General features: G+C 36.7%; 3 protein-coding genes and 1 long non-coding RNA gene across 9 annotated transcripts; 3 read left to right on the top strand and 1 right to left on the bottom strand.

The window, feature by feature from the left end:
• Window positions 1-7,187: 7,187 nt before the first annotated feature.
• On the top strand, window positions 7,188-19,942 carry st8sia2 (ST8 alpha-N-acetyl-neuraminide alpha-2,8-sialyltransferase 2). Of its 2 annotated transcripts, XM_084123743.1 has the most exons (6): window positions 7,205-7,838; window positions 11,020-11,076; window positions 11,459-11,611; window positions 11,743-12,000; window positions 15,119-15,412; window positions 18,656-19,942. In XM_084123743.1, the coding sequence occupies exons 1-6, from the start codon at window positions 7,741-7,743 to the stop codon at window positions 18,939-18,941; spliced, it is 1,146 nt and encodes a 381-aa protein (XP_083979869.1). In that variant the 5' UTR covers window positions 7,205-7,740; the 3' UTR covers window positions 18,942-19,942. The 2 variants fall into 2 exon arrangements, with proteins under 2 accessions (XP_083979870.1, XP_083979869.1); XM_084123744.1 differs by lacking the exon at window positions 11,020-11,076 and having other exon boundaries at window positions 7,188-7,838.
• Window positions 19,943-32,617: 12,675 nt separating this feature from the next.
• Window positions 32,618-40,693, top strand: LOC311090007. Its single transcript, XR_014607811.1, has 5 exons — window positions 32,618-32,824; window positions 34,287-34,345; window positions 34,491-34,541; window positions 37,838-37,893; window positions 40,435-40,693. It is a non-coding gene; the product is annotated as an uncharacterized lncRNA (long non-coding RNA).
• A 565-nt stretch (window positions 40,694-41,258) lies between these two features.
• Window positions 41,259-69,914, top strand: chd2 (chromodomain helicase DNA binding protein 2). 4 transcript variants are annotated; one of them, XM_084125103.1, is made up of 39 exons: window positions 41,435-41,958; window positions 42,275-42,381; window positions 44,345-44,430; window positions 46,353-46,587; window positions 46,709-46,795; window positions 47,108-47,169; window positions 48,098-48,214; window positions 48,633-48,803; window positions 49,652-49,785; window positions 49,891-50,116; window positions 50,232-50,332; window positions 51,182-51,223; window positions 51,317-51,486; window positions 51,612-51,736; window positions 52,830-53,046; window positions 53,131-53,220; window positions 53,327-53,517; window positions 54,758-54,946; window positions 55,148-55,310; window positions 55,392-55,544; window positions 57,659-57,730; window positions 58,717-58,866; window positions 58,984-59,132; window positions 59,262-59,451; window positions 60,219-60,389; window positions 62,093-62,262; window positions 62,347-62,388; window positions 62,470-62,609; window positions 62,698-62,836; window positions 63,542-63,692; window positions 63,780-63,902; window positions 64,126-64,242; window positions 64,364-64,501; window positions 64,856-64,972; window positions 65,087-65,265; window positions 65,356-65,455; window positions 65,541-65,727; window positions 66,207-66,453; window positions 68,014-69,914. In XM_084125103.1, exons 5-39 carry the CDS (start codon window positions 46,709-46,711, stop codon window positions 68,312-68,314), a joined length of 5,121 nt encoding a protein of 1,706 aa, XP_083981229.1. In that variant the 5' UTR covers window positions 41,435-41,958; window positions 42,275-42,381; window positions 44,345-44,430; window positions 46,353-46,587; the 3' UTR covers window positions 68,315-69,914. The 4 variants fall into 4 exon arrangements, with proteins under 4 accessions (XP_083981228.1, XP_083981227.1, XP_083981229.1 ...); XM_084125104.1 differs by having other exon boundaries at window positions 41,436-41,958; window positions 46,353-46,599; XM_084125102.1 differs by lacking the exon at window positions 44,345-44,430 and having other exon boundaries at window positions 41,259-41,958.
• A 946-nt stretch (window positions 69,915-70,860) lies between these two features.
• Window positions 70,861-128,591, bottom strand: rgma (repulsive guidance molecule BMP co-receptor a). Of its 2 annotated transcripts, XM_084124485.1 has the most exons (5): window positions 128,485-128,591; window positions 116,839-116,922; window positions 79,609-79,724; window positions 75,849-76,366; window positions 70,861-74,126 (listed from the first exon to the last, which is right to left on the bottom strand). In XM_084124485.1, the coding sequence occupies exons 3-5, from the start codon at window positions 79,688-79,690 to the stop codon at window positions 73,425-73,427; spliced, it is 1,302 nt and encodes a 433-aa protein (XP_083980611.1). In that variant the 5' UTR covers window positions 79,691-79,724; window positions 116,839-116,922; window positions 128,485-128,591; the 3' UTR covers window positions 70,861-73,424. The 2 variants fall into 2 exon arrangements, with proteins under 2 accessions (XP_083980611.1, XP_083980610.1); XM_084124484.1 differs by lacking the exons at window positions 116,839-116,922; window positions 128,485-128,591 and adding an exon at window positions 82,481-83,008.
• Between the last annotated feature and the right edge of the window lie 5,201 nt (window positions 128,592-133,792).

Genomic DNA, 133,792 nt, shown 5'->3' with positions numbered 1-133,792 from the left:
AAGCACAATATTCACAAGGTCTTTTGAAATTAAGCTCAGTGGCCCATCTCCAACAGCAGAGGCAATGCCGCTATTGGTAAAAAGGCTTTCTTTGATACCTGTAGACATAGATGCTCTTTACAACAAAAGGTCATATGTAAACCTGATAACCTTAAAGTGTTTTTTATTTATATTTAAATGAATGGGCACTTAATGTCAGGCTGTATGGAATCACTGTAGAGATTTTTACTGGAGCATTCGAACTGAAATGAAATCCTTCTGTCTGATTTATGAGTATTTATCTTCCATCAGTTTCTAACAGTGTCTCTTTAAGTGAGGTGACACATATACTGCGTGTTAATCTGCCCTGGTGTATAAGAAGATTAAAGTCTTTATTTGATGTGGCTTAGATTCCCTTTTGCAGGCTTGACAGATAAACGAAGAATCAGTATAGCTGGAAGGAGAGTACGAATTGAGACTAAAGGGAAAAAGAGACCCATTAACTAATAGAGGGGCTCAAATGCTGAAAATTATATGCAGCAGTGCTATTTTAGGATCATTTATATACTATTATAGTTTTTGTTAATATTTTTTAATTTAATGTTATTCCTATATTTTCTGTTTTCATGTTAATTTTAGTTAAAGTTTTGTAATTTAGTTTGTTTTTGTTATTTTTATTATATCATATTTTGTCATGTTTTTGTTTTTTTAAATATATTTTATATTTTCTATAATATCTATATATTTTTGTTTTTTTTAAATATGTATATATATATATATATATATATATATATATATATATATATTAGGATTATGTATTATTTTAATAATGTTTAGTTTTAGTGTATTTAGTTATTTTAGTACTTAAACTAAATGAAAATGTGAAACGATGCCTTGGCAACTAGCTGAGTTTTTATTATTATTAATGTTTATTTTATTTCAAGTAATAAAATAATTGTTTTAATGGGTTTAGCTTTAGTTAACGATAATAACCCAGGTTTTCAAAGCAAAAAAAATTTTTTTTTTTTTTTTTTTTTTAAATGCACTTATAAGTAACAAAATGAAGGCAATATTCACTGTATAATGTACTAAATATTTATTTATAGCATGATGCCCTGTTCATCAGCACCTATAGAAGACACAAAACATCTGCCAAGACTAAAAAGCTTACTCTTGTTAAAAATATGCCTCACTGTTGTCAACACTGACATCTCAACACACAGCTTTGGTGTTGCTCAGTTCCCACTTTCACACATCTCAGAGGATCCATACTCAGGAGGGATGATGATATTCTGCAGTGCAAGACTATTTATCAGGGTTATTATTGTCAGCAAATAGAGAGCTAAATTGATGTATAACAATAACACAACTTAGAGAGCTAATTAATTTGCTTACCATATCAAATGTCTGTAACACTTTATTTTAGTGTCCTTGTTACACATGATACATAGTTACTATAGTAATAACTATAAATTATGCATAATTACACTAACCATAAATCAATCCCTAAACCTATAGTAAGTACATAGTTCATTAATATAACACAGCTACTTAATAGATACACTGTAACACGGACACCCTAAAATAAAGGGTTACACTTTATTTTAAGGTTTCATTGTCACAGTGTAATTATATATTTAAGTACTGAGTAATATTAATTAACAACATGCACTTACTAGGATTAGGGTTTGGTTAAGGGTTAGTTGCATGTAATTAAGCATAATTTACTGTTATTACTAAGTACATGTAACATATGTAACTAAGACACTAAAATAAAGTGTGCTGAGGATAATGGAATATAAACAATGTTTCCCTATAGAGTGCATTTGGTCTGGCATGTGTCGTGTTTATACATTCATATGCATGTTGCATTCCTTTTGCTTTGTTTCACATAATAATCCATCACTGCTATGGCTATATCCCATTCAACTGTAATGAATCTGAGGATTCATTACAGGGCCTAATTTCTCAGAGGAGACTGGTGTGTTTGTGTGAAAATGCACAGAATATTTTATGTAAATAAGTCATTCAAAATAGAGTCGATGTTCTGCTGCAGTGCTTTGCTGAGAACCAGTGATCCTCCAGAACCAGTGCTCAAATTGTCCAAACAACTTATCGTCTTAAACTGAAGATAGCTGCTCTGCTGTGTCACAAATATAAATCAAAAGTACATCTGACACTCTTCAAATGGCATCGTAATCTCTGAGAGAGAAGAGAGAAGGGTGGTTAGTCAGGCGGCTCTTTGTGTTGTGTATTTTTGATGTTCGGTTCAAAGCAGATGTTGAGAGCAGCTCAAATGCTCAAATACAGACTGAATTTAGGAGAAAAAGCTTGATGCTTGATCAAGACCGATGGATCCAACGCACACACACACAACAGAACAAGCTAAAGTAAAAACTAAAATCTGGAAATTAAACCATTGTGGAATAGCCTATTCCTTCTTTCGAACTTTGTTTGTCGTCCATAGGCTATAGGCTACACTAAGGTCCCATTAATGTTAAATAATGCATTAATGAGCAATTCATTTGTTATTTATTAATCTGTGTTAAGGGGAAGTTTGGGGCCATTTAAACTGTTCAACTAAAAACAGAAAACCTTTTTTTTTTTTTTTTTGAACGTTAATTTACACGACAACGCCGTTTGGGGGGCCTGAAAATGCAAGCTTTTGAAAACGGTTTCAAAGTGGTCTGATTAATTCGGTTCGGGAGTAGGCCTATAGATAAAAGCCCGCCCGCACTTACAATTGATTGGTTGGGTACTTGCATGTGCTTCGTGAGGCACACTAGCACACACACGCAAGGTCTCTCGCTCCCTCTCTCTTCACGTTCTTCTCCCGGTAAACGTAGAATCCACAGCTAGATCAATGAGTAGAGAAGCCATATGATTACAACGACCATCATTTGAAGTGTCACACAGCTCTGAAATTATCATACATTATAGGATTTTTTTTCATTATTGATCGTACAGAGGTCAAAATTATCGTACAAATACGATAATTATCGTAGGCTACGTCTTTTTCACGTATACGTGGAGAAGCGGAACGTCATTTTGACAACGTTGTCATCTGTTTCCACATTAATCGCAAAACTAGTAGGCCTAAAGTATTTAATATTTTCATTTTAAAACAAATTAATACACATTTATAATGATATATTGTGTTACCTTGTCAGTAAATTACAAAAAACGATTTAGCTGCAGTGTGAGGGTGTCTAATAGCCTACATTTCTAATACAACGACGGCAAATTTGACACTTTTCTCTCTTCTGACCGACGTAATCAATCCCTCGATATGTTTTCCCTCTTTTAGAAAGTTGTTATTAGAGCCAATGGAAATACAAAAAATATTGCTGTCGTCTCCTCTTCACGTCGCTGCGTTGTTCCGGTTTGTATTTCCACAGCATAGGCTAAAGGTATGAAGGTAAGTTGATTTATGAATGAACCGCTCGTTTTGAATTCTTCCTGGTCTCCTGACATCTGATATGACATCCGTTTCAAACATTACATTGCTCATGATAATTTTCTTTAACTCTACAATAAGTAAATCCACCTCGATAGAAAAATACATGGCTACCGCAAAAACGGAAGTTCAAACCATAGACTGTAAAAAATAGGTTCAAACACAAAACTGGAAAGAGTTTGACAGGCATGAGATCCCAGAGTCCATAAAAATACTACAACTGTCACAGTGTCTGGTTTGTGTTCCCTGGGTGTCCACTAGAGGTCCCCTTCCCCCACGGTGTCATTCTCGTTAGGAACTGCATTTCCCACAATCCTTGTCTGCACTCATCACTGTTCATTGTACCCAGCTGTTCCCCATCATGATTGTTAGTTCTGTGTGTATTTATACCCTGTCTGTTTTAGTGTTTGTTACGGAGTCCTTGTTTGATGTCCGCGCACTTCCATGTTTCCATGCCTGTATTGTTTTGTGTTTTCTGGACTGCCTTTGTTGGATTTTGACCTTTTGCCTGACTTGGATTATGATTTCAGATTACCCTAATAAATTGCAATTGGATCTTACCAGTTTGTGTGCGATCCGTGACAACAACTGTCCACATTAGTTCATGTTAGCTCAGATCCATAGCCTAATGTTGATACAACTTTTAATTTTAGTAATGTATTAATAAATGTTGAAATTAACATGAACTTATAATAATAAATGCCACAGAATTGTTTTTATTGTTAGTTCATGTTAGCTAATCTAACAGGTTAACTAATGTCACCATATTGTGCAATTATACAAATCGCTGCAGAAAGTCTCAGGAAGAGATTTTTCATGTGAAAACGTGTCAAGCATTCTTTGTTTCAAAATACCATCTTACATAAAAAAATAAATTAAAAAAAGTAGGCTATTTTCCTTCCCTGTGGCTGAGCATTGAGCAGTTTGTGTGTGGACGCAGGGGGAGATTATTTAAAAGCATTACAAAAACCCATTACTTGCCTTCATGAAATCTTTAGAAGCAGATTGGATATGGAGCATGGTCATTTTCCATTGGATAACTTGATATACACGTTGCATATGTGGAGCTAAGCTCGGTCCGGTGCAATGGCACACTGAGCTGATGGATATACGGCCACTATTTTCCACCTTAATGTTGCAGCAGATGAATTATATCGGCTCAAGGCATTCAAGAACTGCTGTGACTCACTGACATAAAATGTTGCTCATTTATTTGCAGGCAGCTCTGCTGACTCTCCGACTGCTTCAAGAGCCTGGTCCAAGTTGGTGAGATGAAAAAAAAAACAATTTTGAAAGTTACCTTTTAAGACAGTTACATGAAATTCGACTTATAACCTATACAAATCTCTTTCACTTCACTAGCATTTTCACTGACAGATTGACAGATAGCAGATATTACACTACCCCTATTACACATAATAAGCAAAATGTTAGTCAAAGGGTTTTCACAACCCATCATGCATACACACTCCCTATGAAGCAATTGTGAGGACAAATTAAAAATATGGCAGAAAGATGACCCCCTTTTCCCTTTCCTTACTCTTTTCTCTATGGATATCACCATTTCTAGGTCATCTCTGGCAGCACGCTGAACATGCATTTATCAGGATGATTCCAATAAGATTCCGTCTGTCTGTCTGTCTGTCTGTCTGTCTGTCTGTCTGTCTGTCTATCTATCTATCTATCTATCTATCTATCTATCTATCTATCTATCTATCTATCCATCCATCCATCCATCCATCCATCCATCCATCCATCCATCCATCCATCCATCACCTATCCATCTATCTATCTAAGATAAAAATGGGACTGGAGATAACTGACATATACAACTATCAGTTAATAGGCTGAATACAGGTAAAGTGGGACCCTTTCAGTTTACTCTTCCATCATTATGTGTAAAAACAGTATTAGGTTCACCCTAAATATGCATTGGATGACAGTGATGTATGATGCATATTTGAATCATAAATCAATGCATTTTTGAATCATACATGCATCATAATAAATAGAATAAACATCCCACAGTGTCCCACTTTACTGTTATATCAGTATTACCTAATACAAACTTACACTGGCCTACACAAGCAGCATATTTTCATAAGCATTGGGGGAGTTAGACCTGGCAGGAAACAGTGATATAAACATAAACCTTTCACAGTGCCAGAAGCTTCTTCATTTGTAGGTTTAGAAATGATATGTCAGTGTATTCCTGAGGATGGAAGACGGTGAAAACTGTCATCCATGTTCTTCACATAAGTAAAATTTTGTCAGCTTTCTTTTTCTAGATATGTCTGCTGGGTGCACACAGCAAATTGTAATACCTCCCATAAAATCTGGTGTGCTAAGTGATGATAATAACCAGTCAATCTTAGCTATTAAACAATTATACTGCCTAATTGTGTTAGGGTTGTAGATCACTGAAATATCCAGCTGACAAAAACGCATTTTACTACCTTCCAATTAAATCAGAGACGATCAAAATCTGGGTTGAAAGGACTGTTGGCTGAAGCAGCAGGTGCTTTTGTCAGCTTGTGTGTGTGTTGTAGTCGGGGTTAAATGACCAAATGTCCCAACAATGAAAGCAAAACCGCATTAGCACAGTGACATTGTGACCTCCAGCAAGTAAATTAGTTTTCTAACCAGCTATGACAGGCGATGCTCAGATGTATAATACCGCATTGCTCTTACTATTGTTTCCTTATAAATACACAGCAATATCCACCATATTTTTAAAAAGGGATGTGGCCAAAGTCTCAGAGGCTTTCAGTTATGTTCGCTGTACAAAAACTGTTAAAATGTGGTCACATTAGCAAAATCGGTAGAATTTCACTGACAAAAGAGGTTCATGGTCTATTTTCAATTGCGTGGCAATGTATGAGGCACACAGAAGTCACTATCAAATAAAGCAGCTATTGGTCGGCGTGGTGAATCCATGACAAACTTGACCACGTTGTGAAATCTGCATCTTCCCCCTTAAATGAAATTTGTGATTGCATGGATTTCTATTGAAATGATTGGATTTCTCCTGTGAAAATACACTGAACAAAGTTTCTTGATATTGCGTAGCCCTGCCCACGCGGAATTCTCATTAGACCAAATTAGCCTACCGCTCCAGACAGCATGAAACAGAAGTGATAGTCTTTTCTTCCCTGTTTTGACATATCTGCAAGTGAAAAAAAGTAGACAAGACTTCATTTTTGATCGGATCGTTGGATCATTGTCGTTTGCTATTGCTGTAATCTCATGTGATTGACAGGTTATTCCGCCCTCACGTCAATAAACACGTCATCAGTGAAGAAAAGAGATGGGGTTTTTTTTGCAAGAAGGAGGGGAAGCTATTTTACACTTACATTAAAAATAATAATATGATCTTCACAGATAAGTAATTTATAATTAACAGCCTACCGCAATATTCCATGTAAAAATGCCTAAGTTGATTTCATGGTGACTTTAAAACTCAAACACAAGGTAAGGCTGGAAGTTGAGAAATATTGTATAGGCTTTTATATTGGGCAAATCCCTAAAGTTCCAAAAAGAAAACCATAAAATGAAAGTCGTGGATGTTGAAGCGTGAGAGAGCGTTCAAACGGAGAGAACGGTTCTGATTGGCTGTGTTTTGTGATTGATTATGTCGCGTCGTGCAGCTGTTTTCAGGTTCATTGTGGACAGAAAAATGCCTTGTAACCCTGTCGCGTCGCACCTGGTTAGGACACGGTTGTAGGATTAGATGTTATAATAACCATTAGCCATTTTATTGAGACCATTAGCTTAATGTAGAAGTCAATAGAAAGTCCTCACCGTAGAAAACCAAACGTGTGTCTTTGTCAAATAGAAACAAAGAGAGCAAGACAGAGAGGTGGATTCATATTTCATAATCAATTTTAAATGCACGCCTCTTCCTCTATATAGCCTACCAAGAACGCAGTTTAGCCTATCTGAATGCATAACATTCATATGTGAGTTTATGCACCTTGCAGGCAAAGTTTCAAGGGAACTGCCACCAACCAGATCTCCGAGGAGTAACGGCAGGAGTAGAAGAGAAGAAAGGACGTTCACGTTTGCCGTATCCCTCCCTTCACTACTTTCGTAAAGGTGGAAGAAGCTGATGGACGTGATAGCCGATTTAACGCAGACAACTGTTCGTTAACCTGCACGGACTATTAGAATGGGTCCAGCTTTGTCGAGGAGACTGAGGAACATTACATGTGTTGCCCTGCGTAAGAACCCAGTGTGAAAGAAGAACAGATTTCTATTGCGCTTTATAGTTCAACGCATTTGTAGAATCGCACGGCGGTCAAGTCATGTCTTTTGAATTCCGAATACTGATGTTTGGAATCGGGACAGCCCTGGTTATATTTGTTATTATATCTGATATATCGGAAGTGGAGGAAGAAATCGCGTAAGTAGCCTTGAATTCGATTAACCTACAATAAACAATACAGTTAGCCTAAATATAACATTCTCTTCTTGTCTTTCTATTTGTTTTAATGCACAGCTGTACTCTATCTATGTTTATGGGATGTTTTTGTTTAGGACCTATGTCCACCGTGCTTTGATTTTATCAAGAGAGACTTTGTATAGAAGCCCAAACAATGGACAGTCCATTTAGGACTATGGGCTGTAGGCTATTGGCTTGATCTGAATATAGGCTACACGAGAAAATAGAAAATAACTGTATTTTATCTACCTAATTATTTTGTGTATTTGTCTGGAAAAATCAGGGGGGGGGTTTGGAAAAGAACTGGTTTCTAGTTGGTCATCATTAGGTGGTCTAAACCAGGTTTTACCCCTCCTCTAGGCTATTGTACTGGTATATTATTTTTTTGTGTATTTAAACATTTTTATTTATTTTAATAAGTTTTTATCGATTTAAATCAAGTTTTTAATTGAGTTTAATTCAAAAGAATTAATAAATACATTTTTACTTTTTCTTCTTCCTTTTTTTTTTTTTTTTTTACATTTCCAAGGACCCCCTAGCACTATCTTGCGTTCCCCGGAGGGTCCCTGGACCCCAGTTTGAAAACCCCTGGTCTAAGCTGTCTGACCAGCTACGGTATTCCAAAAACCAGCCTGACCACCCTACAGAGCTGATTTGTTGCTAGTCTGAGATAATTTGCACATTGGGCCAACTTAATGACCACCTTGGACCTGCTAATGATTGGCTTGGCCCAGTTAATAACCACTTTGGCCCAACAATCAACCAGCTTAGACCAGCTAGAACGTTCCAAAACACAGACTATACATTTTAAACTGTATTTTTCAGCAGGATTGGCTTGGTCTTTCATCAATCAGTGTAATACTGTGTCTAGTCAAAGGAGGGAGACAATGTGTTGTCCCGAGGACTATTGTTTGCAAAGCCACAGTCTGTGGATGTGGGACTTTAATTTGAGGGAACACCTCACATGTTTGATATCACATCAATTTGATAGATGATTCTGTACATTCTGGAGGGGGTGTTTGATATTTTAAAGCCTTTAAACGGTTAGTTCACCCAAAATCAGTTTCTCATCCTCCTCATGTTGTTCCAAACCCTTAAGACAGGGGTGTCCAATTCTGCTCCCGGAGGACCACTGTCCTGCAGAGTTTTCAGTTTCACAACTGAAGCAGCTAATCGAGGTCTTACTAGGCACACTAGAAACTTTCAGGCAGGTGAGTTGAGGCAAGTTGGAGCTAAACTCTGCTGGACAGTGGCCCTCCAGCACTGAGTTTAGACACCCCTGCCACAAGACGTTCGCTCGTATTTGGAATGCAAATGAAGATATTTTTAATGAAAACTGAGAGATTTCTGTCCCTCCATTGAAAGCATAAATATTGATCAGGGAATAGAGCACTCAAATTAGGTCAGCAGAATCTCAAGGATGCTTTGTATTGCAATGTTTGTATGTAAATAAGATCCTAAAATAGTTACAGAATACAGAAGACTTTGATTAAACCACTTAAAACTAAGATTTTTTTTTATTTTTGGGTAAACTGACCCTTTTAGGTTAATCTCTTATCCATTCAGATTTAGTTAACAGCAGAGGGATCAATCAGTGTATGCATTTTGGAACTGGTTTTGCTGAATATACATACAGTTTCTTATTATTTATTCTTGGCTGATCTCCATGTGTCATTCAGACTTTTGCTGAGTGTGAAACCTTGTATGGGAGTCATCAGATAAATGCAGCTGACCCTGCTGCTCTGTGACGGATGGCTGTTGGTCTGTGGTTTTGTTCTACTCTTGAGTGTGTTCTGTTTGGACCCATTCATGCAAGTGAAAAGACAGTCTGATCTGTGGTCTGTGGCATATAGGGGATTACTGTTTGATTTGTGGCTTTAAAGCTACAGATTGGAGACAAAAATGAACAGTGTGCCTTTCCTCAGCTATAATTGAACCCTGTAGCAGAAATCCTCAGGCTTACATAATTGCAAATCTTGCTGTCTCGGGACATACACTTTAAAGCTCTTGAGTGAGAAGAATGTTTGTGCATAGATGGATTAATTGCAAGAATAATTGCATGAGAAAACAAGAGTGTGCCGCCAAGACATGTAGTCATTCATTTTTAAATAGATACTTTGAGTTGCCATTTGGCGTTTTATGCAAAGCATTTGGCTTGTTTGCTCTGTACCGTGATATTTTATTTCATGTTTCTGCCGCACTAATTACAGTTTATCCATTAAGCATGCAAAGGGAATATTTCCTCCCTCATATTTGCTAACCCAATATATCCCAGAGACGAATCCCAATTTGGAAATTTCACACCTCGTTTACTAGCTGTCAGAAGGCATTAGATGACACTTATGATCTATTTTTTTGCTTAAGTTATTGGTAAGATTTATAATTTATGGAATTATATTCTAAATTGCAGTATCAAACAAAGGATCTAAGGGGTATCTCTCAGAACAGTTATAAGCGCTTTGAAGCAAAACCACCATTAAATCTGCATTTGAAGCTGCTCCCCAGAATTTTAAGAGATCAATGCTCTGTCTGCTTAATAATGCACGTAGCCATGACTTTGGGGGAAAGATGGAGAACATTGCAGTGAATGGTAGACAAATAGGACTGATTTGCTCAATTGGCACCCAGTAGGTATGTGAACGGCTCTAATCCTTGCCGTTATATGAATGTGATTCCTCAAAGTATGAATATAAATTGTAATGTTTTTTGTTTTTTTAATTGCTACTTCTATTTGAGTTCACACTGACCAACATATTTGTTTACATGTATCTGACCACCTCAAACAGTTTCAAGAAATTGCTTTTGGTTGTTGTAGTAAATCTTCCTTCTAAACATCCTCTGTGCTAGTAATGGCTGATGAAAGTTGATGAAATGATTCATAAATAACAAGGGTAAAAACACACTAGCCATGTCCTTGGATTTGTACCATGAAAATATTCTAAAGAGTTAATAAGTGGAATGGCTCGCATAAAAGTGCTAAATAATAATGATCATCATCCCAATTCAATTTTACGTATTTGTTCCAGTCTGAGGTCTAATTGCCTCTTTCTCAATTATCTACTCACTGATGTGATTTCAGAGCATTATTAATGGTCATATTACTGGATAAAGATGATGAATATTTTCTGCCTTCTGCTCTTAGGAACATTGAGGATTCACAGAGATTTCACTTAAAAAGCTTTGTCTTTCAGTCCGACAGGTTTGTAATCTGATTTGTTATATCGTTTATGATTTATGTTTCCAGAGAAAATGTCACTGTTGCTTCCAGCCAAATATTTAAGCCAGTTTGTTTTTTTGCCCTCTAAAACTAATGCAAGAAATTTAAATTTTAAATTTATTCTATTTTCTGTTTCTTTACATGTTACTTATTTCGATTTTAAATTACTAAAACTATATCAGTGAGAATTTACACGTTCTCAAGATCTGTTTGTTTGTTCTGCATTACTGTTTCATCAGGGTTTTGAGAATTGATTTCATGGTTTACCAAAACACATCAGATGATATTGTAGCCGTGTCTAAGTTGCTAATACTGATGTATGGTAAGTGCATATAAACACAGTTATGATCTTTCTTTTCTTCAGAAATTCAGTCCTGAATGCTGTCCCTACTACTCTAGTTACCTATAGAAAGAGCAAAGTCTCCTCTCCAATTCCACTGCCAGGAATAAAGAGCAAAACCTGCAATTCATCTTCACCTGAATGGACTTTCAACAGAACCCTGTCTAACCTCATCAGGTATGGCTCGATGTTTTTCAAATGCACAGTATGGCATTTGTGAAGAATGTATAATGTGGTTCCCTGTTAAAACTTCTATAGTCTTTTCCTCAGTATTCATAAAGCGTCATGATTCTTCACTTTCCCTCCAGGAAAAACATTTTGAGGTTCCTGGATGCTGAGAGGGACATCTCAATTCTTAAGAGCACCTTTAAACCGGGGGATGTAATTCATTATATATTTGACCGCCAGAGCACCACAAACATCTCTGAGAACCTGTACCAACTGTTGCCGACGGTGTCCCCCATGAAGAACCAGCATTACAAACAATGTGCCATCGTAGGGAACTCTGGGATATTACTGAACAGCAGCTGCGGCAGAGAGATTGATTCACATGACTTCGTCATTAGGTAAACATCTGTCTTCTGTCACATTCAACATCTGTTGACAACCTGTGATGTAACTTAGATAGTTAGTAAGTGTTCTCATCTGGAATCAAACAACAAACCAACCTAAACCAGCTTTAAAGAATAATTATGTCATAACTAGCAATGTAGAGCTTTTTTTATAAAACAAGCTCCTAAAGAAGTAATTACTCCATTTTGAGGCACACAACACACTGTGGTGTCTCTTCATTATCCATTGTGCTGGTGAATCTAAGGGCGAGATATGCCTCATCATATTTTCTTGCCTTGGAGTACATCAGAAATGGAACGGGGCAACAGTTTACTGTCGGAATTTGTTGCGACGCGCCACGTCCAGCGTAGACGGCAATACGGTTTATAATGGGTTCTATTAGCTTTTGTCGTGTCGTTTGCGTCTGGTGAAAACACATAGTTTTGGTAGTTGTGATGTTTAAAGTAGATTCATCATCTGCTTTACGTTTACCTGGCACTGGCAGGCCTTTCACAAACTTGTCCATGCTTCGTGCTGAACCATGGATCTTTATATTTTTTGCACGGCTCCCTGCAATAATCAATTCTGATTCACAATCGTGCCCTTTAGCGGTCTGTTATTCCACAACAACAACTGCTTCAGACCGTTCAAGCAGGTGTCTCAAGTTATCTTGAGGTAATAAAATGTCAAATTAATATTTTGTTCAATTATTTATTTATGTGGCAGGTAGCCACACAACATAATAAGCAGGATAATTTCGCAACGTGGTCTTCAATCACCTTGAAGATGTGTCTTTTGCATAACAATGCTGACTGTACACTATCCCTTGCCGCTCCCCCCTCCGCGTTTGGGAACCACTGCTTTAAATAAATACTGTTTCAAACAGCTTGCGATCCGCATGTGACAAAATACACAAATATCTGTCAGTAGTACTACCAGGCTTGACTCACAAAGTCTTAAGGCTTTCAGAACTGAAGGGTGATGCATACTGCAATTTGTGACCAGCTGAGCAAATATGACATTTGTACAAGTCATACTAAGCCATAGCCTTGGAAACATAATTAGGCTGTCTTCCGAAAGTGACTAAAGTTCACTTGCCTGTAAAATGTTCTGCCTACGGTCGAAAGCTGCTTGCTTAAAATACCAGCAAGTGTGCTTCATGTGCCTACACTAGTGTAATACTGTGAAATTCTCAATCCTAAATGAGTCTCATCAGCCCAGATGTGCTCTTAGGACATTAATGTCATTCAACCCCAGTCCAGGGACATATAGAGCCTCAAAGATTAAGTAATGTAGGAACTTAAATCCCTCTTGTGTGGATGGCATGGCTGTTCCACTGGGCAAGGACAAAACTGTGTGGGAGTGTGACTGTGACAGCTAAGCCTCGGCAGTCGGCATGGTGCCAGTGTTGAAAGGTTTTTCCAGGTATTGTGGCAAGATGATAATGCCAGCACCCTGCTTGGTATTTGCTTTAAAGTCACCTCTGTTTTTTTTTTTGTTTTTTTTTAAGTTAAATGATAGGATGAGCTGTAAAAGGTGCTTGCTTAGTCTTTTGGAGGATTCTGCATGTATGACTAATGCATAGTGTAATATTATGCTGTATTTTATAGTAAGATAAATTACTTGTTTTAAAATGAAGCAAGTCTGGTGTGAAGGTCATCCATGAGACCTGTGTCGTACATCCTGAGACTATCCACGTGTGGGTCTGCCCAATGACACTACCATGAATAAAGAAAAAAGTAGTGCTGAAGTTCAACAAGAGCATATACCATGGATTAACAACCCTGTAGCTGACATTATGGTTATGTTATCATTTTAAAAAATACCCCAATGGAGAAAATGAATGGGAGTTTTACTTCTTGAACTCAACTATTGCACTCTTTTGAAAAATGGACATGAAAGTTGTTAAATAGACACTTGCGCTCACTTATCAATGCATATCTGAATTTGCGCATACGGTATCTTTGTAAAACCTTAAAAAAAAGAAACAAAAAAGATGCTGCAGCCGGCTGGGGCTGGGTGCAGGACGACTCAACCTCCACGGACGGTTTTTAATGTTTTATCAGACAATATCTACTCAAGATTTTGCTTTAGTATAATTTTCGGGACAATTAGGGCCAGATTCGGGACAACAGCTTAGATTTCGGGACTGTCCCGAATGTTTCGGGACATCTGGTCACTAGGCTAATTTCTACTTCAGATGGCTTTTTTGCTCTCTGGGAAACTGATAATAATATTCCCACTGTTCAGTCAAATCAAATCTGTTATTTGGCTTTTAGTGACATGCTTTTTAATTATAAATGAAAGCTGCAGTCCGTAACTTTTTACGCTCTAGCGGTAAATTAAATTGCAGGCATCTTGGTACTGTGCAGGTACGTACGTGCTACTCCGCAGCGATGCCGACTCGAACCAGTCAGGGGCCGTTCACATAACGCGTTTTATGCGCGTGCAAATTCGTTATTTCAAATGTAGGCTCATAATAGAAGCGATGCGGTCGGTTGAAAACATCTCAACTTTTCAGAATGGCAAGCGCACAGCAGGTCATGTGACAAAAACCAACCGATCAGCTTCGGCCTTTCCGTAACAACATTGGAAGTTTGTCCGAACAGCTGATCATAGCTGTACAGGGTGGGTTTTTATTTCTCATCTCCATAAATATATCTAGTTGTAAAGCTAATGCTTAGAAATCAATTAATCCTTTGCTGATACTTCCTCGTCATCATATCATGGAGAGCGCAAGGGACCTGGATAATGGATAGGGGGCGCTGGCCCAAAAAAAGGTTGAGAACCACTGTGTTAAAGCATCTTTTTCTGCAACCACAAAAATGCAAAACGCTTGCTTATAGCATCTACACTGACATATTTGTGTAGAATGTTTTGGGTCTAATGTGTATGTTTATATAACATGAAATTAAAATATAATGTGATATAAAATTATGTTTATAGCTTGCTGAAGTGTTAACTATGAAGATAACTAAGGCTGACCAAAAGGAATTACTATATCAGTGTTATACACTGTTTAAACGTTGAACTTTTGGGGGTTGTAATGTGTGTGTCCATGCATGGTGACCCGCCTAACCTGAGATTGTGACTTAACCATATGTATACTGTATGTGTGTGTGCATTTCCAAGGTGCAACCTGGCTCCAGTGGAGGAGTATTCAGCTGATGTGGGCTTGCGCACCAGTCTGGTGACCATGAACCCTTCTGTGGTCCAGCGTGCCTTTCAGGACCTGAACAGTGAGGAGTGGGTGCAGCGCTTCGTCCACAGGCTGCAGAGCCTCAGTGGGAGTGTGCTGTGGATCCCTGCCTTCATGGCTAAAGGAGGAGAGGAGCGAGTGCAGTGGGTCATCCGCCTCATTCTTCTGCACACCATGAACGTCCGCACCGCCTTCCCCTCCCTGCGCCTGCTCCATGCTGTCAGAGGGTATGTGCCCATGCATAAGGGTTAGTTCACCCAAAAATTGCAATTCTGTCATTAATTTCTCACTCTAATGTCGTTACGAAACCCGTATGACTTTAGTGAAGATCTTTTTGATGAAATCTACAAACAACTACCAGTTTGATGCTTCAAAAAGTTAATTAAGAGATCGTAAAACTAATTCATATGAATAGATCGGTTGAGTCCAAATTGAAGAGACTTGAACGCTTTATATGATAAACAGATTTAATTTAGTCTTTTATTCACATATAAACATTGATAATAATTGTAACATGAGAATTAACCTCATTGGTTCTTCATGAAGCTCAAACGTGCTGCGTAAGACAAGAATGAACCTTATTGGTTCTTGCATGTCAAGCAAACATGCTTGAGCTTCTGTTTACCACAACTGATGAGTGAGTTGATCAATATTTATGTGAATAAAAGCCTAAATTAAATCTGTTCATCATATAAAGTGAACAAGTCTCTTCAAAAAATTTGGACTAAAACGTTCAATTCATATGGATTAGTTTTACGATCTCTATGAACTTTTTGAAGCGTCACAGTGGTAGTTGTGTAGCTGTCAATGGAGGGACAGAAATATATCAGATTTCATCAAAAAGACCTTCATTTGTGTTCCAAAGAGAATGAAAGTCTTATGGGTTTGGAACGACACGAGGGTGAGTAATTAATGACAGAATTTTCATTTCAGAGAACTATCCCTTTAAGACTACTCAAATCCATGCTGGCTAAAGCAGGTGTATCAAGCCTCTCGCTATTTATAGTTCAGGCATCAATACATTCACATCTTGCCCCACGACCACAGACTGTTCCTGTAAATGGATGAGGGCACACACTAAGTGCACTCAGGCATCTATATATCTAACAGGCATCTATATATTACAGAAGATCTTTTGTTAGTTCGCTCAACAAATTCAAGCCCCTCTGGGCTCAGTTGTAGTCGGTGGTTTTTAAATAGCTCAACCTTTGCCTCCTCCATTGACCTCTGCATATTTCAAGACCGTCATTCAGCCCTCCCACAGAACCGTGTCTGAACCCACCATCGTGGTAATGCACCTAGCCGAGGATGGTTTTTCTTAGATCCATCTGTGGGCCAGATTAAAGGTCAAGTGAGAGACAGCTGTTCAGTGGGTGGTGTATTGAGGAAAAATTACATAAACTATATGTTGTAGTTGTTCAAATGATTTAAAAAAGAAGTATATTTGTAAAGGAATAGTTCTTCCAAAAACAAAATACCATCATTTACTCACCCTCATGTCATTTTAAATTACAATCTAGTTTATACGACCACGTTTTCAGTGAAAGTTCTCAGGCTTTTTCAGCTTGTTACTTTTTGATAGGGTCGATATTGTCCCCACCACTTTTTGAAACATCTCACGGCACGGATAATACAATCAATGAATCAATCATTCAATAAATGCAAAAATCACCCAAAAAAATCTTTAAAAAACTTCAGTCGACTATAGCAGAGTATTCATTTCATTCGTTTATGGTAAATAAAGAGGCAATCAGGCGCTGGAATGTTGTTGTTTTTAAATCATTAGAGTGTTTGTTGCCACTGTTATCAGGAGTTATTGAATTGAAATGTAAGGTACGTTTACATGACAGTAATGTACTAACGCATTTTACGTGTACAGATGACAGTGTTGTTAAAACGATCCGTGAAAACGATCATGCACATGACGTCAACATTTTCACAAATTCATATTTTTGTAGGTTACATGGAGATGATGACGGTATCATTTTCAAACACTTTGAAACTCATTTTCAGAAGTTTGCGTTTTCAGGCCCTCAAAATGCTGCTGTTGTGTACATGAGTGGCCAGATCTCATAAAGTTTGAAAATGGTGTCGTGTAAACTGCTCCTAAAGACATCTGTACTCAGCCCTTATGTACAAAATCCAAAGGTAGCTTTAAAAAATGGGATCCCAAACCCCTTTGTTATTTGAAACTCCTTTTCTCCAGACTCCCCTTTTCTTCAGCCGTCCTGAATGAATGGCACCTCACGGATACACAGAGAGAGCCCTATTCAGGGTTATTCAGGGGTGAGTGGACTGGAGAGGGTTCAGTGCATCTTAATGGAAATTGTTCAATTGTCTGATCTCCTCCTTTTAAACGTGGAAGAGCTGCACAACCCTCAGGTTTGGATGTGGGTGGGGCTTGCATGAGAATATTTAAAAAGGGGGATTTAGCTTAAATGCAGCTGAGGCACCTTTTTTAATAACCTTAGCTGAGCTAACAATCTGAGGATTTTATAATACACTATATATATATATATATAATATATAATATAATTCATAAACAAGTGCCTTTACACAACACTGTTTTCAACTAAAAATGGAAAACTTTTTGTGTGTTTTGGCTGCTCATTTACATGACAACGGCGGTTTTGGGGCCTGAAAATGCAAACTTTAGAAAACAGGTTTCAGTTTTTGAAAACGATACCGTTATCGTCTAAATTGCGCATTTGTGAAAGCGGTGATGTCATGCGCATGCGTATTATGTGTTCAGTCTATAGCGTCTATGGTCTATAGGCGCGTAGTGTTTCTTTACAAAGTGACATCGCCAACTACTGGCCTGGCAGCAGAATACAGCATTTTTAGTCGTTTTCACAGATCCGTGTGAACGGGATCGCTTTGACAACATTGTCGTCTGTATGCGAAAAATGCATTGGAAAACGTTTTCTGTTTTTAGTACATCATTGTCGTGTAAATGTTCCCTTAGATTGTCACTAGATTGTTTAAAACCTAATGTACTACTGTTCGAAAGTTTTAAAGAATTATTATTCTCTAAGGACAAATTAAATTGCTAAAGTGACAGTGAAGACATTTATAATGTTACAAAAGATTTCTATCTCAAATAATATTTCAAATTTCCACAAAAATATTACACAGCAACTGTTTTCAACATTGATGATAATAAATGTTTCTTGGACACTTAATCAGCATATCAGAATGATTTCTGAAGGATCATGTGACACTGAAAACTGGAGTAATGATGCTAAAAATTCAGCTTTGCATCACAGGGATAAATTATATTCTAAAATATATTAAAATAGTTTTTTTTATTTATTGTAATATTTCACATTATTACTGTTGCTGTATTTTTGATCAGTAGTGTGTCTGATTTTCTAGGTTTTCTGAATATTTTAAGTATAACACAGTATAAATCATACTAATTGTATAAAAGAATAAACTTCTTAAGTTTGTAATCATCGAATTTCTTACAGGTACTGGTTGACCAATCATGTCCAGATCAAAAGGCCCACCACCGGACTCCTGATGTACACCATGGCCACACGCTTTTGTGATGAGATCCACCTGTACGGCTTCTGGCCTTTCGCTCATGGACCTGACGGCAAACCGGTCAAGTATCACTACTACGACACGCTAACTTACCACTACACATCTAGAGCCAGTCCGCATACAATGCCTTTGGAATTTCGAACTTTAAGTGCTCTTCACAGACAGGGGGCGCTGCGGCTGCACACGGAACCATGTGAACTGCCAACATGAGTTTTTTTACAGTCCCATTCAAAATGGTTTTATACACTGGACCTTAAGAAAGAAATGCTGTGAAAAAATCTGGATTACCTGAATATTCCAGGTAAATCTCTGACCAAATGTGAGAATGCAATATATCAACGGGGCAAGGGTTTCTTAAGTGATTAACCTTAACAAGGTTTTTAATCCCCAAATAAGGCTCTTTTTTTGTGTGTGTGTTAAGGGTGTTTTTCATATTCCATGTTTTTTTAACATGCTTCATTAAGTGTCTCATTTGTTCAGATTTAGTTGTATGCCATATTTGGCCACAAGATGGGAGCATAGTGATAAAATGGGTCTTCAGCCTTAGTCTTTTGGGACAATTTGTGTAAAAAAGGAAAGTCTAAATTAGGAATGTCATTTATTTGTTGCCTTTACAGTCGATGTGTCTGTTAAGCCCACAGACGGCGTGGCTGAATGTAGAAAGTTTTTGCATTTAACATGGTAGTTTAGACTTAGAATTAACATTTAAACAGTATAAAGGGGTTTTACCACTATGTTGCTACATGTGTTCTTTTAGACAATACTTTACAATTTAGTGCCTGAAGTAGGAAAAAAGTTATGCTGATAAAGTTGCCTTAGAAAGACATAGCGAGTAGTGTTGTGACCTTTAGCGGGCGTTGAAAACGTTTGCATTAATGAGCTGTAATACTTGAGGAACATGTTTGCACAGTGAGGCAGCTATCAGAGCCTGTGGAGCCACACACTGAGATACTGGAGCCAAATCCAGCACACACCCAGCTGTTCACACACTCATGTGTGCTCAAGAATGTTCAGCCGTGAAGGGACATTGAGTATGTAAACTTTTGAATTTGCTAAAGCCACATAGTATCTGTTTTAGGATCGCAAACAGTGTTTCTGTATAAAGGAGGGTTTTGGGAAGGTGATTTGGATTTCTTTTGTATTGTGACGCATATTACATGTTTAAGTGAATGTATTTGTGATAACTTATAAGTAAAAAACATACTGCTGTACTTATCTGGCCTCTGTGATAATGACTGTGTGTGTAAGAACATTACCATAAAAAACTTTTTTTTAAAGTCTTATTCTTACCAAGGCTGCATTAATTTGATCAAAAATACAGTAACTAATATTGTGACATGATTACAATTTCAATTAACTTTTATTATATATATATATATATATATATATATATATATATATATATATATATATATATATATATATATATATATATATATATACACATTTTAAACTAATTTATCCCTGAATTTTCAGCATCATTACTCCAGTCTTCAGTGTCACATAATCCTTCAGAAATCATTCATTTTAACTATCATCATTCATCAATGTTGAAAATAGTTGTGCTGCTTAAATATTTTCACAAGAACAAATGATCTTGTGTAACAGTGTAAAACTATTTAATATAATCTTTAATTTTATTTTTTTTAAAGAAATATTGGAAATGTAGTGTATATTGGCTTAAAAATGTGCATCTTTGTCGATACCAATAGCCTCGTGGTCAGCGCACCGGCATATAGTGCCGCTGCGCTTCGGGCGACCCGAGTTCGAATCCCGGTTTGTGGACCTTTCCCGATCCTGTCCACCCACCTCGCTTCCTGACCACTCTATACTATCCTATCACAATAAAGGCAAAAATCACCAAAAATGAAATGAAAATTCTGTCAGTAATCACTCACCCTCATGTTGTTCAACCCCGTAAGACTTTCGTTCATCTTCGGAACACAAATTAAGATATTTTTGATGAAGTCTGAGAGTAGTGTAAGTGTAACAGTGCAGCGCTTCTGGGTTGTATGTCAGAACGTAGGCTCACTATTGGCTGACGCTGGTCATGTGTGTGATGCGTGTGATGCTGGCCAATAGTGAGCCTACGTTCTGACGTACAACCCAGAAGCACTGCGCTGTTACACTACGTGAACTCACTCAGAGGCCCACACAGAAGAAAATGAATAGTTGAATGAAGTTGTTATTTTTGTTTACTTTTTGTGCGCAAAAAACATTCTTGTCGCTTGATAAAGTTGAGCCACTGTAGTCACTTGGACTATTTTAAACATGTCTTTACTAACTTTCTGGGCCTGCGAGTTTAAATTACAGAGAAGCCTATGGAGGAGTGAGATTTATTGGAAAAATGTAATATTTATTGTAATGTTATAAGAAATATGTTTTAACTTTTTTCTTTTAATTAATGGTATCAAATGGCATTAGTTTAGACTTTAAATTTAATAAACATTCCCCTGGTTTCACAGACAAGGATTAAGCCTAGTCCCAGACTAAAATGCTTTAATGTTTAAGCTGTTTTAACTGAAAGCAACTTGCACTGGCATATCTTAAAATATGTCAGTGCCATTGTTTCGTCTCAAGATGTAATGTTTTTTTAGGAATGTATATGCAATGCACTTAAATGTCCTAATTGAACTAAGGCCTAATCCTGGCTTAAAACTTCTTTAAAATTGTTCAAAAGTTTTTCACAACTATATTAAACCAACATGAGTAAGATTTTATTTTGGACACTTGTTTTTTGACCCAAAAAAACGTATTTTTCCAAAAACAAGCTGACAAATTTAATTAGGCTACATGTGCTTTGAGGCCTGATAAGGCTGAGAGGACTTTTTCATAGAAGTTGGACATTTTTTCTAGAGGGAGTTATTCAAAATTAGTGAAGTATTTGAAATATTTCTGTGCCAGCCCAGAGAGGGGCTTCTCATGTTTTCTGACCCATGTGATCTGTCGTGTTTTTGACATGAAGCATTCAGTGCACTACATGTTGCTCTTATTATGTCTCCATTTAAGTTAAAAATAGATAATTGTGTCTCGGCAGGCTATCCGGCATAATGAACACATTTATCCGTAAAAGCACCCCTGTGTTAAAAAAAAAAGAGAGAGAAACGGTCTGTAACCAATATGACTAAACTCAATTACACTGCAACTGACTGCGGGCCACAGCTGGGAGCACGTGGGGAAGAGATGTCCATGTTTCCTGCTTTCATGTGTTAATGATTACCACAGTGTCTGGTTTTGAGGAGAAAGGGGAATCCTTTTGTTTCTGTTTTTATTGGATGACCTGTGTGGTTAGGGACCCTATTAACTCTACACCCAAAATAGCTCTGATGCTTCTGGAGATGAGAGCTTCTTTGTCTTCACTGTGGTAAAACTGAGACAGGTTGTGGTAAATCCTTGTTGCCTAGTCGAATGCATATTAGGTTGGATGCTGGATCTCTGAGCCGATGCAACTTACAAGAAAGTGATTCAGTTAATAAAGCGTCATAGACTTTAAAGAAAAAGAAAGACAGGAACTGAGGAGAAAACAACTTTAGCACAGGATGCCACAAGATGAATCCGGTCTGGGAAAAGTGAAACAATTTATGATCTGTGAGCCACATAACAGTATTTCAGACGATATTTTATGAGAAATATGTGGAGTTATGTCTTGTTAGGCTTATTTCTGGAAATGTGGTGTGATTTAAGGTCTTGTGGGTAACCAACGCGTGAGGAGTAGCTCTACCCGTAGAATGATTCGTTTGTTTTTACAAAACTTTATCACGGGGGAAAAAAAAGCCCTTTTATGTCAGGCAAAAGGGGAATTTACAATATTCTGTTAAGTTAATTTAGAAGGGAACAGCCACAAAGGATGAAGGGCTCATTTAACACTAAAGTTCCACATAAACCTTCAAATGAAATTTTTAAAGCCAGAATTGTGTTGTGTGGAACAAAATGTGTTTGCCTCCTGCACTCAATTTTGTTTTGCCTATTTCTATTAATAGTAAACATTCCATCAAATTGAATTGAATAATCCTTACATATTATTCATATTATGAATTAAGAATTTTAAAATGAGTAAAAAAACAAATCTTAAACTTAAATTTAAAAGTATTTTCTTTTTTTAAATTTATGAATACAAATCACAAACTAAATGGTCCATTCCCTTGTTCTATTATGAAATTTATTTCAAATGTTTTATTAAGCTCTAGGTTTTTTTACTCGTTTAAAAATCTTAATTCGTAATATGAATATGCTATTCAATTCAATTGGATGGAATTTTACTATTAATTGAAATGCGTAAATCTTGAAGTTTTTCTTTCTTATGTGCATGAAGTGACAAAAACTAAGAGGGCTAGGCTATCAACATGCAGGTGTATCAATAAAGGGCCATTATAAAAATAGATGCAAACATCCAAAGGTGTGGTCACGGTTTCCTCACCGTGACCACACCTTGTTTTATACAGTCTATGGTCCACACCAGTTCTGTTTATTCAAATCGTGCGCTGAGTTTTGTCGTCTATCGATTTAAATGCGCGAGCTCTTTAAAGCAGAATGGATTCTGATTGGCTGGCAATATTTTTATCGTTCATCAGCTGGAAAAATCGTTCTGACAGCAATTCCAACGATATTGTTTCACTGTGCCATCATCGTTATAGTTGTGGTGTGAACTCTGCTATTTATATTTAGAACGATTTTTAGAACTAGGGTTATCGTTATAGTCATCCTCCTTGATGTAAACAGGCTTTTGGATATAATATAAATTTGCTCTAGCTGAAGCTTGATAAATTGAGAAACCAGACAAATTGGAAATTTGTTTTGCTTGTTGCTTCATGCTTGAGCTGTAGGAGGTTACTGGTTAAAAGTTTGAGGCAGATCTTATCTCACTCACATTCAGACTTAAACCCCAATAGAAGTCAATGGCAAAAATGTGAGATGTGTTACTAATAACAATTAAATAGTTACTACTCACTATCAAAATAAGTACTAGTATCTAATAAACAAGTACTATCTAATATGTACTGGTATCTATTGAATAAGTACTAATTTCTCATGAATAAGTACTAGTAGCCTATCTAAAAAAAAAAATAGTATCCAATGAATCAGTAGCAGTATCAAATAAATAAGATCTAATAAATAAGTAGTATCCACTAGTAGCTAATGAATATGTACTATACGTAATGGAGTATTTAAAAAATAAGTAGGTCTACTGGTATGTTTTAAGGATTAAATGTTAAAACGGCTTGCCATAAAACCACGCTTTAAACAACACATTTGACAAACCTTGTTTTCAATTAAGATTTTTATTGCATTTTGGATTTATTTTAATCAAGAATGAAGAAAAGTACATTTATGATTTGATACTCTTCATAAACAAACATTTACAATTAGCTCAGACATTAAGTTTGCTTTGAAAAGAAAGATTGTTGATATAACAAAACTTTTTTTTTTTTTTTTTTTTGTCCAGTGTTTAGACTACAAACATGTCAGACAAAACCAGGAGAATGTTAAAGCATGTATTTTAAGACGTGTTCAATTTATGATGAATGCTAAGGGGGGAAAACACCTTCATCTTCATCTTAACCGTTTTGCAGTCACTTCAGCAATTCTGTGCATTTAATACTTTAAGCATCCTATTCCTTTCCTTCACTTCAAAGCATGAATTCAGATTTGTATGAAATGCACAGGGCAATTGGAAACAATTAGAACAAAGACAGAATAGAGAGAGAGAGAGAGAGAGAGAGAGAGGGAGAGAGAGAGAGAGAGAGAATCATATATTTGACTTCAGTTTTAGACTAGTCAGAAAAAAACAGCTACACCATCATTTATAATTCAATACAATTCTTATTGGCCCTTAGATGCTGGACAAGAGTCCTTCACATTAACATCTTAGTAGGAGCATCAAAATATGATAAAGTCACACTGAAGGTAAGGAAAAGTCACATACTATTATATCAATATATCACTGTAGCTTTAAGATATTTTAAAGACTTTTTAAATCTGGCATAGTATAACAGCTAAAACCCTTCATGATGTGTGGCACTGCAGTGTTCCACTGTAAAAAACAGTTAATTAAAACAGGAGGTGTGCATGTGACAATAAAAACAATCCTCAACCTCAGAAAGCAGCATCATGGAAACAGTATTCTCCCAACTCAACAACACACATCCTCTCTCAGGCATACATTCAACCCTTATACAGTAAATATGCACGATTAGTGGTTAGTACATTAATAATTCTCAAATATAAGGATGTTTGAAACATATTACTCTTATTAAATCAAAATATCTTTCTAAAAATAAACTATTTCAGATGAATAATTTGCATACAATATATACAGATAATAGTATACAATAAAGGGGTAAAATAAAAACATTTTCAGTATTGGAGCATAAACAACCATATAACATCGCATATCTTATTTCATTTGAAACTTTGGGCTGATTCAAGCTCAGCTAAATCACTTAAAGTAAAACAACTTTAATTAACCTAACATTTGAGCTCCATGTGTAGGGTTTTTAAATTAATAATTGCAATTATGTTTTTATTATTTATATGATTACATTCCAAAAATATACTTAAAATAGCTTTAATGTGATATACTGTGACAGTAATGTTCAAGCTGCCTCATACTTTCAAGAGCAATTATGCATATTGAATTACAGACTTTCTACCAAACAACAGGAATGTTTTTTTTTGGGATAAAGGAAAAATATGAAATAATTGTGCAATAATTAGAGCAATAACTGATTTGTGGGGGATTAACTTTAGTGCCTCCTTTATTAGGAGCAAAGAAAACTTTTTTTTTTTTTTTCATCAATTTTTGATTATCTTTCTGTGCTTCCAACAGAAATGTTCCTTTCATAAAACTTCAGATTTCTTGTTGGTTTGGAATGCGGATCCATACACCAAGAAACATTTGATATAATTTGTCGCCATGTTCCATTGAGGTTTCAAGGCTCTGAGGAAATGAATCAAATCAAAGGTCCCTGTTGAGATGTGTTCACACGCAGGGGTATCCGGGGTTCTTCAACAGTGACTCTGAGTGCACCATTTCATTCACCTATGAGTAAGCAAAGAATTTAAATAAGAGGATTAGGTCAATTAAAAAGCATATTAAGTTTCAAGCATTAAAAATAAAAGTTGTCAAACTGGTTGGCCTCACACTTTTGCCACATTGCCAATAAAAAGCTGATAAACAGGGAGCCATACCCAGCAAAAAGGAAGCAGGTTCTCAGTCAAAGAACAATTGGACGGAAGGGAGAAGCCCACTCTTGACGCTCACTAACCCTCCAAATAACACAACTGTTTCCATTGTGACCCGTGAGGTCACTCACCAAGACTATTCACAGTCAATAAACAACTAGCTACTGGGTTTTAAAACACTGGTCTTATTTAATGAGAATATAGCAGTGTGCCATGTTAAAGCACAGCTTAGGAAGGCCTTTTCCATTAATAGTCTACTTTATTCTAATGAGATAAAAGTCCTTAGAAAATTCTATTTTTCAGCACCATTTCCCTGTCGTTCTCACTATGTTGCTACTAAGTTATTTAAAATGTTGTGTTTACTGGAGAAAAAATATGTTGCTGCACTGCAGACAGAATTGTCAGCCATCAGGAAAGAAACATAATCTTGTTTTCCTGGTAAGGCTGAATGTATCTGATAGGCAGACTTGAACAGAAATCAAATATGAGCCAGCCAGACCCACATTCCACTAGCTGAACTATTATTCCCCTTCCCTCGAATTTGTTTTTAAAATGTCAATTTCATCAATTTTCATCAAGCAAGCAAAAGTAAGGCACTACAAATTAAATCACTAAAAGAGGACAAACGTTAATACAAGAGACTTAATTTCATGTCATTGCACATAATGCAAGTTGTGGTAAAGCACTCACCTGTATTTGACGTCGAACAGGGTCGAGTCGTCGTCTTCGTCGTTTTCTTCATTTAAAGGTGCCATCTCGACACGCTCGGCGGGAGTTGTGATGATGTCATACTTTCGCGTTTTTCTGATCTTCTTTGCCGATCTATTCAAACCAGGGTTAGAGAGAACATGGTGAGTGAGGTTATGACCTGTACATTCAATAGCGTATTTGAGTTTTCCAGCTAGGCGAGTAGCAATTCCTTAAAGTCACCATTATATCAAAATGTTTTTTTATGGAATATTGCAGTATTTATTATAAATAATTTATCAGTGCACATCTTTTTAAAATAGATGTGTTGACGTGTTTACTGGCACAAGGACGGGACAACCTGTCACTCACATGAGATCACAGCAATAGCAAACCACAACCGTCCAATCAAACCAATTCCCAATGACTAATCCCACGACTCCCGCCCTACATTTTTTTCTTGTTCGAGAAGCAGTCACTGGAAGTTTCATGCTGACTTTAACAGTTATATTAATGATTGTTTTAGTAGTTTTGAAAAAAGAAATGGCCATTTATTTCACTCCAAAATCTGTTGCCAAATGAGTTCATTTTCAAACCGATAGAAAATAAATCAGAAATTATACAATTGTTTTGGAAGGTATGTTAAAGGTACAGACTTTTTAGAGGTGACAAATGTGATCCAATCACTGATCCTGGCTATAAATAAAAATACAACATAACATGTAGCCTACGTCATTCATTCATTTAAATTTTTTATAAAATATCACAACAAAACTCATAATGTATAACTTTAATTACATGCTGTGGTATTGAAATCAGTGACTGCATTGTTTTAAAGTCTCACGAGCTTTAAGTAGGCTACAACATAACACAAACGGTTAGTGTTTTGATTCGCTACAAAGAACCGGCTCATTAGAGTCATTTGTTCGAAAGTCAGACTGCACTTTATTTGCTATATAAAAAAAGCTGGAGACTGTCAGACTATTTTAGTTTCGTTCGCATTTGCAGATTCGGACGTCGTGAAAATCATTTGATTTCGATATTTTTTTTTAAAGTCTCCGATTTCGAATAAGATTCTGAATAAGAATCGGTTCTCGGTTTCCAACCAACAGGCGAACCATCTGCTTCCAAAGAGGATTAAAGGGAAACGAGTCGGCGTCACCAGACAATCCAGCATGTTCTGAAATTGACAAATTCTGTATAAATGTGTTTTTATTTATTTATTTCTGTCTTAAAGCAAGCCAGTTACACGAAATCTAAAGAGACATTTACCAATGAATCGAAAAGGACATTTTCAATTAAGTAAAGTGGCATTTTCTTAAAACCAACACAATCACTCAGACAATAATCTCAACACAACAATAAACAATTTAAATATATGCCAACTTATATATTACCTGAATATTTTTATGACAAGGCACGTGATAAGCAAGGTCGTTAACACGCAGATAAAAATCGAAATATTTTTGATGGTAGGAAGATCCCTTAAAATGGTAGAAATGCGAGATCCAACTTCTGCATCTGTTGTATTATGTGATGAAGAATAGTCTTCTTGCGGGGGTAATGTTGAATTCAACTGCATCGCTGAGGGACGCGTATGTGGTTCTCCGTTCACCTCCTGGGCAATGGCAATAAGAGCAAAAACAAAATAATATGGCATTGACCACATATTGTTTCCCGATTTAATCCGCTTACTTAATGTTTTGTATATTGAAAAGAGTCAGTATAAAGAAGCTCTGCGCTCTAGAACTCGAAATGCGAACAACAGCTGTCTGACGGATGATGGGAAATGATGCTCTGAGTCTGACATCTCAAATACTCCACAGTTCACACAGTCGCTCGTCAAACATGTCCACAATCGCGCGAGTATCTGCTCATAATCTGTCTTCCACCTCAAGTGTTCTGTCTCATTCTTTGGTTTGCACTCACACGCAGCTCGGTCCGTCCAGGATGTTTTCCTGGGAATGCGTGTCGGCAGGAGGAAATGTGGATTATCCACACCCGGAAGAGCTCCGGGAGGGTCCAGACTGACGAGGAACCAATGTGCATCAGGGTTTGGCTCCAACGTGCTGTTATAAAAGAAGAGCGCCTGTTGATATTTTTCTTCTTCACGAGAGTAGCCTATAGCCTATACATCAGACAATCTACCATTTTAATATATTACAATATTGCATTTCTCCCTAAATAAGGAACTAATTGAATTAGTAGCCTACTTGGTTACTTTTCCCCATCTGGGCTGGGCTTTCCTGTTTGTTTTTCAAATGTAAAGGCCCTTTCACACCAAAAGTAAAACGAATAGCAGCATCAGGTTGAAGGAAATGAAAATTCAGACCTGTATAGGCTGCTAAGTAACTCGGATATTTTCTTGTAAGTAAATTTAAAAGTATGCATAACTTATAGTTACTTGAAAAAGTAATCTTATTACGTAACTCACATTTCACTTGTAGCCTAATGTGTTGCCCCCAACTATCTATCTATCTATCTATCTATCTATCTATCTATCTATCTATCTATCTATCTATCTATCTATCTATCTATCTATCTATCTATCTATCTATCTATCTATCTATCTATCCATCCATCTGTCTATATCCATCCATCCATCCATCCATCCATCCATCCTAAGGATCCTTAAGAATTAACCAATGAAGTGGAATAAGGTTTATGTGGTGTGTGGTAACTTTCTACTACTTGGTGGGTATAGTGCTTTGCAAAGAGGCTGTTGTTGAAGATTAAATGTACCGCAGCAAAACTGCCTGCTTAATTTAGAAAGAGTAGAAAAAAGTGATGAAAAAAATAATTATACTGTTTATGTAGCAAAAAAAAAAAAAAAAAGCTTTACTAACCATTGTGGATCTCAGTGGAATAAATGCATGATTTGATCTCTTCAGGTCATAAGAGAGGGAAATGGGTTATTGTTGGATTAGGCTTTGGCTTTCCTGTGCTCCATCCTGTTATTTAACAATATTTAACAGAGGAGTCCCAGTCCATATTCTCCTGGATAAAAATGCATATATTATAACATCAATAATACGCATTAAAACCAAACATGTATGAGTAATGAGTTTTTTGTTAATAATAATACTTATACATGCATAACCTAAACGCAGATAAAGATTTTAACTATAGATTTTAATAACTGTAAATGGAAGTTAACCATAAGCAGACACAGTATTCGGTGTATCAGACTGCTAAATTGTAAACTAGTTATGCGACCATGGTTATGATTTTTGGGGGAGTTATTCAATTATTCTCAAAGTGGAGCACTTCTAAAGAAGAGAAACGATTAAACTACAGTAAATTAAATACATCGTTTATATTAGCCACATGGTGGCGCAATCTACACAGATACAGTCAGTTGACCTTTCTGTCAGTGCCTACAGGAAAATAAAACTATTAGCAGAAATCAGGGGCCGGTTGCAGAAAGACTAGTCTTACAAATAAGTCATCACATTTATTTTCCTTAAGACTGTTCATAACTGCTTTAAGTCAGTTACATAAAAACATAGATTGGTCTAATTTGAAGCCAAAAAGTAAGATTGATTGCCCCTCGGCTTGTCTCCATTATGTTAAGACAGTGTCTTAATATCTAGTATGACCCAGTTAGTCAAGGGGCTGTCAGTCTTTCTTTTCGGTATCAAATTAGGCCTGATTGCAAAAAGTTATGTCTTAAAGCAAAAAAATTGATGACTGAACTTGTAAGACTAGTCGTAGCGGTTTATGCAACCGGCCCCAGATTGTTATTCTAAAAAGCAAATTTTAATCATATTTTCAAAGTCAGACTTTTTTTTTCAGTGCACAAACTTTTCTATTTGCACCATGGCCCTCAAACCAAAAATGCACTGGGCGCTGGTTGATCCACAGTTCAAACAACACCAAAAATGTCATACAAGGCCACAAGAGGGCTCTTATATTGTTTTATTTTTCAGTCCAAAATAATTTCATGTTCCCATTGTTCATGTCCCATGTTTTGTTCCCATTTGTGTGCAGATATAAAGGGTCAAAATATGGTGCCATTTATTATACAGTATTTTTTGTATAAAGCAAAGTATAATTTAGTCTGGTTTTGGCATCTGGTTTTAACACCTCTTTCTATCTGTATTTTAATTTTTGTTTTTATATGTTTTTTATGTTTTAATGTATAGCTTGCATTTCATCTACCTTCCATGAAATGTCCACCTGCTGCATTTTCCAGTGCCTACGTGGCATGACTATAGAGGAGAGGGGGAGGGAGCGAGGCTCATACAATTACAGTTGCTAAGAAACCAACAGTGGTATGCAGACTAGCTGTTGTTGGAGAGAAAAGAGCCATTGACAAGAGCGGAGGTTCTGGTACACCATTTGCTAAAAAGAACTGTCATAGTCATAGCTTATTAATTGAAGGTTATAAATATTTAAACAACTGCATATGAGTTTTAGATCATTATATATGCAAAATATATTGCAAAAGTGTTTTATATAAACTATGGATGTTTGGTTTGGGCTGTTGCAACCTGTACATGAAACATTTTGTCATAGTACCAACACTGTAAATTCAATTCTAATGATTTCACTCAATTAGCCTATAAGTTTAAATATCAAAGATGTCTGAAATTACTTAATAATAATAACCCCATGAATTACAATAAGTAGCCTTTTAATTAAATAAACAAATAAATATTAACACTGGTAACATTCCACTCGGAGCCTTCACTTGCTTCAAAATAAAAACTATATTCTTAATCCACAAATATAAAACATTAATGTCTTCACAAACAAATAACTTTGATATTCAACAATGTCACAGATTACTTTTTTTTCCCCAGTCACATATCCTTTATATATATATATATATATATATATGTTTCCATACAAATCACATTGAATTCATATGAAATTCACCAGCTCATGAAATAGTTATGCCTTTTCATGAGATCAGGTTGGAAAATTCTTATAGCTTATGTTTTTAGAGCAGGTTTCAATTGATCAAATATGGCCTATCATTATTTAAAGAGACTTTTTGAGAAATTTTGTTGCTGCTGCTGCATTTTTAAATGTAAATTAGCAACTTTCATTTTTTTCAATTAATTTTTTTCTTTAAAATGAACTTTTTAGGTATGAATGTGTGTAATTTATCTGTAATAAAAGTTGATTTATATAGGCCTAGTTAAATGAAAAACAAAAACAAACATATTTCTAATGCTAATTCCATTGGTTTTAGGACTATAATCTGAATAGATTTGTTGCTTTGTTATATAAAGTCATGGCTTTATACAGTACCAGTCAAAGGTTTGGAAACATCATGGTTTTTAATGTTTTTTTGTTTGTTTTTTTAATAAAGAAGACTCTCCTCATCAAGCCTCCATTTATTTGATCCAAAATACAGAAAGAATATTAATTTAGTGAAAGATTATTACAATTTAAAATAATGATTTTCCATTTGAATATACTTTATTCAAGTGTATTCAAGTATGATAAAAAGTATCACAGATTCCAAAAAAATATTAAGCAGCACAACTGTCTCTAACATTGATAATAACGAAGTATGAATTAGAATGATTTCTGAAAGATCATGTGCCAATGATCATGTGCTTAAAGCATATTAAAATAGAAAACCATTATTTTCAATTGTAATAATATTTCACAATATTACTGTTTTTTTCTGTACTTGTGATCAAATAAATGCCCTAGCCTTCTTTCAAAAACATTAAAAATAGTAATGTTTCCAAACTTTTGACCGGTAGCCTACTGTAAGAAAGTAAGTTACATTATGTAAGTTAACAACACAATATTACTATAGTAGGCTAAGCGAAGTAGTTATTTTATCAGTTTTTTTAATTGAAATAGGAATGTTTTGCTATCATATGGCTATTTGTCGTTAAACTGCAGCGTTGTCAGTATGCCAGTGTAAAAGAATGAGCTTTTTTTCGGTCGCTGAACTCAAAAGTTAGTTCACATACACCATCATGGATGCTGCGTTTCTTCTACCCAGAATGCTGCAGTGAGAGGAAGTTGTCTGTGCTTACGCTGAAGCTCAGGGCTGTCCGTCCACTGACTCGATCAGTATAACAGCACCGAGAGGACGAGGAGCGCGCGCACACGGAGAGAAGACACGGCGGTGACGGGTGAAGATGGCGATGCGGCGCGGTCTGAGAGAGAAGAACTCGTTAAAACCAAGAATGCGAACGAAGAGAAGGGCGTCGACCTGTTCAGATAAAAGAGCAGATCGCAACGGTGGGAACATGGTAAGATTTCATTACAAATTTAACTTCTAAACGTGTTTGAGCGAGTGGTAAAGACGCACCAATATGGTGGAAAAGGAGAGGGTTCGACGAGGTGTTGTAAAATGGCCATGATGGGGCCATTGCCAAGTACTGAAAAAGAGCATTCCGTCGATTTAATCGACGATTTTAAGGTAGAAACATCGTGAAATTGTTAGGAAAACAATGCATGGATATGATGCAGGAAGACTGTGAAGATTTCAACTGGCAGCAACGAAGAGAAACAAGGATTTAACTGTCTACGCATTTTAAATTCGCTTTGTCCTTGAGAGGACAAAATGTCCTTGTAACATTCGAGAGCGGAAAAAATAATTTATATTGAAATATTGTTGTAATAATGCAATAGGGTACGTATCGATTCCTGTCTCAACATTTTGAGTGTCTTTTGTTGATTTCAACTGTTTTCTTTGAATAAACTATTTTATTGAACATTCTAATGCATTTATTGTGTGTTAATTACTGAAAAAAATAATCTCCTCCCCCCCACAGATGTATATTGTTTTGAACTTGTTCAAAGAACGTTGTGAATGTGTCAACTTGCCTTTGGATTTAGTACATTTTGATGTTTTACTTTATTTTAAGATTGTATTGTTTTATGCATAAAATGTAACAGTTAAAATTTCATTTTATGGTTCTTTTCCACTTGAGAGTGAACTTAAATAAACGTATCCACTTGTATTTCTTGTGCTTTGAAAACATTTATGCTGTATTTTCGACGTTAAATAATAGGGTGTTGGCTTTTAACCCATTGTGGTCCACAAGAAAAAAATATATTCTTTAAAAAATGTAGAAACATGTTTCTTTATTTCTGTTTTCCCATTTTGAACAGAGATTTATGCAAAGTACATTTTCACCAGATTAGGATTGTTTTAAAGTATTAAATGCCCTAAATTTATACAAAAATTATTGATAAATATAAAAAAAGTCCAATTAAATCTGTAAAATCTTTATATTGTTCTAGTTGCCACAATATCATAGAAACATATAACATAGAAAGTAATGCTGTTAAAGTTGTCTTTATTTAAAGTGTAAAATGTTAGCTTTAATATATTATGAGGTCTATGCTGTAAAATAATTAACTGTTCACTGCTGTCTAGAAAACAAATGTTACTACTAATGTTGCATGTAAGGGAATAAATTAAAAATAAAACATGAGCCCTGAGTGATGATTCTATATCAAAGAAGTTGCTGATTTATGTATATTCTTCAGCGTATGAAGTATTGTCACATTACGTACTTACTAATTTTTCAACAATAGTACTTGCAGATTACCTCGACGTTAACTAAAGAATTTGTATTTCAATAGAGAAACCACATGACTGAAATAAATGTTTCTTTTGAACATTTTGACTCCGAAGTGAGCATTACTATGCAAGATATACAATACAACACTAATTGTCCGAAATGTTTGTTTTTTTGTGTACAGGAATCAGAACAACTGGATAAAAGATGATGGAGTTTTGTTCAGTCTCATGGCATATAAATGTAAGTGCAATTAATGTATTTACTAACTGAACTATACATTTGCGCAATCCGTTATTTACCTTATCATCGACCACCACTAGGTGTGCTCTAAATCATATCGTAGGATGTATCTTCAATCTAACGAAGAATCTTTTTGTTGTTAAAGGTTCCTGATCTCCTAAATGTCGAAAGAAAGATGAGGAAACGGATTTTTGCCGTAAGTATTGCAATTTAAGGAACCCTGTATGACGTACAGTATTTTAGGTACTATATAGTTATGTGGTTCATTTACTAATGTTTTTAAAACAGTAACTTAGCCTGAAGTGTAGTTAACAATACAATTTTTACACAATTTGAGCAAATGCTTAATACAAATCATCATTTTTTAATAAATGCAGAAAATGTCCTTCAAATTCTAGAAAATTTCAACAAATTAATGTTGAACGCCCAAGATATTTAAACAGTTGTAGAATATAACAAACTAAAAAATAACATTAATCTTGGTTCTAGCTATGAACTCTTTACATGCATCGATGTTTAGCAAAATAAGATTAAATTCAGAACTTAAAGGACGCAAACTATAGACCTTATGTAGCCCCGCCCCTTTTTAGCGCTGCGTTGTCTTTTGTCTTCTGGTCTGTATTTTCACAGCGATCTTGCATATTTATGAATGAACGACTCATTTTAAAATCTTACCGGTCTACTGACATTTGTTAAGATATCTGCTTTAAACATTACAATCCTCATGATAACTTTCGTTAACTTAACATTAAATAAATCCACTTCAAAAGCTAATTACTCCTGGACAGCAATGCCATAGATATATACAGAGCGATCGCAAAACCAGAAGTTCAAAGACAATATTCTAAAGATGGCTGCGCCCTTGCTTCTCTGGTGCATAGGGTCTACACAAATCAAAATTTGCAGTTATTAATAGAGGGATTATTAGTAAAAAAAAATTGGGGGGAATGGTGTGGAGAAACACTATTTAGGCCTTCTATAACCTAAGTATGTTACAAACATCAATTTTATTTAAAAAAAAAAAATACTGGAATTTTTCCAATTTTGTCTCATTAGACTATACCTAAAAGTAGGGTTGTGACGATAGTATTGTGTATCAATGGTATTTAGAGATATTGGCAATGGCTGATGCCTTTGACGATATCAAGACGATTATTGGCTCATTTTCCCATTAATGTATGAAATTATCATTACTATTATTGAGCTGGTATTATCAAATTAATATTAGGTCCTACAATTCATTTGCCTTCCCTAATTTCATAATGACAACACCACAGTAGTTGTTTGAGCCAAGGCCGAAACGGCATAATTTTTCGTCAGCATTTCCATAGCACATAAACAAAACATTTAATGACACTAGTAACACCAATAACAATACAATTACAAATTATTATTATTATTATTATTATTATTAATAATAATAATATTATTACTAAAGTTATATAGGCTTAATAACAGGCTTTAGATCCGAACACGGCACAAGAATCGGTTATCGATGAAAATCAAAAGCAGCTTCAAACACTGACTCAAAACAAGAAATATTGATTCTTCTCAGTTTTTTCACCTTCATTATTGTATGTTCCATAAGAGGAAAATATTAAGCCAATAAATTTGATATACCGTTATCAGCATTGAGGTAAATTCATCTCTCTGAAAGAAATAATTCGCCATGCAGCATCGGACGCCGAATGCTTGGTCAGTTTTTGCTTTCACTTTCATGGATTAACTTGAGACTCCTTAACCAGCATAACTCTCGTGCGAAGTTTGCAAATTGCTTGTGTGATATCCACGGGCTCGCCTTTTGCGTCAAATATTTCATTGCAACGTGACATTTTTCTTCATCACCAATTCCATCTTTGCATGCAAAATGATAGAAAAAGATTCTCATTTCAAGTAGATTAAATAATTGAGTAAATAATAAGTATATTATTGATCAAATAAGTAAACTATTGCATCCCCCGCCAGCGATAATACTGCATATCAGCGATCTGGCAGGCTGACGATATGACACTTCCGCATTTTCCCACCACTACTTAAGTTTTTTTTTAAAAACTTTAATTTAATATTTTATTATTATTGGAGAACCATTGACAAAGGCAAATGGTTTATCCATTGATAAAGGAGCATTTAGATTTTTCTAATTGAATTTATTTAAAATGTTTTAACTATCCATTCATTTAAAACAATTTTCTCTTTTTTCACCCCTGATCGGTGTCCCTAGTGTGAACAGTGATACAAACTTTATTCACTTTTTAAAAAAAAAATGTATGCAGTAAATAAACAAAATCAATTAAGGACGTCCACCCTGCAACAAATTTGTATATCTACAATAAAAGTTCACTAAACAACATTCTTTCATTTAAAGAGTTTTTCGCTCAAGTTGTATTTGGTTTTAGTGTTGTTTCACATGCCAAGCAATTATTTAAAATTTCTCCAGCATGCCCCAATTCCTGCTCACTGTGGTTTCCAGTACTAAGTTAGCCACCTCATTGCCCCCAAAGTTATAGAGCCTAATTAGTGATAACTTTTTTTTGTTTTTGATTGGCAAAGCAAGCATCGCTATAATTACGGCTCATATTGAGTATTACATTTCAGTGAGTAACTCGCACTGTAATGTTTGTTCTTCATGTGAAAGCAAGGAGAACTATTATTACCTACTAAATGATCAGACTCAATTTCACCTGGACAAATTTAAAACATAAATTGATACATATACATAGATGCCTCATAAGCGTCTGTTTCCTTGGGCCGCTTTGTGTAAGCCGTCCGCCATATTGTAACGGTTAAAACCGGTCTGCGAACACTCGAGAGCAAGTTGATGGAGTGTCTGCAACTGTAGTTAGACACATGTCTGAGCCTGAATATCTATATCTGCTGATGATTTTGCTAAACTAACACAATACAAGATGAAGGCGTCAGCTTACACGACATTAAAAAGTTACCATAGTAAAAACCTGTAATATTGAGTTAATTCATATAATAAGACAAACCAACACATTCTCACCTTTGAAAGGTTATCCCATTGCTTTGGGAATTTAAATCTTGTCGGTTTCACAACCAGTAGCTGCGAAATGTTGTGGCATCATTGATTCTTACTGTGAATGACAACACGCTGACCGTTCCAAGATGGCGGGCGCACTGACGGGTGGCATCGACATGTACATATGTAGGGACAAAAAGTAAACAACCACCTAGCAACTTCATAGCTACACGCTAACAACCACTCAGAACATCCTAGAAGCATGGCAACAACTTTTGCATGGAGAAGAATCTCTCCCATTTTCAACAGAAAATGTAGATACTATTTGGAAGATAAATAGAAAATCTTTAATGTAATGTAGGGTTCAGGCTTAAAACTACTAAACGGGTGACAATGTTTTTCTTGAATTAATCATAGGGCAATGTGACACTTACTCGAGTAGCTAATGTAGTTCTCAAGTGACAGTGTTTGGTTTTATACCTCTGATCTCACGATTGTCCTCCTTCCTGCAGAAGACGTTTGCCTGAAGAGGAAACTGCAGCAAAATCAAGGAAATGAAGACTACTCTGTAAGTCCTCACAGTGTTATTTGTATTATTAAGGTATTACTCCATATGTCTGTCATTTAGCTGCATCTAGGGTCACAGCTCTAGGAAAGTATTTTTGCCCAGGCAAATGTAGTAGGTAATAAATGGAAGAAAATGGATGTTTCATCAAAAAAAAAATAATTTACAAATGTAGCAAGTCTATATAAAAGGTAAAGAAAAAATCCAAAGCTCAAAGAAATGGTACTAAGGATGTTTTTCCACACAGTTAGGCTCACAGCTCACAGTTAGTAAAGGTGTAAAGGTTTTTTTTCCTCACTTTGTTTTGATGACAGTACAAATCTTTTACTTGTACTTGTACCTGAGCATGCTTTGGTGCTCTCTTCACTTGATCTTGTTTTCAGTGGAAACCTTTCTTGAGATTCTATGTTTCCATTCGAAGTTTAATTCATTTTGTCCGCAAAATTGGAATATCGCTTAAATTTGCCAATAAAGCAGCGATTCCATCCCATGTGTTCGAGAACAAAATCGTCACTTCCTGGGAAATTGGTGCAATCGGGGAAGCCACTGTGGCTCTTTTATCCTACATCGTAAATGACTTGAGTCTCAGAGCGCGAGAGAAGTCATGATATCTTGCGTTCAGATTCCTGATGTTTGGGAACGCAGTCATGTGAGGTCGTTCTGGGAGGTCATTTTACCAAATGATTCAGATGACGGACTTTGGCTCGGGCATTTCAGAATGGCCAAACCAACATTTGAGATGCTTTGCGATTAAACTGATCCGCTGGTTAGTTCAGTTATCCAATCACATCCTCTGAGACAGTCAACATGTTTGTTTGTTTTTTGTTTTTTTTTGCATAGAAGGATTTATTTGTTAAATATGTTTCCATTGAACTTAATGCACATGTCTTCTTACCGGATAAAAAAAAAATCCTCCTCAAATGAGCGCAAGTTTTTATGCACATTTTTTTAATTTATGCACATCTTTGTTTTTCCATTCAGCGTGACTCTTTTCTTGTGGAGTCTATTCTGCTTTTGTGTAACTTGTTTTACACATCTTCTGCGCTACATTTGGCCTCCCTTTTCACTGGCTGTTGCACACTTGCACTTGTGCCACATTTATACTGGAATACACTACAACATTTCCATTTCACTTGTGACATTTAGAGTGATGGATGGAGAAAACATTTTCTGCTTTTGATTTTGGGATGGGTTTCCAGACAGGACAGACTAAAAATGTATTATTGCACATTAAACAAGTGTGCATTGGCCCATGTCCTTTACATTAAATCACCATTTAATTTAATAGTTTTGAAGGAAAATGTTCTCAACTTGTGGATAAGGCTACTGCCATTTTCAGTAAACAAATGCCATATGTCCGTTGACAAGGAAGCTGTGACTTCAAATCTTTTTAATAATTTTTCTGAAGCCCGACTGTACTTCATACCTTCTCTTTTTTTTTTAAATGAGAATTTTCTTTCTTTATAACATTTGGGACAACTCGTGTCCTTTTTGTTAAAATTCTCTTATTTCAACTTATACACATCAGTATGCAAATTTCACTATCTGTTTGTGAACCGACAATTTGCAGTGTCGCTTCTCATTTTGGTGGTTAAGCCACACTTTTCATAGTAGTTAAAAAAAAAAAAAAAAAAAATATTCTAGAAAAAAACATACAGCCTAAACATCCTGAATGACTGAATTGCAACAACTTTACAATTCGATTACTCCCTCTAATACACTTAATTTTGGCCCAAGTTACACATTGTAATAATCACATAGTAAAGACAAACACGCTTCAATAAGTTCTTGCATGTCTTTCACCTATTAATTTAAATGGTTTTCAGCTTTGTAAGGCTCATCACTTGGGATACAACTTTGTTCTTGTATCATTAACGTTAATGGGGTCATTATTAAACAAAAACATGATTATTGGAAGAAATTTACCTTTTGTGAAGCACATTCACAGAAATGATAGCTAATGACAGACATATGTTGTGGAATATATGTTGTGTGTTTTTTTTTCTTCTAACTATTGGTCTATTCTAAAGCTACTTTCTGAGCATCAATGTAATTGGTAAACTGATAAGTGAACCAAATCCAGGTACTATAGATTTTCTGGTAGTTGAAAGTAAAGGTTTTTGTAGTGTTGTTTCTTGTGATTAACGCTTGCCGAATTTAGTGTGAAATAGTTTCTTGCACTTACATCTGTAGGTGAACATAACGAAATCATGCAAACGCAAATGCGGCAACTACATAGCAGTGTTCTGTTAGCATTTTAGCAATATATGAATAACAATGCATTTTGCTGTTATTATGCTACTATTATTATATGGACAAGTTGTGCATGTTCATGTTGAAGTTGTCCTAATTGACCATATGAAGCTACCTTGTGAGATTGACCATTGTCGCTAGTTAGAGAACCATTTAAAACAGGATTCTGATTTCATGTTCGTAGCTACATCATAGCTTTACGTTACCGTTTTTATGAAAAGCTGTCATCGCATCTTTAAAAAAACATTTGGGGTTTACATGTTTTCCCTTCTCCTTTTTGATTTCATTAAGAACCAATTCTGGACAGTCAAGTGGAGACTACTGCTTAATGAAGATGGCGGCACATATTTTGCTTTTGGATTTGGAAAGAAAGAGACATTTTATTTGTTTGTGATTTGCTATGTTTTAATTCATTCGCAAATGTATGTATTATGTCATTTACTGCATTGTTGTTTTTATGAAATGCCTGTATTTCAAAATTTAAGTATGTTTTTTTTTTTTTTTTTGCCTTTTTAAGAGAAAAATAAAAAAGTTTCGTGATTGAACAATATCGAGTTGCTCTTATTGGATGGAAAATAAGAATGACGTTTCGCAAAATATTTGCTTTGCGGTTTACGTCCAAGCGTCCAACACAACTTTTCCAGGTTCAATTTTTCTTAAAAAAGAAAAGAAAAGAAATGTTATTTACTTACCGAACTATGATTTGTTCACTAACAAGCTAGGTGATCTTTTCAAATTTTAAAGAGTTCATTATGTCTTTAACTGCCCTCAATGGCTTGTTTTAATTTTTGCTACATTAGTTTTGTTGCATTCCATAATTAACTTTCGCAAATTATTTTCAAACTTAATCTATTCCATTCAAGGATACACCCTCAAATTTCCTGTTGAATTAAAGTCACCTGTGATTCACGCAACCGTCCTCTTTCAAATATCACTTTTGCAAAGAACATTACAAATACAGAGCAGGTGTAAAAGGGTTAAAATGAAATTGTCTAAAATGGTGTCCAGTGTAGTCCAGCACTCACTGCAAAATGGCTGTCTCTTGTCTCATTTCCTGTCTATGCAGGAAGTGAAGCCTTACAGAAATAAATGTATAACATAAAGATAAGTCCTGCCCTTTTGTAACCACTGATCAGTCGTTCCACTACTTTACTTGTAGGTTAGCACTAACTTGAGGTTTTAATTAATCTGTAAAACAGCTAGTTTTTATTCAAAATAAAAGGGGTGGGTCTTTCGTGCATCACCTGAGCCCTGTGTAAATGGAGAGAACGTCAATCAAAAGCTAAGCTCTCAGAGCTGGGAAGGAGCTTTAGATGGCGGATGAACCTTGGGAAGGGGAGAGCGTTGAGCCTCGTAGGGCTCTCGATAGCACTTGTATCTCAACTTTGGTGAACTTTGAGTGCCTCTAGGGGCACCGTAATCGCGCGAATTCCTTCGTTTTAGTACGTTTTGGACATTAGAGACGTTAAGGCGTACGTTTTGTGACTTTGTTTCGTCGAAAAACGCCGTGGTGTGTGCGTAGAGTGGCCAGTCGTTGTTTTCCCTGCCTTGCACTGGCAGCCATGGCGGTCCTCCATTTTTAGTGCGCTCTGCTGGGCTCTTCTCATACTCTCTCTCCCTCTCTCTCTCTCCATTCAAATTGCCATCGGTGGATTACTGCTATTATTTTTCTTTTCGAATATCATTCCGATTATTTTAATCTCAATCCTGGACTCTTTTTGATTTTTTTTTTTATTGTTATGGCCGAAGTAACAAATCGGATATTTTGTCAGATGTGAATGTACTACTACAATCCTCCTCCTGTCAATGCAATAGGTATGTTTACATCGTTTCTTTTCTATTGTTGAATTTATTTGCTTTCATCGTTATGTTTTAATCGTCCTTTGTCTGATGACGCAGTAAGAATTTATGCATGTGGCTCTGTGAATGTATTGCCTTGAAATGCCATCGACACATGGATATTTGACATCTAATAGAGTCGAGCAGGTGTCATTTCAATTCCGATGCCTTTTAACTTTAGAAATACTGTAAATATTTATTTATTTACAATTTTCCGAGTCCCAACTTTTTCCATGCATCGCAACGGACTTTTTTTCTTTTGATGGTTCATCCAACTTTAAACTTTTGACAGTTAATACCTGGACAAAAGATCATCATTAACAAATCCCAAGACAAAATCATGATGAAGAATAAGAGTAAAAAGCAGGATGAAGGCTCAACTCAAAGCAATGCTTCCAGGTATGATCTTTCATATTTTTCCTCTCTTTTTTTAACATGTCTTGATTGTTTACTTTTACAAGCATGGTTGATCACATGTGAAGTAGTTTTAACCACAATGTATGTAAATTTAAATGAGTTTCATATCATTGACCTTGGGATAGATCTATAGCCACACCCTGATTTTGCTAGTATTTCTAAAAGTGAATTCAAGGCCTATGGGCCTTTAGCAAAATTTATACTCAAGATGCAGTGTTTTGTACAGTTTTGAGCAGTGATTACAGTTATAATATATTCACTTTTAAAGTGATATTGTTAAATGACCTTGTCTGATTTGTAGTATGTGCTGCATTGCACCACTATGTAAGGTTAATGACATTTTAAACACTTTTACTTTAACATTACATGGCAGTTTAGCATTTGATAGATGCAAATTGGTGTTGAAGTTCTTGTATGCAGAACATGTTCAATTGGATTTCCTGAAATATTTTAATGAAATTATTTTAACACGCATGCAATTTAATTTTGTTCAAAGTGAAGTATTATTTTACATTTGTATGTTGTTCATAATTTGAGTTATTTCCTTTTGTTTCATTATTAATAGCAACACAACTATTGCTTTTTTATTTAATGTACAATTGTCTTTTTTGTGCTGACAAACTGTTGCTTAATACAAAAAGTTATAATCACTTTAATGTGTTCAAATGTTTTATTAAAGAAAACACAGTGGTGAATACAGTGGTGTCTGATCCTAAAGGAGTATTTGGGGGTCACACATGTGAATTAAAATCTGTGTCCTATGCTTTAAGGTTTTAATTGTTTCACAAACATTTATGATTTCCTAGTGACATGGGGGTCTATTACTTCATGTAAATATTAATACAGTATTAGCTCAGCACTCAATTATGTATTTCAAAACTCACACCTCGAAGTAATTTACTGTTGTATTGGAGCTCATTACATTTATTTTTATTTTTTTAGCATTCACTTTTTTTTAAGAGTATTTTTGTTTTAGGTTTGCTGACCAAAATTTGTGTTTTCCATATGTTCCATTTAGTGCGGTCAAATCGATTAATCACATCTAAAATAAGTTTCTGTTTACATAATATATGTGAGTGTGTGTGTATATACATATATAAATATATATATATATATACACACACATATATATATATATATATATATATATATATATATATATATATATATATATATATATATATATATACATATATACACACACACACACATATATACACGTGTATATTATATAAACAGAAACTTTAATGTTAGGTCCGATTAGTCGATTTGACCGCACTGGTTCCATTATAACATATATCCAAACCAAGGATGTCTTATCCTTATTGGAAGATGCAAAGCAAATTATTATGGTTATTTTACATCACTCAGTTACTTTTATTTCCATATGCAAACTGGAACTAAGTTGTAAATGTTATTGGGTTCATATTAACACAGTAATTTGTCTTTTGACAGAAATGTACCTATTGTTTACATATGGATCAATTTAGGCTAACAATTCCTTAAAATATTACAAAATGATTGGGGGACAGTGAAAAGACAGTGATGCCATTTTTCAAAGGTTCATGTTTTGTTTATCCAGGGAAATATCAAGGAAAAAACTTGAACTCAACATGGACGATTTAATGATCACTATTCAGTTTCAAAGCCTCGCACAATGTGAATACAATCAACATTTGACTTTCACATTGCTATAATAGCAATTGTCATTAAAAGTATACTGTTGAACACTGGCACACACAGCTTTAATGTAGTTTTAAAGTAGCCTATATATTTTCACTTTTATCAACATAGGACATCATCAGTGGGGCTTTTACCCTGTTAAAAAGTGGTCATCATATCAGCCTTAAAAAACACACACAAAAAACAATAGCACAGGATGTGTTGATGTTGTGTTTAGTGTTTATGACCGGGTCTGTCGTTATTTTCGTGGTTGTTTGTCAAGAATTTCCCTCTGAATTGATGACACAGCTTTGAAGCCCCTGCATATGTTCCAGACACCAGTGTCTAAATCGAAAACCCCTCTCAAATGTATGTTATCTTTTTACAATTACACAGCAGTTTCATGTAATGTTGTATATGTGATCATGAATTTACAAATGAACATATATGCTGACTTTTACAGGTTACAAATAATTTCATCAGTGTTAAAGATGCTTGTGAGAGCCTAAATCAAGGCGTTATCCTCAGAAACATGTCTTCACTGTTGTTTAGCTCTGGCAGCCATTTTCTAAATATTGCTAAAGAAGCAAGAGCTGAAAAGGATACCAATTGTGATATTTCTTCCTATATTATAGTCAATATACTTTATTTGAGGTGTTTATATGGCTTAGCGCCACATAAAAAGCACTGCTTTGTTTCATCACAGTATGAGACTGGTTTCATTAAATGGCTGAAAGCCCTCAGTCACAAAATGGCTCTTGCTTTGTGCTGCATAGCTTGTATTAGTTGCTGCATTACATAAAAGCTTCTTGGAACTACAGGAAGCGGAAGCAGGAAGTCCTGTGGAGGTCAGATGATTCATGCTGAGATTTCATTGGTCCTTCACTTGGCTAGCAATAAGCAGCCAATGAGAATTCAGTTGAGAGGTTAGGTCCGCCCAGATATGACGTCATCAGCCATATAAGGACAGTCTGGCTGGTAAGGCTGCTTTGTCAGCAGCTGTTTCGCTCCTCGAGCACATGATGGGGGTTGTTGTCTCTAGCAGTGCATTCCATCAAAGCACTCAGTGTGCTAGTGCTCGCTCAGACCTGCATTATGGTTTCCCATGAAAGCCATTGTGTCAAATTAAATCAGCATTACTGAGACACTTTCACATGAGGTTTCACCTAGTTAAGGCAGAATAAAGTAGATTTCACATACTTGAGATGATATTTAACCATGTAAGGAAGATGTTAATGCTCCATGTTGAGGTTTACTCTTATAGTTAGAGGGGGTGGGCTTATTTCAGACCGAAGCCATTGCTTTTAATTTTAGACTCAAAGGGCAAAGGAGAGCAGAAGTGGTCAGACACAAAATGACCTGCAAGACGATACTTTCACATTTCATAAAGGTTATTTTGAAATGGCGATTTTAATTTATTTAAAAATTTTAGCAAACCCGATTGTATGCAAATGCCTCATCACACTTGAAAAATTAAATGAATCATTAAAATTCTACAGGTGTTGTCTGTTTGTCATTAAATAAGCTTCTATGCTAAAACTTTACAATAAGGTTTCATTACTTGCCTATATTAACAAACTAACCATTAACAATATTTCTACAGTGTTCATCTTAGTGCATGTTAAGTTCAACATTTACTAACACAATTTTAAAATCAAAAGTTGGATCGGTTAACGTTAGTTAATGCACTGAAAACTAACATGAACAAACAATGAACATGTTTTTAACAACAAACATTAACAGATTAAAAAAAGAAACAGTGAAAAATATATTGCATTGCTAATTCATGTTCTCTAATGTTAACAAATGATAACCTTTTTGTAAAGTGTTGCTACATATTTTCTTTTAAAAACAAGTGATGTTAATTCCAGCTAATTGCAGAAACGTTTCCCATGCTACTTCATTTATATTATATTGGATTTCCTTTTCCCCAGTTTCCAAATCCAATTCCAAATTTTAAATGATATTGTTTACAATGGCAAAGACAGAATGGTTTAAGACATTTCACTTAGGCCTAGAGGACTTGGCATTTCGTTGTTGGACTGAGATAATTGGATTTATTTTATTTTTTTCGCGAAAAGCCAGATGTTTAAGTCAGATAATTAAGCGATTTAGAAATAGGAAATAAGCTGAAATGAAGTTAAAATAAAAAATTAATTGCAATTTTTTTTTGTTGCAATAATTGTCTTGAGATTTCAGATTAAATTTATGAACGTGATTTCTGCTGTACTGTTCAGAACCGCTTGATATGTTTTCATTGTTTCTCAACATGCACATCTTTAATGTTATAGCAATTCAGCATCAGAGGAATCTAACCGCTCTGGATCAGAGTCTGGGAGTCAGTCGGAGAGCGAGCAGGGAAGCGATAGAGCTCGTTCCCGGCGTTCCGAGTCCAACAGCACCTCCGATTCCGAGAGCCACTTTGAGTCAGGGAGTGAATCCACTGGGTCCAAATCCCGTCAGAACTCAACACAGGTCAAAGACAAACCGGTCAGGAAAAAAGACAACCTGGCAGACGTGAAGAAGGTACAAAAAAAGGCCAGTCTGAACATTAAGAAGGAATCCGGAATTATTTCCATTTGATTTAAATTAGCTGATGATTAATTTCTTTATCATTTCAAATGAATTGTATTCCTAATTATCATAGATGTGGGAGGAACATCCAGATATTTATGGTGTTAGAAGATCCAGTCGCAGCAGACAAGAGCCTGCCCGCCTCAACATCGGAGCTGAGGTAGGCTGGCTGTGCATAAAACTAATTCAACACTGACCCCTAGTGGTCACATGCGTTCTGTCACTTTCTCAGTCGACATTTGCAACATGTTCTGCTTCTTGGACCAAAGTAATCATCGACATAGATACTTACTAAAGCATAAATATTTATGTTTGGCCTTGGACTCAGAACTGATCAGGCTTGGCAGCCCAAGTAGTGTAAACATGCCCTGTGTGTTGAAAGGTTTGTTACCTTGATGAATCTGAAACATGACATTTTCATGCTTTTTAATCTAGTGTCAAATATTCAAAGTGGATTTTCATGGGTTTCTAGGGCAGCAGTGATTCAGAGGGGGAAAGTCCCAAAAGAAAAAGCCCACGGCAGAAAAAGAAAGAGTAAGTGTACTGAAAGTATTAAATTAGTTCTCCCCGCCACCTTTTTTCCATAATTTACTTATAAATATCTGATTTGCTGGGGTTTTTTTTTTTCTGTTCTCATAATTTTCTCCATATAAAACACAGTATGCAGCATTTAGATTCACCCATAGTTGTGCATGTAAATGTCTTTTAAGCTCATTGTTTATATTCATATTGCATTGTTCATATTCAAAAGTATGTGAGATTATTAAGACATTTTGTTATATAGTGCAATGACATTCATACATTTTAAGTATGGCTAATATCAAGTATATAAAACACGAAAGACCTGTAAATATAAACTTTTGATTTAAAAAAAAATAGTTTGTTAAAAAATGCAATACATTAGTTCTGAGTACGGTACCATTCAAAATATATATATTTTTAACTTTAATACTTTTATTCAGCAAGGATGCATTAAATTGATCAAAAATGACAGTGAAGACATTGTAATGTTACACAATATTTATATTTCAAATAAATTCTTTCTTTCTATGCATCAAAGAATCCTGAGAGAGAAAAAAGCAGCACACCTGTTTTCAACATTAATAATAATAATAATGCACCAAAGCAGCACATTAAAATGATTGCTAAAGTATCATGTGACACTGAATTAATAAAGTAATACAGGTTTGTCATCACCGAAATTACATTTATTTTTCATAATATTACTGTTTTACTGTGTTTGTGATCAAATAAATGCAGCATTGGAGATTTCTTTCAAAAGCATAAACAAATCTTTTAAATGCTAGTGTATATGGACTGAAGAATCCCTCCTAGCATGTTAACCTGCCTGTGCGATGGGTAATAAGTGGAACTTATAAGTGGCTTGCAGCTTTACGGTACGGTAGCAGTTGAAGCCATTAGAGGTCCGATAGATGAACCTGTGGTATTTCTGTGTTGAAAGAAATACCTGGAAAGATGATGACTCAAAAGACGAAGAGGATGTTGAGGAAGAGGCCAGCAGTTCAGAGAGTGAGCAGGAAGAGAAAAAAGTTAGATCCAGACGACTTCCTGCTAGAAGGTAAGAGTGTAGCGAAGCCTGGCCTTAAGACAGCGCATCGTGAATTATCAACTGAGCTTTCTTACTAAACACAAATGATGATACATGGGCTCATTTATAACTGCTATGTTTGCGCTGATATGATTGTTGCTCTAACAATTTAGGATACTTGTGCTGATTTGTGATAAAGCATGTATCCTATGTCTGGGATAAGGATTAATATAATAATTGATTTATGCATATAATATATGAGCAATGAGAACTGCTTGTATTGTCGGACAGCTGTCTCAAGGCTATTGGCTCACGAGTCAGGCTGGTAGGCGTGAAAATGAATCGCTACACTAGCAAACACACCAGGGATGCAGAACGAAAGGCAAAAAGCCTAGTATGCTGAATGAGTGTGTATAAATGTGTGTGTGCTCTTCTCTTCCCTTCCCAGACCACAGACCAAATCATCTGCTGGCAAGCAGCAGTCGCAAAAGGGACGGAAACAGAGGAAGCAGGAATCCTCAGAGGAGGAGGATGATGATGACGACGACGATGATGATGATGATGAAGAGGAGGATACCCCAAAAAGACAAACAAGGCGGCGAGCAGCAACTAAAGTCAGGTATGGATTGTTCTTATCAAGGAGCGTATGTAGATCGCATGTATGGGAGATGCCATACTTTTGTCAGATATAATAAAAAATACATTTTAAATGCATATCATGCATAAAGTGAATACAACTATATTTGTAATTTTTGTAATTTATTCATTTTAATATTTTTGCCCTTTTATAAATATCTTTGAAAATAATTAAGATGTATACACTTGCACACGTAAAGCCTTCTGTATCATATTTCTAAGACCGTGGTACATGTGTCTTTGCTGTCAAATCTTTACTTTATTTTTATAAAGGAAATGTAAGAATATATTGTTAGCAACATTTCAAGATGAACAGGCACTGGACTGAAGCAACATGGATTTACCTGATTATACATGCTTACATTATTTTTGGGAAAAGTCATGTCAAAATGTATCAAATATGATTCATCAGGCTTTTGAGGAACCTTTATGTTTACATCTCTCCATCATCACACAATAAAAACTACAGAGCTTTGATCAGAAAACTAGTTTTTAAATTTCACCTTACTAAGATATTATTGGAGATATAGAGTGAAATGCATTTTATTTATAAAATATTTTGAAAAAAATTTAGCTATTTTATTCTTACTTGAGTATGAGCTCCATATTCTCCTGTATCGTATACTATATTGACCATAAAAGCCTGATGTATTAAATATGATATGCAACAAAAACTACCTAACTTTTACATCAGTTTACATTTTTAGTGTCAATAAATTGAAACTAGCATGAATTTTTTCCCCTTTTCTTTATCATTGATATTCTTATTTGTGATTGACCCATACAGTATAATGACTTAGTCAAATAGTAATGATGAAGCATATGTCGCAGTTACAAGGAGGACCAGAATGATTTCGAGACGGACTCTGATGACCTTATCGAAATGGAAGGAGCCGAGGAGCAACAGGATGACGACAGCGAGACCATCGAGAAGGTCCTTGAAACCAGGATAGGCAAGAAAGGAGGTAAAGACCTTAGGTTTTTCTCTTCGTACTTAATATTCAGTGATACACACAGCAGTTGTGCTTATTTATTAAAGCCCTTTATTCTTTTCTCATCCTCGGTAACAGCTACTGGAGCTTCCACAACCCTCTATGCTATTGAGGAAAATGGGGACCCTGGAGCAGACTTTGACCCTGAGAAAGAGGAAGGGGAGACTCAGTTCCTCATCAAGTGGAAAGGCTGGTCCTACATCCACAACACCTGGGAGAGCGTGGACTCCCTCACTCAGCAGAAAGTCAAAGGGATCAAGAAGCTGGAAAACTTCAAGAAGAAAAACGATGAGCTTAACGCTTGGTTAGTTCTCACACAAATGACATATTTCCATTTTTATATCATCTATAGAAGAAACTGGCATTTTTACAGACCTGAATCTGACAGCAAATGTGTAAATTACAATTACGTTTTTTAGGTTGAGGAAAGCATCACTGGAAGATTTAGAATATTACAATTGCCAGCAAGAACTAACCAATGACCTGAGCAAGCAATTCCAGATATTAGAGAGAGTGATCGGTAAGTTCTGACTTAGTCAACATGAAATCAAAATGGACAATTCTATGGAATATTGCAGTGTTTATTATTAATAATTTATCTATGCACATCTGATCATTATTATTTTTAAATTCATGTGTCCTCATAATCATTAATAAAAAGAGCTTCCCCTTCCTCTTGCAACATCGTTTCTTCTCTGATGAGGTGTTTACTGGTGTGAGGGCTGTCAATCATATGAAATCACAGCAATAATAAACCACCATTCAATCAATTCCCAATGGACACAATCAAGTCGTGTCCTATAGTTTTTCCTCTTCGAGAAGCTGTTTCACTCGGATATGTCACAATAGGGAAGGAAAAAAGACTTCTGTCAATGCCGACTTTAATGAGACAAGTCTCTGATTCTCACCATGGATGCATTTATTTGATCAAAAAACGGTAGTTATGGAATGTTATTAACATTTAAAATAACGTTTTTCTTTTTAATACATTTTAAAATGTAATTTATTCCTGTGATCAAAGCTGAATTTTCAGCGTCATTACTCCAGTCTTCAGTGTCACATGATTCTTCAGAAATCATTCTAATATGCTGATTTGTTGCTCAAGAAACATTAATGCTTAATTAGATGTTATTCTTAATATTTTTTTTTTTTTGTGGAAACCATTTTTTTTTTAGGATTCTTTGAATAGAAAGTTCAAAATAATAGCAAAAATTATTTACTGTCGCTTTTGATCATTTTAATGTATCTATGCTGAATGAAAGTATTAATTACTTTAAAAAACAAATCTGACCCCAAACTTTTGACTGATAGTGGTTGCTTTTTGCCTATTATGATCAGTTACTAATTTTCCTTTTCTCTTATTAATCAGCAACAAGAGCAGGGAAATCACAAGCACATTCAGATTTACCCTGTAAGTTCACTGCTTTTGTGTGCACTATTTCTTATTTACTTGGCCAAAAGGAGATGTTTACTACTCGAATAATTTTCTGATATGTTGCAACAGCCCATAAAACCTCTTCCACTGAGCCAGAGTACCTGTGTAAGTGGATGGGGCTGCCGTATGCGGAGTGCACATGGGAGGATGGCGCGTTAACCAGAAAGAAATTTGAGGCCTGCGTTGAAAGTTTCCTACACAGAAATGCTTGCAAGACAATCCCTTCCAAAGACTGCAAGGTGCGAATGAGAGCGTGTATTAATGGAGCTTTGTTTTTTCTTTTATTCTTATCATTGTAATGTTTTGGGAAAAGGCTATGTTACAGTTATGTGAACCCTGTCGTCTTTTTCTGCCCAAATGGAAGGTGTTGAAACAGAGGCCAAGATTTCTGCCCTTGAAGAAGCAGCCTTCTTACATTGGAGATGAGAACCTTGAACTCAGAGATTACCAGTTAGATGGAGTGAACTGGCTGGCCCACTCCTGGTGCAGGTGTGTAACATACAAGTGGAGTTTTTAGATTTCCGCATTTAGTACTTTGCATTAGGGATGTCAAAGTACAGGTAGTGGCATTACATTTGTGTAAATCAATGGTTCTTAAATGGTTTGGCCATGTTTTCCCATGCTCATTAAGCCGTGATCCAAATGTTTAGGAATTTGAGCCAAGCTAAATTATTTCTGAAAAATGCTTGACGGACACAAGTACCATCCCACTTAACACACACATAAATTATAAGACTATCACTAACACTGATGAATACCAGTATAAAGCACTATTCAGACGGGACAGTTTTTTGTTGTTGTTTCTTTGACTACACACTCCGTGACTCCCTCAGAAACCCACTTTTGGGTCGCAACCTACCGGTTGAGAAACACTGCTATAAATTAATCCTAATATATGCGGTGTATTAATTAATTAATAAATAAACAACAGTGTTGACAAGAAGTGCTTTTTTTGTTCCTTTTTAATGACTGTTTACTCATTGAAATAACAAGTAATATTAACACAATGTAGAAATACTTGAAGCCAACCCTAATGTTGTTGTTTTGATTTAATTAAAATGTAATTGGTTAATATTAATATTTAATTGTATTAATTGTTGAATAATCGTGACAAGCCTAATGGTTATTATCACTATGGTTATTATTATTTTTAGTACTATTGATATATTTATAATTTAGATATTAGTATACTATAATTTATATATTTATACTATTATAGTACTTATTTTGTGTTAGCTTTTATTTTTTTTATATTTTCTGTTTTAATTAAATGTTTAGTAATTTTATTTATTTCTAAATGTTTCCCTTTAGCTTCATTTATTTTTAGTTCAGTTTGAGTAATTATAGTACTTCAACTTTCAGTTAGTAACAACATTTCCAATTTGTTTAACTTTTTCATCTAATATTTCTATTATATTTTATTTCAGCTTCATTTCAATTAACAATTTTTTTTTTATAGTTCAAGTTTTAGTTTAAAATAACAAGAGTGGTTATTATCATGCTTTCATATTAGCTTGTGATCATTTAAGAATACTTGATTCCTTCTACATTTTTGTTTTCTGGTTTCTGTTATGTTCTGTAGGTGTAACAGTGTTATCTTGGCTGATGAAATGGGCCTGGGAAAGACCATTCAGACGATCTCCTTCCTGTCCTACCTTTTTCATCAGCACCAGCTTTATGGTCCCTTCATCGTGGTGGTGCCCCTGTCAACCCTTACCTCCTGGCAGAGGGAGTTTGAGACTTGGGCCCCGGATATGAACGTAGTGGTGTACCTAGGAGACGTCACAAGTAGAAAGACGGTAAGCTAGTACACATGCTGAGACAATCCAAATGCAAAAAGAAGAAGTAGTATATTTTAGGTATAATGTTGTGTTTTTGACCAGATCCGGGACTACGAATGGATCCACCAGCAGACAAAAAGGATTAAATTCAATGCACTTTTGACCACATATGAAATTCTACTGAAGGACAAGGTATAGGAATCTTTGATTTAATCTTTTGAACCGACTCTGTCTCATGGAAATTAGTTGTTCTTCTTTATTTGCACATTATTTAGTCAAGGCTTGTCTGTGTGTGCAGGGAGTGCTGGGGAATATAAACTGGGCTTTCCTCGGAGTTGATGAAGCTCACCGGCTTAAGAATGACGACTCGCTGCTATATAAAACTCTGATCGACTTTCGATCCAATCACAGGCTGCTCATTACTGGGACCCCTCTGCAGAACTCACTCAAAGAGCTGTGGTCCCTTCTGCACTTTCTTATGCCTGACAAGTAGGTACTCGCAGTCAGGGTTTGAAAATGCAAGTTCATATTTGCCATTTGGAGTCCACCAGAAAGAATGATAGAATATATCTATATCTATATCTATATCTATCATTTTTTATGGCCATCAAAAAGTTAAAATGTTAATATATTTGTCTTTTAACCTTGCTTTAGAATGATAACCTTGCTTTAGAATGATATTTATTGTGAAAGCACTGTACAAATAAATTTGTATACTTTGTTTAGATATTAGGGTAGAAAAAATAACATAAATATTTACTAAAAATACAGTACTGTACTGAAAAATATATATTTTTTATGGCCATCAAAATGTTAAAATGTTAATTAATTTATTTTTTTTATAAATATATTTGTCTTTTTTAACACATTGCTTTAGAATGATATTTATTGTGAAAGCGCTGTACAAATAAATTTGAATTTGAATACGTTTCTGTTTACTTTTAGACATGTAAAATTGATATTGGAATTGATATTGTTAACATAAACATAAGAAAATATTTTCAGATAAACACTACCGTTCAAAAGGGGACTTTATGTTTCTGCAAGGATGCATTTAATTAATCAAAAGTGACAATTAAGACATAATATTACAAAAGTAATTTCGTGTGACATTTCAAATAAATGCGGTTCTTTTGAACTTGTGTTCTTTTGAAAAATGTATGGCAGTTTCCACAAAATATTAAGCAGCACAAATGTTTTCAACATTGATAATAATTAGAAATGTTTCTTGAACACCAAATCAGCATATTAGAATGATTTCTGAAGGATCATGTGACATTGAAGAAAATGTTGAGGGATAAATTACATTTTATATTATATTAAAATAGAAACCAGTGATTTTTAAATCATTCTGTAATCATATTTCAGAATATTACTGTTTTTACTATATTTATGATCAAAGAAATGTAGCCTTAGTGAGCATAAGAGACTTCTTTAAAAAATAACCAAAACCTTTGAATCGTAGTATTCTCAGAGTATTTTCAGATATATAATATTTTTAACTATTCTTTTGGCTTTTGTACAATAACAATATAAAAGCCAATTATTCAATTTATAAGCAACAAGTGGTATTTTTAATATTATGCGTAGTATTTTCTCACACAGTATAAATTGGTTATTAAATATGAACTTGTGTAGCTGTCTTTATATTTAAGGAAGGGGGTCATAATATTTCGGGGTCCTTGGCATCAACTTTAAAACCCCTGTTTTTGACTTTGCCTTCCTTTAGGTTTGAGTCCTGGGAGGATTTTGAGGATGAGCATGGTAAAGGCAGGGATAATGGTTATCAGAGCCTACATAAAGTTCTGGAACCTTTCCTACTGCGTCGTGTCAAGAAAGACGTGGAGAAATCCTTGCCGGCTAAAGTGGAGCAAATCCTCAGAGTCGACATGTCTGCCCAGCAAAAACAGTTCTACAAGTAAGCGTTGTTTTATCCCATTTCATGCCTCTTTCCAAGGCTGTGCGCTTTGGGACGGTAACATAGCTCTCTAAATCAAGTAACTCTTTGATTGAGCCAAATTTTGACTGCACGCAGTTGGAATGCAAGTGTTTTGAGAACGTCTGCTCATCTCATCATTGTTCATTTGGAGTCTTAATGTAATGTTTGACTTTTTTTTAGATGGATACTAACAAGAAACTTCAAAGCCTTGTCCAAAGGCACCAGAGGCAGCTCTTCTGGCTTTCTCAACATCGTCATGGAGTTGAAGAAGTGTTGCAATCATGGTTTCCTCATCAAACAACCAGAGGATGGTGAGAATGATAAAGTGCAAGAGCACCTACAGGTATGACTGTCCTAGATTGGAATTCAATGGGTTTGTTCATAGGAGAATGTCATTTTCAGGATGTTTTTGATGTTTGTTCAGTCCTTGGTGCGTGGCAGCGGGAAACTGGTTCTCCTGGACAAGCTTCTCACACGACTGAGGGAGAGAGGCAACCGCGTGCTCATCTTCTCTCAGATGGTCCGCATGTTGGACATCCTTGCTGATTACCTGGCTATGAAACGATATCCGTTCCAGGTATGAACCGAACAATACTGAAAAGGGTTCGATTGTTTATCTGTTACAGCTTCAAAGTAAAGACGTGGACCCTTATTAGAAGGATGTGTACTAGACAAGTGTAATCGACTTGCCGACTAGTCAAAACACTATTTAAGCTGTTTGCAAACTGGCCTAGAAAAAATATATTTTCCAAATGAATCCTGCACCTAAATCTTGCTCTGATTGCGAATAGGATTGAATACGTAACATTGAGGTAATAAGAGACCATTTTGGTTTTGAATTTCACATGCGTATTGTGTGTTTAATTTTCATTTTACTTTTCAAGAAATAAATTACAATATTTTCCGGAATATAAGTCACCTAAAATTTTATCATCTAAAATGGACTGTGACTTGTATTCCGAAGAGGCTTATGCAATTAACATCAAGCAAGCAACACAAGCATACACATTTGGATTGCCACTATAATTTATTAGGGCTGGGAGAAAAAAATCGATTCACCTATCTATCGCAATAATTATTATTATGTTTTTTTTTTACGATTCTAAAATCAATTTTATTTCAGAATCGTTATTAATTAAAATTCAGTTACTTTATTTTTGTCCTTGCTTATAGATGAGGTTGACAGAAGGTAGCCACTTTCGTTCCAACAGAGGATGAAATGTGTCGTTATCTGTGAGTGACGTAATATCCCAAGTGGACGCGCGGAAGAGACGTGAGACTGAAAGCGCTGAAAAGCCCTCGCGCTACTCATATGCTGAGAGAGAGATAAGACCGTAGAGCTGCACGATTCATCTATAAAAGACTGTAATCTTGATTCAGACACCCACGCGATCTTTCAATTCATCTGTCTATTAAACTTTGACCAAATCATATCGCAACATTCATAGCTGTGTTGGTGCTGCTGCTGACCCGGAGAGAGTTGTCATGAAACCGCTTCGCAAAGTCTTTTCAACCTCATAGTATCATTATTTCTGTGATGCAATAGTTAAAATGATCATAAAAGTACTTGGATAAAAGTTTAAAGTTCAAATATGAACACTGATGTCTACGATAGTGATAAAAAACAGCTTTTGATAGAAACTTGGTGCTTAAGATAACATATTTATCGATTACATTGTTTTGCCACTAGGTGGCGACAAGTCACTGTTAAAAAATGTATTTGTTATTGAAACATTTATTCAAGACAATGTAGTATGAAGTCAGAAAGATGTGGTGATTTGTTTTTGTAAATATGACTCATCTTATACATCATGTACAGTCTGTATAAGTGTATGATTTAACTTTTCTCAATGGATATTGCAATATCGAATCGCAATACTTCGCAATACATATCATATCGGCACCCAAGTATCGTGATAGTATCGAATCGGGAGAGGGGTGTATCGTCCCAGCCTTATAATTTATGTTGGTTTTATACTTTTATTTGTCATTCCTGGTCTGTCGTCTTCAATTTAAAGGATTTGTTGTGGAGTGAGGGGAACTAAAATACATGTTTTTAGTGTTTATGCTTGTAAATATTTAGTTTTATTTTATATAAGTATTTTACATTGCATTATTTCTGAATGTAATAATAAAATGTGACTAATACACAGATGCGACTTATCTGTAGGTTTTTTTTTCCTCTCAACAATGCAATTTTGACCCAGTGCCACTTATAGTCAGGTGTGACTTATTTTTAGGGAAAATATGGTACTTATGGTGTTACAGAGTACTCAATTACATTGAATTATACGAATACCCTTCCCTAGTGTCCTTGTTCAGATGAGAATTTGCAGTTTTTCATCGGTTTTTATAATCTCTGTGAAGACTGGAGACATTCAGAGGTGTAGTGTGTATGGCTCTGGTGACTTTGGGAATCAAGTGTCAGGGTTGCACCATGTTTGCTCCGACAGCAAGTTCCCCGAGCCTATTTTTATCCCCCAGTTATTTTTTGATCGGTGCAGCTTTGAGCATTAGCACAGCTTGCACCTCAATGTTGTTTTGGTCTGGCAAATGTGTCGTCATCATTTTGTGGTGACTTGGGGGGTTTTTAGGATTTTATGGGAGCTTATCTAGCTGAGATGCCCAAGTTTGGTCAAAGTGCCACGCTTGACACTCATTAATCGTATCTGTGTTTTCTCTAATGTTCAGCGTTTGGACGGCTCCATCAAGGGAGAGATCCGAAAACAAGCACTGGACCACTTTAATGCAGAAGGCTCTGAGGTAAGAACCTAAAATGTGGCATGCTTGTTTGTTATGTTTGGGCAGAGCTTCACTGTCTGGAGACATTTGCTATGGTTGTGATGTTCCAGTCAGCGCTCACTTGACAAAGCACTTTCCTTGTTCTGGGAATGCTTGATCCATGGGAAATACAGGCCTTATGTAATTATCAGGAGATTGAAAATATTATCATAAAGGGTCAAAGCGATTGTCGGATTGGAACAGGAAGGACCATAAAATCAGCAATACAATCATTCAATATAATATAAATTATATAATAAAATATAATAAATATAATAAAAATTTCATATAATATAAATAATAAACTGTTGTTTGAGGTTCCATTAGACTGATTTATATCTCTCATAAGATGTGAGTGATGCAATATCATTATTAAGCCATTTAAAGGTAAAATGTGTAACTTTTGCACCACAACTGTCACCAAAAATAACAAAGTAAAAATAATGATTTTCTAACCAGTAATGATTTTCTCTGATCACTTCCCCTGTCTGCTATTGGCCGGTCAAACAAATTAGGCATTAGATGAGCTTTTTGAAGAAATCAACCTACTATGTTTATAATATACTAAATATATCTAGATAGAGTTAGCATATTGAAGTAACTTTGCAGATTTTCAACCAGCTTTGTATTGTTACAATGTAAATGTTAAAGAATAATGTTCTCTTTCTTCGTGTTACCTGCACCTAGAGACAGTATATCCCTTTTATTAGTCTACAAAATACTTTTGACAGCTTGAAACTACTTGAAAACTAAAGAAAGTACTTTTGCATTTTTGTATCCCTGCTTACTGACAGTCGGATCAAGCACAGTGCATTATGGGTGTAGAAGTTTTTCCACATTTAGATGCCCATCTTGTCAGCAGTGAATTTCCCCTTTAACCTAGAATAGGAGGTATATATTTAAGTATTAATTAAAAAAAGACAAGCATTTGGCACTTGTTCTCACTGCCCATCCTGTGTCATCTCCAGGACTTCTGTTTCCTGCTGTCCACCCGAGCTGGAGGGCTTGGGATTAACCTGGCCTCAGCCGACACAGTGGTTATCTTTGACTCGGACTGGAACCCACAGAATGATCTTCAAGCCCAGGCCAGAGCCCACAGGATTGGCCAGAAAAAGCAAGTAAGTAGAGCTCAAACCTTTGACCTAATGTGTAACTTCACTTATTGCTGAATGAACTTAGACTCACAAGTAGCAGTACTTAGATTGCATTGAAATGTATTTGGCTTCTTTGCATAGGTGAATATCTATCGTCTGGTCACAAAAGGCACTGTGGAGGAAGACATTATTGAAAGAGCGAAAAAGAAGATGGTTCTAGACCATCTCGTCATTCAGAGAATGGACACAACTGGGCGAACCGTACTGGATAACAACTCGGCAAATTCAAAGTGAGAACTGCAAAAATTTAATATAATAAATCTAATTTCTCTGGTCAAAATGTTTTAAGCATTCATTGAATTGAAATGACTAAACATTTAACGCATAATAATTAATACCTGTTTGTTGGCCATTTCCAGTTCAAACCCCTTCAATAAAGAAGAACTGACAGCAATCTTGAAGTTTGGAGCAGAGGATCTGTTCAAGGAACCTGAGGGAGAGGAATCAGAACCCCAGGAAATGGACATTGATGAGATCTTGCGGCTTGCTGAAACCAGAGAGAGTGATCAGGGATCCAGTGCCACCGATGAGCTTCTGTCACAGTTTAAGGTACTCGGGAGTCTATTCAATCTTTTAATGTTAACAGGGTTAACAGGACTTTTATAGAAAGTCTTAATTCGCCCTTTCACCCACAAATCAAGGCCTTAAAGTTTAACTTCTTAAAGTATTAATCACTGATATAAAACACAAAATAGCCTTTCTATAGTAGAGGCAGCCAAGTTTTATTGAAAGCCCATTTTGTCAGTGGTGAAGACAAGACCCCTTTAAGAAGGTCTTAAATCAGAGTAGAAAGTCTTAAATTCATAAAGTCATGTCATTACATGTTGCATGCCTTGTATCTTCCTCAGTGTTTTTCCAGTACAAATATCTAAACACCTTTAAATCAAGATACATTTACTTGAGATTCAAATGTAAAATGAAGACTTGAAAAATGGAACAAAATGAATCTGTCATTGAAAACTTATTTGTGAATTTTTTTGAGCCACTGGCAGATATTTAGGGGTCCAAGCACCAAAGGTTTTATAGACCCTTGGGAAACACATTTTTCAAGTTGCCAGACATGATTAAAGATATTACTGTCCATTTAAAATGAAGAGACAATTTTACATGTATTATGATTGCATGGCTTATGATAACAAGAAACAATTTAAAAAAAAAAACTACTTATTTTTTTTATCTAACAGTATAGAGGGAGTGATTTCTTTTGAAAGTCAGTTGCCCCTTTTGACACCTGTGTGTGTTGCTCAAACAGTTAAGTTACATATTTTCTCCTGATCTTCAGCCCAGCATGAACTGTGTTTTTTTTTTTCTGGCAGGTGGCTAACTTTACCATGGATGAAAGCACACCAGATCTTGAGGAGAGGGCTGTGCGTGACTGGGATGATATAATTCCAGAGGATCAGCGGAAAAAGGTGGAGGAAGAACAGAAGCAGAAGGAGATGGAAGACATCTACATGCTGCCCAGAAGCAGAAGCTCCAACAAGAGGGTGAGGAGGTGCTTCTAGGTTACCTGAGCTGGTTATTGTCTATATTTTCATGCACTCTGTCTAGGGTTGTGCCAGCTCAAATTGGGTAATGTTGGTTGCACGCTGTGTAATCTGATGCCGTAGGAGCTCTTCTGTTGGGAGAAATCACATATCAACTGTAGATGCTTGTATGGTCATGGCTCACATCATGTGAGAGGAATTACGAGCTGAGCCGAGCACCTCCCGAGCTCCCGATAGTTTTTAAACGTTTAAATAAATTTGTGATTCGGCCTGAATTTGACCTGTGTATAGACTCTCCCTTACTCCTAAATCATACAACATACATACATGGGTACATCATGCACAACCACATCATGCTACTAGCAACTGTGTGCGCATACACTGAAACACCAATAGAGGTGCAGGGATGATGTCAGAAACCAGAAGACTAATTTGTCCCTGGCTCCTTTGAGATTTTCCTATGGGGTTTTTCAATTTCTGAGTAAAAAAACCTGTGATAAACATAACTTGGCGATGCTTTGCGTTTTGTTCTACAACATAAATTATACACACCCATACCGAAAACTTGAAAAAAGCATTTGTAAAATGCAAGTTTTTGAAAACGATACCGTTATATTCTCTGTGTAAACTACAAAAACGCGAATTTGTGAAAAGGTGACGTCATGCGCATGCGTATTACATGTTCAGTCTATAGGCGTGCAGGTCTGTGTGAATGGGGATTGTTTTAACGTTGTCATCTTTACGTGAAAAAAAAAAACGTGAAGGATAAACTTATCCGTTTTTAGTACATCGTTGTCTTAAATGTACCCTCGGATACTGAAAGCACTCTTTGATTATTGCTGGTAATATGTCTTCTTGTTCCTCTTTATTATTTAGGATTTGCTTGTATGTTTTGAAACTATATTTGAAAATTCTTAATGTTTTAATTTTCAATTTGTAATTGTTAAAACGTAGCTACTTATAATTACATGAGTAATTAAATAATTTTTTTTACAAATTAATGTAAGATTTAAAGTCAGTAAACTAACTAATTAATAAGAAAAAAAAATGTAGATCAAGATTTGATTTGGAATCAGATCGTGACGTCCAGAATCGAAATCGGATCAGATCCTGAGGTGCCTAAAGATTCTTACCCGTTATTTTTGCAGAAATCCTTCAAAGGATTTTCAGTTCAAGCGTAGATGAGACACTTATCAGCATGCATTTATACTTTACATATGTGTGTGTGAGTGCACATTTATGAACATTATAAATGTATGTACATAGCAGACAGTTGTGTGAAGTGCTCCCTGTGGCTTTTCCGTGCTTTTATCCTCTCCTATGAGCCGGATCTGTAATGTCTTGCGCATACTGTAATGACTCATTAGATTTTATAGCCACACGCTGCATTCCCATGTGATGGCAGCACATGTTGATGTATGCGGCGTAGCTTTTGGAAATGAGTCATTAAGTTTTACAGCGCAGTGGACTCCCCGGCGATAAGGCCGTGCGTGTTTGCAGCCACATGCTCATTACTCTTGCTTTAATCCAGAGCAGAACAGAGGCGTCCACAAATTCATGTGAAACCACTATATCAATATTCCTAACACTTTTTTGTTTTTCTATGCAGTTTTGTTAATTTCTGCGTGGAGAGGACAGATAAATACAGTCTGCATGGATGCGTCATGGCACATTGTGTAAAAGCTGTATTGTGATGTTTTTAGGCGCAGGCTAATGACAGCGACAGTGACGTGGGATCTAAACTGAAGCACAGATCCTCGGGTTCAGATAGTGAAACGGATGACAGCGAGGATGACAAACGACCAAAGCGGAGAGGCAGGCCGAGAGCTCGCAAAAACAATGTGGAGGGATTTACTGACGCAGAGATCCGCAGGTAATATAACAGAACATTCAATTACACATTGAAGTGAGTCTTCGCTGTAAACATTTCAATTACTTAATTGTCTATTTATTTTAGGTTCATTAAGGCATACAAGAAGTTTGGAGCTCCGCTTGAGAGGTAGGAAATGCACCACTATGAGTAAAATATGTAGTCCATTTAGAAGCAGTACGGCTGAACTGGTTATGGTGTTTTCTACAGGTTGGAGGCGATTGCCCGTGACTCTGAGCTGGTGGATAAGTCCATCGCAGACCTGAAGCGACTGGGGGAACTGGTACACAATAGCTGTGTGGCTGCAGTACAGGAGCATGAGGAGCACCTGAAAGAAAACCCTGTGGAAGGTGTGTGAATGTTACTATAGCAATGCTGAGTAAAATATTGATTTAATTAGTTTTTTGTCTTTTAATTGGTTTAATTTCTTTGTTGCAGCTAAAGGGCCAGGAAAAAGACGAGGCATTAACATAAAGATCTCTGGAGTTCAGGTCAATGCGAAGTCCATTATCCAGCACGAAGAGGAGTTCGAACCGCTGCATAAATCTGTGCCTCCAAATCCTGCTGAAAGGAGCAAGTGAGTCCAAATTAGAAATGTTATTTTTTTTCAGAGTGCAGCGTGTCTAACCGTTGCAAACACTGTAGGTGGAGATTTAATCAAGCCACTTAATTTGATTTGATGAGTTTATTGGGGAACTCAATTTCATTGTCCGAAGAAATATCCATTCCAGGGTCGTGTGCCTTTCAAAATTGATTTGAGAATGCCTTTTACATAAGTTCAATTGAGGCTATTGAATTGAGGTAGCAAAGAGAATCTAGAATAATTTTGTTTTCAGTATTATAATTATCTGCCTCATTGACTCATCAAGTGTAAAATGCATGGGATAAGTTCAGGAACATTAGATGATATTTATAATGTTTGTGAATTACCACCACTTTATTTCCCAGAATTATCAAAGTGACTAAAAATAATATTAAATCAATAGATTTTGTATCCAATTTTGTATCTATAAAGTTACATTTGTCTGCCAGAATGTATAAAAATAAAGTTATCTGAACACAATGTGATATATTTGACTGTATGGAACTTATATTGAATAAAATAAAAAATAAAGATTTCTATTTTTAAACAGTTGAGAAAAATAGGCATAATTAGTCAAAATTAACTCATGAAATAATGGACTAATGTAATTCCTCCGTGTGACGATTTTTTTTTTGCAATTCTTTTTTTTTTTTTGGTGTAAGGCAAACGAGGGTAACGTTTTCTTTCTTTGTTGGCCAGATTTCAGCTCACCTGTCGGGTGAAGACTCCGCACTTTGACGTAGACTGGGATATTCATGATGACACACAGCTGTTATTGGGTATCTATGAGCACGGCTACGGCAACTGGGACCTGATCAAGACCGACCCTGATCTCAAACTTTCTGAGAAGGTACATTGAGTCAAATGAATGCTTCCTCACAGTTAAAAGACTGACAATAACCTAACCTGACCTCAAATGCCTTGTCTTTATTTGTAGATTCTCCTAGATGACCCTGATAAGAAGCCTCAGGGAAAGCAGTTGCAGATGCGAGGAGACTACTTGCTTAAGATGCTGAAGAAAGAGCAGGAAAGCCAAGATGCTGTTAAAGCAGGAGATGAGGTGGAGTTCATGGGCCTCTAGGCCATTTTAAACTACTATATTTGCAAATGCACACCACATTTGTTGGACATGCATGTTTTTAGTCAGGAAGGGGTAAGAGTTAGATTACTAACTTTTTCGGCCATGTGGCAGTGCAAATGAAATTTCTTATCATGTACTAAAGTTCAGTTTCAGTTAGTATGTTTTATGACATTTTCATTCTTTGTATCTTCCCACTTCCCAGATCAAAACCAAAAAGAGGAAACCTCGAAAGAAGAACAAGGTCCCTAACAATGATCTGGTCAATGAAAACGCCTCTCCTCGTCTCTCCGACAACCCTTCAGAAGAAGGAGAGGTGAAGGTAAGTTACTTTTAATGCATCTTATCACCTATATAACAAACTCTACTTGTTAATATAGGGATTTACAGACGCAGCACAGCACTAACCAGTTAGGCCTTTTTTAAATTCTCTGATTTTCCAGGACGATGGAGCTGAAAAATCACCCACAAAGAAGAAACAGAAAAAGGATAACAAAGAGAACAAAGAAAAAACAGGAACTACTAAAAAAGAAAAGGAGGCGGACAAAGACAAAAAGCGTTTCAAGTCCAAAAAAGAGAAGGTACTTTATATGTTGGCAGTCTGCGGTGTTACGTTTCACCATGAGAAAGTTTCCTTTAGAAGCCTGGACTTGAGTATGATGTTTCACTGTCGTCCTGTGCACAGTGGTTGTTAGTTTCTTAGACAACAAGTTGACTCAAACTTAGATTTAAATTATACTGGTATTAGAAAGAAATTCTCTGTATTATGAATATAATATTTTCAGGTTACATCTTTCTTTATTGAGATTTCAGTTAGTTAGTTTTTATTTATTTATATATATCCAGGTTTGGTCAGACTAAATTTGTACATAATATACTAAAGTTATATCTTGTATGAATATGTCTCTCATCAGCTCAACTTCTCCCTTTTTTAGGCCAAACCAGGAGGAAAAGGAAAGAAAGCTCAGGGCCCCGTGCACATTACTGCAGGAAGTGATCCTGTTCCAATTGGAGAGGAAGATGATGAGCTGGACCAGGAAACATTTAGCATTGTGAGTGTTAAAATGTCATTCATTCCTTTACCAGGCATGATCCCTAACGGGAATATATGAAGTACTTGCAATGTCCCGAGTAGAAAATTGATTAGTGGTGTAATGTGTGTGCAGTGCAAAGAGCGGATGAGGCCGGTAAAGAAGGCTCTGAAGCAGTTGGATAAGCCAGACGAGGGGCTGTCGGTGCAGGAGCAGTTACAGCACACTCGTACCTGCCTGCTGAAGATCGGAGACCGCATCACAGAGTGCCTTAAAACGTACAATGACCCTGAGCACGTCAAGATCTGGCGCAGGTATCTCAAATCCACGTTATACATCCAATTCCAGGAGTTCCAGTTATATTTAAATATCATATTCAACCCCACTTTTGTTTAATTTTTCAGAAACCTCTGGATTTTTGTGTCCAAGTTTACTGAGTTTGGCGCCCGGAAACTGCACAAGCTGTATAAGATGGCTCAGAAGAAGCGCTCACAGGAGGAAGAGGTAAGCTCATCTTAAATCCACAGTTCTCAATGACTTTCTTCTCCTCATGTACCACTTGCTCACCTGCTCCTCGTATTTCACACAGAAAGAGCAAAAGAAGAAGGATGATCCTTCCAGGAAAAAACCCTTCAGACCTGAACCGTCTGGATCTAGTCGAGACTCTACAGGTGCCCAGCCCACAACCAAACCCCATCCTCCGCCTGGACCTCCCCCTCACGCCCACCACAGAGATCAATACAACCATCCCAATAAAAGGCACTTTCCTAATGATGGTGAGAGATGCAACATCTGCTTGTTTGACGTCCGATGTTACAGTTCTTCGGGTCCAAACGCTCTATCAGATCTAAAAATCAAACAATAAACATAGCAGGTTGTGCTGTAGTACTACTGAAAAATCATGTTCCTTTATCTCTATACCAAAATCCCAGTTGTCCACATAGTTATTCATTTTTTCTGATTCGTTTTTCAAACATTTGTTTCTGGGATGCTGTGAGCACAGAGACTGTAGTGTACACTGAATGTTTTTAAAATCTTAAATTTGTGCTGTATGTGAACAGTACTCATAAACGGCTTTTGAGGTGGTATTCTTTCTTGAAACGGAGTAGATGCTTTGACCCACAAACTGTGTTTGTTACAACATTAACTGTTTGATTAGCTACTAGTGGTTTTTGAACAGCCATAAATTACATCATTTATGATTCCTTTTGTCATTTTTATGATCTCATTTGGTACCTTGTGCATCTATTAACAGATAGGGGAGATTGGCAAAGAGACCGTAAATACAGCTACCCAGGTAACAGCAGTCAGCCCTGGCAAGGGGATCGGCATCACCCATATGAGAGTCACAGGTACAAGGACCACCACTATGGTGACCGTCGTCCTCATGGTGACTACCGCAGCTCAGGAGGTTACCGTAACAGCAGTTCCCCTCGCAAACGAGCCTATGACCAGTATGGAAACGATAGAGATCATCGGGGCCATCGAGACTATTATGACAGGTAAGCAAGGGGGGCTTTTTTATTAAAGCTACACAAACAAAATTTAAACAAGGAGCGAGTATATCATAAAACTATCTTCCAAACTTGTTTTTACCTTAACTTAAAGACTATGGTAAGCCTATAATAATCATTTCTATTTTAGAGTTGTCGGGACCAATTTCCCAGCAAACTTCATACTTTCATCGTTCATCTGCAGTGTTGGGGAAAGTTTACTTGTAAAAGTAATGTTACAATATTGCGTTACTCCCTAAAAAGTTACTAATTGTGTTACTTGGTTACTTTATCGGAAAAAATGCATTGTTACTTTTTCTTACCTAGGCTAGGCTTGCTTGTTTGTTGAATAACAAAAAATTATTAAAATAAATGAAAATATTTTTGGCAAATATAAAGGCCCTTTCACACCAAAAGTGAAATGAATAAGCCTCAGGCTGAAGGAAATGCAAAATCACGCCTGTACAGTAGAGGGCAAACAAACCTTTCAGCTGTGCTGCCTTTCTGGATTGCAGAAGAATAGGAGCAGGAGAAGAAACACTTTTACTTCAGCAATAAAAGTGTAAAGTCATTTTTGCTTATTAGTATGGTTGAATTGGATCATCAAAGGTCAACAGCAAAGACATTTGTTAATAAAGTGAGGTTAAATACATATGTTAAATAATAAATACACTATTTAACTATTGCAGGTTTGCATAATATTCTGAGTTTGCTTTAAACTGTTTTTTTAAATTAATTTTAAGCAATACTGAATCTGTTTGAGATGAGTAAATGCATGTTTACATTTAGTCTGGAACTGCAATAACCATCATGTTTACACACAATGCCTCTAAACTTACTCCAGATTTCTCTCAACATGGGGACAGGAGAGGTGTCAGTCAATAAATGGAAAAACAAAAGTAACTTGTTTTTATTTGAAAAAGTAGCTTGTAAATTTAAAAGTAATGGGTTACTTTACTTGTTACTTGGAAAAAGTAATCTGATTACCCTCCCAACACTGTTTGTTTGTGCGTGGTTATGTCATATCCGTAAATAAAATAAATATGCTCAGGAGTTTGCAAGCAAAAAGGGAAAGCGCCAATAGGCTACCCATAATAAAACACGGATCAACATAGTTTGCATAGCATAATTTTTGCTGTAAATTGAATATGTTCACCAAACAATGTTTATGTTGCTAACAATGCCATTCTCTAAAATAGTTTCTAATTTGGGCTACTGGTCTTGGCAAGTTATATTTTCAACTGTTATCTGATATGAACAGCTATCATGATTTCAACAAGTCAAAACAAGCTACTTATTTCCTCACAAGATTATATTTTTTAGGTATGTCTTTTGCGGGGGTTTTGATGTTGTTAGTGACATTCACACTGATAAGGCGATCATCTGTAAACACACAGTGGTCTACCACAACTCACATAATGACCAAAACATTGTAACTGTAGCTATGCTTCAACCAAAGGCCAAAAGTTACATAGTGTAGCTTTATATTTGTTAACGGCAACATGAAAAATGTCTGTTCTGTTTTAATGCTGTTTGTTCTGTAGCATTAAAATGTATCTTTGTTTTCAGACATCCTGACCCTAAGAGGAGGCGTTCGGATGAGTACCGCTCCCCGAACTATCACCAAGGGGGAGGAGGGCATCCACAGGACTTCAGAAGGATGCCTGACCACAGGAGCCCCCCTGGAAACCATGGCCCCATGGGGCCTGATCACTACCGCCCCTTCCACCCGGACAAACCCCCACCCCTGATTGACCCCCGTTCCCCTCAGGCTCAGAAATCCCCCCTTGAGCCGATCTCGCCTGCTTTGGAAAGAACTGCCGAGCAGAAACCTGTGACGGACTTTAATTGGAACAACAGGAAGACGTGAAGTGAACATGTAGTGCAGAGATGGTCTGTACTGCCAAAGGAAGTGGCAGAAAGGCCACCCAGGCAATAAATGGAGGAGACGTAACCAGCCACCACCAAACTCCTCTTTATCGCCACTGTGTCCTCCGCTCTCTTCTAGGTTTCATGACAAGGTTAAGTCTGCCATTTTGGACTGAGGAGAAAGAACAAGGCATGGTTAGTCCTGTGGACTACGCTGTTGAAGTATGCCTGAGTTAGAAAGTGCCTCGTGTATTTGGTCTTTGTTGAGAGTCATTAGCAGAAAGGGACTATCCCCAAAGCAAACTTTACTTTGATGTTCATGTCTTTTTGTTTTTGTTATTTTGGTTCGTGCAAAAAAGGATTATTTCATGAAAGTAGCCTTTGTGGGAGGAGAAAAAAGGAATCATTTTAACTGCACCTTCAGATGTTGATTCATTGTTCATGTTGAGCTATTCAGTTTGGTTTTGCTCTCTACAATACAGACCCCTGTGATTGTACGTCATTTTGAGGGGGAATTACATGTGCGTTTTTGTCTTTTGATATTTGTTATAATCATGTAGGAGTATTTGTGATGAGCAACAACTGCAACAATTGTTCAAATTGTTTTTCTCAGAATTATTGAATCAGCTAAATGTGTTTTCGCTATCGCAGACCCGCCATTTGTTAATATTGTAATGCTTAGATGCTCTGTTGGAGGATAGTAGCCTTGTTTAAAAAAAAAAAAAGGAAGAAAATAAGGCTGAACAGTATTCAGGGTCTATGTAGACCTTGTCAGAACACTAGATAATCATAACACGTAAGCTATCTTTGTCTTTATTTTCTTATGACTGTAACACTTGGCGCCACTCAAGTCCACTTTATGGTCAGTGCTTGTACTGTTGCAACTTTTTATTGCACTAAAAGAACAGTACTTGCTTGTTTTTGACAATGTAGTAATGGTAGACAATTACCTGAATTTGATTTTCATGTTTTGTTGAGTTTTCTCAGTATGAGTGTTTTGAAACACTGATACCGTTGACCTTTAAGTGGAAATGTGAGTACTGTATGAATGGACAGATGCGTGTTTAGGGAGTGGGCAGGTGTCAAAAGCTATTTTTGGTGAACCAGATTTTGTGCCAAAACTGACTGACTGGCATGCTGGTAAATACCATTCATTGTTTATTTGATGTGTTTCTCCATCTGTGCCTTATTCTTGTGTAGATTCAAACACCGGATTGATATAAGGAAGACTAGCAGTACTGTGCAGTATTATGCTATGTACAATTTCAAAACATTTGCCAGGATGGAATTTTAACTAGATGCATGTCAAGCCAGCTCTGGTGAGTGGGGAACAATGTGGTGTGCTCGCCTCAATTCCAAAAGATCATGGTAGCAGGACTAGGAGAACAAGCTGGTGAAATGTGGACATGTTTGCTATGAATACTTGAGATGTGTTAAAACTTTCCCACCCAAGCTTCTGCTCACACTCCACAGACATGTTAAGCTTTGAAACAAGCCAATTTAAAGTAATTTATATTTGTGAAAAGCCACTGTTCAGATGAATTGTACTGTACATATGTTTATAGACCTATATGTATTAAACTTTCCTACATCATGGACAATCTTTGCTTTTGTTCTGCATCAGATACAATTAGATAACTAGTTTAATGAAACCTACAATGCAGTTTTAACAACATTGTTTTTTATTTTATTTAATGTGATTTAGGACAATCTCCTAAATGGTTTTAAGTAAATAAATAAAAAAAATGACGTTTTTGCCTAATAAAGTCACCTTTATATTGCACTTTTTACAATACAGATTCAAAGCAGCTTTACAGTGATAACAGGAAAATAATACAACAAAGTTTGTCTCGGGATATTGAGATGAGTTCAGTGATGGTTAATTTCTGTTGTTTAAAAGTTATTCATTTTGTTAATTTATCTAAACAGCCGCTCTGGATAAAACAAGATGTCATCGTCCAGTTCAGTTCTCATATAATGGTGTCAATGCAGGCAGATCAATAATGTTGAATATTAAGAGAATTGTCTCAGCTGTTCGCGCGCTTTACTCGTGTATGGATGCTACTCAGAGGAATGGCGGGGATTGCTGAGGTGAGAGACATACTTCACTACATAGTCAATATTTTGTCATTTTTCAGCACTTTTTAAAATCAAAATTACATTTTCCAACAGTTACATCGAAAAAAGGAATAGATATAAAGTTATTGTACTGGTAAGGTCCCTCGTATCTACACGAATCACGTGTTTTAGAATCATATTTGTCGAATTAGTAATGAAACCTGTAACTTAAACAAATACTGAGCAGAAAGACTCAAAGGTTAAGCTAATTATGCAGTTTTATAGCGCTCAAACTCGGTAAAGTAATGAACTCCTCTGTAGATACGATTTATCATCATCGTTGTAGTCTAAAATGTTTCAGCATTTACCCATTATACCATCAGGTGGCAGTCTTAGCCCAACCTACTTGGACTAAAAACCTAACTTTCATAGTCAAACATGAGTTCAAACAAGAAACATGAATACAAAAACCCACACATAAAAAACAAATCAACAGGACACTTTATTTTTTATTCAATAAATAATTTACAGTATTTACAGGTGGTGTGTGGCACCGCTTTAGTCCTACATACAAAAACAGACTAAGCTGTCTGGTATCTCCCATTCAATGTTAATACATTTGAAAAAGTTATCCACTTTTCTTTAGCGTTACAAGTCTGATAACATTTTTCACCATCAAGTTAAAACCATGTAAGAGCTAGGTTAAAGAGAATAAAAACATAAAGTGCTTTTGTAATAAACAACACATGAACACCGCAAGTCACACGTTTCCTACCTAGTATTTAGTTACTTTAGGAAGGTGATGTCTCCTTTTTACTCTTTTTCCAAATTGGATCGTACTAAGTCCCTTATCTCGTTTTTGTGGTGTTTGTGTGTACACAATATCCCTTTAAACTTGAAGGTAAATTTCACTACACCCTCTGATGTACCAAAAAAACAGCACAAAATATTATTTGCCAAATCACACAAACGTATATACATGTCACATTACACATATAAATCCAAAAAGCACTGACAACACAAGCACACTTAAACACAAAAGTCATTACAATCATTTTGTATGCTTTCAAATGTCTCTTTAAAGCCATGAACTGCACCAACACAAGCTTTCTTAGCAGTAGTAAGGCTCGCAAAACTTTACAGTGTAAGAATAAATAACTGTGAAGTCTCTCAAAGGATTTATGTATAATTAACATCTAAACCATACTTTCAAAGTTCAAACTTTTTACTAAGAGAAATCAAACACTGGTAAGAGACAACTGTGACAGATGACATGATGATGTTACGTGAGCTTCATCTTCCACAAAGACCTTTCCAACAGTCCCTAAACATGGCCTATGAAATAATTACGCCATCAAGGGTGCAGTTTCACTCTTTAAAATAGTGGTGCTATGCATCGTGTGACTTTAGCTCGCCAATACTACTATACTACAGCTATTTACAATACTGAGTTGCCAGTAATCCTGAGCCTGCTAATAGCTGGAGAGCGAATGCCCTCATTTCAAATGTCACAAGAAATGCATGGCAGATGAAAACAATAGCTCCTGCACTGGTCCATCCACCACACTGTAGTTAGCAGCACCTTCCAATATTAGACACAATCAGGACATCTGGTCTGAGCCTAAATACTTAAGTGAACCACAAAGGCCCCATGAGAAAGAGAAAATTCAGCTGTTTGGGAAATTGTTGGCACCATGGCTTGTTCTTTGGCAAAACGCCTTTGCCATAAATTCACAGATCTACAGAGTCGTGAGTTAAACTGGGCCTACAGCACAGCCACGTCGACACCCTTTTGAAATGGAGAGCAAGGCGTTGCTCTTTAAGAAACAGAAAGGATGATTGATGGATCTGCCTTGTGGGTCCCGTCTCAAACTGCAAATATTGTATGGAGAAACTTGGCTCTCTCCTGGATATATATGTTGATTGTTACTTGCATGAATATTTTTTTCCATACATTTTTTTTTATCTGAAGCAATTGCGCTATTTTCAAAGACAACTCTGTCTTGGGCCACACCAATGGCTTGAATATTTTTTTTTTCTGACTCAATGACATTTACTTTGTGAATAAAGTTATTCTCAATGTGCCTGAAAATGTGTTCAGGCTGAATTCGAACACCCAATTTGACAATGGAGTGAATTCAATAAATATTTGTCAAAATTATAACACCTAAGCAGTATGAGTGTAGTTTAAAGTCTGCTTGACACCCCTTTTTATATTTAAAATGTAGGAAAGAGATCTTGGCAGGCAGTAAAACTTCTTACTGACCCATGAACCACCACACCAGAGCTACATTAGGACCCTGGGTGCAATATACAGCTATTATGAAACACTTCACATACACACACACACACACTCACAAGCATTCATATAATCACCCACACAATAACACATCTTTCTCTTGCACACACATAGACAAACTATACAAAAGGCCTGATGTTATGACCTATTAATCTTCTCTGTAGACAACACGACTTACTAGTCTGACATGGCCTTGGCCAGGGGGCTTTCACTAGAAAGCTACTTTTTCCAAATCTGGAGCTTCTTCAAAGAAAGAACTCCTGCTAGCCCTCCATTGTTTGGAGACGTTAATAAAAGCTCCTGTCATGTCCTTCAACCTGGCTCCGGGAGACATACTTCACCTCTCACTTGGCATCAAGTGAACTGAAGACCATCTCCAAACTCTTCTTTCTGCAAAGGATCATCCGTCTCTCACTCCTGTCAGTGGCACGTCACTCTGGTGAGTGCAAGGATGGTTTCATCTGACCCGAGTCTTAGGCCCTCTCAGCACTGCCTTCTCTGTCATTGAGCAGTTATGAGATCAGCAGAGATGGGTGGATCTCCAGGAACGCTTCGGCTCTGGCCTTATGAATGAACGTACGTGATGATGAGTCCATGGCGTGATACAAGACACACAAGTGTGAAAGCCCTCAGCAGAAGCTCGGGCTCTAGCTGAGAAGCCCAGCCTCTGGTAGATGGAAGACAACACAGTGAGAGTAGCATTTCACATGCATACAGCTTCTTACAACCATCTAACAAGAATGTCCAATGGGGACTACAGACAAATGGAACACGAGTCAGTCCATAACTGTACGACAACAAGGCTGATGAGGACTAGGAAACTAAAACCTAATTTTTCGGAGGCAGAGTTGAATATTGTATCCTTTTCAAAGAGGTGGTATCTGTCTTTGTTGGAGTGGAGCATTTTAACATCCTCAAAGGCATAGTAGGCCGCCAGGGTGAAGTTAATGTCCCCAGAAGATAGCAGGTCAAAAACACAGGATTGGAAGTACAAATCCTCCACTGGTAGACGTTCTTTGCACTTGGCCATGGCTGATTGATAAGTGAAGCCAGGGTTAGGACTGCCTGGCCGTCCCCTGCCTAAGCCGTGGCTCTCTGCCGCCCGCGCTCTGAAGGTCCTGAAGTCTATTCGCTGGTTGGCAGGGCAACCATGCAGGCAGAGGTAAAGATCCTGGTTGTCCTGGTCATCCAGCGAATTCACGACCTCCTCTGGCATCCGCACCGCAAAGGTGAGGTAGCGGCCAACTTGCCGAACTACAATAGTGGTGCCAATATAGCGTGCCTGGATCTCTATGTGTTGTCCGGGCACCTTCTCTACCACACGGAGGGTGTTGGCCCCATGGCGGTCCCCTCCATTCTTTGAACCATCAGCAAATGCAGCTGGAAGCTCGTCGGTTTCAGCATGGTACATCTTCTGGTCTACACATTCTTGGAAGTTCTTGAAGATGATTGTTAACTGTGGTAAAGAAGAAGTGAGAGTGAGAACAAGTGAGAACAAATCATTTATAAGTTTATTTAGATTAAATTAAGATGAATTATTATTTTATACATAAATACATTAAAACGCCAGGAACAGAAAGAAAACATTGCAACATATGTGCTAGTTAACACCATAATCAGATTCTGTAGAAAAATAGATAACAAATAAAGTGTCCACAATTTAAAATGCAATGTTTGTTCAATCAAAACCAGCCAACAAACAGCAGCCAGACAGTGTTTTATGCACCACTGCATGTGGCAAATGATGGTCACTACTCCATTCTGCATAACTGAGCCTTGTCTTTATAAAACCAGAGGACTGTGTAGTGCAGACCCTCCAAGCCCAGAAGCTTTCGTAATGTCACATTTCAGCAGCAGCTCAAGATACAGGGGGCCAATGTAAACGCACTCTGGAGAAACACAGGTCCAGTCTATGTTACAGCAGACCTCAGTATGCAGACACAAAGACAATCCATTCATGCTGCTCAGAGCCTGCCTGTGAACCCCGGATTCAGCTCCAGGGAGTGGACTTGCGCCAGCTAGAGAGCACAGCCTGCACATGGGCTAATTAGAGAAGGCTGCTCCTACCTCTGACTCCTCCAGCGAGCTGCCATTAGGGGGCCAATGGACTGCTGACACATATGTGACCTCGGGACGTCCAGGCTGCTCTGATCTTGCAAATGATGCATATGAGTGTGTGCCTATGTCCGAGTGGAGACTCAGTTTAGTCAAACCGCCCTATAATCACTAATAGTCCAGTGATCTGCCCCCTGTTGACAGCACCCAACCAATGCTTGATTTTCGCAGGACAGGCTATAGGAATGTCTAGTTTGCACATTCACTTTTGTCTCTGAGCCACTATCGTTTAATAAAAAAACAGCCAACTTAACAAAAATATCATGATCCCTTCCCTTCCTACAAGAATGAACTGTGGGTCCGTCTACTTAATGGGGAATCATTAGAGGTTTTTGATGGCAGAAAATTGCTCTGTTTCTTAATGTGACCGAGTACAAAGTACTTGTGTTTTTCTGCAGAGGAAAAACTCTGAAAAACATTTAACCCTGGTCACAAAATTACTGTAGCCAAAAGGACATCAGACATAAACGTGTAGTCCTGTGCTTTCACCTTAGGCTCCACAGCTGGCCAGTTCTAAGGCAGCTTCCCAGTTTGTCCAATGAGCCGTAAAGCAAAACAATGATAATTTATGAGGTATGAGGGCCAACTAATGCAGAGAAAATATCAGCAGTTTCCTGTATGGACTGAGCACTTAGTTGAAACAACAAAACTCTTAAATCACACACAAATAATGGCAAGGATTGCCACAAATATAGTAACATTAGTCCACAAAATAAATAAATAAATAAGGCTCTAGAGCCTGGTAACATTCCAAGTTATTACCTCTCTTTTGTTGCAGACATTCCTTTAAAAAACATTAATCAGACTTTCATCAATTGTTCCTCTTATCACATCTTCATTCGTTGTGGAACAGATCCAAATGCTAACTAGACTCCGCACTTAAGAAGTCTGCATTCTCTTCCCACTGGTAAAACCATGCTGTCTTTCACCATTAACTAGTTCCTGTTAATGTAGTAGACCTAGTACTTGGTTGAGCTAGCTAAAAAGCAGCTGGTGAAATGAGACGGCAGAATTATGCTGAAATTACTTTTGCCTATTTATACGAGGCACGAAAAATCCTTACCTTGCTAGTAGCCGTAGCAGAAGACCCAGGCACAACAGGAGTGTTCGTAACCTGCACAGACAGGTACTTATTGTGAATCAGTGGCCAGGCTCCCTCAACTTTACAGGTTTGAAAGTCATCGTTGAATGTGCGGAGATGTGGGTCCCCAAAAAAGCCACAATGAGTGTAATTGGGAGGCGCAGAATCACGTGGTAGACTCCGCTCATAATGGCACACCTCTGGCCCATCAGAGGGAACGTGGATGTCCGGTTGGGGTGGTGGCTGTACCGGGGGCAGGGGTGTGCGGGCACGAGGCTGGGTTGTGGGCCCTTCTTTAGAGCAGTTGTGTTGGCTCATAAGATCCTCTATACCATGTTGGGCTGAATGGTAGGCCAGGTCACCTCGACATGTACGGGCGGTGCGACGGACGCAGTTGTTGTATGCTCGCAGAGCGGTGCAGGGCTCCTCTTCTGGGCCAGATCTGGAGGTGGAGGCCCAGAACTCGGAGTTACACTTGAGGATCTTACACTGCAGAGTTGCTGTAAAGCAAAAAGGGAGATAGCATAAACATACTGGCATGGTCAAACCAAGTTTATACAAAGCTGAAATGAAATAAGCATCAATCAAAGTAGCTGACAAAACTGATTAAGCTTTTATATTGATATTAAACAAACTCCATTATCTTTTTAATCAAGAATAACCTGTTTTTGTTTCCCATTTTTAGTGTCTTCACTTTTTATTCACGTCATATAGTAATACCTTTTATTTCAATGATTTCAGTACTAACCTTTAAATGAAGTTTAGTTTAGTTTAGTTTATTATGTTATGTTCATGAATGCCAGTTGCTCAAGGCCCTCATAACAACACATGGATTCTCTCTACATCTGGACAAAGTGAGGCTTTAATTCCATCAGTAATAAAAAGAAAACAACATTCCAACCAAGTTCCAAGTTTCTGTGTTTTGCCAACTTCCATCAAGTCTAAGTGCTCTAAATGTAGTATAAAGCAAGGCTATTGTTGTCTCATTGCCTTTTCAAAAATAAATGAAACATAAATATTAGAGTAGGCCAATCAACAATTCGTGATTTTATGTGAAATTCTAAATGTTAATGGAATATTCTTATTATGTGTACATATCACAGGGGAGAAAAGCTCAACACTTAAGAGCTTTTGTAATACAAAACGTAAAGCAATAAGCATCTAAATAGGCATCGTTACAATGTAATGAACTCTCGACAGGCTTATCTAACTTCATTACCTCACCATGAATGACATCACTTTATATTAGTAAATGGGATATGCTTTATCAAAAAATGCCGATTAAGCTCCCAGTTGGATATCTAGCAATTTCACACTCTTTAAGGTGCAACACAAATTAATAGCATTAAGACAAACTGGAAGGAAGCATTCACACCAACAAAAGTCTATTATTTAGAAGTGTTATCTCATATCAAATTCACACTCATTCACACCTTGTGCTGTCCCTTTGCATTGCTAAGCAGATTGTGGGGGTGCTTTTCAGTAAAGCACCATGGGTGTCAGTGACCGAGGGCAAATGCACATCTGAAAAAAAAATCACTTAGGGCTTTAACAGAAGGGGGTAGCTGTGAGTGTGTGTGTGTGTGTGTGTGGGAGGGTGTAGTCCTAGGACTCTGAATGAAGACAATGCAATTTGCCATTGAGAAGAAACCAGCAGAGTCATAAATTAGCCCTGTGTAAAGGGATTAGGTAGAGTTTCATCAGCCATGCAGGGCAGGAGGGAAAGGGGGCTGAGGACAGCCTTAAAGAAACAGGATCTCTGGAGAGAAACTGGCTCCAGGACCAATGGGTGGAACACAGAGAAGGTCTCACCATTCCACAGGTCAAACTTGATATGAGATAGCCACCTGTCCAGAGCAAAAGGCCGTAATCAAAGGCAAAAGCAATTTCAAGCGCATTCCCCTTCCTCGAATTACATAGTTGAATTGAAATCCGAAGGCTTTAGAATCATGTGTTTTTTCATTATTTAAAGATTATCTCTTTCGTTTAATAAAAATACAAAGACATGCCAAAACTACACACAACTTTGTTTCCAAATAATCATGCAACTATCTTTGTTGTCTCAGTCACAGACCTGTCTTCCACCTACCAGCTATAAAGGGCATTTATGACCATCTGATAAGAGACAATAGGCTAATTTAAGATGTTAGTGACTAGCGCTTGCATGATTGTCTTTTGTTTGGCGTTAAATAATGTGAAAGAAGATGGAACACAGGGTGTGAAATCAAACTGAACACTACTTACAACTGACTAGAACCTTGACAGATAAAAACAACACTTGTAAATTCCATTATAATGAGATATACAGAAATTAATGATCACATTTGGAAAACACAGCTGACCCATAATCACGTGAGAGTGCCTACATTCTTCTACACACATTCGATTTTTCTTCTCACATTAGATATATACTACATTGTAAACATGCCAGGATTTTATGAGCAGTAATTTCCTTGAAAAATTGCTGTATTCAGAAATTTACTGTAAAATCAATGCAGGCTAGGTCATTTATCTTTTAATATGATATTACTATCATATTGATTGTATGCTTCTATATACACCAATTAAGGGGAAGGTATTTGCAACATTGTGGTGATCTGAGTGGTTATGATCTCTAGTAAACTTGTGATTTCAGAGGTTGTCAACTAAATGTGCACATCAATACTCTTTATAGAAAAATCTCAATAATTATGAGTAAATATTTTTAGATAAAGCACTGAACATTACAAAACAAGTAACTTAAAGTGACAGCAACTGCATAATTCAGTACAGTATAGGCTGGGAACTTAAGTGTCAGTATGGCACTGTGGACATGAAAATATTGCAGCTAATCTGTAAACACAAGTCTGTAGTGTAGACAGTGATAATGTCTGTGATTCTACAACACAACACTACAATTTTCAGTATTTTCCTACTAGTGTTCACTGTGAAGTCCATGTAGGCTACTACCCAGTATTTACAGTACTGTAAATGCAGACTAATTTTTGTGTGAATTTAACCATACACCTATATAAAAAATATATAGAGAGATAATTATGACATTTTTAGAATTTTGTTGCACTTTAAAACGTTGCTTTACTATGCTGAAAACGGTCTTAAAAGACTTTACTGTTTTTTACATTTTGCCCCAACAAGTCGTGCGAAGGCATGTTATAGGCTAGATGTGGAGGGTTCGCTTCCCCTCCCCCAAACACAACAGCACGTCCCCGCCAGAGCTGTGGGAAACACTGCGGTACTGGTAACTTAGTGTAGCAGAATCAAACCGAACCTTCGGACCATTACGCTTTAATCGAACGGTTTAAACAATGGCTATAAAACAACTAAAAACATCAATCTAGCTTTGCACCCACATTTGTTTCTTCGCATCTTTTCAATGCGAAAAGGTTTAGCACCGTTAATTTAAATGCACATAAGTAAGTTAGTGCAAACTTGAAAGATATAAACAACAACATTACTCAAGCGTAGGCTACATTATAAGGAATGTACACTGAGAAGATAAATAACTTTCACCAGACGTAACTGGGTCATGACTAAACAAAATACACCCAACTGCTAAGTAACAAAAGCATACGTTTCTCGGCGTCATTTCAACATGTTTAACTGCTCTAAGTGTTTTTGTAGCGATTATAATTAACATAGGTTGCACAATTACTTCGACAGTTAAAAGCCAGGAAACACACATATCATCATTTCCAGTCTTAAAACTTTTTTTTTTAAATGATAAATGGTTTTTTTTTCTTACCTGCTGGAAACAAACAGAGAAACAGAACAAGGAACTGGCAGACTTGTAGCGCCGATGGTCCTGCTCCTTTCCCCATAACCATCCATCCAGCACGGGACAGCGCTCCTCTCCTCTCCCTATTCACACCAGCAATGTAAAGAAATGCGAATTAGAGCAATGCTGCAACTTTCCGTTTGAGTAGAAGTTGCCGAAGAAACGCAACACCCCGAAATCATGCCGCACGCCCTTTCCGTCGTACAAATATCGCTGCTTTTGTCAGGTATTCTCCGTGTTCACACATTCCCAACCCTCGCTAGAAACGTGCCATCGATCTTCGAGTTTGCTAGTGTCAAGAGGGCGCAGCCTACACTGCGAAGTGCACCAATAAGAAGTCACTGTTTCTCCACCAACCCCTTAATAGTTTCAAATTACGCCTGTGCTTTGAAAAGTAGTTTACCCGTTTGCCATGTAGCCTGTACTCAAGAAAGTGAACACATTATACTTGTTACTCTTTTAGCTAATGTGTAAATACTTCCCTGTGCTGGTGCATGCATTTTCAGTTATGACAGGATCAAAATAAGATTGGAAATACAGGTTGCACTTTATTTTACAGTACGTGCACTTACAGTGTACTTACAAGTAGCCTGGTTAATAGGTTAGGTTCAGGGTTAGTGCCTAGTTATAACCCAGTTATTGTAACTATAGGCTAATAAGTAGGCTACATGGTATCTACATGGGGTTCAGGACTGTAAAATAAAGTGCTAGTGAAATATATTTAAATCAATATGTAAATTTAAGAAGTTTTTAGAATAGTAACATAATATTTTACCAGAGCATGATAATAAAATAGCATTTATTTAAGTCTTACTCAAATTCACCCAATTACCCACTTAATCCCATTTGTGCACAAAAAAAATATTTAAGGTCTAAAGACAGTTTGTGTATTTCAAACAGAGTTGTCCACTATAAATGAAAGTACAGATGGTCTTGTTTTGATTTTATTTTTTACTTGGCCGTGTAAATAGTCACATGACCAATGCTGTTTAAGTACCATGTATAGTGTACATTATAATCAAATAATCTATTGTTAACATATCCAAAATTAAGATAATAAATAAAATGGCTGTCTCATATAAAATATAATCACTATTTCAACATGTAAGTTGTCATGGGAAAACAGACCAATTTGTTCATCAAAATAGGGCTCTGTTTTTCCACACATATTATATAGGCTAACTTTCATTTATTTATTTTATTACATTTTTATGTTTTTTTTTTTTTTCATTGTTTTTTTTTTTATTTTATTTTTTTTTTCAGTTTGTTTCTTTAGACTGTCCAACACAAATGCTTAGTTGAGATTTTTTTTTTTTTTTTTTTTTTTTTTTTAAGGCTTAAAGCAGGGTTGTTCAATCCTGGTTGTGAATGGCCAACATGAGTATAGCTCCAACTTGTCTCAACATACCTCCCTGGAAGATTCTCGTAATCCTGAAGACCTTGATTACCTTGGTTCAGGTCTTTTTAATTGAGGTTGGAACTAAACTCTGCAGGACAGTGACCCTCAAAAGCAGGATTAGAAACCTCTTAAAGGCTCATTTAAATACAAAAGAGAGAATCAGTTCGTTTTTTTAAATTGCATTGGGAATATATGCTTTAAAAGACAAATAGCAGACTGATTATAGGAAGTAAACAGAAGGGACAGAAGCTTCTGTCAAAATGGAAGAGAAGCCCTATACCACCCACAACTAAACTGCAACAGCACATGAATGTATGATCACCTTTTACATAGTGGTCTGTCTCTGTCAACATAAATGCATCCACCTAAGCATCATCATACATCACTGTCATCAATACCCAGGGCTTTCAAAGCATCTAAACCAATATGTGATATAACACCAGTTAATAAGCTTTATGTCACTGCATTTCCCTCACATTTCAGACTCCCAGACAGATTACCTTTCCTTAACCATTGTCAATCTTAAAATGCACTGCTGAAATGTGAATTATTGGCAGTCCCCCAATCAACCTGAATTCACCCTATAAAATACGTAATCTTACTAGGACTAATATTTTTATTTGTGTGAACATGAAGGATGCTTCCCATCTATAAAGTATAAAAGCTAATTATTCAATCAATCTGATCATAATAGTCTTGTTGAGATCTTGGCAGGTCAAGGTAATTGAAAGGTCCTAGAAGAAGAGAGATGTAGATATGTAATGGTTGTGTTTTTAGTGGTCAGCTGTTGCAGTCCAACAGATGGCGCTTGCACAGTGGTTGAGAATGAATGATATCTCCAGAGAGAGATGCGTCCTCCTCATGCATATTTACAGATTAACTGTAAAAGTGATGCCTATTTTTATTTCAGATTATGAGAAAATAACTTGAATGTAGGTAGGCTACATAAAAGCCAAAATATGGCATTATGGTACCTTATCTTTAATGAGAAGATATAGATGATGTTGTGAACCCAACCCAGATGTAGTCTAACAATTTGTGAGTTTAATTGATCATCAAAAGCGTGTGGATAATTTCTAGCGCGGCAGATGCTAAAATATTCAAATTTAGATGTAGAGTAGAAGAACATTCATTAGTGATAGCTTGACATCTAAAAAACTCGTTTTTATTTTCTTCTATTCTAATTAATAAAAAAATAAAAATAAAAATACAATCTTTACTTTTTAGACTATTCTTGAAGCCAAAACACATGGCTACACATAGGCTACAATATGATGTAGACTTGCAAAAAAAAAAAAAAAAAAAAAATCGGTGATATAAGATGCTGGCGATATATTGACTATACCGTTTATAAGAGGAGGTCTTCACATAAACTAACCACTGCAGAATATTTAAAAATAATTTTAGAAGTTATTCGTCAAGAAATCACCGGGAACCCACCTTTTTGAATGCATGGAGCTCTTCCACACTTTTGGGTTGAGTTTCTTTGCGGAACCGGGATGGGTCTGCGACTGAAGCGCGTGCAGTCGTGCCTTTTATTAGTAATAGCCTTTGTTTTATTTAAGTCTATACACCGATGTCAAACTCGCGGTGAAGCTCTGCTGTCGTCCTTGCATGATGTCCCCTGTTCCGATAATTTTAAAGGCAAGATAGGTCTTTATCTCAGCGCTGCGGTGTCTGATGTTATTTTCATCGGTGCCGTGATCTGGAAATAAAGGTATGATCCGTCAACCAGTTTATCGAGGCACAAACGATAAAAAGGAAAAGCTCGTAAATGTTTTCGAATCGATAGTGTTCTTCATTTTGCAGTGGTATTCCCAGGTTCCTCTGTGGCTCTCAGGACTTGAGTAGGAAGAGCCCTCGGGGCAGCAGTGTTGATAGCGCTGGCTCGTTTCCTCGCCTCAGTGTTGTGAAATGACGAGTTTGAAAGTGTGAGGCACGATGATCAGCGCTGCAGTCTAACTCCCCACACTGTCACAGTCAATGCAGGGTTATGTCTGTTAAACCAAGCCTGGAATATATTAACCCTTTTTTTTTTTTTTTAGTTAGTTAATATAATAGAACTAAATAATTAAATGCATGAACACGTTAGTTACAATGCAATTGCATTAGAAAGAACACATTTTGTTTTTCATCTGTAATTCAGTGTTGTTGTTGTTTGCGTTATGTGTCTCAAAATTATAGATGCATTTTCCATATCTAAGTGCTACAGCTCAGAGTAGTTTAGCATTCTACTATAAACTGTGCAAATTAATGGAAAGTATAAAGAGTGCTGTTGTTACAAACTATCCAAACTACTGGATGGATTGTGACATTAATAGGAAACATGGGCAGTTAAAAGTTTGTCCATGAATTTAATGTGGTCAGCAAATTTACATTCAAAATAATCACCTGTGACTAGGCCTATTGTGAGTGTTATTTTGTTTTTATCAGTTCTATAAACACAATTTATATCCAATAACATGTTTTAGACAAAACATAAAGAAAAATGGGTCAGTTCTTATTCTACAGTAAACAAAAATGGTCAGAAATAGCCAGAGTATCAAGCTTTGAGTTGCTACCAAGCAACACACAGACTGAACGCTGGTCTGGAACAGCGTATATAAGTGGAGTGGAGAGATAGTGATTTTTCCTCCCCTTCTCAAAGCAATCAGTAATCATTCCACTCCAGTTCAGGTTTTTCCACTTACCATTTTCCACACTGAGAAACCCAGTTAGGAGCGAAAGCTATAACACGTCACTGACACTTGGGCTGCCTCCGAAATCGCATACTTCCCTACTATATAGTAAGCAAAAAACAGTATGTGACAAAAGAAGTATAGGCCGAATTGCCAGTACTCATAAAGAGTAGGCAAAAAGTACCTGTATGACCTACTATTGTAAAGTGTCCATCGTATGCGCACTTCAGAATCTCGCCGGAAGATTCTGAAGTGCGCATACGATGGACACTTTACTATCCCATGAGGCCACAGTAGAGGATTTGTGAATGTCAACAAGGAACTGACGCTGGTAGGTCACATGATAATGACAACATGGCAAATGTATAGTCCAGATTACATTCATACTTCACACATTCATATTAAATAGAACTGAAGTAATTACTTATTCAAAATGAGTAGGCCAACCTACTCAAGAGAGTATGCGATTTCAGACGCAGCCTTGGACTTATAAAAAACTAGTTCTAGTCAGAGCTGTGAAGCTATGAGCTGTGCACATGCTCAGCACATGTTGGCTCACATGGGGACCCTGCAGGTTTGAGTCTGACCTGGATGCCAAACCCTAACCCCTACAGGTCTGTAAGTGGGAAAAACTTTTTTTTTTTTTTTTTTGCCAATATCAGGGGCTGAGCCCACAATATCAATTTTAGACAAAATTTTATCAAATTCATGCTACTATGACCTGATACCAGTCCCATATGCATGTGACATGTTTCAAGCCCTGTTATTATGAAATATTAATACAAAATAATGACAAGAAAAAATTGTTTTCGTGCTCCAGACAAGCTATCAGTCTGTCTGTGCATACTGGTGTGGATTTTTCAAGCTTTTCATTTTTTCAAGAACAAAACACCACTTGCTCTCTCAGCCACTCACGGCTGTTTCTGTGTTGGCTTTTTTGGAACTATTTCATTGGCAGAGCAAAAGTAACTGGCAATATTGTGTGTAAAATACAAGTAATTCAATACTAACGAATCAATATTTTTCTTAATGTCAAAATTCCTGCAGCCTACCTATTCTGATATTCAGAATGACAGCACATTAGCCAAAATGAGCGGCTGTTCACGGAATGCAATTTTGCGTCCAAAATCGTGGGACACGGTAGTAAAATTAAACAAAAAAACATGCATGAGTTATGATGAGATGTGTTTTCTAAAAGTTTAACTTCCTCGAAAAATGCAGCTGTCATGTACAAGACACGAAATGACAAGCACAACCATTGTAGTTTGCATAGAAAAACATAGAAGCAAAAGCTCAATACTCATGAACGGTCAGTAATAAAAAGTCTTCTTTGAAGCATCGCTCGCTTGGGGTATTACAGTAGAGTTATTGCATATCAAATCAATCCATTTGCCATATCAATTAAAATGACTGGGGTGAAGAAAAAATACCAAGCGCTTTACAAAAAGCAGAATATATTAGGTGCTATTGCCAGGGACTGTTCATGCCTCTGCTGTAAAAGACATGAGAATTAGCTTTTGACTTTGAGACTGGTTTGTTGTCAACCATAAATAAACAACCTAATGTTTGACAACCTAAAATCCACTTAACATAATTAAATGGTAACGTATTTTATTTTCACTGGTTTGACATGTTTCACTTTGACTATGACAGATGCTTGAGGGATATCACCTTGACATTAATCTGCTAGTTTTCAAAGGAGAGGCTTCCACCCTGGTGTGAAGAGAATGGCTTTACAACAGCCGGATACTGGACATCCACCTCAAACACAGCTGGCGGAGGACAAGAAAGAGGGGGGTGCAAGGGCAAACAAGGCTTGCTAAAGCTATGTACTCAGTTAACATACGTTTGGCTGACATCTGAGCGATAAACATTGCAGTTGTGAAGAAGGCATCTTTTGCAAGAAAGAATAACAGAAGATGAAAAAAACTAATACTGTTAGATATTTTGTGGATGACCCAGGCAGAGAGAAAGCATGAAGAAATAATAAAAAAAGAAAATGGTGAGAAAAACACAATAAGTGAAAATGGAAATAGATAAAGAACACAATAATGGCCAGACAGAGAAAAGAAAACTGCATAACATAAAAGATACATATCAGATCCACACAGCTACAGAATGTCACACATGCACTGAATGAATATCATTTATTATATTTTGGCCCGACACAAAGACATTGATTTCAATATGTTTCAGCGGTTACTGATTCAGACACAAAAACAGATACAATCAACTGTAGGTATTACAAGAAGAAATTAAGAAAAATCAATAATACTCCTCCTTTTTTGCTCCCCTTGATACTGATAGTGCCAATCTAATTATGTTTCATGTAATCCATTATAGACACTGTCAGTTTTAGGCACATCTTAAAGCCTTGGCCACTATAACAGAATATGAGGTGAGGATTTGCCAGAGAGTGAGGCATTCCAGCCAGTAATTATGGAAAGAGACCGTGGGATCCCGATCTGGGTGAAAACCATTAATTTTCCAATTTGTTTAATGAAAAGGCAGAGGATTGCCTTCATGCCAACACTATGATCTGAAGCATGGTCACACATTTTAGATGAATGCCGAAATATGATCAAATTAAGCAAGGTTTATCTAATTTCTTTTTTGTTGGGTGTAATTAGGTAGATAAGTTTAAAGAATGGCTAGACTGCCACTTTCCCCTTTGTTAGAGGGGACTTTATCAGTGTGTATGTGGGTTAGTGAATATCTGCACTAAGCTTTCTAAACAGCAGCTTAAACAGAGCTGTCGCCATGTTATCTTCTTCACAGCTCAACACAACACAATGATGAAGCATGTGCATAGTTTAAAATCGCTTTCAAGTGCACCTTGCTTTAATGCGCTTGAGAATAAGCCAAAAGATGCTTTCAATCTCATTGTGGGCATTTTATACAGATATATGCAGATGTGAATTTGCAGTGTGCCTATGTGGGACCATTTCCATATTTAAATATGCACACAACAAAGCTATTAAAGGTTAATTATGTCTGACCTCAGTCTGCATCTAATGAATACAAATGCTGAGGGAAAGGGCTTCAAAAAGTCATTTTGGTTGTTTAGATATTAAAAATGTTTTTAAAAGAATTCAAAATGAAAGACTAAAACAGTTGTCCAATAGGAGTCTCACACTTTTTGTAATCAGGACTATTCATGATAAGAAACATAATAGGTTTCATCTGTGAACTCTTATTTGCTTCGATAAATAGAACTAATAGATTCAGGTTTGTTTACATTCTCAGTCGGCACTGTTTTACCTGCAGGGACATTCCAATAAGTTATTTGTTGTACCAAACTGTAAAGCAAATAGATTGGTCACATTCATCAACCCTTCCGTAATCTGACTCACAACAGCAGATTGCATTCATTAAGACATCTCAATCAAACACACTGCTTTAAATCAATAATATAGGCTGTTCTGAATTCATTTTATTTTTATTTTTATTTTTAAGGAATTCATCTGAAGTTAAAAACATTTTGTAAGGCACAATCATACAAGTTCACTCTATAGCCATAGTTACAAATGTGTGTGTGTGTTATATAAATAATAATAATTATTAATTATATACAGTATATAAAGGATTCCTTTTCTCTCCTTAAGTTCTTTCCTTTTCTCATCACGTATTGCTGTCACAGATCCGGAGTCTGATACTTTGAAATTACTCTCACAAACTTTAAACAGATTGGCTTGATTGACCCAGTCATCAGTCATTCCCTGTTGATAAGGTAATTTAGTGATTCAGCAATAACTAATGAGACATGAAGCCAAGGCATGTTGTAGACAAACTCCAAACAAATATGCCAGAACTGCCTGGTAGGAACACCCCCATCTGTGATTGCTGTGCCAACTGAAATAACTACCTTCATTTATCTCTTTCTCCCACAGTGCATATCAGGATAATCCCTCTTCTTTAAACTTCATGCATAATGCATCAACCTAATCCTCAAGAATTGGTGGCAGGTGATTAAACTGACTCAGGTAAAAGCGTATCTAAAAATACAGAACTCCAATTATCTCATCTCACATGATCATTATAAATTAGACTTTTTACATATTCAAATTAAGTCAATATCTATTGATCTTTGTCATTGCCTAGATAAAGGATAGATGAAGTTATATGTGAGTGATAGCATTATCTGTTGAGATAGCAAAAACAATCTTCATGAAATCAGTCCAGAACTGACACATCTAGTTGTCTTTAGAAATGAGTTTTAAAGAGATAGTTGACAGTTTTCAATCATCCAGCTAGGTACATAAACAATAATCCCAGTGAGTTCGGCCAGGCATCTTGGGGTAATCGGAGATGATCAGCTGACCTTTAAAGATCACATTGCAAAAACAGAATGATCATGTGTAACGGAGAAGCACTGACATTAGAGACTGCCGTCTTTAGCGTCCTTGTTAGCGCGCCTGCCTCCCATACCGAAGACGCCGGTTCGAATCCCACACGAGGGGGTCGAGTAGGACTGGTTACATTGGTGTCGTGACCCGGATGGGAGTGAGGTTTAGGGGGTGAGCGTAACGGAGGCCAGCTAGTAAATGCTGTGCGGGTTGGTAAACCTCACTCCCCAGGCCTCAAGAGGCGCACTAGCGACTGACCGGAGATGCTGTTTCAAGTCCAGATTAGAGCAAGTAGAGTAGGACTGGTTATACATGCAGGTTTGCACTGCACAGCATTAGGAATATAATAATAATAATAGTTTGTTACATTTATATAGTGCTATTCTATGCACTCAAAGCGATTTACATGGAAGGGGGGAATCTCCGCAACATCCACTTGGATGATGTGACTGCTGCCATATTGCGCCATGAATGCTCACCATAAACAAGTTATTGGTGGAGAGGAGACAGAGTGATTAAGCCAATCATTATATATGGGGAGGATTAGGAGGCCATGTTGATGGACAGAGGCCAATGGGCAAATTTGGCCAGAATGCCGGGGTTAAACCCCTACTCTTTTTCCGAAGGACATCCTGGGATTTTTAATGACCACAAAAAAACAGGCCCTTCCTAACAGAGCATGCAACACAGCTTCTCGTCTAGGCCCTTGTCATGTCCATGCTGAACTACTGCAGTGCTCTTCTGGCTGGACTTCCAACATGTGCAGCCAAACCTCTGCAAATGATTCAAAACGCAGCAGCATGTATTGTCTTCAATGAGCCCAGGTCACTCACACCTCTGACTTCAGAGAGCCCACATCTCTGATTTATCTCTCTGCACTGGCTTTCAGTTGCAGCTCACATTAAGTTCAAGACATTGATGCTTGTGTACAAAACGGCCACAGAATTTGCACCCTCCTAACTCTGCTCTCTCTTACGAGTCTATGTAACGGAGGCCAGCTAGTAAGAGATGTGCAAGTAAACCTCACTCCCCTGGCCTCAAGAGGCACTGATGCTAGAGACTGCGGTCTTTAGCTTCTTGTTATTGCACCAGCCTCCCAAGCTGGAAACACTGGTTCGAATCCCGCTCAGAGCGGTGCGAGTTGAACTGGAGGGGTTACATTTGTGCCGTGACCCAGATGGGAGTGAGGTTTAGGGGGTGAGTGTAACAGAGGCTAGCAAGTAAGTGCTGTGCAGGTAAACCTCACTCCCCAGGTCTCAAGAGGCAAACTAGAGACTGCAGAAACGCCGGTTCGAATCCCGCTCAGAGCGGTGCGAGTGCAACTGGAGGAATTACATCAACAGAAGCCTGTGAACGGTAAGTGAGCGGCATCTCGTGGTTCCATCACAGAGGCACAAATTATATTATACATTTCCTCTATGCTTTCACTGTTCCTTAACTGTATTCCTCAACTGTAAATCGCTTTGGATAAAAACGTCTGCTAAATGAATAAATGTAAATGTAATTTTGGGTGAAGTATCCAAACCAGACTCACTGGGAAAGCGTGCATGTGGTGGCATTTCTGCAAAATTACATTAAGATGTTTCTTGCATGATTCACGACACTTTCAAAGATAAATGCCATGCGAGTTGCTCTAAAAGCATGCTCAGTTTTATTCTATAAAGATAAACACAAACCCGACAATGTTTTATGACATCGGTTGTTTTTCTGTACTGTGACAGTTCTGAAATGAAATGTCCGCCGATGTGAGGCTCTAAGGTTAATGCTTTCGAAAATAACATACCACCTACGCTAAAATAATGCAAGATAAAAACACTTTGCTGAAGCAACCATGCATGCCATTTAAACTTGCGTCTTTAAAGCTCTTTTATTATGAATCGTGTTTCATGGGAGCGCTTCGCATAACAATTGCAATGCTGTACCAGGTGTTAAAACTAAAATGTTTTAAGTTTATAAATCATGCAAAAGTCTTTATTAATGAATAATCTGTGTAATTTGTGTGAAAAGGAATAAAAGTTGTGGGTTACTTTTAACACCACTAATTTCAGATGGAAACTGCAGTGAAATGTACAGTATGTGTAGGAGTTTTGCAAATATGTAGAGGCACATTTTTCCAGTCAGCCTATGTTTATCCCTTTTATGTGTGAATAAACTAGTGGTGTGGTGTAACTGAGCTGATGCAACCAAGTAGGGCTATAATACCTGCAGAAAACTATTCATTAGCATTCATACTTATCTCAGTGGCAGTTGCTCAGAAATTGCAGTGCCAATATACATGTATAGCCTATATACATATGCAAAAAAAGTAACTTAATCAGAATACAAAGCTAATTTTGAATGACGGGCAATGGAGAAAGATGCTTTTCAGTTTGTAGTTTCAGCTTCTACTAGCAGGGGCTAACAGGGCAACAGGGCAAGGCAAAATACATTTCTCTGCCAAAGTGGCTTTGTAATTGCCACACATCCATTTGTTAAAGCATTCTAGGACTAATCTGGTAATCTTGATGTAATTCAAGGAAATTTCACCAACATCTCTTTAGTGAAACAATTTGTGAAAATTCAGTGCTTTATGTAATGCCTATTCTAACGGACTGTTAAACTATTTGCATTAAACCCTCATTCATGACCAAAATGACTATAGATTGTTTTTTTTCTAATCCCAGGATATTATGCACACACACACACACACGTGCATGCACAGACAATGCATTGAGCTGGTGTGCCGAGACCCCATTGATGACTGCTGGCATGCATTATGCATTAGAAACGTTTGCTGAATTAAAGAGGCAAAGAATCAGTGGTGCACGGTGTCTCAGTGCACTTACATCACCGTAGCTTATTCTCACAGGCGTGTAATTTCCTCCTTGATGAAACACAAAATTAAATGCGCTGCCCTGAGAGCAAATAAAAAAGAAATAGATGAGAACAGATATAAACACTGACAAGTGTCACTTGGAGAGAGCTACCCACAAACACAGGAAAGTGCAAGACTTAAAATGTTGATCTATCTGTATGATTGGGGGTTTGTCTAACCTTCTCAGCACTGTACAAACCACCGATGTAGAGTGCTAGGAGGCATCATTACGTTCACTTTATCAGACTCAGACAGCATTGATGTGTCTCCCAGTGAAGCGCTGTATAGCGAATACCTTTTAGGTGGAAGCATGGAGCTGAATGCTCAAAGCCTCATTATGTGAACACGTTCTAGCTTAAAAGCTGAGATCGTTAGATGTTTCTTAAATTGACTTAGTGCTCCAAAAGCTGCACATGCTTTTAATTCACACTTTGCTCTAAGAGGTGAGTATGGTTGCAATTATAATTATTCCAGAGGCAAACTGGAGTTGATCAAAATAAAAATCACTACCATCAGGGCAAGTTGGTTGTAAGGAGCATGACTGTGTTGATGAATGCAAAACTGGTCAAACAGATTTCATTTGTGTGGGAATTAAAGGGACAGTTCACCCAAAAGTGAAAATGCTGTTTCAAACCTATATTACTTGATTTTATCAGTAAGAACACCAAAGGAGAGATTAAGCATCTGCTATTTTCCATACAATAAGTGGATGGGGACCAAGGACTGTCAAACTCCAAAAAGTAGGGGTGTAACGGTACATACCTCAGTCACGGTTTGGTATGTGTTTTCGGTAACCAGGTATGTTTTTTTAACAGTGGTTTACTAAACAAACTATATCTGTCTTTCAATGAAAAAAAAAAAAAAGATTTATTTTTTGGTTTATGGTGCTGTTGTAATTGGGGGAAGAGATTTGAACTGTTTATAATTTTGGATGCAAAATATGTTAGCAAAATATTTTAGAAAATATATATTTTAAAATATTTTAGAAGTTTAGAATTATTGTATTCCCATTCTAATCCGCTCTGTCTGTGAAACGCATGTGTGCGTCAGTGTGTGTGAATTTGATTTTGTTTGAAGTGCTTAATATAAAGCACTTCTCATGTTTAAGACAACTTGGACCGTGCACTTATCCGGTAGCAGCTTTATTATTTTCAGGTTCGCAACAAAGTATATCATTATAAACGATATTGTCCCATCGTTAGAGGGGAAACTCAGAGCTTGAAATTACGTTTTGCACACACAGAAGTTATGCATGTGCAGTGGTTATTTATTTCAATTTTTTTTGTATCATTACATCCCTATCAAAAAGCATCATAGAAGTGGTCCATATGACTTGTGCGCTATATTCAAATCTACTGGAGCCATATAATAGCTATGTTTGAGGAAAAAACTGAAAGTTAAAGGGATAGTTCACCCAAAACTTATCAATTACTCACCCTCATGTCGCTCCAAACCCATAAAACTTTTGTTCATCTTCAAAACACAAATGAAGATATTTTGGTAACACTTTAGAATACTGTATCTTACTTACTGCATAACTTATAAGGAATTATTGAAGAACTAATATGTAATTCTTCATTAACTAGTTATTCACTACTGTTAACTACTAAGGAAGATGTGTTAACTAATCAGTATGTAAAATAATTTTATGATTGTGTTAAGTAACAGTTAGTTAATCAATAACTAATTAACTGTCATACCGCCTGAAGAACTACTATTAATTATCTACTAATTAAGGTTCAAGAATAATAATTAAGAACTAATGAACAGTCATACAAACTACACTGAGTTGTGACCTTCCTTATTTACTAATGCTATTAATAGAAGTAGTATTATGAAAATACAATTTTAACAAATGCATACAATGTTAAAGAGGGTTTTACCTGTGTGGTTTTTTGAGTGTGTTCTGTAAGAAATCAACTTCAGAAAGGAACCCCTCTCAACTTACCTCAGATTAGTTTTTTATATTTAATATACCTGTAAAGTACTGTGTGTGTCTGTTTTCCTCAGCATATGCCATTGAGTAAATTCATGTATTTGAGGCAACGACTGAGGGAAACTGAAAGGGAGCTTATTAGTAATTCATAAATAATTGTCAAATAATTCTGCAGGAATTACTTATAACCTGATTAGTAGTTAATAAAGAACTATCAAATAATTATCCAGGAATTAGGCTACTTTTAACCTGAAACAGTATTCTAAAGTGAAAATATAGGGAACTTATTAGTAATTAATAAAGAATTATTAGATCATTCTTCAGGAATTACTTAGAACCTGATACAGTATTCTAAAGTGAAAATATAGGGAACTCATTAGTAATTAATAAAGAATTACCAGACCGCCGCCCTGCGTTTCACTCATAGCCAAAATATGCTGTTACTGACTCCATAACCTGCCCATAAACAAACAGTGCACAGCTCTAAGAACATATTTTAACATCTGATGTTTTAGGATCTTTAGAAATAAAAACATTTGTTTTATGCAAGGAATCAGGCGTTTCCATCACGCAAAAAAGACAGACTCGTTAGCTAGGTATATAACTGACATTGTGTCCTTGTATGTTGCCTTGCATAAAATAACATGATTTACAGCACAGTAATGATTTTATAGATTCAATAAAACGTACACAAACCTGTATTTCGCTGAAGAAATGCACCATATCGGCATTGTATGTTAGTTACTTCTTAGATATTTTTCTTGAACCTTAATTAGTAGATAACTAATAATAGCTCATAGGGAGGTATGACAGAATTCATTAGTTATTGATTAACTAACTGTTACTTAACACAACAATAAAATTATATTACATACTGATTAGTTAACACAACTTCCTTAGTAGTTAACAATAGTGAAGAAGTAGTTAATGAAGAATTACCTATTAGTACTTCAATAATTCCTTATAAGTTATGCAGTAAGTAAGATACAGTATTCTAAAGTGTTACCGATATTTTAAATAAAATCTGAGAGATTTCTGTCCCTTAGGAGCATTATCCCAATGGTTGTGTAGAGCAGAAGATATTTTATTTTAATTTTTCATTGATGGAATGATAACTTCGTGGATTCTCAGAGACTGAAAATGAGTCTTCAAAATGACTCTGTGGCGACTGTCATCTTTGTTGCCACGGTAACCAATAATTGCAAACGTAAATTTTTGCATAGAGGACTTAAAATTTGAGTATATTCTATAAAGCCATGATTATTTAAACCAGGATAATTTAAACACACACAGTCTTGTCTTTGTGCATATGTGTGATTAGAATTTGAATTAACATTCATCTATCATCCAACTAATGGAAAGTATATAACACATATATCACTTATAGACGACAAGCACATCACACACAATTATACTACTCTGATTACCACAAAAATAATATCTATCTTACAAACACGTGAGTAGCAGAGATAAGAATCAACAAGCTAGGTGGTGATTCATGTCAGGGACATGTCATTCTCTCTCTCTATCTAATAGGTGTGTTGTTAGATTGGAGGAGGGTCCTGCAGCGGTCTTGTATGCACAGCTGTATGGGTACGTCCTTTCTTTCCTTTGTAATGTCCAGTCGCCAAGGCCAGAGCTAAAATTTCTACAGCTGCAAGCCAATTATCGACCCTTCACAATTCTTCACAGCTTCTCTGTCTGGCAGACGGAAGATGGCAGCTGCTCTGAGAGCTGCAATGGCCAAAAAAAGATGATGTGTTTGGCCCAGAGCCTTTGGATTGGAGTATGCAGGTTCTAAATAAGAATCGTATCTCAGATCCATGCTAATAGACTCTCTTCAGACAAAGGCTCAGGTGTTTAGTGGTACAAGATTGTGAATGTAGAATTGCAGATGTGATTTCAAAGCATTTTTCTGAGTTGGCAGGACTCCTCGAAACACTTTAGACAAAATTACTTTTAATTAAGGAAAAACAGAAAATACAAGTTACCCAAATACCTACTTTGCTGGGAGGATTCCAATAATTCTGAAAGAAAAAAGTGAATGCTTTATAATCTGCTGTTTGTAATGCTTGATATGGATTAAGAGCTGCAACTCAATTAGTATTCTAATTAGTGTTAGCAATCCTTCAGATCTATCTCTATTTGATCTCTGATTCAAATATTTCAGATTAAAGGGATATTTCAAGTTATTTTCAACATAATGTCTATGTACCACATCTGTGCATGCAGATGATTTTGACTTCCTAAAAGACCTTATGAGGTTAGATGCATATTGAATTTAGCGCAGATGAAAATGAGGCTGTAAGGGATAGATGTACAGTCTTTACACACACTGTATAAAGGTTTAAGATCACATCATTTTCACAACTTCTACAACGGTTTTATGGAGTATTGAAATTTTTTTTTTTTTCAGGAAAGAATTTTTTTCGTCAGCTAAGCAATCAGATTGTTGTACAATCCATTGAACGCACTGTATTCTATTCCTCACAGCTTTGTTTTAATTCCTGTCAAAAAATTAAATACGGCGCTAAATTGACTAAATGAGTATTTATAAATTATAAATAAGACTAATTGTGTATAAATGAGAGGCAAATAAGTTTCAAGCAAGTGGGCAGCACAGTAAATAGATGTGTAAAATATGCTATCACACTGTTTAGAAAAATTGAACAATCACTTACCAACCCTGTGCAGTCTATATCCAGTCTTTCAACTCATGTCATCATGTCACCAGCTAAAAAGCAAATATTTTTTGCTTTTGTTATGCATCCGTATGAGGATACCAGGAAGGTACATGAAAGGGAAGTGATGCAATAATTTGTAAAGCTCTATTTACGTGAAGCTGAGTTCTGTAATGCTCCCCTCAAGTATTATGTCCGCAACGCTTAAACAAAAGTTGCTCCAGAAAAACAGTCCCACCTCAATATGACAATTTCATCAATGTTACAGCTCAAGAAACAAACATTTCCTTACTGAAGAATTCATATACGCAAGTGCTTTAACAATAGCATCACATGTCTGTTTTTAAATTCCTTCCAATTTGCCTGATAGACTTCCATTTTAAACTCATTAGTGTGAATGCATTGGAATTGACCCTTCGCTAAGCCCCGCCCTCCTTAGTTACTGTTGCTACGCCTGTCAAGCTTTTGCGCCTGGCACGTCTATACATAGTTCCCACATGACGTCACAACATACGGGCATTTGCCGACCTGGCGCCATTTCTGTGGGCATGCTGTGGGCAGAACATTAGACGAAGAAGCTGAAACGAGTTAATTTCGTGATAAAAAGTGAAAATGGTCATCTCCTGCTGGGTCAATGGATGTTCAAATCGTGCCGGAGGTTCAGTTAAATTTGGATTTTACAGTATACCCGTCATTAGACTTCATGAATGTGACAAGACGAAGCTTTTGTCAGAACAACGATGGAGGTTATGGCTGGCGAGGATAAACAGGAAAGAAACTCCCTCAAAACACGCAAGAATTTGTTGTGTTTTATTGCGAGTGTACACAAATATAAGTTAACACTTTGCAGTTTGAATGATGTCCTGTATGTACAAAATGACGAGGTATTAAAAACAACATTGTTTCCACTGTTCGATCGCGCCCGCGACTCTCTCTCTCACTCACACACACAGACTGACGCACACACACACATTCCAGCCTTGCAATCTCAGATTATGTCCCTAAAGAACCCACGTATAAAGTAGTTCCGCATTGACTGTTACATTAATTTGCACGCGAGTTTTATTTATTTTCATACCGTGTATATTCATATTCATGCACATATTTCCAGGCTCGGAATTGCTTACATGTGTTAAAACTCCTAGCCAATACCAGATAATGGTACACATGGATAATACAGTATCTGAGCCAAAGCTGCAAAATCAGTGCTCAGTTTAGCGCATACGGATCCACACCATTTCTGACTGAAATTTTCGCATTGTACCTCTCTCTGTCTTGTGTTAATAGAGTGTCTTTATAATCTCTGTCACTTTGTCTCTTCATGATTTTCGTAACATTATAAATAGGAAGAAATCTTCGAAATTTGCTTGTAAAACTTTGTAAACACAGCAGCTTATGCCCTCAAAGATGGCGTCTCCGGGGAGGTCACGTGACATTAATTGGCCCGTGGGAACTATGTATTACAGTATGTATGCACTGGTTTCAGACATTCCTAAGGAGATAATTAGTCATTTTTGGCAAACAGGTGAAAATATGAGAGTGCAATACTGCAGTATGCATTCGAGGGCTATATCCACGACATAATATGCAAACGATTAGAGAATAATTTCATCAAAATTGAAGTTAAAGCATAACGTTAGGTCCCAGCGCAAGCAGCAACCGCCTCATATGCTGACCATTCAAATGGGAAACACACAAATTTGAGGAACAGCTATGTGCATGCCCAGCAGGGTAAGTGAAATTTGAAAATATTCTAATATTTATAAAACAAACAGCTTATCCATATGTATTGTGGAATAAACACAAGACATTAGCCTGACCACTTTGCAATGATAACATTCTCCCGCTTATATTTTTAGCGCGCCAGGCTAACGTTACTGCTCACACGTCGGACTAACTTACTGTTATGAACTGATTAAGTTTGCATACCAACCTTTTCCTTGGAGATCTCCGGCAAGCCCCGTGATGTTCCCTCCTTTTACTAACTACCTTTTACTTTTACTAGAACTAACGGGAGAGTCGCGATCGGATTGGGGTAACGGTTTGGCCGTCGATTAACAAAATGCTGAAATATATTTTTAAGTAACGTTAAGTTAAGTTATGTCAGTGAGCCTCCGTCTTGCCTTTAATCACACTGCTTGATCCACGAGCTGGACAATAACTTTATTCTCGAGCTGCTATAAAGCCAAAACACTTTACTTTTAATTTCCTATTGTCAATGTAAAGCTGCTTTGGAACAATCTACATTGTTAAAAACGCTATAAATGAGATGACGCCTGGCATTTCTCCCCTTGGGTTTTAGGTTTCGGGAAGGGAACAAAATCCACCACCCCATCCAAACTTTTAGGATACCGGGTATCAGATTTGCATAATCCATACGCACAACGCTTCGGCATGTTTCCCTCGCTCGAAAGCTTGCCAGACCTCCCGCGCCTAGTTACGGTTGCTAAGCCACGATTGGCCTGTGGCGGTTTTTGGGCGTGGCTTAGCGAAGGGTCAATTGACAGTATGCAACAAATGTTTTTTAAGACATTGGAAGATAACCCAGAATACACCTTTACATTGTAACGGAAGTAGTGACATATAGCTTCCACATTGTAACATACTACATTTGAGTGAAATGGATTATCGAAAAAAGAAAAACGTGAGTTTGCAGTAAATTGTAAGTAAAGGTCAGGGTTTAAGTAGACTTAGACCGTTTACACCTGGTATTCAGATGCGTTTTGGTCGATCAGATCACAAGTGGATGACGCTAAATACAGGTGTAAACAGCGTCTAAAGCGTTTTGTGCTTGTCTACTTTCATCCAATTCCAGAGGGAGTCGAAAATGCATTCGACCAGATTGCTTTCGTTGTGTAAACGCTCATGTGGTCGAATGCGTTCAAACAGCCACAAAAGACGCCTACTCTCCACTATACTGACCTAATGCGTAAACATTATGGGAAGCGCGTTAGCCAGACGAGATTTAAACTTTGTTGACTGGAGACCCAAGTTTGGTTTGAAGACGAAAAATGTACCAAGCACAATGTTCTCTCACCATTCTTGATTTCTAACACACACTCATAGCGTTTGGCGAGGTCTTGCAGCTGTCAGAGCAGAAACGAAAGCTGCTGCTCTCCGTGTCTTTCCATCATCTCCGTGCGCATTCATTTGTAATTTGCGCAAGCTTAGTTTGTTCATTGGATTAAAAGATCTGAAAAAAAAAACATACCTTTACCCGGCCCATGGCCCTACCCTTGAAGAAGTCAGGACAGAAGTGGTTGAACGAGGACAAAAGAGACGGATTTAAACACCAGGAGTAAACGGATATGAGTCTCCCTCGTCTACTTGTGATCCAATCAACCAAAACGCATCTTAATACCAGGTGTAAATTGTCATTTCATGCATGGATGAATCATTCACGATAAGATCAATACAATGTTTTTAGAAAATAGGAAAATACATAATTTAATTTAATGCTTGTGACTTTTAGTCCATTTGTGCAAGCTTTCATTTGTGCACAATGAAAGACAGTGGAGCCCAGCACAACATACAATGCCACTAACTTTCATTGTATGGACAAAAAACAGAGACATTTTTCAAAATATCTTCTTTTGTGTTTAAAAAAAAAGAGAAAGAAACGCATACAGGTTTGGACAAACATTAGGGTGAGTAAATGATGATGGATTTTAAAGAATTTGAACCATCCCTTTAAGATATGATTAACTTTATTATTCCCTAGGCTTTTTAAAATTTTAATTACTCTCCCTAAACATTGGAGTGATTATTGGCTAATATTATGCAGGCGTTAAAGTGATCAACAAAGAGAAGTACATTAATTCATCACTCAATATTTGAAATGAATTATTCATAGTATTAGTTTGGAGTCGCGCAGCAGTTCTTAGAAGCAGACATTTATCTTGCAGTTAACCTTTTGTCACAGTGAAAACAGAACAATGTTTTGCTCTATGGTTGACATGTCCTGGTTAAATGTGCTGGGGAGAGTACAGTGAAAGAAGTTAAACAGGTTTCTGTTCAATACACTGACTCATTAATGAGCTGGGTAAATGTCACTCTGGAGGTCCAGATTAATTAAAAACCACAGACAGCTGATTACAGGAAAATTACTTACAGATTTCCTACCGGCTGCTGAGAGTCAAATGCAAAGTTCCGATGAGCTAAATTACACTATTATTGATTGCTTGCAGTAAAATTAGACTGTAATTGCTCCAGCTCGCATTGAAACCGTTAAAGATGGAGTAAATCCTACAAACAACATAAAAGCTATTCTGGTGCTAAACGACAGACATGTGAAAGTAATTTCAGAGACAGTTAGCTTCCTGCTGAGATGCAAAATGCAGCATTCAGGGCAGAAAAAGCTTAGAGATTTGGGATTTTTAAACATGTAATACTGCACTTCACCAGAGAAATGCTTACAGAACGAATATTCAAGTTTGAATTGATTTCCATCTGATATAAAAGTACATGAGTGTAAAAAAGTATTGTTTATTTTGTGTGTGGAAATCCTATTGACAGCATAAGGTATCCACCTAAGTCGTGTAAGCCTTATGACATTATTGAATTTATTACAGTATCTGTTGACAGAATGGCGTTGAACCAGACAAACCTGATACTGTAAGTCACAGTGAGCCTTTAAATATCAGCATATGGTAATACAACTATTAGTAGATTGTGGTAATAACTTATCACCATACCTTAAAGGGGACATATCATGCCAAATGCACTTTTTTAGCCCTTAAATGCATTTTGTTGTATATTTGGAGAGTTTAGAAGTACAGAAAATATGAAATTATTCTCTTCAGGTGCTTCGTTGATATCTTTATATTCTGTTTTGGTCATATTTTTCAACCTGTTACGATTTTTCTGTTATCTATGACGTTTTTTGAACTATTACGTCACAGTATTTGCAGCGGAACTGCCAAATAAGGACATTGACTTCCGGCCCAACACTTCGAGCAATCCGCCATTTTTATTTCTCGCTGCAGTTTTGTAGTCCAAGCTAAAGGATGCAGAAGTTACGAGAGGGTAAGTTAAAATGTTCGGTTGTTGGATGTAGTAACCCACACGCTTCATTACACCGTTTAATGTAGATGAACTGCCGCGCTTGTGGCGCATGTTTAACTGAAAGAACGAGCAGAGAGAGAGACCCGGTCGCGCGCGCGCACTCTCTCTCTTCAGAGCCAGGCGAAAGTGTAAACAAGACATCACCGTCTCCAAACTAGACGCTGTCTTGCTCTCTCTCCCTCGCACATATTAATCAAAATAAATCGACACGGTGGTAAAAGGTCGGAAGACCAAAGTTTCATGTGTAAATACAGTACACACCATTGCGATACATCCATATGAAGACGTTGTTCTACAGGTTCGTCGTCTTCATTTTCATCTCGCTCCTGCTCCGACTCTGGCTCGAACATGTAAGGCTGGCTGGACAAGTCTTCCGTTGTTGACATTTTGTTAATAACGTGTGAATAAAAAGTTTCTGTGCCGCTAGATAATCGTATCTCTGCTATCAAACTACAAAAATGGCCGAACGGGGTGGAGTTGAACCGAGTGTGGGCGGGGTATGAAGTGTCTCAATTGTATTTAAAGAGACCGCACCAAAACGAGTTGCTCTCAGACGCACATCAGAAAAGGGGTAGAAAAGGGGCCTGTGGAGCTATAATAATGAGGAATTCAGACCCAAGCATTGCAGTTCCGCTTTATATAGACTACAAATGTATGATTTATATGTAAAAAGGAACAATTTAAAAGCATGATATGTCTCCTTTAAATGATGCATTTTCAGCATAGCTGCTCTATTAGCTGCACTCGGTTCTTTTGTTTTGTGCCCTATATGTATATTTATCAGGGCAGGGCAGAGACAGCCCTGAGAAACAGAAACTGGCTCTGGACAAAAGTTGCTGAAACAGAAAAAGGCAGAGGCCCGACACAAGTGCCACTGCCAAAATAACACCAGTGACTCATAGTTGCCTTCAAGCCCTGTTTCAACATGCAGTCTGAGCATGAACTTTTAATTAAACACACTATATATAGAGGCGGCTACACAATCTCCGATATCGTACTATTTAGAAGAAGTTAAAGTTGTGATATACTACTGGCAGTCACCTGCCAAACAAACATACGCCTTTCATTTGTAGGAGGGTTAAGGACAAATAAGTTTGAAAATATTCAAAATGACCGTTTTTATCAGTTGTTAGAACACATTTCTCGATACTTAAGTCACCTTTTCAAATCTCTTTGCACAGTTCTCCTTCACTCTCAGAAAAAAAGGCACACAAGCGACAGTCTCTACTGTACAGAATTCAGTGCCGTATATATTACCCCTTTTGTAAAGATGGTAATGAAATTAAGACTAACACCTGTTTAGGTGATTAGCTACATCTAATTGTTTTAATAGTATATTTCAATATGGTATTACTGTACAAATTTGACAAATTGCTGTCTTATTCAAAAAAGTTTAACAGTTTTGAAAAGAGTATGTAAACATGCAAATTTGTATGTAAAGTCCACATGTATGTCAATGTTGTGATCACTGTGTGAAGAGCAAATGAAAAATTTGTCCTAGAGATTTGTCCTTGACACATTCAAGCTATTTTAAGGCATGAAGAAATTATTTTAACAGGAAAAAACGTTTAACCCTCTGGTACTGTTCACCAGAGGGTTAAACAAAAATGACCTTTTTATTTCAATGAAATGATTGTACAATATTTTAGTTTGATAATGTTTTTTATTTATATATTTTGTATTTTAGGGGTATTTTACGGTACTTAATTTTATTTAGGCAGTAGTTATAATCCATTTATTCACTTTTTGGCCATGGACCTGAAAATGAAATTTCCAACTTAAATGGTCATAAATCTTTAATGCTTGTTAAATGCTCTAAAGCACAGACTTAAGTTAAAAAAAATGTACTTATAAAATGCATAAAATTGCATAAAATACCCTTTTCAATTTTAATATGAAATATATATTTTCCAAAACACGTTTTACTCTAAAACTGTGAGAAAGTCAAAGCCATAAATCTGAACAAGCTGTGTTCCAAATTTGAGGCTGATATCTCAAAAATGAGCTTTCAGTAAGTATACCAAACGTTTTGGGAAATTCGTCTCCCATTCATTTCCAATGCGGTCAAAAATAATACAAGTGTGAATATTTTTTCAAGACCATTTAATCTTTTTTAATCATGTCTATGATTTTTTTTTTTTCACATAGCAAGTGCCAAAACCAAGTTTCAAACCATTCTGATGGCGTAAAAAATTCTAAAAAAATAACTTTTTTTTTTTCTGTCAAAATTGACTGAACAGCATCATATGCCATTTTGATTATCATAGATGCGTTTTAAGGGATACAATTATTGACTGCAGGGGGACTTTAAGGGTTAAGCAGGACATCCCCAGTAAAACAGGCCTGGAGTGACTTCAGCAGATGTCTGCAGGCTTTTCCCCTCCAAGAGTGGGATGGAAGCTGTTTTATACATGCTATGTGAGAGAGGGATCTGCAAACTCTAATGCAATGTTCCTGCAGTGCACAACATGAATAATAATAATAATAAAAAAACTCTAGTCAGTCTCACTGAAACAATATCTGGCAAATTCCTGGACAACGGATCTGTTGTCCAAACCAAGTAAAGTGTGGGCGCCTTGACCCCTCTGGCCAACTCAAACCCTCCTGAATTTGTATTCAGCCACACTATACATTTTAAAACAAGTGTTTTGGTATTGTAGTGCCAAGCTTTCTCTGCGGAGCTAGAGCAGAATGCCAATTCAAACACAGTTGTGCAGCCGTAATATTCTCAGCGCTTAGGTCTTGAAGAGCTGAGCGAAAGCAGGATAGATGGTGTTATGTAACCGCAGCCCGTTCCAGTCTGTTTGCGTCAACCAAAACAGACGGCAGCAGTTTTGAAAGGAGCAGAATGCAAAATCAGACTTCGCAAACAGCAAAATGATTCCTTTGTATGAGCATACGGCAGGATGCGCAGCATCAACTGCTCATCCAGATGGCTAACACATGTTCTTTCCTGTTGCTGTCACTCTCTCCCTTTTTTCCTATGGAAAGGTGATCCACACCAGCAGCCCTGCTATATCTGTCTGTTTGGCAAAGTTATACTGTTGGAGCAGAGCAGCGCCTTGATCTAAACTCCACCACTCTGAGCTAAGAACCACCTTTATTCCAATTGGCAAGGGTTTGTATGCATGCACACACTCTCTAACCGCAAAAGAAGGAACGCTGTAATACACCCCCACAGTGCTAGGTAGTAAAGCATTGAAAAAAGAGGTGGAGCAGAGGTGAAAATGCGTGTCAGGTTAATCCTAACAACTGCAAACCATTTTTTGTGCTAAATACGCTATTGATTGAAGCCCATTGATTTGTGCACATGTGTGTGAGCGCATGTGTGAGTGTGTGTGTAAACAGCTGCTCTTGTGACACATTGGCATTCCTGCCAATATCTGTCAGTATGGAGCTCTGAAAATAAATCCCAGGCTTTCGGCTGTCTCGGCCCACACAGAGGAAATTTGAAATCACACAGCAGTTTTAGATAAGAAAGTCACACAGCCTCGATTTCTGCCAGATGCGTCAGCCAAAAACTGCCCGGGCTACAGATGCTGTCCATACTTGTCTCTTTGTTGCATCTATATCAATATTTAGGGAAGGTGTTGGCTGTTTTTGTAGTATTAAGTATGAGAGATACAAAGTAAATGGCTGAAGAATGAAGCTTCTCTGCCTTTAGGTGTACTGTGATAGAAAGAAGGCCCTCCACATTAATCATTCAGCACGTCTCGTGATTTTCACCAGATGATGATATCTTAAAATATACCCAATGTAAAAGTAATGCGGTCTGTTGCATATTTTCATCTGTAGTGATTTATTAACGTATTCCATACATACAGTGACTTGAATACCTCTTCTAGGAGCTTGCTTTTTTATTTGTATATTTCTTGAAGAGCGCAAACTCAAAACGTCAGGGCGATACGACGGTCCTGGTTGCATAATGAAAAAAAGGGCTCATTAAAATGAAATTAATTAATGAAATGCTTCACTGCTTATTCATATTCAAGAAACGTTTGGGCAGCAAATCAAAGTTATGTGATGCGAACAACAAAAAGGGAAAGGATATCATAGAGAAGAAGACCTCATGATTGTGTGTCAAGATCAAGACATCTCTTAAAATATCAGATAATGTGACCTTTTAATGACAAGGAAGGTACTTTCAAAAAACGTGATATTTATGAATGAATAATTCATGATTTTTCTTTAAAAATGTCCTTAAAACATATTTAAACAACTTTTTTTTTTGTATGCATTTAAGGTAAAATATATTACGTGTTTACTTGATCGTTACACCACATGACATTTAAACCAAGACATTCAATTTGAACTTTTCTTGGAAACACTACAAAAGTGTTTCAAAACTATATTTGAACGTATAACGTTCATAAAAGCACATCATGTGCATTAAACTAGATTTCCCCCCTTTTATTTGTCATTGACCTACACCAAAAGTTATTCAGATAGACTTTTTTGTTTGCAAAAAATCTGCTGTGATTTGTTTGGAAATTGACCCTGACCTTAAGTACAAAGTGTATTTTGACACATGTGTGTATGTGTACACACACACACACACACACACACACACACACACACACACACTCTGCTACTTCATTTATAAAGGCATTCTTTTGCACCTGCAAATCCTTTGACACAATGCAGCTGACTGACAAAGAGGTGAAGCCTTCAATCTCATTGAGGCAACTGACAGCCAATGAGGCTCCCACACAAAAAGGAGAAGAAAATAAGATTCTTTAAAGGCATCCAATGGAACCATAGAAGGAAACGGCTATAAAAAAAAAAAAGAGACAAAAAGGAGGGGAGAGAGAGTGTGTTTGAGAGTTGAACTCAGGCAGGCTATGCCTAAAGCAACTCATCCCACTCACCAGCCTTCACCAAACACAATATTTCACTAAACAAAGAAAACGAGACTTCTAAAAGTTCATTTCAGTCGCAACTACATTCATTAAAATGACAGTTATGTGTTCAGTAAAGCTAACGCTCCTCTTCACAAGCTCTCAACTGTGGTTTCATGCCATGAATAAACCTAATAGATTATATCAGCCTCATGATCTGTTTACTTAGTCAGGCCTACCTGACTTGGGATGGGGGTTGAACTCTAGGTGGATAAAATATGCTAAATCTTCTTTATTATCAATGTGACAATGAATGTCATCAAAATTACCAAGCACTTATCAAAAGTGGGTCATATAATGCTTATTAAAATTCGTTGTTAAGGGAATTAACACAGGGCTGAACCTGCATATCAAGTTCTGAATCAGCATCTAAATTTACTGAAAAGGGCAAGATGCTTTATTGGCAGTTCCATACAGAACCTTTAACATCCATTAAACCTTTTCTCTGCACAAAAGGTTCTTTATAGTGTACAGATTATTAAAAGAACTGAACCCCCAGATTTATTGGAAGCTTTATTTTTAAGAGCGAACCAAGTTTGTAATCGTAACTGCAATATTTCTTTCATTCACCCCCAACCCATGTGATACCCCACCTCTCTCAAACAGTGGAAAGATGGCAAGATGTGCTTTGCCAGACACCTGGGATATAACTCATGTGGACCGGCCCTCCCTCTGTAAATGAAAGCACCATGTGTCTGAAAGAAGCGGCTTGAAAGAAATGAACCCTGCACAGCAATAAGATGGTGAGCTCTGTTGGCCTCTATCTGATAATCGCCTTTATTATCCAGACTATGGATAGTGCGGAAAGTCTAATTTGAAATGATAGTCCATGTGGTGTGAACAAAGAGGAGGTGACACCTGGAATCTCACTATAGTCAAGTATAGGCTATTGTATTTAGTTGAATTAAGCTAATAATTTGGAACAAGTGCTTATAATGAAGTCTGTTAAACTACAAGCGCAGGAGAGCAAATTACATTGATAACGGCAAAAACACATTCTTATAGCCTAGTCACTTCCTCGTAGTGTGGTAATGTAACCCCAGAGATACACACAAGGTCCTCTAGGTGTGTTTAAAAAACATCTAATGTTGGATTTGACAGTTCTGACATAATACCCACTGACTGCACTCACTGATACCCGTTTTCCTTCAAAATGGTGCTGGTTATTAACAGAGTCGGTATTGCATGGTTATTATGCCAGAGTCTGTCTAATTTTGATGTAAGATTTAATATTTTTGAAAGAAGTCTCTTACGCTCACCAAGGCTGCATTTATTTGATGACAAGTAAAATACGGTTATATTGTGAAATATAATTACAATACATTTTAAAATGTAATTTATTCTTGTGATGCAAAGCTGAATTTTTCAGCATCATTACTCCAGTCTTCAGTGTCACATGATCCTTCAGAAATCATTCTAATATGATGATTTGCTGCTCAAGAAACATTTCTTATTATTATCACTGTAGAAAACAGTTGTGTTTAATTTCCCCAGGATTTTTTTTAGATAAATAGAAAGTTCAAAAGAGCAGCATTTGTTTGAGATTATTGTCACTTTACTGTCACTGTTGATCAGTTTAGTGCATCCTTGCTGAATAAAAATATGAATAAAATTTTTTTTTTACTTTTAAACATTAATGAATTCTAATATTCTCAAAACTCTAAAATCTGCAAAATACAGCAGTAGCGTTCTATTCCTTCGGCCACACTTTAATATTTTTCTTTAGCAAAACGTAAGGTTTTTGGTGAACTTTGCAAATCAAGCCCAAAAGCAACTTTTGAAGGAGCATTTACAGTTCAAGATGATTTGATTTATTGCAAATAATATTGCTTAAAGGGAAAATTCTGTCATAATTTACTTGTTTAATCCTTATGTTATTACAAACAAGTTTGACTTTCTTTCTGCTGTGAGTAAGGTGATGAAAATAATGACAGTATTTAATTTTTGGCCAACTATCCCTTGAAGACTTTTTTTTTTTCTCACTCAAAATGCATTTTTTTTCCCAAAACATGTTGACTGCTACTTAAAGTGAAGGAAGTAGAGGACTGAATGGTGTTTGCACATACCTGCTGTGAGCGCTGAGCATTAAGTTATTACTGATGTTACATTTATAGAGCATTACATTCATACCGGTGTGAAATGAATAACTTCACCTAAATCCTTTTGAGGTTTAAACGGCATGTTTCTTTGTTTTTGTTTTTTTACAAAAACATAAACTCATATTTCTAAAGGGAATCTAGGGAGAGGCCGTTTATTTGCACAATACACAATCATTCAAAAGAAGCTAATATGACAAGTCAGTAGTTGCGCATTATGTATTTTCTCAGCCCCACCCACCAACAGTGCATGTCATCCGTTCAACCCTTTGCCACTTCGGCAGAATGATTTAATGTCCATATCCTTTTCACAGCCCCCCTATTATTGTCCACGGTGAGAAATGGCTCTAGTCTCTTTTTATAAGGTTAAGACAGAAAGTGACAGGGCAATACCTGTAAACAGGCCGATGAGTCTGGGAAAGACAGAAGACCTAATCTCAGTTTGGTTGGATTTATCATATCTGCTTTAGTAATCCTTAACACAAAGCCTGGATGAGTGCCGTCTTTGTGTGTGTCAGAATAGCAGGCTTGCAGAACAAGCCTTGGCGTGTATTTTCTTTTTTCTCTTTTTTCTTTGTTCAGCGGTAACACTGTGGCAGGTATGGAATCTTAGGTTACAGTGGGGATATCTTCTGACAACATGGAGGTACTGAGGGTACTGGGTGGGGTAAGCTGGGCCGGAAGGTTGATGTGGAGCATCGCAACTATGTGCATCCATACTGCATGACACACAAAAAAAGTCTAATTATCATGACAACTCTCGGAAGATTTTAGCATGGTAATGGATGATAATGTTAATGTATTTGGGCTTGGTGGAATAGATCTGCTACGCTGCTGCAGAGCAAGTACAGGAACTTTCTACTGCCAATACATACGCCGGTGCGCTGCTGTGAGTATGTAAGACATACTGCTGCTGCACAGATAGCATATATCAATTACCCATAGCAGATCTATACAGATGGAGCATTTTAGATGAATGCTGAAAACTGCTAGAGTGAATGGTAGCCAGCTATGTAAATGTTGAGCAGCGATCTCATTGGCTGCAGATGCAACATGAACCAATCAGCTTGTGCCAAGTAGTTAACGCTGTAAATATCATCAGCTGCGTTAAGGACCCATCAGTCTGCGTCATCTAGAGTTTCATGACAGAACTAGGCATTTTTCCAGCTAAAATGTTAAACAAGTTAAAAACGAGTGGAAAAAAAATCTGCCAGTGCAGGAAGACAAAATACACTTATATTCAAGATAATACAGTTTATGAAAGCGAATCTTAACGTGTAAACCCTGACATATAATATAATAGCCAGATTTATTTATTTATTTAATTTCTGAGAGCAGTTTATTGACACAAAAAGTTTGCATGTGTTTTTTGTTGAGTATCATATTTGATGTTGTCATACTTGAAACAACTTGATTTTATTCAGAGCCACAAACTGAGCAAAAATATGCAATTTGGTACAGTTAAAATAAAATGAAATGAAATTCATTAAAGTACAGCAGACTACTTGCTTAAAATGTATATGAATATCACTTATCACACTATATCTTCCAATAATATCTTGATAAGATGACATTTACATCCTTTTTATGATTAAATGCCTGTTTTTATTGTGGGAGGGCAAAACATATAATGAAATACGATATAATGATGATTGAGAAATGTACAAATAAACATTCCTCAAAAGCCTGATGTATTATACTTGATAATTACATTTTAACATGATTTGTCTAAAAATGATATATGGATAATCATGTAAATCTAAGCTGCTTCAGCCCTGCAAGTGTTCATATTGAAATTTGACATTTACTTCATAAAAATCTGAAAAGATTTCACAGCAATAAGATGCGTATCATGACCTGAAGAGGGATGTTTTTATAATCATACTAAAAAACCTTTTACTTGCTTTTTTTTATTTATTATAAACAGACGGCATGCAATAGATTGCGTACAACAGGTTTTTCAGCAAAGATTTGATCATGTTGATAATTAGGAGGCCATAGAAATTTGTGTATCAAACATTATAGGGTTAATGTCTTGTCAAGATTAATCTTGTTTTATGATTTATTAGAAAGTCACTTTTGCAGTATATTTTTGTCTCTATTTTGTCTCTCTATTTTTGTCTGGGGATATTTTGGGGATATTAATTTAATTTTATCAATCAATAAATTTACATTAGAAACAACCTTGTTGTGTTATTTTGGTTTAATGCTGTGAAGCTGCTTTGATGCAATCTGTATTGTGAAAAGCGCTATATAAATACACTTGACTTGACTTGACTTGACTCTATTTTTTTAGTTTCAAGCACAAATCCAACAAAGTTTTTATGTTTTTGCTTTTGCTAATGAGAATATAAATATATTCTCTTGTTCTGAGCAGTGTTGGGTAACGTGAGTAACATGACACGAGTTACGTAATCAGATTACTTTTTTCAAGTAACTAGTAAAGTAATGCATTACTTTTACAGTTTCAACAAAATATCGGAGTTACTTTTTCATATAAGTAATGCGAGATAATTTGTTTTCCCATTTATTGACTGACAGCTCTCCTGTCCCCATGTAGAGAGAAATCAGGAATAAGTGCAGAGGCGTTGTGTGTGAAAATGATGGTTATTGTAGTTCTAGACTAAATATGAACATATTTAATCATCTCACTTGCACAAAAACAGATTCAGTATTTTTTTTTTCTGTTATTTTGTTGAACAAACAAGGTGAGAAAAAGTAACGCAAAGGTAACATAATACATTACTTTCCATAAAAAGTAAGTAACGCAATTAGTTACTTTTTTAGGGAGTACCACAATATTGTAATGCATTACTTTTAAACCATTCACAACACATGGTTCTAAGGATGCTTACAAATTAAAAAAAATAAGACTAAATACTGTAAAATTATAAAATACTGATTTAGAAAATGTATATTGCAGCATGTATCTGCATGAGTAATCTTTAACAGTGAGATCAAGTGTAAAATTTAAATAATCAAATATTTAAAATTATTCTGAGGAGCTGTAAGTATGACAGAGCTCAATTCTGCGCAGACCTTATACTGAGACATGCTGAAAGAACAAAAGAGCCACAGGTGCAAGCTCACTTTACACCTTGACCTGGTTTGTCAGCTTGTCTGCTGAATTTGTGCCACTGCAAAGCGAAGTGTCAAAAGCAGCAAATCTGCATTGACGAGAGGGAGATTAAGGGCTAGAGGTCAGAGAACAAACACAAAACTCCTCGGAGATTCAGGAAATTCTCCAAAACACAATGCTGTTTCACACACTACGGTTTCCATTATTGTTAAATGAATATCTGAAGGCTAAATGTGCCTGGATTGCAATCGGATATGTTAAGTATGCGTGCTTTGTGTATGCGCACATGTGTGTTTATTTGTTGCTCTTCGGGTCTGTGAACCTGAGCAAGGTGTTACAGCAGTGCAGCTGTTAAAAGACGATATCACTCTTTAGTCATTGTGTGTTTATTTTGTGTGTGTGTGTGTGTGTGTGTGTGTGTAGACATAAATGCACCTGGGGGTGTCCATGCTTGCAAACCTTCTGAAAACCTCAAAGCTGTTCTAGCTGAGACACAGAATACCTGCATCATTGTCACTTCAGCACCTCAGGCAGGCAGAAGGCAGTGGATGGGGAGAATAAGTCATTTGTCAAGAGTTGGGCAAGTTGAAACTACAACCCCATTCGTTCCACTATAGAGCAGGTTATGGATCCAGTTAATGAGAAGAGACAAGGTCTTACACATTTTCTAGCACACACATATTCACATGCAAACATTGACCTAGCTGTTCACACACACCCACACACACACAAAAATGGTCGCAATACTCGCTGTAATGCAGTCACATGGAAAGCGTGAGAGACGTTTTGTCATCTGTCTACATTACTGTAATAATGTAGATGGGGAAGAGTCAAGTGAAAGGGTAAGAGTACTGCAATGACACATAAAAGAACAATGATCATTCACCATAAAGTTTCTACAAGTTATGATGTGTCAAGAGGCAAGACGTCCTCTTGACAGCCTCAGTCTCGTGAAATATGAGCCTATATGTCTGAGGAAGTTATGAAATTGTGTCCCGAATATAAAAACAGGCACTGGCTGGTGAGACATAGATTCTTTCAAACTGACAAATGACCAGGCCCAGTACATTTAGCATTGCGTTTTTGTTGAAAAATTTGCTATACTAATGTAAATGTGGTCAAATGTATTCAATGGAGCTGAGAGTACTACACTAATATAGCAGGCTATACAGTATAGGAGTTTAGTTCAAAAATATATATGTCTGATATACTATATTATATAAACTATTCCATTTAGTCTGTTGTAAGCGCTTCTTAAGGAGACAGAAAAAAGTAAATAAACTCAAAACGTAAAAGACTAATGGTCTAATGATCATTTGTGGTTTTGAAGCCATGATATGAGAACAGTTTTCAATTATTCTATTGTTCAAGTCAGACTCATTCAACTTATCGCTATATCAGCTTATCTTCTAACAGAATGATTAAATTTATTTTATTTATTTTAAGGTTAGCATATACATACCCTTGAAAAAAAGAAGTGTGCTCAATTGTATGTGCACTTTTAGTGTACTTTAAACCTTTAGGATATATATAAAGAAATCTTAAAGCACACTAAAAGTGCACATACAATTAAGCACACTTCTTTTTTCTATATATTTAGGCTTACTTAAAAAGTGTAGTTAAAGGGATAGTTCACCCAAAATTTTTAATTCTGTCATCATTTGCTCACCCTCAAGTTTTTCCAAACCTGTCTGAATTTCTTTCTTCTGTTGAATACAAAATAAGATATTTTGAAGAATGTTGGTAACCAAACAGTTTATGGGCCCCATTGACTTCCATAGTATTTTTTCCCCATACTATGGAAGTCAATGATGTAAATGATGTGTACTAAAGAAACGCACACTGGGCAGATGATGTGTAGAAGATTTTACACTACATTCTCATGGTGAACGTGATTTCACCAAGTACAACATGTTCCTGGATCAATATCTTTGTTGATCCTGGAACAAAGTTTCAATCAGCTAACCAGATTTGAGAGATAAGTTTACAGTTTATGCCCAGTTTAGGCTTACAACCAGGGTTCAGTGCTTCTACGTCAGTGTTATGCACTTAGCATTTCCCTCTGATTTTAGGGATAAGTTATGGGTAGGGCTCGGCTGAGGGGTAGGGATATGGTTAGGACACAATTTAGGACCGGAATTTTGTTCCAGCATCAACAAAATATGTTGTATCCAGGAACATGTCTTGCTTGGCAAAATCAGGGTGACCACATTCTCATCTCAGGTAGCATCAGAAACTCACTGCACCAGCCTGATAATGACCTGTTTATATTTATTGTCCCAGTGTGATATTGGATGCCTTAAAATTAATGGTTTTGTTTTTTGTGCATCATAAATTCTGTTGGTGGTCATTAGCAGCCTGGATTCTTTTCGACTACCACACTGTGCCAGCTGTTCTCAGGTCACATCAGTCACCTGACATGGACACATCTGTCTCGCCTCAGACAAACCTCACTTCTGCCCTTTGCAACACATTTTACAATCGCCCTCCTGCTGTACTCTCATTGCAATCCATGGCCATCAAACTCACCCTCAGTTTGAATCAAAACGAGCTTCTCATACATATTCAATATGCAGCCTTTCCAAAATCTACATACTTTAAGGAAAGACTGGTTGCATGTGGACTTTTGTGGATGATTTTTTCATGCATCATGAGTGTTCATTTTGGCAATGTGTGTGTTTTTAGGCATGGCGGAAGAACATCGTTTTCATACTGAGAATCTGCTGTGACAGATTAAATGCCAAATGATATTCATGTCTGATGTGCATTGTTGGTTTTCAGCTGATCACACTGAGATGCATAAGAACTGAGGGTTCAGTCAGCATAGTAATGTTCATTATACCAGTGATAACAAAAGCATGACAGCTGCATTTTTTCCAGTTGCTGGCTCGAAAGAGACGAAAAAATCCAACGTCTCTGACGATTAATAATTACAGTCCCTTCCTTTTGAAAATAAATGCTGTAGTAAAACTGTAGTGTATATATAATGGTTCATTGGATATACGGATACTGTATCAAAATGACAACACAAGAATTTGTATAAACGTGTACAATTTCATTTGTAAGTTATCATACATTCTGCTTACGCCGTAATAAGGGTTTTGCTTATTTATTGCTAAAATGCAATAGGTGTTCCAGCAAGAATTTTTTTCAGTGTACAAATTTAGAAAATTCCCATCCTTGCATAATGCATCATTACTATAAAGGCCTACAGATAAAAAAGCACTTCAGTGTCGTTTTGCTCTGACACTGTGGCAGTGAAAAGACTAGAGCTTTACTATATGTCAGCCATGAAATGTTTAATGAAGGATCAAGAGTTATGCAGGGAGAAGTGGGACAGTGCGTATGGGAGTTGCTTTTCCACATTTTCCACAAGTCTGCCATCTGACTGGCATGTCTGAGCACATTCTGCGGAAAAAAAACGGTAGGGAGGGGGGTATAAGACGGTACATTGTTTAGAGGATTAATGTCATATCAATTTTAATATATTTCTCAAACATGTTAAATGCAGGCTATCCACACTGGGCTGCTTCGTTCACAAAACTGTCCTTATGGGAGAAAAAGTGTCCATCAGAGCTGAAATAGATGGGCATATAAGAAAGACTGGGGCATTGCTCAAGGATGAGTTGTGTCTGTAAGGGGAAGGAATGCTATAAATCTCTCTGGCAATGTTCCGGTAAATGTCTAGAGTCATCTCAATGGAGCAGTGGAGGAGATGCCTTATGTGTTTTAATCCAGCAAAACACCTTTGATTCTGAATGCTTATTCTTTTGTTCATTCATTCTTTTTTTTAAAACAGTCAATGAGACTTAATTCAGCTTAGCTTAATTTAAAACCATAATCATTACTTCAATATGTAGCCATACTACTACTCCAGGAAAAGTGAGAAAAAAGCAATACAATACAACTGATAATTAGTGGAAATGAAGATCAAAAACAGGAAAACAGGAGAAAAAAAAAGGCAAAAAGTAGAAGAACAAAGAGCTGCCAAATATTAAAGAATATTTAAGTTACATATTAACTTTCTTTTATAAGCGGCCCAATAATAAAGCAATTTTATATTCATGGTAAGTGGGTTTAATTGCAAATCTTATATAAATAAATTGGTTTACACCTGCATTGTGACTAACTTAAAAGTAGTAATGCAAAAAAATACATTAATAATATTTTGTATGGTTACGTGGTAAAAAGTCCTCTGCTTTTCCAAGCACAAAACAGTCTGCTTGGAAAAAAGCCCAAGCATTTAGTTCAAAACATACTTTATGAATTACAGTACTGGTGGATAGGTTAATACATGTACTTCTGCTCTAGCCAAATTGACTTGCAGGTCTAATCAAATACTCAGATGAGAGAAAAGGTCAAAAAGCACATTAATGCTCTAATAACGCAATTTTTGTTGCTTCCCAATGGTGCCGTGATCATATAAAATTTGAAATTCTAATGCATTTACATGAATAATTAAACCAGGAAAAACAGCGCTACAAACTGACTCAATAAATAAAATCCATGATGCATTATTCATATATGTGATGGCTAAATTGGACTTTAATGTGGGTCACAAAGCTTAGTTTTGGAAAATAACAACAACTTTGTCCTCCTTGCTATTTTTGCTTGTTTTCTCTAATGGTATTCTAACAGGATCTCACACAGGCACTGCGATCATGGTAGGAAATCCAAATGAAGGGAGAAGTGAATAAAACTGCTGGGTCTCATTGTGCGAGCATCTCCCGTTTTCATTCCAAGACCGCAGTAACTAAGCATCCTCCAAACCTCACAGAAAGCATCTGATGTGTGCCCTGCGTCTCAATTCCACGGCCGGCTCCTCGCTTCTGTCAATCAAACACACAAACTCATACGCACAAAACTATCTCATATAATATATTCAAATCAAGAAACAAGTACAAACAACTAATGTTGACAAAGGACCTCCAGTGACACCACAAAAAGGCTCAATCAGGGAGAGCAGCACTGCGGCAATGACAGTTTTGTATGGGCGACAGCTGGTTTTGTTAGAGCCGACTGAGAACAAACCCGGTTGTGCTGGGAGCGTGTAAGAAAAGACCCCGGAGATGTCTGAATTTTGGAATGACGGAACGCCTCTATGCTGTCCATTCAGAGAGGCCGGATGGATTTTCCCAACCTAGTAGTTCTCACGCTTAGTGCTGCATCTCAAATAAACCTCCTATGGATTCCCAACTTCAGAGAGGAGGCCAGGGAGGGGTTATTGGGAGTGGGGGGAGGAGTGGGTCACGCGTAAAAAAGCGTTTTATAGAGATGCTGATTTCTCATTCAGCCCAGGCTGAGGGGGTGCCCAGGAAGGAATGCAATGTGGAAGAGACAGAGAATGATCGAAGTTCTCTTTCAGGGTATGTTTACACGACAACGTTGTAAACAACGTTGTCAAAACGACCCCGTTCACACGGATCCGCGATAACGACTAAAAATGCTGTATTCTGCTGCCAGGCCAGTAGTTGGCGATGTCACGTGGTAAAGAAACACTACACAGCAATAGACTGAACACGTAATACGCATGCGCATGACGTCACCGTTTTCACAAATTTGCGTTTTTGTTGTTTACATGGAGATGATAACGGTATAAGTTTCAAAAACTTGCAGGTTGAAACCCGATTTCAAAAGCTTGCATTTTCAGGCCGCCAAAATGCCATTGTCATGTAAATAAATGGCAAAAAAGCATAATTTTTTCACATTTTTTAGTTGAAAACTGTGTTATGTAAACGGCCCCTTAGAAGTTATAATATGTAAAGTTACCATGAAATCAAAATAGACATTTCCACATTTTTTATGGAATATTGTTGTCTAAATCATTTATCCTTGCACATTATCATTTTTTAAAGTCATGTGCCCTTGTAATCAAAATAACGTCCCCTCCCTCTTGTAACGACTTTGCAAGTGTTTAACCAAATTATAGGATGATATGATATGATGATATATCTTCTCAGATGATGTGTTTTCCAGCATGAGGGTGAGACAACCTGTTTTTGATCACAGCAAAAACAAACCATCCAATCAATTCCCAATGGACAAACTCAAGTCCCATCCTCCATTTTTCTTGCTCGAGAAGCTGTTTCACTCGCATGTCACAATAGGGAAGAAAAGACTATCACAACTGTGTCATGCCGACTTTCAGTTTTGAGAAGCAACTTACCGCTGGGAATGGGGTGGCCTTTCAACCCTGCCTGGGAAAACCAGCAATTCTCTGCAAAAGCATTCAAAGGTAGCTTTTTCTCACCTGCAGATAGAAAGAAACAGAGAGTGAGAGAGAGGGAAGGAGGAGGAGTGTTTATCACAAGCCCGGCTCTTCTTTTGCAGTCAGGCGAATATATACATGTATAAGTCCCGCTTGATAACGGTGAGATGCGGATTTGCCAGATTGTAATCTCTTTCATTCAGGAATACCATTGAAAAGGCACACAGAACTCCAGGCCTGCGTTTTCCTCCAACTCACTTCCCTTTCTCCGTTTGTTCTGTGGTAGATCAAGCCGTAGACATTACCAAGCATGAAGATGAGCGTGACAAAGAGCTGTCATCCATGATAACGATCGTAAACACAAAACCATCCGCTGTGAAACAGGTTACAGCATAAACAAATGCTTTTCCTCCTTCCTTCATCCGTATTTAGCTTGGGGAACCTTTTAAACATTTCAGTAAAAGTGAATAAACATTAAATCTTTAATATTTAGAGTTTTGTTCGACTTAAAAGCAAGTTACACTAAAAAGTTTAGGGTTGGTAAGCTTTTTTAATGTTTCTTATCTAATCAAAAATCCAGTAAGAAATTTACTCCAGTTTTCAGTGTCACGTGATCCTACAGAAATGATTGTAGTATGCCAAAATAGGGCTCAAGAAACATTTCTTATTATGGTGAATTCTTTTTTTTTTTACATGATTTTTGTAACGGTTTACTGTCATTTTTTATCAATGTGTCCTTGCTGAGTAAGAGTATTAATTTCTTAACAAGCAAACAAACTGTATTATCTGTATTAAACAAATGTTTTTTGAATAGTTGTGAAATAGTTTGTATATTTATTACATTTTTGGCTGGGTCTCCTGTACAACCATTTCAAGAGACGCCCACACCATTACTATTATAATAATAATTATTTTTACTAGTTTGTTATGGCAGTGTCTATTTATATTTGATGGAAAGAGTATCTTCACTATTCACATTAAAAAGCATCTAGGTTTTTTGCACTTTTTGTAAATAGCTGCTGTTGTCTATCATTGTGGTACTGTATACATTTCAGATAACTCCACCCCTAAATGACACATAAAATCGAAATAAATTGCATTTAGCTGCATTGTCTTTCTGTCTTGGGCGGTTCTTGGCCAGATTAATGTGGATCAGAGTTATAATGTTTAGTCAAAGGTCTGGATATTCTCTCATTCTATCACTGTCTTCTCCCTGACATATGGCCAGTTTCTTCATGTATCTGAATTTGCTAAAAGTTCAAATTATGCACGGACACTGACGGGCTTAACAATAATTTACTTTTCCAGCTGACGTGACTGTTAGGCAGATGTTCGCAATGTGGAAAATAATCCCCAGTGGAAAGACAGCAAAAAAATTTAAAGAAAATACAGTTCGAAAGGACGAACACATGGCCGTCAAATTGCAAATGTGTGTGTATGAGAGTGTCTGTGCTTGTGTTTGCATGTGTTTACCTCACCGAAGCTCTGTTTACTGGGGCACCCGCAACGGCTTTGCTCACATTGTACTTCACAAAAAACAAAAACTCTGATTTGACTCAGTTTCCAGATTTTTTAACAATAATCGTTTTTTTTTAATACACATGAATCAACTGTGAGACATATCATGAATATTTAAAGCTGATATGTGTCGTTTTTTTGGTGTTAAATACTTTTTCCTATCCCAGCTTAACATGTTGTGACAACTGTAAGAACATCTTAATTCCTATACTTTCATAGCATGTACTGAATTGGATGAAGAACGTGATCTACCATTCTAGGTCAAATAGATCTTTTTTTTTTAATGAACACTTTTGGTAACACTTTATTTCGATGGTCCACTTTAGACATTCTAAGTGACGCGACGTGATCTGAAGGCTAAGTATGTTAATCCATACTCGGAATTTGTCAGAATTGAATTCACTCCCCCACCTACATTTTCCTGCTGTTATTGAGAATCGAACCCGCAACCTTCGGGTTACAAGTCTGACTCTCATTAGTAACTTTGCAACTACTTGTCAATTAACAGTCATTAGTATATTAGTAGACTGTCTGCTTAATATCTGCTAACACTTTATTTTGATGCTCCCCAGCAAACATTCTACTGACTATCAGGAACTTTGCAGCTACATGTCAACTTATTCTACTAACCCGAACCCTAACACCTAACCTTGACCAGTCTACTAATACTCTAATGAGAACTAGTTCACACGCAGTTGCAAAGTTACTTATTGTTAGTAGATTGTCTTAAGTGGACCTGTATCGAAATAAAGTGTATAACCACACTTCATCTCAGCAAGGTGACAGTAAACATTTATAATGTTCAAATATTATTTCTAAAAATCAAATCAGCATATTAGAATGATTTCTGAAGAATCATGTGACACTGAAGACTGGAGTAATGATGCTGAAAATTCACAGGAATAAATCACATTTTAAAATATAATAATAATATTTCACAATATTACTTTTTTACTGTATTTTTGAACAAATAATGCAGCCTTGGAGAGTTTATCAGACTTCTTTCAAAAACATAAAAAAATCTTTCTAAGCCCAAATTTACTTCTCGACCATAGATGAACATAATAAAACATACATACTACTGCATATCTGCGATAGTCGTTTGACCCATAATGACTCAAGACACTGTGTGGAACAAGAACAATTTAACCACAAATAATTTTTTGTTTTGTTTATAGTTTAGCTTCAGTTCTCACTATTAACTAGTTAGAGTTTTTTTAGACTATTGCTTATTAGCATGCATATTACTAGGATATCACCTTTTTATTAGTTCTTATATTAATGCACATTTAATGCTACATCCCTCAATCCTACCCAATACCTAAACTACCATACTAACTATTAATACGCAGTAATTAGGAGTTTATTGAGGCAAAAGTCGTAGTTAGTTAATAGTGAGAATTGGACCCTAATCAAAAGTGTGACCCAAAGGATAATCAAAACATTGCAGAAAGCTGAACAACGATGATGTGAGGTTTTGGGTGGGACAGATGGGGAGAGTGTTCTGGAAACTTGTTTGAAAACAAATTATTTTTTCAAATCTATTGGGTGACATTCAAATGGTACACTTAAGCTTAACTCTATAATGCTACATTTATCTGCCTATGTTGATTAAGAAACGAGCAGGATGGAGGTTTTAGGCTGAGAATGGGAGAATGGGTGCGACAAGACACAAGAGAACGACTGACAGCCATTGGACACATTTTGGTTTCCTTGGTTACAATGGGGGTCAATGCGAGCTGTACATACAGGCTCACATTAAAGATTCTCTTTATTCTCTCTCCTTTCATGTGGCCAACCCCACGCTCCATTCACCACTTGTTTTTTTTTTCACGGTCCACCATTAGACGGCTGTCTAATAAAGGTTAGAGCTTTTCTTCCGCCCTCTCTTTTCAAAGATCACCATGTCCATTTACTGAATCCATATGCTGCATTCTCACCAGAGATCACAGCAAAAAAAAAGAGAGTGAAAAAAGTGGAAGAGGAACTCATGATGCGTTTCTAACTGAAATGCGTTTCACTCCAAATATTTGAGGGTGTGAAACATAGTGGCTATCAGGGGAGAAATTGCTATTTGATAAAAGGCAAAGTAACTGTTACTATGGGACACTTAGATGGATTGAACCGTAACACTTGGAAGAAGAAGAAGAAAATTGGGCTTTGGAAAACCTTAATGAGCAGATGTGCTTCTTATTTACAACGAGGCACGCAGCAGTGCGCTGAGAGCTTCATGTCTAGTCTGGTAATGTGTTAGGGTGAATGCGCAGTCACATACTCGACGGGGCCGTGGGGAGGCAGAGCGCTAGATTCACTGACGGGAGGGCACAAGGGGGCTGTCCAAGCCAAAATAAATCAGCCTGCCAATTAGGTACTGGCTGATTTAGCTTTGATGTGGCGTCCGTGCCTAAGAGCCCTCCGTACGCAGCACCTGAGTCTAGAGAGCAACCGAGGGAACGTGGACTCGATCCAGTGCCAATCATCGACTAGGCCTTATTGTTCCCTGGCTGACCTTCCCATCAATTCAGAGATGGGTAAAAGGAATTAAAATTGTAAGGAGAGGAGAGGGAGCTGAGATGCCTGAGAGCTCCTAATGAGCATGTTGAATACAACAGCGCTAGGCAACTAGCAAAGCCCAAAAAACACAAGGACGGAAGCAGGCCTCGAGTCCCGGCTTGTGACAATAGGCCTCTAATTGGGCTCCCAATACTGGTGGGCTAGTCTTATATGCAGCACTGTGTACACATGACCAGCCAAGTGTGAGAAACTATATTACTCTAAGAGTCTTAGAGATGGAGAGCACTCTTGTGCTCTCTCTTGACATTCCTTCTTTGAGCATCAACAGATGGCCATGAAGCATTCGGTTTTTCATTCATTCATTCGTTTATTTCTTTTGGACCATTTGGAAATTTAAATGATTGAACACTAGATAAAATGAGTTATCATTATAAACAAATTGAATCTAAAGTATCTTCTAAATAAGGAGAGCTCGAGGCTAGTTGTCAGACTTTTTACTCCAGTGAATATTTGAAGTCAGTATCAATGGCTTTGAACATTTTTCAGATTCTCATTACAAACAGATATTTGAAACATTTTTGCACAGGAATAAAGAAACAAGCAGTACAACTGAATATAGACTTTTCATTTTTAAAAGAAACTGAAAATTGTATTAAACAAGGATGTATTTAATCAATCACAAGTTAAAATAAAGACATTTATAATGTTACAAAAGATTAAATGCTGTATTATCAAAGAATCCAGTTCATGTTTCCACAAAAATATTACGCAGCACAACTGATTTCAACATTTGAGAGAGAGAGAGAGAGAGAGAGAGAGTAAACAGTTCAACACTTATCTTTGTGACAACTAGCCCCGGACTCCCCTACTTAAATTAAACAATTGATTTAGCAGAAGGGTTGAGCTTTACCCAGCTGAATCCAAATATCTGTGGTAGCTGTCTATGGCGTTATTTTTTAGTCAAAAGTTATGAGCGTGTAAGACATGCTCACGAGCACATTATGTTATTTCACACGCGCAAAAATGAACCTTCAGCTGGCATGATAAAAGTACTCGCGCACAAATTCAACAACCGAGAGGTGTACAGGTAGCTGCGAGCGAGCGCCTGGCATACTCTCATAGGTTAACTCTGCTTGTACAGTGGAATCCTGCTCGCGCGCAGCGGGCTTCTGCTCGCGGAATGCTGTTTTGCTCGCGCAGTGGATTTCTGCTCGCTCAGCTGATTTCTGCTCCCTCGAGTCTACATGACTTTTGACAATTTGGGGGCGGAAACCAAGGAGGGCACTGACCCTCTTATGATTGGTCACTTTCATCATGGAAAATCTTGGGAAATCCTAACCCCGCCCACCTTCTGACGCAGCGCGCGTCACTCAGCTCGCTCTGCTACTCCGGTTATCTCTGTGTATATTTTAGGCAACGAAATATGTGATAAAACACCATACTAACTATTTTCGTTTTCATTTAAAGAAATCTTAAACATGACAGCCACACAAATGTGGTTCATGCAACGCGTATTGATTATATTCACTGCACATAACGTTTGCCTATTTATAAAACAAAACAAAATATAAAACACAAACCTGCCTCTTTTCGTTTTAAATATAATATAAAAACATTAAACATTTTAATATGGCCCAGGCAATATGTGCATTTGTACTAAACAACAGATTTTGCAGTAAACAACATTACAGTTTTTAAATTTTTAAATACAATTATTACAATTTAAAATGACAAAACTCAACCCAGTCTCTTTTTGTTAAATTTCAGTTTGATCAATATTAGCCATGATAAAAGTATAAGTAAAAGGTATAAGAAGCTATACAAATAAAGCAAACAATTCAGTCAAACATACAAAGTCAGCGCTCTAGTCTAACCATACAACGATGACCGGGCGCTCGGCGCTCATGTACCCCGCCTGGAACAGCCTTTCCTCGGCTATAGTCGTTCTGACGTTCGCCGCTTTCTCTGGCGTCTCTGTAGTGGTTAAACATGAGATATAATTCGTCTTGTGTATATCTAACGGGCGATTTTTGGTCTCGTGAATCTATTCCCTGGCCAATCGTTTTGGCTGAGGGGAAGTTTCATAACTTTATAAGCTATTTAACATTACCGTTGTATGGTTAGACTAGAGCGCTGACTTTGTGTGTTTGACTGAATTGTTTGCTTTATTTGTATAGCTTCTTATACCTTTTACTTATACTTTTATAATATATAATATAATATAATATAATACTTTTATATTGATAAAACTGAAATTTAACAAAAAGAGACTGGGTTGAGTTTTGTCATTTTAAATTGTAATAATTGTATTTAAAAATTTAAAAACTGTAATGTTGTTTACTGCAAAAATCTGTTGTTTAGTACAAATGCACATATTGCCTGGGCCATATTAAAATGTTTAATGTTTTTATATTATATTTAAAACGAAAAGAGGCAGGTTTGTGTTTTATATATATATATTTTTTTATAAATAGGCAAACGTTATGTGCAGTGAATATAATCAATACGCGTTGCATGAACCACATTTGTGTGGCTGTCATGTTTAAGATTTCTTTAAATGAAAACGAAAATAGTTAGTATGGTGTTTTATCACATATTTCGTTGCCTAAAATATACACAGAGATAACCGGAGTAGCAGAGCGAGCTGAGTGACGCGCGCTGCGTCAGAAGGTGGGCGGGGTTAGGATTTCCCAAGATTTTCCATGATGAAAGTGACCAATCATAAGAGGGTCAGTGCCCTCCTTGGTTTCCGCCCCCAAATTGTCAAAAGTCATGTAGACTCGAGGGAGCAGAAATCAGCTGAGCAAGCAGAAATCCACTGCGCGAGCAAAACAGCATTCCGCGAGCAGAAGCCCGCTGCGCGCGAGCAGGATTCCACTGTACAAGCAGAGTTAACCTATGAGAGTATGCCAGGCGCTCGCTCGCAGCTACCTGTACACCTCTCGGTTGTTGAATTTGTGCGCGAGTACTTTTATCATGCCAGCTGAAGGTTCATTTTTGCGCGTGTGAAATAACATAATGTGCTCGTGAGCATGTCTTACACGCTCATAACTTTTGACTAAAAAATAACGCCATAGCTGTCTGTCACTCTGAGCTGATCCCTCATAGAAGTGTCTGCCTGTGTGCTATTTAAGTCATGAGATCAGGTCTAAAGAAACATATGGCGGAGTGAAACCGGTTCCTGTCAGCAGTTTCTAGCACCTCTGTGTTGGCCAGGAGAACTTTATGAGCAGAATGGGCCTCCTGTTTTTTTTCTGTGTGGTGTTAAAGCTTGGTATTTTGTTGAGGTCACAACAAACAGCGAATGATGTTTTGAAGTTTTTTGTCTTTCATGTGGCCACAAGTTTAAGATGGACGAAAGTGTGCTCAGAAAGAGAATTTGCGGTACATGTTCTTGGAGAACTACTAAGAAAATAAGCTTATGTTTTAAATAGTAAGTTCAGACCTTCGTATATTATTGTTTTTGATTTAAAAGACCTCCAAAGAAAGAAAGAAAAGAAAATCTTACACTTGTTGTTCAAGAAAACCATATGCCATGTTAACCTAAGGGAATGCAAATTCATTGTGACACATTTTTAGAAAGCCTTGAATAATGTCAGCAATGTTGTTGTTTTTAAACCTTAATGCTGTTGCCTCTTTTGGAATAAAACAACCTCGTCTGACTAAAATTACCAGCATGTGGAATGTGGGAAAACGTTTGTCACACAAAAGGCATTGCGTGTCAGAGACTAGGGCAGGTGAGGAGCTTTACTGTGTGGCAACTGCTGTAATAAAACAATGGAGCCAAACGAGCACAAGCCGTCAATGTCTGCCTGTCAGACAGATGCTCCGCTCAAGGGACATTAGTCTGCTAAAGCACGTATCTGTAATCTTATGGAACTGTGGGAAGTTTAGGAGACAATGGATTAACAGTTGTGTTCAAATCTCACATACAAATAAGTTTGCTTTTCAGTTGTTTTGAGCAAATTTAGACCTTTTTATTGTTCAAGACAAGCTAAATTAAATAAAACTAAATGAACACTCATGTATATGTTCTGACAACATTGTGTAATGCATTTTTGCTTCTCAGGTAAATGTATCTTGTTTTAAAGATGTTTGAATATTTGCTCAACAAGACAAGGAATAGGACTGTTGTGCAGTGTAATATCTTCACCATGTGGTCACTTACAATGTGTGTAATCTGAGATTAAATCGATTAATTGCAAATGTAAGACTTTTTTGTTCCTTTAAGTGAACCTTTCAGTCCTTTGCACATGACAGCGCCAGAGCTTTCATAACCTGTTTTTTGAGTTTGACTGTTGCTGTCATTGAGTATTTGCACTCTCATATGCATAAGGGAACTTAATGTGCTTTCGGGGCTGCAGAATGAGACGGCTGTTGAGGTGTGAGGAGTGTGTGGAGGTGTGAACAGGTGTCTGGGTTCACTGGAGTGTAGGAATGGAAGCTTCTCCAGGTGCACAGCTGCAGGGAGGGGCACTGCTGACACAAAGACACATATATATCCTTGGGGGAAGTGTGTTTATGCAAGCATGTAGCTGTGTGTAGGTCAGTGTGTAGGGGTGTGTGTAGGGGGGGGAGGGGTGTGTGTAGGGGGGGGGGGGGGGGGGGTGTGTGTGTGTGTGTGTGTGGGTGGGTGGTTGGCTAAGGCAGGTGGCTATGCATGCACTGCAAAAAATAAAATAAAATAAAAATAATTGCCTTATTTTCCAGAACAAATGTCTAAACATTCTTATAATAAATATTTGAAAAGAAAAATTGTACAATAATATAATAAGACTTGCTTTCAGGAAATATGTCTTGAATTAAATCGATTATTAACTGTCTAATTAATGTGATTAGTTGTTTCAAGAATAAATGCAACAAAATGTAGTGAGGTTTCCTTTATAAAATTAGAAAAACAAGTTTAACAAAAATATATACAAGTTATTTTTTATTTTTTGCAATTTGTGAAGGCTGGGTTGAAAACAGTGAGACGGAGGCAGTTGTATTTGTCTGGTGTGAATATCTGACCTTTTCCCAGTACTGTTCAAATCAGTTCATAATTAAACAGCGAGTTATTTGCAAACTGGCCGTTCATCTGTTTTATTGGAAGCCCGATGCAAATGCCAAACCTGTTTTTCTCACAGACCTCATCCATCATAATTTGGGAAGGGTTACGATTAAACAAGCGCTCTCATTGAAAACACTTACAACCTTCCAGTTGCTGTAAGACAATGCGCCAACAGCAAAGGTCAGAGCTGCGCTCACATGCACACACATACTGACCCGAGAGAGCAAAGATAGCAGCGAATGGTGTGAAGGAATAGTTCACGCAAACATGAAAATTATGCCATTATTTATTCCATATAATCATATTTACATTATAAAAATAATCCATTTGCACACTGCAAATCTTTTGAAGTTACAAAACCGCTTTTGATGGAGATTTAAGTCACTGTTCACTCGTATATCAAAATGTTCATTATAAACAAAGCATTTATTTAATAAAGCTCCAAAAACGTCTCATTTTGATATTGATCTGTGACGTCACATGGCCAAATACATGACTGCTAGAGATGCGCGGATGGGCTATTATTTCATCCGCAACCGCATCACAAAACTCATCATCCGTCCGCCATCCATCCGCACCACGTTTTTGACCACTTTTCAAAACAGCACCCGCCCGCCATCCGCTGATTGCTGTATACATAATATTTTCCATTTGATTGGTTCAACCGCCCGCCACCCGCCCGAATTGAATTAAACTATTATTTTTCGTCACGTCATCCGCCCGATCTGCGGTTTATCCGCGGAGTCCGCGGAGTCCGCGTCTGTAACTGCCAACCGCGCATCTCTAATGACTGCCACCAGAGCAAGACATCGACAAATAGTTCTACATCTCACCATAAGCTCCGCCCTCTGCTTAAAGGGGTGGTATAATGCCCTTTTCACAAGATGCAAAATAAGTCTTTGATGTAGAGTGTGTGTGTGTGAAGTTTTAGCTCAAAATACCCCACAGATATTTTTATATAGCATGCTAAAGTTGTCACTTTTTGAGGCTGAGCAAAAACGCACCGTTTTGTGTCTGTTCCTTTAAATGCAAATGAGCTGCTGCTCCCGGCACAGACGGCGGAACTTCAACACCTTGTATCCTTTTACCTCACACACACATGCACTGAAAATTTCAAAAACTTTTAGTCAGACAATGATGGAGAGACTCAAGAAGAAGTGACAACATGTAGAAGCAACAGGACATTTCTGAATGGTTAGTTGATGAATTTATGTGTAGTTATCTTCTAGTCATTGATTAGCATATTCTGTCTTGATAATCTATAAATCGCGTTCCCGGGGCGGCTTTATGTAAATTTTAGGGTTTGTGATGTCACTAACCTGGGAGGAAGCTCCTGTAGTCCCTACCAGACGTTTGTTGTAGTCCTTAAAAAACGATTTCTTTAAAAGAAAATATCTCCCTTTGCTTTAAACTTTGAGCATTGTAACTTTGCAGATGTTGTTTATGCTCAAACAGCAACATTACACACTAACTAAAGTTAGAAAAGTGAAATCATAATCAACCACCCCTTTAACTGCTGACATTTGCTGGATGTGAGCGTCACGTCAAAAGCATATAGAACTCATTATAATCACTGTCACCGTCTACACTGGATACAGAATACAGAAGCGCACTTCTGAGTCTGTCGACAACAGGACAAATGGAAGTGTGAAAGAACGTTCGCTTTGACACGTCCAGTTGAAATATCTTGTTTGTGTCTCTGTACAGATTTCAGAAGGATCTCAGCGTCGGAAACAGCAAGTGGATGGTTTATTTTAATGGCATCATGGATCACGTCTGAGGATATGTTTGTTCGGAGCATTTGACAGCAGATTGTTTTGTAAAGAAGGTATAGTGTAATGGAAAATTTTGTTGAAAGATGAAGCAGTCAGCTGTATTGAATCTGACAGCAGCTGCATCAAATGATTGATTTAATGCTTTGTAAATTAAGGGTTTTCCACATATATGCACAAACTTTATTAACATTTTAAGTGAACCTCAAAGAACATATTTAAATAAAAAAAAAAAAAAAAAATCATGTCATGACCACTTTAAATTTCATTCCATTCATCAAACAAAGCTATAATATCAAAATATAGTGTCATATGGTGATTGTCCTTTTAATAGTGTTGTTTTTTTTTTTTGGAGATTGACAGGTCAATAATCACTGCACACTGTATGGATAAAGCAGCATGAATATTATTAAAAATATCTTCTTTTGAGTTCTAGAGAAGAGTGGAAGTCATATGGGTTTGAAATTAGATGTAAAGTAAATATTGATAAAATTGGGTAAATCTCTCTTAGTTGTTATTTAAAGCACAGATGGCCAATTGTCCTGACATCACAGAAGATTTTTGAAGTTAATGATCCTGTAACACCAGCAAGTAAATGTGACTGCCTTAATGCTCGTTTCACTAATATTCCTTCCCTTATTTTAATGTAAACTTCAGGCACTGAGCCAGACACACGCCCTAACCTCTGGCTGTCCTTGAGACACACATTCATCATTCTCTCATCCAATGAATTTTAACAACATTTTTCACCTTTTTTCTATTTCCATCCCCCATGCCTGTGGTCTCTCATGCCGTGTTTAGACTCAGCTGGATTTATCTTTTGTTATTATCTTCCAAAACTCCAATTACTGTATGTCCTGTGGAGAAACAAAGCTTTAGCGCACAGGCAGAAGAGCTGAAAACTACAATGCATGACAATATCCTCAGGATTGCTCAGAGCACAAAGACGGCTCAGCAAAATTAGTTCTCTGACAAATGAGCATAAGACGGCTAAGCTTCAGGGCTGCCTCTAGCTCAGAGGGACAGGAGAATATTATACTAAAGACTCTTAAAGGGACAGTTCACCCCAAAATTAAAAAATCAGTCACTATTTACTCACCCTCATTCTGTTCTAAACCTTTATGAAACTTTCTTTCTTCCATGAAATACAAAAACCAAATATCCTTATCACAAAGAAAATAATCATAAAAGTGGTCCATAAAACCTGTGAACTATATTAGTAGAGAACCATATGATAGCTATGTGTGAAGAAGAGACCCCCCCCCCCAATCAGTTGATTCAAGTTCTCAAGCTAAACTCACTGAAGATTTTCAATGCATATGCATAACAATTTCAATTTCTGTAGTATTATTTACTTGATCTGTGTTGCTTCAGAAAGTTTGTTGGTGACACTTTACTTAAAGCTTTTATGTGTAATGCATTATAAATGTATTCATAAAGCACGTTATAATGCATTTTATCTTTTCATAAATAATTATAACCAAAGTTAAAATGCATTTTAATATTTGCAGATTCCTTGTTACATCATTGGTTGTTTGCCATGTGTTTTAATGCATTATAGGTGTATTATAATATTAAAATATGAATTTAAGGTGAATAGATAAATATTAAAATGTATTACAACTGTGGTTATAATTATTCATGAGAGCATACAAGACATAATTAATGCATTAAAAATATTTTTATATATATTAAAAAGGCTGTGATTCATATGGAACCATAATTTGCAACAAATGTATGCCAACCGCATGCCTGACCTGTTGACAAGTCATTCTAATCACTCTTTAATAGAATACAACAAGCAGGGATGGTTCTTACCAGCACAAGAAAGTAACAGAGGGCTGTAGAACAGGCCAATGGACAAATGAGAATGAAAAATTCTATTAGCCCAGGTCAAAAAAGTGACCAGTCCTGGAAGTAAAGGTTGTATGCAAATCAGCATTCAGGCAGGAAGATAATATGACGGCCTACATTGCACATTTCAAGAATGTCAGAATCTATTAGAAGTGGGAAGCTAATTACCACAGACTCTGAGGTTGATTAAAAGAAATCACCAAGCAGCAGCATAGCGCATTATGCTAATGATCACTCATTTAGATGTGTCATGGTCTGCAGTTTTAAGAGGATTTGGGTAAGTGTGCTTCAGTCGAACATCATGTTCTGTTTGGAGGCTCATTCAAGATGATATATCCAAGATGATAAGTGAATATTAATGGTGTTGTTTACTGTATGTAGCCTATGTATAACCAGTTGTACAAATACAGATAATAAGTACAAAGAAATATAGCAGGAGATATATATATATATATATATACACACAACAGTTCTTGAATCTGATACTCCCCCAGTATCAGCACTGAAACCATTTCACCGTTTGTATCACTTCGCTTGCATCATTTCTCACAGAGAGTGTAATGGCGGACGAGCAAACCACCATACTTTTACAAATACTACTGTTGTTGTGTCACAGAATGTAGTTTTAAGAGTTTTTCTAGGCGAGAATGTAGTTATTTAGACCTCAAATATAAATATAGTGCATATTTGACAATTTGTTTAGACGATTTTTGGAGATTGAGCTCCAGACCGTCAGCGGCTGTTCAGCGCTCATGTACCCGCAGAGAGCAGCTTCGTCTCGGCTCTTATGTAGTGTTTAAACATGAGGTATAATTTATTTTGGGTATATCAAAATGGGCAATTTTTGGTCTTAATCATCTATTACTTGTTCCAGAGCAATCGATTTGGCTAAGGGCTACAAGTATGATATTGCTCATATACTGTATGGCCACTACTATACTGTATATACTCACATTATATAGGCCTACATTATATATCAGTACTAGAAACCAAAAATTTAGATTTTTGACCAACAAAATGCAAAATCAATAACATACATAGCAGCAGCAAAGGATAAATGTAAATTTTGTTCAAATTTGTAAATGCATACATTTTGTAAATGTTTTCAATATTTAAAAAAATAACAGCTTTTATTATTTTCATTTAGCATTGTCTTTCAGAACAGACGTGTGACCCACTTGAGGTCCACTGATGTACTGTAGAAAACATGGTCCTACTTAGTCAGATGTTCAGATTGCATTTGCAATATTCATCTGTTGTTAAGAAGGCAATAAATCATCCATCTAATCTAAATAACCTTTTCATCATAGTATACTTGCTTATTTTACGAACATGCATCACCACATGACATGATCTTACGGGATGAACTGCCAGAATATTTGTCATTAAGGAAGCTAAATTAGCCTTGAAATATTCCAATGCGAACGAAGCCAATCATCTGCAACTTTGACACTTACACAAAAAGAAAGACAGAAAGAAATCAGCACCATTCAAGTTTCGCCCTAAAGGCATTACGAATCACACAAAAGGGAAAAGTAAAGGACTGTCCAATCTACGTTCCAGTGGCTTTTCAAACAGAAGTGTGTTGTAAGTAATGCATTTAGTGCTAAATACTTGTACATGATGTGTGTTCATGTATTTCAACATCATTCATTAAGTTAGTTATTCACCTTAGAAATTACATACTAATGTCCTTAAAGGCACACTGCTCAATTTTATCATACAGTGTTTCGTCAATCACAGGTGCCTGATATTATGAAACGAATAGTATTAATAAGAATAGAATAGTAATAATATACAAAGCGGAAAAAGATGGCATTAATCAAATATTTAAAATATAGGCTACTGTATGTGTGTTGTTTCTACATTCATTTGGAGATTAAATGTGAAATTATTACCATACCTAGAGATTGGCATGGAGTACTTTCCATAAGATCATCTCTCAATGCAAATCAAACCAGCTATTAGGCTAACTGAAATAAAACCATGCCAATCTCTAGGTATGGTGAAGGCTATGTGATGATGTGGGGCTATTTTAATTCCAAAGGCCAAGGGAACTTTATCAGGATGCATAGTATCCTGGATCCATGAAGTAACTGGCCTTTAAAAATAAAAATCTGCCTGCCTCTATGGGAATTTAACATAGGGGTGTCCAGACTTATGCACCCTGTATTTTAAGGAAGAACATTTATTTATTTACGATACATTATTCATTCACAAAGAAAATTGGTGTCCTTAAAGGTTGGATTTTTCCAATTTTTTTTAATTAAGGCATTAAGTTCAATTTCCAAAAGATGATTTTTTATTCCTCTTTTTAGTCAACTTTAGCATGGGTGTCTAAACTTATGCATAGCACTGTATATATATATATATACATACATATATATATATATATATATATATATATATTAGGGCTGTGAAATGATTAATCGCGATTAATCGCATCCAAAATAAAAGTTTGTGTTATGTGTGTGTACTGTCCATAATTATTTTGTATATACATAAATATACACATGCATGTATATATTTAAGAAATATTTGCTTAAATATACTGTATATATATTATATATAATTTGTATTATAAATAAATATAAATATTTTATATATAAATAACACATTTTTCTTAAATATTTGCATGCATGTGTGTGTATTTATATATACAAAATAATTATGCACAGTACACACACATATATTATGTGAACACAAGCTTTTATTTTGGATGCGATTAATCGCGATTAATCATTTCACAGCCCTAATATATATATGTGATATATATACACATACATACATATAGTACATTGAAAAAACAAAATTAACTAATTAATACAATTAGTTAATTATATATACATATATATATATATAATTAACTATACATAATTATATATACATATATATTTCTCAGTTAATATGAGGTCATAAAGTCTTCACACATAATATAATCATAACATAATTGCAAAAAGTTGCTTAAATTTTAATTTTTAGAAGAAATAAAAGTATTTTGAAGTACCCTAACATGTTTTATGTCTCCACATTAAGCAATACGTCATATATCAGGACAAACATTATATAAACAGTGGGGTAACAATATACTGAAGTAAGCATGTAACTCACTAAAGAATTAAATGTGATACTTTTTTAAAGCCCTGAAGGAGGTAAACAGTCAAGAGTCAGAGGAAGTCATGAGCTAAAGGCCCCCACACAAGGATACAATCAGTTAGCTATCAGCAATTCTGAACACACATTGTATGCACTTCACACCCATTGTGTTTACTCTGGTTAGTCAATAACGAATGAAGAATAGCAAAGCTTTCCCCTTCATTTGATAATGCAAATAAATACTGTTTGGCAGAGATATTCCAGTTCCATATGAAACTATACACACACACAAGTGTTCACATGCCATGGCCGCACAAACATTTATACTGTATGCATAGTGCACACATGCACACTACAATGATTAAGAACAAACAGGGCCTTAAATAAATAAAACATAAATAATTTCTGTGTATTTGAACCACATTCGATATTTGGATATTCACTTCCTCTATATGGAGTCCTGTTTTCATCCGCAAAGACGCCGGAACGGGGGACTTTGTTTAGGTTTTTCAACCCTGTAGGGGTTAATCCACTGACTGAAAAGAATCACTTACCACTCTGCCTGCTTCCTTGGCCTTTCACGATGCCCCCTCAGTAATCCCATAATACCCATGCCTTTCATCACGAGTCCTGTACTGTGTGCTGTCTCAAAGAAAGGGATGAGGGAGGGGAAGAGAAAGCAAAACATATCTTGAAGAGGTAGTGTGTTGGGCAATTTGACATGCATACCCCCTTTTTTATATTTGCTCATTCCACAAGACTGGAGCAATTTCCCTTCCGGGGACTCGACCTTATGGACTCAAAGTGCAACAAAGAGAGCAACTGGGGAGTGGATTTCTCAACCACAGATTGCTTCCTTACGCTCCGAGTCAGACTATGTGCGTACAGAAAAAGAGTGACAAATTATTACAATCGGATACCAACATAAAGCACTGTATCACTCAATTAGGAAATCCATTATCATGTTTGCTTGTGCAATCCATCAAGTTACTTTAGAGGACAGAGAGAGAGAGAATGGAAAATCATTTCCTCTATGAACTAGAGATTGCTTTTATGACCAATACCTATTCAGATGACTTTCTAAATGTAAATATCTGATAACCACAAC

The sequence above is a fragment of the Abramis brama genome (genome assembly GCF_963993115.1).
Source record: "Abramis brama genome assembly, chromosome: 9".
Taxonomy (NCBI): domain Eukaryota; kingdom Metazoa; phylum Chordata; class Actinopteri; order Cypriniformes; family Leuciscidae; genus Abramis; species Abramis brama.
This window is presented reverse-complemented; position numbering and strand designations above follow the sequence as displayed.

Excerpts from the sequence above, each read along its gene's own strand:
- rgma (XM_084124484.1), bottom strand. Across the intron at positions 76,367-79,608 it reads TCTCTGTTTGTTTCCAGCAG|CAACTCTGCAGTGTAAGATC; the intron begins GTAAGAAAAAAA and ends TTTGCTTTACAG. Across the intron at positions 74,127-75,848 it reads CTGCTACGGCTACTAGCAAG|TTAACAATCATCTTCAAGAA; the intron begins GTAAGGATTTTT and ends TCTTTACCACAG.
- st8sia2 (XM_084123743.1), top strand. The coding sequence starts at position 7,741 with ATGTCTTTTGAATTCCGAATACTGATGTTTGGAATCGGGACAGCCCTG. Across the intron at positions 7,839-11,019 it reads GAAGTGGAGGAAGAAATCGC|GAACATTGAGGATTCACAGA; the intron begins GTAAGTAGCCTT and ends TTCTGCTCTTAG. Across the intron at positions 11,077-11,458 it reads TTTGTCTTTCAGTCCGACAG|AAATTCAGTCCTGAATGCTG; the intron begins GTTTGTAATCTG and ends TCTTTTCTTCAG.
- chd2 (XM_084125101.1), top strand. The coding sequence starts at position 42,323 with ATGATGAAGAATAAGAGTAAAAAGCAGGATGAAGGCTCAACTCAAAGC. Across the intron at positions 49,786-49,890 it reads CAGGATAGGCAAGAAAGGAG|CTACTGGAGCTTCCACAACC; the intron begins GTAAAGACCTTA and ends CCTCGGTAACAG. Across the intron at positions 58,867-58,983 it reads GGATTGGCCAGAAAAAGCAA|GTGAATATCTATCGTCTGGT; the intron begins GTAAGTAGAGCT and ends TTCTTTGCATAG.